At 43.3% G+C, this 144179-nt stretch overlaps 2 protein-coding genes across 8 annotated transcripts; one reads left to right on the top strand and one right to left on the bottom strand.

Annotated features, from left to right (window-relative positions):
• Positions 1–29707: 29707 nt before the first annotated feature.
• LOC125634471 (elongin-A) lies at positions 29708–77671 on the bottom strand. Of its 6 annotated transcripts, XR_012667578.1 has the most exons (14): positions 77480–77636; positions 63590–63646; positions 60566–60678; positions 53964–54681; positions 52371–52470; positions 51162–51326; positions 50444–50541; positions 48328–48508; positions 47659–47782; positions 43613–43746; positions 40177–40714; positions 37151–39453; positions 35984–36134; positions 32163–35359 (listed from the first exon to the last, which is right to left on the bottom strand). XR_012667578.1 is itself a non-coding variant. In XM_048845279.2 (11 exons), exons 1-11 carry the CDS (start codon positions 77555–77557, stop codon positions 30229–30231), a joined length of 1917 nt encoding a protein of 638 aa, XP_048701236.2. In that variant the 5' UTR covers positions 77558–77671; the 3' UTR covers positions 29708–30228. The 6 variants fall into 6 exon arrangements, 3 of the variants coding, with proteins under 3 accessions (XP_048701236.2, XP_074982563.1, XP_048701237.2); XR_012667577.1 differs by lacking the exons at positions 32163–35359; positions 35984–36134 and adding an exon at positions 36263–36406; XR_012667576.1 differs by lacking the exons at positions 32163–35359; positions 35984–36134 and having other exon boundaries at positions 36263–39453.
• KLHL31 (kelch like family member 31) lies at positions 66629–96029 on the top strand. 2 transcript variants are annotated; one of them, XM_048845281.2, is made up of 4 exons: positions 66629–66660; positions 83989–84048; positions 86515–87718; positions 90820–96029. In XM_048845281.2, exons 3-4 carry the CDS (start codon positions 86547–86549, stop codon positions 91550–91552), a joined length of 1905 nt encoding a protein of 634 aa, XP_048701238.2. In that variant the 5' UTR covers positions 66629–66660; positions 83989–84048; positions 86515–86546; the 3' UTR covers positions 91553–96029. The 2 variants fall into 2 exon arrangements, with proteins under 2 accessions (XP_048701238.2, XP_074982562.1); XM_075126461.1 differs by lacking the exon at positions 66629–66660 and adding an exon at positions 78261–78364.
• The last annotated feature ends 48150 nt before the right edge of the window (positions 96030–144179 follow it).

The raw sequence follows: 144179 nt of genomic DNA, 5'->3' as shown, positions 1-144179 counted from the left end.
AGCTAAGACACGAGATTGCTTGTGGCATTCACGGAAGCGCTGACCACAGTGGAACGCCACTTTTGGGCTCGGGAAACAAGCACACAGTGGTGGGATCACAGCGTCCTGCACATCTGGGATGACGAGCAGTGGCTGCAGAACTTTTGGATGAGGAAAGCCACTTTATGGAACTGTGTGATGAGCTTGCCCCGTCCTGCGGCACGAGGAAACGAGAATGAGAGCTGCGCTGTCATTGGAGAAGCATGTGGCGATTGTACTGTGGAAGCTGGCTAGTCCAGACTGCTACCGATCGGTCACTAACCAGTTCGGAGTGGGAAAGTCGACCGTTGGACTCATGTTGATGGAAGTGTGCAGGGCCATTAATTGCATCCTGCTCCAAAATACTGTGACACTGGGCAATGTGCATGACATTGTGGATGGCTTTGCACAAAAGGGCTTCCCTAACTGCAGAGGGGCGAGAGATGGCATGCATATTCCAGTTCTGGCACCAGACCACCTTGCCACTGAGTACATTAATCGGAAAGGGTATTTCTCTATGGTTCTCCAGGCGCTTGTGGATGTTTCACGGACATTAACGCAGGCTGGTCCAGAAAGGTGCATGACGCATGCATCTTTCAGAACACTGGCCTGTTCAGGAAGCTGCAAGCAAGGACTTTCTTCATGGACCACAAGATCACTGTAGGGGAAGTTGAAATGCCCATTGTGATCCTGGGAGATCCCGCCTACCCCTCATGCCATGTCTTATGAAGCCATACACAGGGAACCTTGACAGCAGCAAGGAGCAGTTCAACAACAGCTGAGCAAGTGCAGAATGACTGTTGAGTGTGCTTTTGGCTGTTTAAAGGCCTGCTGGCACTGCCTATATGGGAGACTGGACCTGACCAATGACAATATTCCTATGCTTATAGCTACGTGCCGTACGCTCCATAATATTTGTGAAGGGAAGGGTGAAAGCTTCACTCAGGGCTCAGCGCCTGGAGGCTGAATTTGAACAGCTAGAGACCAGGGCTATTAGAGGGGCTCAGCGTGGGGCCATAAGGATCAGGGATGCCTTGAGGTAGCAATTTGAAGCTGAAAGCCACTAATATTTGTTGCTGTGCTTGGGAGTGCAGTGCTTGTAATGCTAGGAGGTGTCTGTGATTGGTGCAGATGACGCGCCATGAAGGTTTAAGAAAATTGCCTGTTGATTTGAAGGGCTCTGTTTGCTTTCAATTAATGGAATAAAGATTGCTTTCAAACCAAAACAAGTCTTGTATTAAAAAACAACAACGGGAGGAGAGAGAAAAACAAAAAACCACATCAGCCCTGTGGGGGATGAGGGAAGGGAGGGTCCCAGGAGGAGGTGGGGTCCTGGGACGGTTAAAGATTTGTGTATGTCCAGGTACCATATTCAACCTTGTCCTTTGGAGTACAATGAGTGGGTACTGTCCTTCAGCAGGGCTAAACTGCAGAGGTACGGGTGTTGAGTGCAGGGCTGGACTGTGACTGGGCAGGAGTGGAATGCAGCGGGTACAGACTGGAGCCAGGAGGTGGATAAGAGTGTGTTGGCGGTGTCTGGGGGACTCAAGGGAAAGAGTTTTGCGACAGCGGCTGCAGGGGAGGGCGGGCACGAAGCTGATTGGTTTGCGGTGCTAGTTTGCGTGCCCGCTTGGCGCTCCATAACCTTTAAGAGATGCTCCATGGCTTCATTCTGGCGCGCCGTGTTCTCCTTTCGGTCCTTCTTCTCTCTGTCCTGCCACTCCTTCAGTTCTTGTTTTTCAGCCACGGAGTGCATCATGACATCACACAGAAAGTCCTCTTTCATTCTTCATGGCCACTTTCTCATTCTGTGCAGCCGTTCAGCCGTCCATAACAAAGGAGGAGGCTGGGCTCCCAAGGTCATATCTGTGAAGCCAAAATGCAACATTTGACAGAAGCAGTATTGTTTGCAACACACAGACCACTGATTCCGTTATTTAAAACACAGCCACTATTCACATACCTGTCACTAACTGGCTGACCCCAAGCGAGCACACATGAGCCACCAGACCCCCAAAATGGTCAATAACCGCCAGGGCAGGGGAAATCAGTATTCCAGGACCACACTAGACACTGGGCTTGTGGCTCTTAGGATCAGTCAGCACTGTAGGGGTGGCCTTATAATCATTACTGTCCCCACATTTTCCACAGGCTGTGTTCATTATGGAAGATATCGCGCTGCTGAGGGTGAACAGGGAATCAAGGGAGGGTCTTCTCCAAGACTACAGCTTCCGCCCCGGTCCTTATGCGGCTCGCCTGTGTGTAGCAATGGTGTCCCACCCCCGGCCCCTTGACAGCAGAGTGGCGCAGGAAAGTTACCCTTAATGGGGCAAGAAACAAAACAGCTCTGCCAAAGAACCTGCAGCAGCGGATTGCCCATTTATGTCCATGAGAGTTTTGTGGAGATCTCTGAGGCAGATTCCCGTGAAGCAAGGGAGTCAAACAACACCCTGTTCCACCCCTCAGGCTAGGCATGTGGTAGTACGTACATCACACAGACACAAGCCTGCTTTCTGCAACCTTCCTGCCCGCAACAACTCGCTTCAGCAATTCCCGAAATCAAAGCCACTTACCAAGGGCCTCCTCTCCTGTTTGCACTTCGCCAAGCTCCAACAGCTGTGACTGGCTAGCCTCCTCCGGGGTAGAGAAGAGCTCCTGGCTGCATGCATCTTTGACCTCCGAGTCATCCTCTGTCTCTGGGTCCCCCTCCCGGTCCCCCTCCGCCTCCACATCCTTGTCCTAGATTTTCTCCTGTAGGCTGATTCCACTCTCGACTGGCATGCGAGCCACTGAAGTATCCACAGTGGCCTTCACAGTGGAGGTGGGGTCGCCACCAAGAATCGCGTCCAGCTCTTTGTAGAACCGGCAGCTTGTGGGCGCAGCACCGGAGCGGCGGTTTGCCTCCCGCGTCTTGTGGTAGGCGTTCTGCAGCTCCTTCACTTTGACCCTGCACCCCAAGCCCCCTCCTGCACCCAAAACTCCTTCCCAAAGCCTTAGGCAGGTGTGTGTGTTGGCGGGGGGGGGGGGGGGGGGGGGGGGGGGAACGACAGGACTTGGACCTGTTCTGGACACGACCACCAATTATACAAACCTGCCGCCCCTGATTGTGGGACACCTCCCGGAGGCCAATTGCAGCACTGTAATTGACCAGGGTGACTGCGGTGCTGTAGCCCTGGTGCAGAAATCTGTACGCCTCTCAGCAGGGTGGATTTTTTACAGAGCTGCAACTCCACAGTGTCTGCGCGCTAAGCGGTTTGGCAGTGTGTTCACCTCAGGAGTTACACTGCAGAAAGCTGCTTTACTGCGCAGAAACTTGCCAAAGTAGACAAGGCCTTAGTCTAAAAGAATCTAGGAATTCTGGTGACATAAGAAACCTCTTGAGCAAAGCTTTAGTGGCGTGTGCCGATTACAATGCATTTAATGCAGTCAATGTATTTATAGGCTGGTATAAATAGTAATACTTTTGAGCCATTGTACAGCATCTCTTCTCCTCTCCTCCCCCTAAAAAGAAAGATTGCATACTGTAACCTCTGCCTTTGTTTAAAAATAATTAGTTGTAAATCACATCAGGCAGCAGTCCTCTGATTTAATCTGATTTACTTAAATTTGATTTGTAGGAAGGGCTAGCAATAAGCCTATTGCTTTACAAACTATGATTTGTTACAGTGCACCCATCTTCAAGGGCTGAACCCCTCTGACGACTACATTTGTGAAGCCAGAAAAGTAGAACAAATAGAGCTGGGATTCTGGCAAGTGAGGATTTGGGAGTTATTTCTGGAGAGGGATTCTTTGCTTTCCTAGTCGCTGTCATGACCATCATGAAGACAGCAAGCAGAGACAAGCATTCAGGCCTGTTTTTTTAAAAACAGCCTCTAATATTGCACCCACAATTAACTGCAGATGCAAAATCAGACACTGACTTGAGATACCTTTAAAAGACGGCTCCTACTGAGGGCCAGTGTGACAGGGTGGGCTCTCCATTACGAGCCTACAAAGCAAAGCAAAAGTCCTCCCCTTGCCAGGGTATAGGCAGGCACCAGAGTCTCTTATCAGGTTGAGTCCAGGCCAACATCCTTCTTTTCCTTTTATAGGCGTCAGCGTAGTGTAACAAATCACAACTGTGGTGGCTCTGCAGCCCCTTAATTGCTTGTGCTCTGCTCCTGTATGCCTGCAGACCCAACAGAGAAAACTGAGTTGTTGGATTTGGCTAGACCTGAACAGCCTCAGCCAAGCTACCCACACATATTCCGGATCTGGACAGGCAGTATAATCTATTAAACTCCACCTGCAGTCTTTGCTCCGGGGCTCTGTTAGACAATGACCAACACTTCAGCTCATGCTATTGAACATCATTATTCATTATTACTATCTGTACTGAGTTAGAACCCACAGGCCCCAATCAGGATCAGGGGCCCATTGTACTAGGTCCTGTACAAAAACAAAAGAAGACACAGTCCCTGCTCTGAAGACCTTACAATCTAATGCTCTGCTAACTTGGAGGGACATAATTTAGGGGAGCACTAACAAGTAGGTATACATCAGAGGCAGTCCTTTGCCACATTGTTTCCAACGCTGGTTGGTATATCTGGAGACAGGGCCGGTCTTAGGTGTGGGCCACCTGGATGACCGCCCAGGGCACTGGTGGTCAAGGATGTGCGGAGGTGTGCACTGCTGGTGTATTGTCAGAAACTGCTCCTGACTGGCAGGGGAGTGCCATGTGGAAGGGTGCCCTGATTTCTCCCTGCTTCCTCCTGGTGGAGGAACATGGGGACATGGCGAGCGGTGACACACAGATACTGCTTGTCCCCCTCCCCCAACATTCCTCCATGGCCCCATAGGTAGGGTGACCAGATAGCAAGGGTGAAAAATCAGGACAGGGGGTGGGGGGGTAATAGGCACCTATAAAATCGGGACATCTGGTCACCCTATCCCTAGGCAGCTGTGAGTGGGGGGTGGGGAGCGAGGAACAACACTAAGCGCTCTTATCCACTTTCCTCACCTGCACTCTGCTGTGAGGCGAGCATCAGGAGCTGCTGCTCTCCTGCCCTCCCCTTACACAGCCCAGGTAGGGTTTTCCCAGGTAGGAAAAGTGACCTTGATGCAGGGAGCCCTGATGTTGCTCCTGCCACCCCCCCCCCCCCCCGCCACAGCTCCCTGGGGTACATGGAGGAGCAGCATTCAACGTGGGGAGTGAGCAGCAATTGCCAGCTGCTCTGTACTTCCAAGTCAGGTTCCCTATATGGGCACAGGAGGGAGGTGCAGGAGTTAGGGATGAAGGGGTGCAGGATGAGGGCTTCAGGGATTGGGGCAAAAGGGGCACAGTGCAGAGGCTGGAGTGGAGGAGGGGGTGCAGGGATTAGCGGTGAAGGGGGCACAGTGCAGGAGTTGGGGTGCAGGAGGAGGGATTCAAGGGTCAGGGGCAAAGAAGAGAGTACAAGGATTCAGGATGCAGAAGGGGAGAACAGGGTTAGGGGTGAAGGGGGAACAGGGCAGGAATTAGTGAATTAGGTGAAGGGGGAACGGGGCAGGGAATAGAACCAAAGGGGGCACAGTGAAGGAGTTGGGGTGCAGGATGAGGGGTTCAGGGGCTGGGATGCAGGAGGGGAGGACAGGGGTTGGGGAAAAAGGGGCACAATGCAGAGGCTGGAGTGCAAGAGGGGGTGCAGGGATTAGCGGTGAAGGGGGCACAGTGCAGGAGTTGGGGTGCAGGAGGAGGGATTCAAGGGTCAGGGGCTGTCAAGGTTCCTCCCCCACTCTGAACTCTAGGGTACAGATGTGGGGACCTGCATGAAAAAAACCCCTAAGCTTATCTTTACCAGCTTAGGTCAAAACTTCCCCAAGGTACAAAATATTACACCCGTTATCCTTGGAATGGCCGCTACCACCACCAAACTAATACTGGTTACTGGGGAAGAGCTGTTTGGACGCGTCTTTCCCCCCAAAATACTTCCCAAAACCTTGCACCCCACTTCCTGGACAAGGTTTGGTAAAAAGCCTCACCAATTTGCCTAGGTGACTACAGACCCAGACCCTTGGATCTTAAGAACAATGAACAATCCTCCCAACACTTGCACCCCCCCTTTCCTGGGAAATGTTGGATAAAAAGCCTCACCAATTTGCATAGGTGACCACAGACCCAAACCCTTGGATCTGAGAACAATGAAAAAGCATTCAGTTTTTACAAGAAGACTTTTAATAAAAATTAGAAGTAAATAGAAATAAAGAAATCCCCCCTGTAAAATCAGGATGGTAGATATCTTACAGGGTAATTAGATTCAAAAACATAGAGAACCCCTCTAGGCAAAACCTTAAGTTACAAAAAAGATGCACAGACAGAAATAGTTATTCTATTCAGCACAATGCTTTTCTCAGCCATTTAAAGGAATCATAATCTAACACATACCTAGCTAGATTACTTACTAAAAGTTCTAAGACTCCATTCCTGTTCTGTCTCTGGCAAGAGCAGCATACAGACAGACACAGACCCTCTTTGTTTTTCTCCCTCCTCCCAGCTTTTGAAAGTATCTTGTCTCCTCATTGGTCATTTTGGTCAGGTGCCAGCGAGGTTACCTTTAGCTTCTTAACCCTTTACAGGTGAGAGGAGCTTTCCCCTGGCCAGGAGGGATTTCAAAGGGGTTTGCCCTTCCCTTTATATTTATGACAGGGGCAAAGGAGAGAGTACAAGGATTCAGGATGCAGAAGGGGAGAACAGGGTTAGGGGTGAAGGGGGAACAGGGCAGGAATTAGTGGCAAAGGGTGGGGTGGGGAGCCTGGGGAGCCCACAGGGGCCGGAGGCAGTGCACCCACAGGGGCCAAGGGCACCAAAATACAAGTTCATCCAGTGCACCATTCTTCCTAAGTCTTGCCCTGTCTGGAGAATATTTTGCCAGTCCATCTGAAGTCAAATAAAAGTAATTAGCACTGGGGCTCCAGCAGCCTAGGTGATGGTGAGAAATGTTTTCACTGACTCATTTTTTTTTCCAATCTGTAATTTTTATTGTGGTTCATAATTTCATAGTTTCCTCTTTCATCTTAACTGGAAGGGAAGTTTAGTGCCCTTAATATAATGAAATAGGATCTTACCTGCACACACATGCACGCACACACACTTTTACATTTTGTTATTGATAAATGCAAGTTTTAATATTGATTCTTTCACATCAGTTTCCCGTTATGGTACTTTTCTGATATAATGCATGCTACTTAGATTATTATATTTTAATGGCTTTTAGAGTAAGAAAAAGAATTTTATTTTGCTGTTTGTCTTTCAAACATCAAAATATCCTGGTAAAAGAGAAGCATTAAAAAAAAGGAGAGAGAGATTAAAGACATTTCCTCATTTGAAAAGAGGAACTGACATATTGTGAAATTTGTTGAGTTGATAAATCTGAGAGACAGGACAAAAAGAATATTATCTGGAATTTATTTGCAACACTCAATGGAAAATTAATCAAAGAAATTACTGGAAGCGGCTGCAGTAGGTAACAGATTTTTTATTTGCCTTGAAATTGCCTATTCATAGTGACTATTCAAGATGAAAGCAGAGACGTGAATTTGTTGAGTGGCTTACTGTACATGACAGTTTAGTAAGGGGAATTGTATGTGGAATTAGACATGATTCTTCAAGGGAGAGATTACTCAGAACACCAAAAGCAAAATTTACAGTTTGTTTTAAGGGCATATGGAGGACTGCTCAAACTTCGAGAAGTCACATAAAATATATGGCAAGAGAAAAGAAAATATTAACCATTATATGCAAATTAAAAAGAAGTCCTGACAAAAATAAAATTATTAAATTCACAATAAAATGGCAGAGCTAATCTATTTGGTCACAACATCAATCAAAAGGCTGTCCATTTCTATAAAACCTGTGTCACAACTGTCAAAATCAATTGTTTTTAAAGGTACGTAGGTCAAATAAAGTAAACATTTCCTAAACACGCTTACTGTGAGAGAACAAGAATTTTTCATAGGCACCATAAAGTGCTCCAGACCAGTGGAAAGAGTAAATGGGAAGCAGAACTGACAGATGGATATTTTCAAGCTTGGTACTGGCACACAGGCAAATATTATGATGTGTTTAATGAGCTCCAAAAGGGCAGCTACTTTTACCAACCAGACTTTAGCCCCTTCTGTTAGGAAACAGATTTTCGTGATATAAATGTGCTCTGGTAAAAATGCTTTCTTTTTCTCTGTAAATGTGCTGAAATTCATTTGCTTCTCTATAGATTTGGAATGATAGTAAATATTTGCAAAAAAATTCTGAAAAAGTAATTCATAGATTCATAGATATTAAGGTCAGAAGGGACCATTATGATCATCTAGTCTGACCTCCTGCACAATGCAGGCCACAGAATCTCACCCACCCACTCCTGCGATAAACCTCTCACATATGTCTAAGCTATTGAAGTCCTCAAATCATGGTTTAAAGACTTCAAGGAGCAGAGAATCCTCCAGCAAGTGACCCATGCCCCATGCTACAGAGAAAGGGGAAAACCCCCAGGGCCTCTTCCAATCTGCCCTGGAGAAAAATTCCTTCCTGACCCCAAATATGGTGATCAGCTGAACCCTGAGCATATGGGCAAGATTCACCAACCAGATACCCAGGAAAGAATTCTCTGAAATAACTCAGATCCCACCCCATCTAACATTCCATCACAGGCCATTGGGCCGATTTACCATGAATATTTAAAGATCAATTAATTGCCAAAATCATATTATCCCATCATACCATCTCCTCCATAAACTTATTGAGTTTAATCTTAAAGCCAGATAGGTCTTTTGCCCCCACTGCTTCCCTTGAAAGGCTATTCCAAAACTTCACTCCTCTGATGGTTACAAACCTTCGTCTAATTTCAAGTCTAAACTTCCCAATGACCAATTTATATCCATTTGTTCTTTTATCCACAATGGTACTGAGCTTAAATAATTCCTCTCCCTCTCCGGTATTTATCCCTCTGATATATTTATAGAGAGCAATCATATCTCCCCTCAACCTTCTTTTAGTTAGGCTAAATCAGCCAAACTCCTTGAGTCTCCTTTCATAAGACAGGTTTTCCATTCCTCGGATCATCCTAGTAGCCCTTCTCTGTACCTGTTCCAGTTTGAATTCATCCTTCTTAAAGACAGGAGACCAGAACTGCACACAGTATTCCAGGTGAGGTCTCACCAGTGACTTGCATAACGGTACTAAAACTTCCTTATCTCTACTGGAAATACCTTGCCTGATGCATCCCAAGACCGCATTAGCTTTTTTCATGGCCATATGACATTGGCGGCTCATAGTCATCCTGTGATCAACCAATACTCCAAGGTCCTTCTCCTCCTCCATTACGTCTAATTGATGCGTCCCCAGCTTATAACTAAAATTCTTGTTATTAACCCCTAAATGCATGACCTTACAGTTCTCACTATTAAATTTCATCCTATTACTGGTTTCAGAGGAACAGCCGTGTTAGTCTGTATTCGCAAAAAGAAAAGGAGTACTTGTGGCACCTTAGAGACTAACCAATTTATTTGAGCATGAGCTTTCGTGAGCTACAGCTCACTTCATCAGATGTATACCGTGGAAACTACAGCAGACTTTATATACACACAGAGAATATGAAACAATACCTCCTCCCACCCCACTGTCCTGCTGGTAATAGCTTTTACCAGAGCTTTAATAGCTTTTACCAGCAGGACAGTGGGGTGGGAGGAGGTATTGTTTCATATTCTCTGTGTGTATATAAAGTCTGCTGCAGTTTCCATGGTATACATCTGATGAAGTGAGCTGTAGCTCACGAAAGCTCATGCTCAAATAAATTGGTTAGTCTCTAAGGTGCCACAAGTACTCCTTTTCTTTTTGCATCCTATTACTATTACTCCAGTTTACAAGGTCATCCAGATCCTCCTGTATGATAGCCCGATCTTTCTCTAAATTGGCAATACCTCCCAGCTTTGTATCATCCGCAAACTTTATTAGCACACTACCACTTTTTGTGCCGAGGTCAGTAATAAAAAGATTAAATAAGATTGGTCCCAAAACTGATCCCTGAGGAACTCCACTGGTAACCTCCTTCCAGCCTGACAGTTCACCTTTCAGTATGACCCGCTGTAGTCTCCCTGTTAACCAATTCCTTATCCACCTTTCTATTTTCATATTGATCCCCATCTTTTCCAATTTAACTAATAATTCCCCATGTGGCGTGGTATCAAACGCCTTACTGAAATCTAGGTAAATTAGATCCACTGCGTTTCCTTTGTCTAAAAAATCTGTTACTTTCTCAAAGAAGAAGATCAGGTTGGTTTGGCACGATCTACCTTTCATAAAGCCATGTTGTATTTTGTCCCATTTACCATTGACCTCAATGTCCTTAACTACTTTCTCCTTCAAAATTTTTTCCAAGACCTTGCATACTACAGATGTGAAAATAACAGGCCTGTAGTTACCCGGATCACTTTTTTTTCCCTTTCTTAAAAACAGGAACTATTGTATGTTAAAATTATACATTTATATTCCAATAACACTTAGCTGTCCCAGCTAGGAACTGTACAGACACATAGAGTCTTATCTGAAGTCTTTCCTTTAACTTCAATGGGCTTTGGAAGAGGCCCTGTGAGAGATACAGTCCCTTCCCTAAAAATTTTACAGTCCAAATCGATACAAGAGACAAAGGGTGGGAGGGGAAAATTAGATGCAGAGACTTGCCTAAGGCCAAACAGCAGGTCCAGTGGTGAGCTGGAGCCGGTTCGCACCTGTTCGCTAGAAACAGTTGTTAAATTTAGAAGCCCTTTTAGAACCAGTTGTTCCATGAGGGACAACCAGTTCTAAAAGAGCTTCTAAATTTAACTGGCCAAAAGTAGCGCCTTAGGCGCCGACTCCCTGGGTGCTCCGGGGCTGGAGCACCCATGGGGAAAATTTGGTGGGTGCAGAGCACCCACCGGCAGCTCCCCGCCCCACCCCCGGCCCCAGCTCACCTCCGCTCCGCCTCCGCCTTGTCCCCTGAACGCGCCGCCCTGCTCTGCTTCTCTGCCCCCCCAGGCTTCCCGCGAATCAGCTGTTCGCGCGGGAACCTGGGGCAGGCTGAGAAGCAGGCTGCAGCTTCCCACTCAGCCCCAGGGAGGCGGAGGTGAGCTGGGGCAGAGGGGTGCGAGGAGGGCTGCCCACACTGCAGCAGGTAACCCAGGGGCGGGGCATGCAGGGGAATCGCTCCCTGCCGCAGCTCACCTCCGCCACCCTGGGCCTGAGCAGGAAGCCGCCGCCAGTTTCTCAGCCCACCCCTGCTTCCCACTGAACAGCTGATTCGCGGGAAGCCAGGGGGAGTGGGCGCGGAGAAGCAGAGCGGGGCAGTGCGTTCAGGGGAGGAGGCAGAGCGGAGGTGAGGTGAGCTGGGGCTGGGCGGGGAGCTGCCGGTGGGTGCTCTGCACCCACCAAATTTTCCCCATGGCTGCTCCAGCCCCGGAGCACCCAGGGAGTCGGAGCCTAAGGCGCCACTTTTAATGTGACCAGTGGGGGGAGGGCTGCAAATATGGGCCCTCCTTCTCCATTCTTTGTGTACTGCTTGAAGAGAGACCCTGCAGAATGAGACTCCACCTCCTGCAGCTATTGGGCATGCCCTATATGGTTTCCCCCATCTTCTTGACTTCTCCAACTTGGCACACCAGAACCACACCAATCCTGCCACAAAAGGCCCCTTCACAGCTGCAGATAAGGGGGCTGGATTTGTCCCAGTGAGATCTCAGTCATGATCTCAGGATGCAGCCCATAAGCATGAACAGTTATAACTTCATAGGAAAGCTAAGTGCATGTTTCACATGTTGCTGAGATTCAACCGTCCTCCTCACCCAGCCCCCACACTTTTTTCACTCTTCGCTTAGGTGCCTCTCTTTGCTCCCCTGCCCCATTTCTCCAAGAGCAAAATAATGTTTATTATAAATATAATTTCTGTGAAAGATGAGACACTCTCTCCTATCATCTCAATTAAGCCTCAAGACCAAAAGCAGAGAGAAAAGAAAGGGAGAGGATGAGACAACTACAGATCAAGCCAATGCTATGCACTTTATAACTGCAGGGAGACATTTTTAAAGATGCACTGGATAAATTCTATACTCAGGTACAATACCTTAAATCTTGTGATTTTTCTTTCTTTGTATTTTTCCTTCCGACCCTTCCACAGCTTCATATTCCCTCTTACTAAAAACAACCCCCCTTAACATTTTGAAGTGACAGTGGGAAAAAAAGAGGCAGCTTTCCTCCCTCCATTGCCAATAATTATAAGCAAAGCTGGTAACGATGCCTCTAGTTAATGTTGTTCAACACTTCCCATTAAAAGATCCTGTTCCCAATTGCTTATAATTTTGCCAAACTAACCATTTGGACTGAACTTTCCATGCCTCCAGCTGATTTTTTTAAAAAAAGTTTTGGCTAAAACAGTCCAGCTATTTCTGAGAACAAGGTCAGAGAAAATTATGTTGTGTTGCCCATGTTGAAAACATTCTTACAATTATTTTACTGAGACGATCTAGTGTCCCCTACTTTGGGGCAGGGACTTGAAATTTAGTGGGGCAGTCTCCCCACTGTCAGGGATGTGTCCTTTGTTGTTCTGGTAGAAAAAAAAAAAGAAAAACAATGCAAATTTGGCCAAGGTACAAGCCTCTGAAAAAGATCTCCATTTGTACATGCTCAGTAGAGGTTTGTTAGAGTCTTGAACCTAAACTTCCAAAGATTATATGTGCACTTAGCATGCTTCATCCCCACAACATAGGTCCTACATGGCAATCGAATGGTGCATGCACCATCCCCACAGAGCAACTGAACATACTCCATCCCAGGGCTACAGGAGCTGAGAAGGATTTTCTCAGTAATCACTCTTCCCAGCATCTGGGGGCAGCTGCAGCATCAGCACCAGAAGTGAGAGCGTGAAGACTGTCTATCTCGTCTCTAATTTCAGTGAGCCCCTCCTGGGCCAAGGCAATGAAGAAGAGAAGGAAGAAGTTCCCTGATTTGAATGCAGAGGGAGTGGGTGTGGGGGGACAGCAGAAGGGGTGGAAGGATTGTCCACGAGCACAAAGAGTGGGAGGCAGGAGAGCCAGAGCTGGAGGGTGGTAGGAATGGATAGGAGGAGAGCAGGAAGTAGGCAGGAACCAAGGGATATAAGAGTGGACAGACACCAAAGGGGCAGGAGCAAGGAGTGGGGGGGATTGATAGGAAGAGAGGAGGACAGAGACAGGCTAGGGACACAGGGACAGAAGAGACTATAACTACTAGAGAACACCCCCTACAGAACCTCAAGTTGAATCCAGGAGTCCACAGTCTCTACATTATTCTGCTGTTAGTAAATAGCTGTGAAACTCACTGGCAAAGGGTACATCTCCTATCTTTTAAGTTTCAGAGTAGCAGCCATGTTAGTTTGTATCCGCAAAAAGAAAAGGAGGACTTGTGGGACCTTAGAGACTAACAAATTTATTTGAGCATAAGCTTTCGTGAGCTACAGCTCACTTCATCGGATGCATTCAGTGGAAAATACAGTGGGGAGATTTATATACATGGAGAACATGAAACAATGGGTGTTACCATACACACTGTAACGGGACTGATCAGGTAAGGTGAGCTATTACCAGCAGGAGAGCGGGGGGGGGGGGGGGGAACCTTTTGTAGTGATAATCAAGGTGGGCCATTTCTAGCAGTTGACAAGAACATCTGAGGAACAGCGGGGGGCGGGGGGCGCCGAATAAACATGGGGAAATAGTTTTACTTTGTGTAATGACCCATCCACTCCCAGTCTTTATTCAAGCCTAAGTTAATTGTATCCAGTTTGCAAATTAATTCCAATTCACCAGTCTCTCGTTGGAGTCTGTTTTTGAAGTTTTTTTGTTGAAGAATTGCCACTTTTAGGTCTGTAATCGAGTGACCAAAGAGATTGAAGTGTTCTCCGACTGGTTTTTGAATATTATAATTCTTGAGGTCTGATTTGTGTCCATTTATTCTTTTATGTAGAGACTGTCCAATTTGGCCAATGTACATGGCAGAGGGCATTGCTGGCACATGATGGCATATATCACATTGGTAGATGTGCAGGTGAACAAGCCTCTGATAGTGTGGCTGATGTGATTAGGCCCCATGATGGTGTCCCCTGAATAGATGTGTGGACACAGTTGGCAACGGGCTTTGTTGCAAGGATAGGTTCCTGGGTTAGTGGTTCTGTTGTGTAGTGTGTAGTTGCTGGTGAGTATTTGCTTCAGGTTGGGGGGCTGTCTGTAAGCAAGGACTGGCCTGTCTCCCAAGATCTTGAGAGTGATGGGTTGTCCTTCAGGATAGGTTGTAGATCCTTGATGATGTGTTGGAGAGGTTTTAGTTGGGGGCTGAAGGTGATGGCTAGTGGCGTTCTGTTATTTTCTTTACAGGGCCTGTCCTGTAGTAGGTAACTTCTGGGTACTCTTCTGGCTCTGTCAATCTGTTTCTTCACTTCAGCAGGTGGGTACTGTAGTTGTAAGAATGCTTGATAGAGATCTTGTAGGAGTTTGTCTCTGTCTGAGGGGTTGGAGCAAATGTGGTTGTATCGTAGAGCTTGGCTGTAGACAACGGATCGTGTGGTGTGGTCTGGATGAAAGCTGGAGGCATGTAGGTAGGAATAGCGGTCAGTAGGTTTCTGGTATAGGGTGATGTTTATGTGACCATCGCTTATTAGCACTGTAGTGTCCAGGAAGTGGATCTCTTGTGTGGACTGGTCCAGGCTGAGGTTGATGGTGGGATGGAAATTCTAGAAATCATGGTGGAATTCCTCAAGAGCTTCTTTTCCATGGGTCCAGATGATGAAGATGTCATTAATGTAGCGCAAGTAGAGTAGGGGCATTAGGGGACGAGAGCTGAGGAAGCGTTGTTCTAAGTCCACCATAAAAATGTTGGCATACTGTGGGGCCATGCATACCCATAGCAGTGCCGCTGATTTGAAGTTGTACATTGTGCCCAACCATGAAATAGTTATGGGTGAGGACAAAGTCACAAAGTTCAACCACCAGGTTGGCCATGACATTATTGGGGATACTGTTCCTGTTTGCTTGTAGTCCATCTTTGTGTGGAATGTTGGTGTAGAGGGCTTCTACATCCATAGTGGCTATGATGGTGTGTTCAGGAAGATCACGGATGGACTGTAGTTTCCTCAGGAAGTCAATGGTGTCTCCAAGATAGCTGGGAGTGCTGGTAGCGTAGGGCCTGAGGAGGGAGTCTACATAGCCAGAAAATCCTGCTGTCAGGGTGCCAATGCGTGAGATGATGGGGCATCCAGGATTTCCAGGTTTATGGATCTTGGGTAGTAGATAGAATACCCCTGGTCAGGGTTCTAGGGGTGTGTCTGTGCAGATTTGTTCTTGTGCTTTTTCAGGGAGTTTCTTGAGCAGATGGTGTAGTTTCTTTTGGTAACCGTCAGTGGGATCAGAAGGCAATGGCTTGTAGAAAGTGGTGTTGGAGAGCTGCCTAGCAGCCTCTTGTTCATATTCCAACCTATTCATGTTGACGACAGCACCTCCTTTGTCAGCCTTTCTGATTATGATGTCAGAGTTGTTTCTGAGGCTGTGGATGGCATTGTGTTCTGCATGGCTGAGGTTATGGGGCAAGTGATGCTGCTTTTCCACAATTTCAGCCCGTGCACATCGGTGGAAGCACTCCATGTAGAAGTCCAGTCTGTTGTTTCGACCTTCAGGAGGAGTCCACCTAGAATCCTTCTTTTTGTAGTCTTGGTAGGAAGGTCTCTGTGGGTTAGTATGTTGTTCAGAGGTGTGTTAGAAATATTAATGGCCCACCTTGATTATCATTACAAAAGGTTTCTTCCCCCTCCCCCCCCCCGCTCTCCTGCTGGTAATAGCTCATCTTACCTGATCACTCTCGTTACAGTGTGTATGATAATACCCATTGTTTCATGTTCTCTGTGTATATAAATCTCCCCACTGTATTTTCCACTGAATGCATCCGATGAAGTGAGCTGTAGCTCACGAAAGCTTATGCTCAAATAAATTTGTTAGTCTCTAAGGTGCCACAAGTCCTCCTTTTCTTTATCCTTTAAGTGAATCCATCACTGGGCAACAGATAACTACCGCTACCAGTTACTCTGCTAGCTCCAGTAGTAGACATCTGTGCTGTAGATCTAAATGTCTGAACATGCGGGTGACTCAAGCTGGGGGTCAATATGATGGTATTTCTGGTTTTTCAGTTTATATTTTTTTTTAAATGGGAAATTACATTAAAAAGACTATGTTAAAAGCACAACAAGTTGCAAAGTCAAGCACTCAAAAGTTTGGAAATGCCAGAATTAAGGTTGACTGTGCAATCTTAATTCGTCCCCCTTGTGCCAAACTCTGGCATTTCCTAACCTTTTGAGTGTTTGGTTTTGCAACCTTCACATTCTTTTGAAATGTAATAATAATAATGATATTCCATATGTCTATACAACCTTTAATCTAGCAAGACTGCAGAGTACTTACAAATTGCGCTACTGACATGCAGCCATCTCTGGGGTGGAGAATTGCAGCCAGTCAGACAGCAATAAGCAGCACGCTGGAAAACACTAGCTGGTCTGGAAATACTGGCTAACTCATGAGTAACAAAAAGTGCCAATTAATGACTATACAACAACAACAACAAAAATAGGACCTCAGTTTTTAAAAGTCAATCTACTTAGAAAGGGATAAAGGGTTGAATTTACCCTACTAGGATTCAAATATGGTTTTATCAAGTCCATCTAGGTATTTCAAACCTGATGTTTAAAAATAAGCCATCCCCTCCAGTGCTATACTGAGTTCTGCAGAAGCCAATTCAAACTACTGAGCTGCAAGGTTGGAACAAAGACAATCAGTGTCTACAGTGTGCTGACTGCAAAACAGTAGATGCTTTGCTCATTGTTTGCACTAAAATAGATGATGGATATTATGTTCCGGCGCAGGCACACTGTTTGCAAAATAATTGCACGAGTGAGCACCTTGCAAATCATCTGCATTGCAGGGAGTTAGCTATTCATAGATTCATATTCTTTGCCAGTACTTCACTATTCTCAGAAATTAAAATTCTTATTTTGCATGTTATTTGTCACAAAAGGAGAATTTGCCTTTTAAAATTTTGGAGCAAATCTTTTTCAACTATAAAACAAATATAACATGAAATCTAATGCATTTATGATAAGGCTTGCTCTATCCCTGTTAATATAATGGGTGTAACTTGCAGCCTTCTGTGACAATGGGGCTGCTGCATCCCACAGAATGATCCTTGGGGTGAGATGCAGCAAGGGTTTAAAATTAAGCTGCCCGGAGCATGTGTTCGGTCAGCACATCTTGCATGTGTAAGCGGGGAAATAGTCCCGCTATTGTGGGGAACTTTCCTGGCTTCTGCACTACCCCGGTGAAGTGGGCTAGCGAAAGGATCTGAGTCCTCGCACCCACTTCCTTTACCCAGTGGCCTCCCTGCCCTTGAGGACTCCCCTTCCACTCTCCTGTCTGGCAGAGTCCTCATAACCCCAACAAGGCTGGGCCCAGGATTCTTGGGGGGCTTGATCCCCCAACCCTGCTGTGATCACCTAGGACAGGGGCTAGGGTGTCCCCACTCCGGCGTACTCTCTCTGCACTGGGCACTTCTCTGACCCATTGACCATTACATACAAGTTAAAGCAAATGCAAGTTATGTAATCAACAATTAATTTTAAAAGGAATAAGGAAAAATGGGAAAGGTTAAAGGAAACACATCAACCCGCTCTGTGGCAGGGAACATTGCAAGCAGTGTCTCTGGAATGTCAGGGCAGTTCACAGTCTGTTCCTTAAAAGTCCCAGGCCTCCTTCTCCGGCCCTGGCTGTGCTGCAGGGATGCTGTGGGTTGGACACTTGCTCTGGTGGTGGCCACACGCTTTCAGGCTCTAAGTGGTACGACCCTTCTTCCCAGTGTCGCCCCGCCCTGTTGGGGTTATGATCCAAGCCTGGCCTGCAGTGCCTCTTGGCTGAGGCGTCTCCCTGTGATGGGCCCACTGCCCAGGTCCCCCTCGCTCTCCCCAGCTGCTTACTGCACCCAGCTCCGGACTGCTCCAGCCCCAGCTGCACCACTCTGTCTCTGCACTGCTGCTGCTGCTCTGTCTCCAGCTCCCTGGGCTGCTTCTTTGTCCCCTCTGCCTCTGGTTGCTACAGCTCTGCTCCCAGGACAGGGTCTGCTCTCTCTGGGCTGCTTTTCTGGTCCCTCTGGATCTGGCACAGCTCTGCTCCCCAGCTCAGCTTGGGCCCCTGCTTTCTCCTTAGCTCGGCCCCACTCTGTCTGACCCAGGCAAATCCAGCTCACAGGGAGGATGGGACCTCCCTGGCCTCCTGACTCCCTGATTATCCTGCTCGCCTTGTCATTCAGGCTGACCTGGAGCATTGGCCTCGCCCCATTGTTCCTGGGGACTATCAGTCTCAGGGTCCTGGCTTCCCATAGACCCTTCCCCTTTTAGTACTGGGAGCTAGCCAACCAAAACACCCCCACTGAATGTTAGTAAGGGGGCAACAGTTCCCTTACACAGGCATCAACGCCCCCCAGGAGTCCCCATGTAAAGCAGGAGTTTCAATGGGTTTGTGCAGCTGTAACCTCCCCAACTCACTGAGGAGTTTCTGCTGCTGAAGCTCTTCCCTTTTGACCAGTGCAGATCCTAAAGTGAAGCATGCCCTTGGAATGCATTCAATGTGAGTACTACCCTCAATTATTTCCCTGTGACCAGGTCAAAGGAAAATTCTTATTCGTTGGTCAGCAGGACCAAATGAAATTCCTCTTAAATCTGTTGTAACAAATATTCAACTTATACTGAACTGTACGAACTGAACATACGAACTGTAGTCTGATGCAGCAGCACACTCAAAGATAGCACCATAACAAAGTGCACAGCATAGATAAGCCTCTCAGAAAAAGCTAATTCGATCGCATTACATGTTACAGCGGCCATGCCATGGGCAGCGTGTGGCTCCAGCATTTCATACAATCATAGAATATTAGGGTTGGAAGGGACCTCAGGAGGTCATCTAGTCCAACCCCCTGCTCAAAGCAGGACCAATCCCCAACTAAATCATCCCAGCCAGGGCTTTGTCAAGCCTGATCTTAAAAACTTCTAAGGAAGGAGATTCCACCACCTCCCTAGGTAATGCATTCCAGTGCTTCACCACCCTCCTAGGGAAAAAGGTTTTCCTAATATCCAACCTAAACCTCCCCCACTGCAACTTGAGACCATTGCTCCTCGTTCTGTCATCTGCTACCACTGAGAACAGTCTAGCTCCATCCTCTTTGGAACCCCCTTTCAGGTAGTTGAAAGCAGCTATCAAATCCCCCCTCATTCTTCTCTTCTGAAGACTAAACAATCCCAGTTCCCTCAGCCTCTCCTCATAACTCATGTGTTCCAGTCCCCTAATCATTTTTGTTGCCCTCCGCTGGACACTTTCCCAATTATTCCACCTCCTTCTTGTAGTGTGGGGCCCAAAACTGCACACAGTACTCCAGATGAGGCCTCACCAATGTAGAATAGAGGGGAACGATCATGTCCCTCGATCTGCTGGCAGTGCCCCTACTTATACAGCCCAAAATGCCATTGGCCTTCTTGGTAACAACGGCACACTGTTGACTCATATCCAGCTTCTCGTCTACTGTAACCCCTAGGTCCTTTTCTGCAGAACTGCTGCCTAGCCATTCGGTCCCTAGTCTGTAACGGTGCATGGGATTCTTCCGTTCTAAGTGCAGGACTCTGCACTTGTCCTTGTTGAACCTCATCAGATTTCTTTTGCCCCAATCCTCTAATTTGTCTAGGTCCCTCTGTATCCTATCCCTACCCTCCAGCGTATCTACCGCTCCTCCCAGTTTAGTGTCATCTGCAAACTTGCTGAGGGTGCAGTCCACGCCATCCTCCAGATCATTAATGAAGATATTGAACAAAACCGGCCCCGGGACCGACCCTTGGGGCACTCTGCTTGATACCAGTTTGGGAGGCTGGCCTGAGTGCTGAAAGCTCCCTTGGTGCCTGGACCATGGCCCCATCGCCACTTGGCCTCCTCTCCCCGCCCACACTCCACTCACACTCTGCCCCAGGCCTCACTCACGCTCGGCCCCCTTGCCCGCCTCTTGCTGAGTCATTCCAGCTCCCCTTCCCCGAGAACCCCACCACGTCTCTCCCCTCATCCCCCCCCCCATCCCTGACATACCCACCACCTGCCGCCTGCTGCATCCCTCCTCTCCTCCACCCCCTCCTCCCACAAAGGCCTCCCTGTCCGCCTGTTGGTTGCTGAGTCGCTCCACCTGTCTCCCCCGAGACTCCCACCGCCCACCAGTTGCCGTGTCCCTCCTCTCCTCCACCGTCCTCCCCCAAGACCCCTGCTACTCGCCATGTCCCTCCTCTGCTCAACCTCGTGGAGGAAGGGAGGGACACAGTGAGTGGCAGGCGGCTTGGGGGGGGATGGAAGAGAGGAGGGACTCGGCCAGCGGTGAGTGCCTCTGGGGAGGGTCTGAGCAGGGACAGGAAGAGGTCAGCAATTGTTTTCCCAGCTGCTGTGAAACCGTCCTCTTGCCCAGCATTCCTCTCTCTGGGTTATTAAATGGACATCACTAATCAAATCTTTTATGCCAATAGAACTTGAGAAAAGACTTACCCAGAGAAATGGGGGAAGGTGTATTTGATGTGGAAATCTTATGCCCCCCTAATTAGGCATGCAAGAAAATTTGAGTTTTGCAAACTGTCCAGACCTTTAAAAAAAAAAAGTTTTGGTTTCATGAAACATGTGTTTCTCTTAATTCTCGCTTTTTTTAAATTTAAACCACTATTTTCCAAGGGAAATTTAATTTAAAATCTTGTCTTTCCAGTTAGGGGGAAGCTTATGCTATGTAAATACTAAAGATTCTTGTTTGTCAGCAAGGGGCATTTTGCCTAAAGGAGGACTCAATGAAAACAGAAGATACAATTTTCTCTTTACACAAGAAAATCCCCACTGTGGGGACTGGGGTCCAGAAAAATATTACAGATTGAACTGTATTACCTTTCTGTAGAGCTCCACAGGACTGTGGGGGGTGGGGAGAGGGGATAAGGAACAGCTCCCCTCACTCTGCTATACACACACACCCGATGTAGGGGGAGCAGATGTGTATATGGAGTGTTCCCTCTGAACACAAATCTAGGGCGCACGCCTGGACCTTGGATATGGACCTCAGGAGTTAGACCAAGTTGAATAATGTTTCCAAGTTTGAAAACTCACAACCCAGGTACCAAATGTTTCATCGATCACCCCAGTCTTAGGTGTTTCACACGCAGCAAATAATATCAGATTTACTGTAAATCCGAAACCCTTTCTTCCTCAGCAAAGGACTTCCCTGCAGCTAAAGGGAAAAACCAATCGCTAACTTACAGCGTTTGTAAAGCTGAAATAAAAATCAACCCTGCTTTTTGTTATGGCCATAGGCGATTGTATAATAGGCCAGGGAAGCTAAGCCTCCCCTGTGGTGCAGCCGCCAACCCGTGGCCTTCGAGAGCACAGATGCCTGGGCCATGGTGGCACCTCCCACTTTCCCCCTGTGGCCCTGCCCATGCTCCACCTCTTCCTGTCCCTGCTCAGACCCTCCCCAGAGGCACTCACCGCTGGCCGAGTCCCTCCTCTCTTCCATCCCCCCCCAAGCCGCCTGCCACTCACTGTGTCCCTCCCTTCCTCCACGCGGTTGAGCAGAGGAGGGACATGGCGAGTAGCAGGGGTCTTGGGGGAGGACGGTGGAGGAGAGGAGGGACGCGGCAACTGGTGGGCGGTGGGAGTCTCGGGGGAGACAGGTGGAGCGACTCAGCAACCAACAGGCGGACAGGGAGGCCTTTGTGGGAGGAGGGGGTGGAGGAGAGGAGGGATGCAGCAGGCGGCAGGTGGTGGGTATGTCAGGGATGGGGGGTGGATGAGGGGAGAGACGTGGTGGGGTTCTCGGGGAAGGGGAGCTGGAATGACTCAGCAAGAGGCGGGCAAGGGGGCCGAGCGTGAGTGAGGCCTGGGGCAGAGTGTGAGTGGAGTGTGGGCGGGGAGAGGAGGCCAATTGCTGCATCTGATGAAGTGAGCTGTAGCTCATGAAAGCTCATGCTCAAATAAATTGGTTAGTCTCTAAGGTGCCACAAGTACTCCTTTTCTTTTTGCAAATACAGACTAACACGGCTGTTCCTCTGAAACCTGAGGAGAAACAGCAGGTTTGGTGAGCGTCTTGTGCCCCAGAGGCAGCCTTGGATAGGAAACACCCTATAGGATGTTGTGGGCATCTTATAAACTTTTGGCAAACCAAAGCAGGTGATGATGTCTCAGAAACGGCAAGAGAAACTAGGTCTTTAGAGCGGGAGCAAGACTGAGCTCTCTGGTAATGTATGACAGGAGCCCCAGGCCTTGACTGCACTATCAAGATTACCTGTCTCTGACTCCATGGATGCAGCTGAAGCAGTGCTGAGCCTTTGTCTACATTGCTGCTAACCTGTGTTCAGCGCTGGCTCAGCAGCACCTGTTGCTGACACCTATTGTCAGCAACAGGTAATTTCTGTGGTGTGTTTAAATGCTGAGACCAAAGGATTTGCCCTTGGGAAGGAACAGGAAGTTGAAAAGAAAAGGCAGTGAAAATTCATAGTACAGATGATAACCAATTCTACCAAAAGTGGCACTGAAGAAGGAAACAAACACTATGATCTTATATGTCTGAGAAAGAACGGACTTCCGGAAATAACATTTCAATCATCAGAGAGATTAGGGAGAGAAAGTGAAGAGGAGCAGAGTAAAAATGTGTTCCACATACAATAGGGACTTCTTTAATAACATTAAGAAGTGAAACTGCTTTCCATTGTTGTATGTATATTAACCTTGGGGCTTGGTGGTGTACAATCTGAGTGATATTTTATGCGTGCTCTGTGTAACTCTGGGCAAAGAAGCCATTGCTGTGTGGAGGCTCCTTTGGTAGCAGCATTAGTAGGTTTGGACCTTTGAGAAGGAGGACATCCAGTGGCTGAACGAGGTAGCAGCAGACTCTATGAAGGAGTTCACAGTGGATTAAGAGTAACAGCCGTATTAGTCTATATTCGCAAAAAGGAATACTTGTGGAAAGGAGTACTTGTGGCACCTTAGAGACTAACCAATTTATTTGAGCATATGCTTTCGTGAGCTACAGCTCACTTCATCGGATGCATACTGTGGAAACTGCAGAAGACATTATATACACAGAGACCATGAAACAATACCTCCTCCCACCCCACTCTCCTGCTGGTAATAGCTTATCCAAAGTGACCACTCTCCTTACAATGTGTATGAAAATCCAGGTGGGCCATTTCCAGCACAAATCCAGGTTTTCTCACCCTCCACCCCCCCCACAAACTCACTCTCCTGCTGGTAATAGCTTATCCAAAGTGACCACTCTCCTTACAATGTGTATGAAAATCCAGGTGGGCCATTTCCAGCACAAATCCAGGTTTTCTCACCCCCCCGCCCCCAACCCCCCCCCCCCACACACACAAATTCACTCTCCTGCTGGTAATAGCTTATTCTAATTATATATACAATTATAATTATTCTAATTATTATTATAATTCTTGACATCTGATTTGTGTCCATTTATTCTTTTACGTAGAGACTGTCCAGTTTGACCAATGTAAATGGCAGAGGGGCATTGCTGGCACATGATGGCATATATCACATTGGTGGATGTGCAGGTGAACAAGCCTCTGATAGTGTGGCTGATGTTATTAGGCCCTGTGATGGTGTCCCCTGAATAGATATGTGGGCACAGTTACCAGCAGGAGAGTGAGTTTGTGTGTGTGTGTGTTTTTTGGGGGGGGGTGTGAGAAAACCTGGATTTGTGCTGGAAATGGCCCACCTTGATTATCATACACATTGTGAAGAGAGTGGTCACTTTGGATGGGCTATTACCAGCAGGAGAGTGAGTTGGGGGGGGGTGGGGCGGAGGGTGAGAAAACCTGGATTTGTGCTGGAAATGGCCCAACTTGATTATCATACACATTGTAAGGAGAGTGATCACTTTAGATAAGCTATTACCAGCAGGAGAGTGGGGTGGGAGGAGGTATTGTTTCATGGTCTCTGTGTATATAATGTCTTCTGCAGTTTCCACAGTATGCATCCGATGAAGTGAGCTGTAGCTCACAAAAGCTTATGCTCAAATAAATTGGGTTAGTCTCTAAGGTGCCACAAGTACTCCTTTTCTTTTCACAGTGGATTAAATACACCCCAGTGCCGGGGACTCTCAAAAAGCCAATGTACCATTTACACCACACTTAAATACTTAACATCGGGCTTAAATGAGGCTTGAGTGACAACACAGGCTTTGTGCAGGCCCTGTGCACTTGGGTGAATTTCACCCCGAGTGAATTATCAGTGAAGACTTAGCTGCTTTACCAGATGTGACCTGGTGTCCTGATTAAGTATCACTGGTAAAATCTTCAAAAGTACTATGTTTCCTTTGAGCCCGTGTGCACTGCAGTTTCTTTACATATTGCTTTTGTGTTTTCTTCTCTTTCTGTATTTTTTAACTTTCAAATGCTGCAGGTGAACATATGTGAGTCAACATTTTCAAAGCCAGGGATCTATCATTTGGCTCTACATCCATTTTTAAGCACCCATAGTAAATACGAGTGTGATTTGCAGAAATGAGGAGCACTCAACAAATCCCACTGAAGTGAATGAGATCTGAAAGTGTTCCACACCTTTGAAACTCAGGCTGTTTGTATTTAGGTATTCCAATACAGACATAGGCATTTAATTTTAGGTACCCAGGTTTGAATATTTTCACTTATGGTTTATAAAGCCCTTATTATTGTAGCATTTAAGTGCTATTTGTAGCAATTCATAGAATTTGTAAATATGCGTCTTAGGAGAGAAACTTAAAAATGAATTACAGCAAAACATACTCGACCAAATTCATCCTTTGTTGTAATGCTACCGAATCAATGGACGACTCAAAAACCATAAAATTGTACGATAAGCATGTTGCCACTGTACAAAAAAAGTAGGACTCACAGAATGAAAAGGTACAATATCTTTGATAATATCCAGTAGAAATCAGCCTTTGCAGCTGCTTGCACACCTGCAGGTTGTTTTAGTACAGTACTCCATCCATTTACTTTCCCTTTGGTAATAGCTGTGTAATGCCACTGTATGCATTAAATGGCTACCCAAGATCTTCTTTGGCTTGACCAGTAATTATAATAAAATTTAAAAGAACTGAGCCGGAAAGAATGCAGGTTGAGGGAGGATGAGTGTGCTGGGCTGGCAAGTAGAAAACCATCTACCTCCTTGTAATGATTTGATCTAGAGTCATTGACAGACAATGACAAAGGACCTTGATTGTCATCTTGGTTGCTTTTCCAACAAGGGGTTTCTCCAGTGCTTAGGGTGACCATATGTCCCGTTTTGGCCGGCACAGTCCCTTTTTTAAGCCCTGTTCCGGCCATCCCAACTTTTTTGGCAAAACAAAGTTCACCACATGAACAACTGCTTAATTGTTGCACTAAAACCTAGCCTTCTTGTCCCTGAACCCCCCATCCCAGATGGTGACCGCCACCGGAACTCCAGGAATAGAATCCTTCAAAATTCCAGACTCTTTCCACTCATGGGCACACCAACACCCCCTAAAATACAAGCCAAAACCTATCCCACTTGTTGTGTCCAAATAGACCTGCAGGTTGGGCTAAAGCATGTAAGCATCCCTCCATACAGACACCCATTTATAATGAGTGAGGAAATGGTGCCAGATTGCCTGGTCTTCCTTCATCTCTGCAGTGACCCTTACAGTTGGTGTCCCCCACTAGTAGCAGTAGTGAACTGCACACAGAAGGTGTGCAAAATTCAAATGGCTCAACAGGGATTGGCAATCCCTCAAACCAACCTTTTTTTGGCCCTGGTGACACTAACAACCATGAGCTTGTCCAGAGGAAAGTGTTATGCCCCTGTACCATGTCAATCCAAATGCCCAGGAATGTCAATGTGGTAGCAGGGCCCCAGTTTTTTCATTAATTGGGGGAACACCCAATTCGCCCGTCAACTCTTGAAAAACTCAAAGCAGCCCCTCACACTCACCTGACCTGGCCTTCCCTGCAAACAGAAAATCATCCAGTTACAGTTACCTGTTGCCATCCTGCACACAGGTGCTTTTATTTTTCTCAGTCAGTGCTCCATCCCTGCTCCACCCCAAACTCCGCCCCCACTCTGCCACTTCCGAGGCCCAGCCCTTGCTCCACCTCTTCCTACCCCTGCTCTGCCCCCTCCCCAAGACTCCACCCTCGCTCTGCCTCTTTCCGTCCCCACTCCCCCGAGGCTCCCTGCCCACCCACCAATTGCTGCTCTCCTCCCTCCTGCGGCCAAACCGTGAATCAATGGCTCTGCCAAACACTTGTGGCTGGTGGGTACTGAGCATCCCATTTTTTTTCTATGGGTGCTTGAGCCCCAGAGCACCCACAGAGCTGGCACCTATGATCCTGCACACCTCTTAACCCCCCCCTTCCCCCGCCCAGCACTGTACTGAATTTTAAAAGGGACACACACAAAATAGCACAGCCCATGGGCATTGCTTTGTCCACCTAAAACTGACCATTGGAGGAAAAATCCAAGAAGGCCAAGTCCACTGGGTGGACCAAGAGGAGGTGGAAGGCCAAATTTATGTTGCTCTCTGAAAGCCAGGCAGCAGGACCGTATCAGCGTACCTTGCCACGTCAAATGACACATAGTGCACAGAGCACAGTTTGGGGTCGATCACATTGTTCACTGATTCTCCTTTTGGGTATGAGAGATGGTGAATAAGGCAATACTCACCAGGTGCTTTCTTAGCTAATAAAGCCCCAGTGGGAGATACAGAGATTAGGCAACAGCATTTGCCAGAAAGGACCCACAACCCCTCTCCCTTTTTATTCTCATGTACTTATCTTTGTTAGCAAGCACTGAAGCTGCAACTGTCATTTTCAGCCTAAGCAAGGCCAAAATTCTTGCGATCCACGATTCTATACCACAGGCAACTGGTTTAAATTAACAAAGTACCTATGGTTGGTTTGTTGAAAGTACTTATTCAAATTGCAGGCAGCACTTTGTTGAGCCTGTGACTGGATTGCCCCCAGAGTGCCACCTAGAACTGGGTTACCACTGAGCCCACTGACCCACCAACCTGGGCTCCCTCTCACACTGTATTGCTGTGACAAGCCGCAGAGCCCTCCAGCCTGCACTTTCACAAGCATTCATACAGGTAGGGACACACCCAGCTGCAGTTACATGCAGGCTTATTGACCAGCCCCTCCACAGGAAGGCTACAGTTAAGACAACTCTCAGCTCTCCAGACATGCATCCCCTCTGGAGTATAAACCCAAAATTATACTGTCTTGTGCTGCACAGGGAACTGTACAGCATAAACTCATAAAGTTCACCCCCTCCCTCAGTGTGGAAAGGAATATGCAACAACCTTTGCCCCTGAGCTATGATTCCCATACACGTCACCCCATACACGTCACTACAACTCACTGGTTTAGATAAAGCAAAAACAAGTTTATTAACTACAAATGATAGATTGTAAGTGATTACATGTGATAGCAAACAGACAAAAGCAGATTACCTAGCAAATAAACAAAAAATGCAAACTAAGCTTAATATACTAAATAGATTAGATATGAATTAGCAGGTTCTCACCCTAAGAGATACAAGCAGGCTGCAGATTCTTAAGGGGCAAGCTTCACTTGCTTTACAGCTTGAAATCCCTTTAGCCTGGGTCCAGCACTTCCCACAGTTCAGTCTTTGTTCCTCAGGTGTTTCTAGGAGTCTTCTTGTGTGGGGAGTGAACATCAGCTGATGTCAGTCCCTGACTTATATAACTTTTGCATATGGCGGGAACCCTTTATTCCCAAAGCTTTGTTCCCAGACCAGTCTGTGGAAAAATACTGACATTCCAAGATGGAGTCCAGAGGCATGTGGTCTCATCACATGTCCTTGTAGAGTCATCGCAGCCATTACTTGGGGCATTGCTACACTTGCAGATGTAGCGCACTAAGTTAAATCAGCCCTCAGAGACTGCAGCAGGGAAAGCGCTGCAGTGTGTTCACACTGTCAGCTGCAAGCACACTGGCATGGTCACATTTGCGGCACTTGCATTGGGAGCGGTGCATTATGGTCAGCTATCCCACAGAGCACCTCTTCCCAATCTGGGGCTGTGGCTTGTGGGAAGGAGGCAGGGGGGTGCAGGGCATTCTGGGTCCTGTCCCAACGCCCCGTGATGCATCGCTTTGCATCCCAGCAATCCCTGTGCTTCTGTCCACATTTGGTGCCATCTTTCAATGGTTTTTGTACTGTGCGCTCTGTCTTCCCTTTCGGTCTGTGGGAATGGATCCCGAACTGCTGAGGAATATGCTGATGGGTCTTGCCAGCACATCACAGATTGCAGTCAAGTTACTCCTTAAACTACAGACTGACAGAGAGGAGTCTGACGATGAGGTCAACTTGCATAACGCATACGACACGAGATTGCTTGTGGCATTCACGGACATGCTCACCACAGAGGAATGCCACTTTTGGGCTCAGGAAACAAGCACTTAGTGGTGGGATCACGTCGTCGTGAAAGTCTGGGATGACGAGCAGTGGCTGCAGAACTTTTGGATGAGAAAAGCCTCTTTCATGGGACTGTGTGATGAACTCAAGCCCCACTCTGCAGCACAAGGACATGAGATGGAGAGCTGTCCTACCAGTGGAGAAGCAGGTGGCTATTGCAATCTGGAAGGTGGCAACTCCAGACAGCTACCGATCGATTGCTAACCAGTTTGGAGTGGGAAAGTCAACCGTTGGAATTGTGTTGATGCAAGTTTGCAGGGCCATTAATCGCATCCTGCTTAGAAGAACCGTGACTCTGGGTAACATGCATGACATTGTGGCTGGCTTTGCACAAATGGGTTTCTCTAACTGTGGAGGGACGATAGATGGCACTCATACTCCAATTCTGGCACCACCCCACTTAGCTTCTGAGTGCATAAATTGGAAGGGATATTTCTCTATGGTTCTCCAGGCGCTTATGGATCATCATGGCTGTTTCACTGACATTCACGCAGGCTGGTCCGGAAAGGTGCATGATGAATGCATCTTTCGGAACACTGGCCTGTTCAGGAAACTGCAAGCCAGGACTTTCTTCCCAGACCAGATCACCGTAGGGGAAGTTGAAATGCCCATTGTGATCCTTGGAGACCCCGCTTACCCTTTAATGCCGTGGCTCATGAAACCCTACACAGGAAGCCTTGACAGCAGCAAGGAGCGGTTCAACAACAGGCTGCGTCAGTGCAGAATGACAGTGGAGTGTGCTTTTGGCTGCTGGCGCCGTCTGTATGGAAAGTTGGACCTGGCCAATCACAACATCCGCATGCTGTACCCTCCATAACATTTGTGAAGGGAAAGGTGAAAGATCACTCAGGCGTGGAACTCAGAGGTTCAACACCTGGAGGCTGAATTTGAACAGCCAGAGAGCAGGGGTATTAGAGGGTCCCAGCGCGGGGCTGCAAGGATTAGGGATGCCTTGAGGGAGCAATTTGAGGCTGAAAGCCATCAGTAATGTTTGGTGCCCTGCACGGGAGTGAAGTGCAGTGGTTCCAATGTTAGTAGGAATCTGTGTTTGCTACGTATGATGCACTGACCTTCAGTGCCCGTTGCTTTCCTGGGCTACGGTATCTTTTACTTAATTCAATATTAAAGAATATTTTCAAAGCCAAAAAATTCATTTATTGAAAAGAAATACAACTGCTTGGGAAACAGAAAGGTCATGACACATCTGTGCTGTTTGGGATGACGGAAGAGGGTGGGGTGGGGAATGGGACAATCACAGATTTGCGTGTGCCCTGTTATCATACTCAGCCTTCCTGCCTGGAGTGCCCTGCAATGAGTGCTACACTTCAGGCTGGCTAAAATGCATGGTAATGGGGGTTGAGTGCAGAGGGTAAGGGTCGTAGTTTGCAGGGCTAGGTGGTGAAGCTACAGGTGTTGGAGGCAGCTGGTGGCTATAAGAACCCAGATGTTGTAGAAAGTGGGTTGGCAGTGACATGGGGGCACAAGAGAAAGAGTTTTGGGACAAGGGCTGCAGGGGAGGGGGGCCGGGAACAGATGTGCTCCATCTGCATTGCTATGAGCGCCTGTATCAAGTACGCTTGGCACTCCATGATGCTTAGCAGCTGCTCCGTGCTTTGGTGCCGGCAATCCACATTCTGCTGGCGGATCCTTCTTTCACTCTCCTGCCACTTTTTGATTTTCATTAAGGGACTGCTGCATTACTTCATGCGGCATGTCCTCTTTGCTTCTACATGGCCGCTTCCTGGTTCTTTGGAGTCTTACAGACAGTGATAAAAAGGATGCCTGGGATCTCCAGGTTGCATCTGTAAAGCCAAAATGCAACACTTAACAGAGGCAGTATCGTTCACACCAGACAAAGCAATGATTTGGCCTTACTTAAAGACAAGCACAGCGTACGCAATAGCAGAAATTGCCTGTCCCAAAGTGAGCACATATAACCCACAGGAGCCCTAAAATGGTGAGTAAGCACAGGGGCAAGGGAGACTGATTGTTTCACAGCCATACTATCCTCTGGGGTTCTGTGCCTTGGGGAGAGCCAACAGCTGCAGGGGGCTCCATACTGAACACTGTCCCCACATTTTCCACAAGATGAGTTTGCAGTACGCATTCCACAGCTCCTTCACTTTAACCCTGCACTGCAGTGCCTCCCGGTCATGGCCCCTTTCTATCATGCCCCTTGATATCTGCCTGAAGGTATCGTAATTCCTACAGCTGGAGGGCAGCTGGGACTGAACAGCTTCCTCCCGCCAAACACTAATGAGGTCCAGCACCTCGCCCTTGCTCCATATTGGGGATTGCCTGGCGCGTAGAGCCATGGTCACCTGGAAAGATTCGCTGAGAGCCCTCCACGCCTTGCTGAGCAAACAGGAAGGGGATTTTCAAAATTCCCAGAGAATTTAAAGGGCAGGTCTGACAGTTGGTCACCTAAGGGCAGCGCAGTAGAGTTCAAAGTGATGACCAGAGTGGCTAGAACAGGCATTATGGGACATTTCTGGAGGCCGATCAGAGTGCACTAACAGACCAGGGTGTCCACACTGGCTCTGGGGTGCTCTAGTTAGGCGCAGCAAGTGTTATGCTTCTCATGGAGGTGGATTACGAGGAGCGCTCCAGCCATGGAGTCCAAGCACTCTATGTGCCTTGCCAATATGGACGCATCATGAGTTAGGGGGCCCGGGGCTGCTTTAATGCACTCTAACTCCCAAGTGTAGTCAAGCCCTTGGAGACTATCTGTAGCGTTTTCAGGAAGGCTTCCCAGATGGGCTTCTCCTAAGGCCTACTGTTTTTTCTTAATAGCCCATTACCCTGAATAGGCCCTTCCCCACCCACAATCTAGACTGAAAGCATCTTGTCTAGTAGGCATTACCCAGGTGTAACTACATTTGAAATACAGACACAGTCAATATTCGTAACTTCAGATACAAAAATGATACAAATAAGATAATCATATTCAGCAAATCATAACTTTTCCAATGACATCTCACATGACTTCTCTTACATGAAATACATTATAAATATGTCAGAATCATATAATAATATCACTATGAAGAATATGAGGTGCAGTGTCACATATCCCAAAACACATTTGTTTCTTAATGTGGTATGTACATCCTTCAAAATCTCTTTAAAACCAAAACAATTACCCAAGCAGCCCAGTTTAGGAAAAAAGGAGTCTGAAAAGCATAAAGATGATGGGGTTCAGAGTAGCAGCCGTGTTAGTCTGTATCTGCAAAAAAGAACAGGAGTACTTGTGGCACCTTAGAGACTAACAAATTTATTTGAGCATAAGCTTTCGTGAGCTTCAGCTCACTTCCTGAGGAAACTAGTGTCCATCAGTGATCTTCCTGAAAACACCATCCTAGCCCCTATGGATATAGAAGCCCTCTACACCAAACATTCCACACAAAGATGGACTACAAGCCGTCAGGAATAGTATCCCCGATAATGTCATGGCAAACCTAGTGGCTGAACTTTGTGAAAAGAGGTACTTGTGGCACCTTAGAGCCTAACATTTATTTGAGCATAAGCTTTCGTGAGCTACAGCTCACTTCAAATTCCACTGAAGTGAGCTGTAGCTCACGAAAGCTTATGCTCAAATAAATTTGTTAGTCGCTAAGGTGCCACAAGTACTCCTTTTCTTTTTTATAAAGATGATGATGATTTAAAGTGCTTTTAGTCCAATAACTACTGGAGCATTGGTATTAACACTTCAATAGGCCCGAAAAGATTTATAGGATTGTCAGCTAACTCACTGAGGAAAATTTGGTGAGATTTGTTTTTTATAAATATTTTTTTAGCAGGAGGCACATTTCTGCAAGACTAAACTCTTTGCTAGAGTGTTAGGGAAGCAGCACATCAGTTTACACTGGAAATGCTATCTTCTTTGGAATGGAAAGACTAGAGAGGTGGGTTTTTTGTTTTGTTTTGTTCTAAGTGAAAGCTTTGATTCTATGAGAAAAGAGCCAGTGCAAAACTGGCAAACAAAAGAATTACAGCGATGAGCTAGAAATTAAAAACTAGGTCCATTTATGGGCCACTACCTTTCCATATAGGTACTTAAACAATCGGTAACACAAATGTTTCAAATAAGGCACAAACATTTCATCACTAAAGGCCTAGCAAGGGAGCACCATACCCTAAAACAAAAGCTCTAAAATGAACAAAGCCAAACCAACCAAATAAGTATGTGCTTCTCTTTGTCTTTGATCACACCTGGCTTAATTTACATTAGAGACACAGTCCTTTGTCTGGAACAGGTGTGGCTTAGGTACTGCTTGCCCGATACAGTTAAAGAACATATTTCCAGAACATATGTATAAGTCCTTTGTGGGTTTATCATGCATGCATCACACAAGAATATTAATGTTCAGTACCTTATTAGTTTTTTGGTGATATATTACATGTCACCTGTTGGGTATATATCATGTCCACAGTATGCCAATTAGCACTGATGTGCTCTTAGAGGCACACTCTTATATAGCATTTTGCATCAGTATTTCAAAGTGTTTCATGGTCTTTAATGTGTTTCTCCTCACCTGTGAGGTAGGGAACTATTGTTATCCCCATTTTACAGAGGGGGAAATGGAGGCACAATTAAGGCTAAATGACTCGCTCAAGGTCACACAGGAAGTGTGTGGCACAGCATGGAATTGAACCCAGGTCTAAGCAGCCCTAGGTTCCCACTAAAAATGGAATCTCCAGTCTCCTATGGAAACTAGATGCAAGTAACAAGGATGAGAATTTTTTTTCAAACTGTTGCTGTTCTCTCGCTCATCTTTCTCCTCATCTGCAAGAGCCTTTATTGTTGGTTCTCATAAGTGCTGTTGCCATACTGCATTCTAGAACTGTGTATATATCAGGCATGTAAACAATATCCAACAACATGTTCATGTTAAAGAACACAATTTTACAGTGCCCTTACTTAGCTCCCCTTAGGGGGTTGGGTAAAATCACTCACAACAATGTGCAACTGATGAAAAATCAATTGGAGCACATTTGATTTGACAGTTTGGGATGTGGGTGCATGGGGCCAGAAGTCATGGGGAGCTTGAGGGTACCCAGCACTTTGCAATCCTTCCACAGTCTTTCCATAACACTGAACACTTTCTTACTGAATGTGTCTCAGTCTGAGTCTGTACCGTGTGTTTGTATCGTGCATTATGGACTGCATTGTTTGTATTGCTTGTGAAAGTAGTGGGCATCACATTCAGTCACAGTCAGAGCACCAGCAAAACTCCCATTGACTTCAGTGGGGCTAGGATTTCACTTCAAGCTCTGGTTTGCAGTTTACGAAGTTAGCCCCTCTAAGCAGAAAGATCTATTGTATTTTAAAAATTTAACAGTGATTTTAGAGCTACAGTCGTTTGTGGTCCAAACATTAAAATATCATACCCAACACAATGCATTTGGAGTTACAACATTACAACCCTTCCTTCTTACCACCTATTTACTTGGAATGTAAATATATTTTAATTACTTAACTTTCAAGGCCAGATCTTGAGGTGCTAAATTGCAGAGAGCAGGATAGGAGTACGTATGCTAAAGTTGTATAAAGCTCACCTTTGTACTGCCACGATCCTGCTGGCATTCCCTGTAGGCTGATTCTCCGGTACCATATTAGAGCAACCTAACCTTTGCTGTGCTGCAAAGGCCACAGGGCAATGATAAAGCCGTTGAGGACTGACAATGCAGAGGAATGTCATAGCCATGACCCCTCTCTTGTCCACCCTTTGCCCTTGCTACACTGGCAACAAGATGGGTGATTGGCATAAGAGTCCTGACATTGATCCTCTGGTGGCATAGAGTCATTCTGAGACTGAGCAGATCTTCACTCTTAAAATAGCATTATGAACAGATTATGCTGGCAGTGTGGCACTGGAGGATCTAAATTGGTTGAATTGACTATAAATACAGCCGCGAAATTTGTACCCATTCCTGAGGAGATTGCCTCAGATGATATGCCAGCCAGGTAATTCTCCCCACTACCATTTTCACATGTCCAACAGAACAGAAAGTTGCAGCATTTGCCTACCCCGCCATGGAAACAGCAAGACAACTGTCATTAGTTCCTGCTAGTAGGAGATTTAATTGCATATGCAATATTCATTGTTAAAATGGCCACCCTCAGCTCTGAGATACAAGGGGAGGGGGGCGGTGGAAGAGATCCTCCTACTGTTCACTAAGAAAAAAAATGTTATATCATTAAACAACATAAGCAAAAACTGAGAGCAAACAGTAGCAAATGCTTATTTCTGAATAGTCTGGAATTTACGTAGGCATCATTGCCACCACTGTATAGCAGGTGACCAAGCAATTCTCCTGTAGGTCATTTAAATGTGCTCTGGAAGGTTCACAATAAAAATCTGTACAGCATGCAGATCTGTATCTTCCTGAGATATGGAACAGCCCCATGTCTCCTTTTACATTAAATACTACAATCTCATTAATTTCTCAGTGCCTGACTAAGCTAGGTATCTGGCTCAAAGCCAGCTAGCTGCAATAAGATCAAAGTAATGTTCGCCAGTTGAGGGAAGTGTTAGAAAGTGTACACTGCCTCACTCCAGTCTATGTAGTGAGATTTGCCTAATTTTCACCTAGGTGGTTTGCAAGAGTCTTATTTAGATCCATTTTTTTTTTTAAAACTTACCCCCAATTTGCAGACAGATGTGGTGGCCTGTAATGCCTTTTTTCACCTTCATTGGCTGGCCATGGGTTTATGAGGAAAGGTCGTAAGAACCCAATTGCAGTTATTCATACTTTTATCCAGCCTAGACTCCTGCCAGGTGCTCTGTTTAAGAATACCAATGAGATCACTCAGAAGCTATCATCTAGATGACCTGCCTTCTGGATGTTTCTCTTATCACAAGAGTTCAGATTTGGTGGGAGCTGTCAGATCTTGAAATTGAACTTTCCAGGACGAGCAATATAGTGGGGTTTTTTGTTTGTTTGAAGAGAGCCCTCATTGGTGAAACTCTGTCCCTAGCGATAGCCTGCAGAAGGCATGGGTTGGCACCTTTCCGAGTCCAATCTAAGGTGTGTTTATTCAGTTCAGTGACTGGAGACTAGCTTACAGCAGGGATAGAGGATTTTGGGTAACCTATTCGAGATAGTATGATACAAATACCAAAAACAATGCTGAGTGAAATTCACACACATGCACACAGTCAGCATGAGTCCCACTGAAGATTAGAAACCAGAGTTTAAGTGAGATTCAAGTTGTGCAGGGGCCTTGCAGTGGTCCTCTGCACAGGGGTGAATTTCATCCTGTGAAATATTTTACATTTGATTGAGGTTTAGGAAGAATTTTAGTTTGCTACTTTACAATTTTTAGTATGATGGCAGTTTGTAAAAATTATTCTTTATCACTCAGCTCTATTAGATAATTACAGCTGTGCAAAGTTTTGGCACCTACCTTCTCTTTTCTCCAGATACTCATCTGTAGTGTTCCACGCAAAGTGAGTAAACTTTTTCCACAGATTAGAGTAGATCCTCTTCCCCCTTTTTCTTGAAATCCAAGCTTACTATCAGCATTTCCCTGATTTTCAGTGTGATCTACCTGTGGGCTATGTAATACATTTTCTTTGATAAATGTTGATAGTTTTGACACACTGCCCTTTTGCTTGGTTGCAGCTGGGTTGGTTTTGCCTACTGCATCATCAAGGCCATCTATTTATCAATATTTTAACAAAAATAGTATTAAAATAGCTTTATTTATTTTAGCTGGATGGATACTATGACAAGCTGTTGTTGACTTTCCATTACATGGAGACTTTTTTCATTTGTCAGGAATACCAGCACTGCTACTATCCATCCCAAAAATGGTATACGTGGCACACTGTTCAGAAAAAAAGATTTTGAAGAGATAATCCAACCATTTGTAAAGTATTTTTTCCAAGTGAGATCTTACATGCCCTCCTCAATCTAGCCCACTGCTATTTTCAAGAGGTAACATCTTTCCTCAGATTTATTCTCCAATCAAAGTACAAAGGACTTACATGGGTATCTCCTATTAACACTCAAAGCAAACATTACCATCTCAATGTTCTAGTGGCATCAGGCTTCCCTAACCTTCTGAAGCATTTATATTACCACATGTCTTAAAAAAAAAATCTCCTAGTTGTTCTGGCAGCTGTATAACACAGTATTTTATATTGAAAGCAGGTGGGAAGATGAAAATTAAGACGGGCTGGTGTTGCTCCCTCTGAATAGAAGCAGTGAGTTCTGCAGTTTGCAAACAAACAAATGCACTGACATTTTTGAAAGCTTCCTCATGCTCTTTCAATTTTTTGCGCTTACTTTTTCCATAAATGGAAAGTGGCAGTCCATTGTTAGAACTCACAAGTGACTGGTTAACACATCCTGAATGAAGGCTGGTGTACTTTGCCCATGGTCCAGCCCCATTGTAAATCACTGGATTGTACAGAAAAAATTGATGTGACTATTAGCAGGATGTGATTTTAGATTCCTTAGATATAAAATGATGATCCCTGAAAGCCTTTTAAAAATTCTCCCCTCTAGCAAATCTTCCTCTAATTTAACGGGTGCAAGCAAATGACATGGTAACAGCTCAACATGGTACCTGATTAAAGATACGAGTTCAGACATTAATCTCTGATCCCGTGTACTGCTACAGGCATGGAAAAGAACAAGAAAAGCCAAATGTGACTGGCCCATGAAGTGTCAGAGCGGAGAAGCAGCTGCTGTGCCGATTTGCTACTGAAGTGCACTTTTCCACAACAGAAATAGCACAGAAGACAAAATTAGTTGTTTTGGAAACCTGAAAAGAAACATCAGATTCCCTGTTAAATAAATATATTCCGGTAATTCCATTAGTTTCTAAACAGGGACTTTCCAACCAGGAAAGGGATTTGGATGTACATCTTAGGGCTGGTCTACACTGAAAAGTTATATCAGCATAGTGATGTTTCTCAGGGGTTAGAAAAATCAACCTCCCTGCAACACGTAGTTAAGGCAATCTAACCCCCATTGTACATGGAGCTAGGTCAACAGAAGAATGCTTTCATCAACCTAGCTACGGCCTCTCAGGGAGGTAGATTACTTACAGCAATGGGAGAGCCTCTCCTATTCGCATAAGTAGTCTTTACATTGAAGTGCTATAGTGGCACAGCTGTAGCCCCTTTAGCATTCACGGAGCAGCTGCATAAGGTGGACTGTTGCTTTTGGGCTTGCAAAAACAAACACTGAGTGGTGGGATCTCATCGTTATGCAGGTCTGGGATGATGAGCAGTGGCTACAGAACTTTCAGATATGGAAAGCCACCTTCCTGGAACTGCATGTGGAGCCTGCCTCAGCCCTGTGGCTCAAGGACACCCAAATGAAAGCAACCCTCTCAGTGTAGAAGCACATGGTGATTTCAGTGTGGAAGCTGGCAACTCCAGACTGCTACTGCTCAGTCACGAATCAGGTTGGAGTGGGGAAGTCTACCACTGAATCAGCATTAACACAAAAGTGTGCAGGGCCATTAATTGCATATTGCTACAAAGGACCATTACTCTTGGCAACGTGCATAAAACAGTGGATGGCTTTGCAATGGGATTCCCAAACTGTAGCGAGGCACTAGATGACACACAATTCTGGACCCAGACCATCTTGCAACAGAATATGTCAATAGAAAGGGGTACTTCTCTATGGTATTGTAGGTGCTTGTTCATCAAGGAGGGCATTTCACTGACATCAGTGCAGGGTGGTCTGAGAAGGTGCATGACGCCTGCATCTTCAGGAACACTAGTCTGTACGGAAAGCTGCAAGCAGGGACTCTCTTTCCAGATCAAAAGATTCCAGTGGGAGATGTTGAAATACCCATAGTGATCCTGAGAAACTCAGTGTACCTCTTACTTCCCATGAAGCCTTACATGGGAAAACCTGGAGAAGAGCAAGGAGCATTTCAATAATAAGCTGAGTAGGTGCAGAATGACCATAGAATGTGCCTTTGCCAGATTACAAGCATGCTGGTTCTGCCTTTATGGTAGGTTATATCTAAGTGCGGGAAACATTCCAATGGTCAGCTATCTGCTGCATGCTCCATAATCTTTGTGAGGCTAAGGGTGAAAAGTTAGCCCAGGAAGTGGAGTGCTGAGGCAGATTACCTGGCTGCTGATTTTGAGCAACCTGATGCCAGGCCCATTAGAGGGGCACAATTCGAACCAGGGAGGCTTTGAGGGAACATTTTGAGAGAGAACGAGAACGAGAACGAGCACACACCAGTAATGTGTGCTTGTATACAGAAATCTGCCACGCTTCATTAATTGGAGTTTTGTTTGTTTGACTAACAGTTGTGATGATTCCAGAGCAGGAATTGCAGTAAGCAAATGATTAAACTGCATGTATGTGTTTTACTATGTGTAGGACATAAATAGAGTGTTTATCTTTCAGAGAGTTTGCTTTTATTAAACAGCAATGAACACACACTAAAGACTTGGTGGGAAGGGAGGCAGCAGTGCAGAGCATTGAAGGCTCTCATAGCTGTGCATAAATCCAACTATCATTTTGGAAGGGGTCTGAAGGGGTGGAGTGAGCGGGATAGCAAGATGTTCCAGAAAGTTGACAGGAATATGTGGGAGGAGTTTGGGGAGGACATTGGAAAACAGTTCTGTATCTGTGTGGGTGGGGATGAGCATGCATCTGTTCTGACTGTAGCTTGATTAAGGACTTAAGCATCCATGACTTATCTGCTCATGGGCCTTTTGAATGAGCTCCTGACTCGGTCCCGCCTTCCATTTCTCTCCACTCCCTGCATTCTTTGTTCTTCCTCAGAGGATTGCAGCACCTCTTGGAACATGTCCTCCTTGCTACACTTTGGTCACTTCCTTATCGGGCAGAAGCACTCTTCCCATGTGTAGGGGGTTCCCCTGAAGGCCACATCTGCAGAATACACAGAAGCATAATTGTTAGTTCACGCACAGCATTGAATCATTACAGTAAAATACTCCTCTTACAACACACCAGTCACTTTCTAACTGACTCTTGCCAATCACACATCTCAGTGAACACCCTAAGCATGGTGAGTTTTGCCCAGGTGGGTGGAGGGTGTTCAAGCTGGGGAAAAAAAAAGTGTGTTGCTGATGTTTCAAGGCGATCGGTGCAGGCTACTAGGGACAATATAGTAAATTCTGCCACCAGTTTCCACAGGTGGAGGAGTGGGGGCGTCCCTGAAGCAGATCTCATTCCTGAGAGTTCATAACAATGCAAGAGTGCATCTACTGCACACATGTGGCTTCAGACCTGGTCCTATGCTGTTTGTCAGGGACCAAAGCAGTGCACAGAACAAGTGATTGCCCAGTAGCAAGGGAAAGTTTCCTGAAATGGGGGAAGGAACAAAGCAACTGTGTCAAGGAACCTTCGGCTCAGGATTGGCAAGTACCTCCAGGAAAGTTTCCAGAAAGCTCAAAGAGAATTCCCATTAAATCTTGGCGTGCAACACAATGTTCTGCCGGACTGCTTAGCTGCAATGGGGAATTTGGAGCACGCTCAAACACAGCTAGTATTGCACATTTCTATCCCTTCACCCACTTGTTCAGTATACAAAGCAAACTTAAAGTTGAATGTCATTTAACAGAGCAGCAGTAACTCAAAAAGATCACTTACCAGGAATCTCCTCTCCTTGCTCGCCAGACAGGGACTGCTGGGACTGGCTAGACACCTCTGGAGTGAGGGAAAGTTCCTGACTTGTCACACCACCAGATAACCCTGCCATGGGCTCCACATAGTCGAACTCTACCTCCTCATCCACGACTTTGTCCTGGGTGTTAGGTCCACAGTCTGTTGCCTCCAGCCCCACCAAAACATCCATGGGGCTCTTGGCAGTGGAGATGGGGTTGCTGCCAAAGATGGCATCCAGCTCCTTATAGAAGCGACAGCTCTTGGGAGCAACACTGGAGTGACAGTTTGCCCCCCTTGCCTTCTGGTATGCCTGCCTCAGCCCCTTTATCTTTGCTTGGCACTGCACAGTGTCCCATTCGTAGCCCTTATCACATGAGCCACGAGAAGTCTGCATACAGGTATCAAAGTTCCTACAGGTGGAGTGAAGCTGGGCCAGGACAGCCTCCTCCCCCCATATACTCAGCAGATCCAACAGCTTTGCAGAAGTGGAAAAGCATTTGCCGCATGGAGCCACCACAGTCACCTGGGAAGATGATATATGAGCTCTCCATACCGAGCAAACAAGAAGTGGAATTTCAAAAATTCCAGGGCCTTTAAAGGGGGGAGAGGCGAATGCTTGTTTACCTGGCAGCAGAGTTCAACTGCTGACCAGAGAGCTCAGCATGGGGATTGTGGGACACCTCCTGGAAGCCATTTATAGTGACAAAACCAATGTGGTGTCTACACTGACACTTCATCGATATAACTTTGCCTCAAAAAAGCTCTATGCCTCTTTCCAAGGGCGGGGGGGGGGGGGGGGGAGAGAGAATTATTTTGTTATCCAAAACAGGAGAGTTTTACCACTAAAAGCAGCATTGTAGTGTGTACACCTCCAATGTTTTGTCAGGAAAAGCAGCCTTTTGTTAACAAAACTCTGTAGTGTAGACAAGGCTTAAGTCTATTGCTGCCACAGGCTGAGAGATAAGGCACATAGAGGTCACATTTTCCGAAGCACCTACGTGAGTTAGGAGCACGAGTCTCATGGACTTCAAACTGCAAAACCGTAAGGGAGGTTTGGTCAAATCTCAGTTTACCTGGTCAAAGAATTTCCACTTTTCTTTACTTGGTCGTTCAACATATTGGAAGGTGGTGTTGGTTGCAACTATATTATAGGCCTATTTGCTTATCAATTTTGTGCTTGAATTTATGTTGTCTCACAGTAAGGATGTTAATGAGGTCATGGACTTATCATACATGAGCATTAAGTGTGAAGCTTCTTAAGGTTAAAAAAAATCTTAAATTTACCAACGATTAGGACAGTAAAGAAACAAGTCCAAAACATTCACTTTAGCAGAGTGCAAAATCGGATAAGTGAAGAACTAGCAACATATAAATAAAAATCTAATTGAAAAAAATTTACATAAAGAAATTAAAAAAATCAATTTAAATCATGATTGACCCTGATTTAAATGTTATTTACTATTGGAATTCTGTTGTCATGATTATCTGGATGTTTTAGAATTTTACCAGCATAGTTTCTGCTACAAAAAAAAAAAAAACAAAGCAAAAAAACACGCCTCATTAATTAATTATGTCCGACCATGTCAAAGTGTCAATAAAGGAGAATTGGTTCATATAATTCACTCAGTTTCAGAAAGCTTTTGAGTGATTAGCCTCCAGGGAGGAAATATGGAAATTGAGTGGCTATAAATTGACATGTAGAGTTCTGTAATGGATTAGAAACTGGTTTAGAAATAGATTATATCTGCACTATGAGCTAGGGGTATGATTTCCTCTGCTCACATGCACATACCCACACTAAGGCCTGGTCTACACTAGGGGGGGGTGTAGTGAATTACGTAGCTGAAGTCGACATACTTAGACCTACTCACCGCAGTGTCTTCACTGCGGTGAGTTGACTGCTGCCGCTCCACCATCAACGGGAGAGCGCTCAGGAGTCGATTTATCGACCCCCGCTGGATCGATCGCTGCCCACTGAGTAGTATAGACGTACCCTAGCTCTCACGGAGAGCACTGGCTGAGCCATGCTGAATATAAACCCACCTGAAACTGGTGGGTACGTACTTGGCACAAATAAGCTCTGCCTCTGGCACCCATTGCTGCACTTCTATTGATACTTGCACTAGCTTCGCTCCTCCAACTTCAAACCATAGACCCCAGCAGAAACCAACACATCTTTCAACTAGATGTTTTTCTTGGGTTTAAGGTAGCAAGTCTCATGACAGCTCCAACTCCAGACACTTCACTCCCCATGCTGAGGCTGTTGGGGTTGCCAGAATTCCTGCAAGCTCCCCAAGCACCATCCCTAACAAATGGTACAAGCTCAGGGAATATAGTGGTCTTCTAGTTCTCTGCTCTTGCTGTAGGTCCTTTGTGTGTTTAAAGGGCAGTATTACAATGGAACTAATTCCTATTATTTTTCATGACACACAGGTCCAGATGAAAACTAAAGCGGTTATCCCAAAACTGGAAAGTTGCAATTTTACACAGAAAAAGCAGACATTTCACACAGAAAAAATTAGAAAATCCCTTTTTTCCAAGAATACTTTTGATAGAAAGTGTTCTACCAGCCATAGCTGGGACACTCATCTGTCCATGCAACATCAAAATGCAAGTTATTTTTAATAGTACTTTTTGGGGCAAGGAGCAGCACTAATCATTTCCTCTGAGTTACCCATTTACTAGCTCTATATTTCATGCAAGTCTAACCTTGCACATTTTCCAGAGATGTTTAGAAGCTACCAAAAGATTTTACTGTGCAGCATTCAAGACTATAATGGAATTTGGTCTACTTAAGTTTTTTTTTTAAACAAATAGAAAAAGGGGATAAATATTTTAAGTTCTGCATCAGTCACTGATGAAAAATAATGAAGTTCATATACAAGTCTTCATAATCTACAAAGGTCATTTATGAAATCGGCACGAACTTCCTTGGCTACAGATTGTTGATACTATTAGACTCCTGTGAAGTTGCCTTATTTCAATTCACTTTTGCTAATTGGTTCATGGATACAAAGGAGTGAGCAGGGGGTTGGGGATAGGGGAATAAAATCTAAATCCTTTATTCTAAATCACAAACCACTGTGTGCATTCTGCCACTTTATTTCATTGAAGAGACTATTTTAACTGAATGCAGGTTATATTCACAATTCACTAATTTATATTACATAGACATAGCGTAGAATATGCAAATGTTAACATAAGTTTAAATCAGATATGCAAGATCCTGTTTTATCGTGGTCCAACTCTATTCTTGAATGCTTTCAAAGATTTTCTCATCATTGGTGCAATTTCTTCAAAGAAAAACATTTTAGTTAGGATTATAGTTGTATAATACTCAAACTCAAAGTGACTTTAAAAGTAATACAATTAACGATATTATCAGCCAAATAAGTAAAGGAATTATTCTGCAACTACTTACTTTTGACAGTTTTTTTTATATCCTGACTTACTCCACTTGAGTAAGTGCTGGAGCTTCCATTTGTTACATTGCTAGTGGTTGCGTTTTGGCTTGGTGAGGTGTTACTTCGGTCTCTGCTTTCTGGATTCTTTGTTCTATTAAAAATAACCAAAATGGGGAGGGGGAGAGAAGAGAAGAAGAGTTCAGCTTAAAAACCTCACAGGATTTAAGTCATTAATACTAACCTGTTTAAACAACACAAACAACACAAACACAAACACCTTAAGATTATGAAACAGAATTTTCAGAAAAAAAAAGTCAGATCATATTGTTTGCAATAATCTGACCTACCTTGTCTTCAAGGGATTATAAGAACCATATTTTAACAGGAATGTGTTTCATCAGTACTTCATTCTTTCACCCACATTTATTTTCCACTCAAAGTTAATGGTAAATACAGGTAAAACCAATCACACTTCAATAACCACAGTTTATGTCAGACTGTGCAAAGATATTTAGCAACAGAATCACTTATGGCTTGTCATTAAGTCCTTTAGAACTAGTGCTTCAATTTATCATTCTTACAGTTTTTTGAATTTGGTTTTTTGCAGGTACTTAGTTAAAAGCAACTGTACACAAGTAACCCTACGCACTAGAAAGGTCAGTCCACAATGCTAAATGAAAGCTTTCCCTTTAGTGCCACTTTCTTACCAGCACCAACTTTAATCAGTTTCAAATGTTAGACAACCTACAGAACAGATGCTTATTTTTTACGCTGAAACCAATATGTTGCTAGAAAGGATATAAAAATAGAAAACTCAATAATAATGAGGGATTTCAACTATCCCCATATTCACTGGGTACACGTCACAAGCAAATAAAAGTTTGACACCATAAATGACTGCTTCTTGGAGCAATTAGTTAGTCCTGGAACCCACAAGGGGAGAGGCAATTCTTGATTTAGTCCTAAGTGCAGCACAGGATCTAGTCCAAAAAGTGAATATAGCCAAACCGCTTCATAATAGCAACCACAATATAATTAAATTTAACATCAGGGCGGGGCGGAGTGGGGGGGAAGAGGGAACACCAAATGAGCTCACTGCAATAGCATTCAACTTCAGAAAGGGGAACTACACAAAAATGAGGAAACTAGTTAAGTGGACATTCACAATGGTGCCTGTACCTTTTAAATGCCTGCAAGCCGCAGAGAAACTTAAAAAAAAAGCCATAATAGAGGCTCAAAATTAAATGTACATCCCAAATTATAAAACAGAGGACCAAAAATGTACTTCCATCATTAAAGTCAAAGAAGTGGTTATAGGCAAAAAGGCATCCTTTAAAAATTGGAATTTAAATCCTACTGAGGAAAAGAGCAAGGAGTATAAACTCTGGAAAATCAAAGTATAATTACAAAGGACCAAAAAAAGCATTTGCAGAACAACTAGCCAAAGACCCAAAAATTAATTGAAATTTGTTTAAGTACATCAGAAGCAGGAAGCCTGCCAAACAATCAATGGGGCAACTGGATAATCAAGATTTTGAAGGAACACTCAAGGAAGATAAGGCAACTGCAGGTAAGCTAAATGAATTATTTGGATTAGTCTTCACTACAGAGGATGTGAGGGGGATTACCACACCTGACCATTCTTTTTAGGTGACAAATCTGAGGAACTGTCCCAGATTGAGGTATCAATAGAGGTGGTTTTGGAACAAACTGATACATGTAACTGTAATAAGTCACTAGGACCAGATGGTATTCACCCAAGAGTTCTGAAGGAATTAAATTGTGAAATTGCAGAACTAACTGGTATCTAACCTATCACTTTAATCAGCTTCTGTATCAGATGACTGGAGGACAGCTAACATGACGCCAATTTTTAAAAACAGTTCCAGAGGTAGTCCTTGCAATTACAGGCCAGTAAGCCTGACTTCAGTACTCGGCAAATTGATTGAAACTATAGGAAAGAACAGAATTATCACACAGATTAATATAGGATATGTTGGGGAAGAGTCAATTATGGCTTTTGTAAAGGGAAAACATGCCTCACTAATCCATTAGAATTCTCTGAGTGGGGAGTCAAACATGGGGATTAGGTTGGCCTAGTGGATCTAGTGTACTTGTTCTTTCAGACAAGGTCCCTCCCCAAAAGCTTTTAAGCAAACTAAGCAGTCATGGGATAAGAGGGAAGGGCCTCTAATGAATCAGTAACTGGTTAAAAGAGGAAACAAAGGGTAGGAATAAATGGTCAGTTTTCAGAATGGAGAGAGGTAAATAGTGATGTCCCCCAGGAGTCTCTATTGGGACCAGTACTGTTGAACATGTTGATAGGTGATCTGGAGAAAGGGGTAAACAGTGAGGTGGCAAAATTTGCCGATACAAGAACTATTCAAGATAGTTCAGTCCAAAGCAGAGTGTGAAGAGCTACAAAGGGATCTCACAAAACTGGGTGACTGGGCAACAAAATTGAATTTCATCTGCCATGTTGATAAATGCAAAGTAATTCACATTGGAAAATATAATCCCCACTATACATACAAAATGATGGGGTCTAAATTAGCTGTTAACACTTAAGATCTTGGAGTCATTGCAGATAGTTCTCTGAAAATATCTGCTCAATGTGCAGCAGGAGTCAATAAAAGTTAACAATATTTGAAACCATTAGAAAAATGATAGACAGAAAAATATATTGCCTCTATATAAATCAATGGTACGTCACTTTGAATACTGCCTGCAGTTTTGGTCACCCCATCAAAAAAAGATATTAAAAATGGAAAAATTACAGAGAAGGGCAACAAAAATCAGGGGTATGAAACAGCTTCTATCAGAGGAGAGATTAAAAGGACTGGGATTTTTCAGTTTTGAAAAGAGATGATTAAGAGGGAATATGTTAGAGGTCTATTAAATCGTGACTGGTGTAGAGAAAGTAAGTGTTATTTACTCCTTCACATAACACAGCCACCATGGGTCACCCAATGAAATTAACAGGCAGCAAGTTTAAAAACCAAACAAAGAAGTACTTCCTCACACTAGGCAGTCAACCTGTGGAACTTGTTGCTAAGGGATGTTGTGAAAGCCAACACTATAACAAGGTTCAGAAAAGAATTAGACAAATTCCTGGAGAATAGGTCCGTCTATGTCTATTAGCTAAGATGGTCAGAGATGCAAACTCATGCTCTGAGTGGCCCTGATTGCTAGAAGCTAGGAATAGGATCATTTGATTGCCCGTTCTGTTCATTCCCTCTGAAGTACCTGGCATTGGCCACTGTTGGAGGACAGGATACTGGGCAAGATGGATGATTGGTCTGATCCAGTATGGCCGTTCTTATGTTTCTATTGACAAAAACCCTGGTTTCTTATAAATATAATGCAATAATACATAAAGAACATTTAATTGGGGAAAATTGAGCTATTGTCATATTGACATCCATCTGACAACAGTATTAGTCATTCATCCAGGTCAGAAACCAAAATATAAGGCCCATGGAGCAAAACGTAGAGTTGCAGAAAATCATCTTTGAAGGATCCTATGTTTCCACTCCTTCAGTGATGAAAACAGTCCACCCCTACTGATTGGTAGTTCCAGACATTCCCTTAGCTACCAAAACAGCAACCTGTAGTCAAGGGCATCAACATCTGCTGTGGTCCAGCATAAATCAGAGCTGCCAGCTGAGTTAGATTTATAACAGGAGATCACTTATGATTATTATGTAGGGTCATAACATAAAAGGAAGTTTGGACTCTATACAGAATATCAGGTAACACCAATGTGATCTGCAAAGAACAGACCCACTCTCCAGCTAGAGGAAGGGTGACCTCAGCACTGGAGTTTGAGGGAAAGAGATGAAGTTGGGGCACACTGCAGACACAATTCCTAAAATATAAGTTTATATTTCCTGTAGTTGAAATACTAAAAAAAAAAAACCAAAAAACCACACATCCCCCAAGCAATAGTTACAGTTTAGTTGCATTCTTTCATACAAAGGTTTTGCTGGTAACATTCATTTACTGACATGACCAGCATGAAGTCATCCAATATCAAATCACGGTGCAGCAACAGCGTACTTACTTGCCCTTTTCAACAGGGTGCAGCTGAATAATAGGTCCAGCTGTCCCATAGATCTCTTGCTGCCGCCGAACATTTCTGGGTGGTTTTGCCACACTGTGTATGTAAGCCAGTTTAACCTGTCGCCCTAACATAGAAACAAGGGGAAGGGCGTTTTTAAAGTTAAATATCAAACTTGACTCTTTCCAAGACAAGAAAAAAAACATTAAGATAACGATTGTGTGGCAATGTGATTTCCAACATTTAATGAAAAATGTTAAATAAGAAAACAGTGAAAGGTTTACAAAACTTTACATCAAGGTACCCACTGAACAAGGACAAAGTAATATTACAGAACGTGCACACCTTTCTTCACAGAGACAGTGTCTGGGATGGCTCTAGTGATGGTCCATACAATACAGGAAACAGACAGCCTTGGCTCCCGAGCTCTAAACCATCGAGATCAAACATGGTCTAAAGCATGAATCAGTTACATGAATGAATCTTGTGTGCAATCTTTAAAAGCATTTGAACGCAAAGGAATAGCAATCACCTCTCCCTGAGATGAGCTTTTATTAACATTCAGTGCAATTAAAATAAGTCACTAAATCCCACACATTGCATTTCTGAAAATTAGAAGATTGGGAAGGGGAGGGGGTATTCAAGGAAAAGTTACCTGTAGACTTTACTTACCTTTAGGTTTCTCAGACTGAGCTGAAATAATGTTTTTCGTGAGGGTCTTTAGTTTTTCTTCTCTCTGACTGAAGAGCCGCACGTACATTTCACGCCATGACTCATATTCCAGGAGATGCTCGTTTTTAAAATCCTTTTGGCAGTGTTTCTTCCACAAATGATCAGACTCTTCTATAAATGTCTTGGTTTGAAGCAAAAAGGTATTTAACAACACTTAAAGACTTATGGTAAAATTTTCAAGAGCACCTATGGGACTTAGGCACCTAACTCCTATAGATGTTTAATGATAGATTGGGATCCTAAGTCACCTAGGCACTTTTGAAAATGTTATCCTCCGTTTCAAGACTGAGGAGCAAGCCAAAGGAACTCTAGTAAACATCTCTTCCCACCATGTGCCATAACATTCAGAAGCCTGACAAGCCACATTCAGCAACATCTAATGTATCCATTGGTCAAAGATTAGATTAGGTTTCATTATACTGTAGACAAAGACTGTTATTAGTCAAAATTTTCAAACTTGAGTGCCTAAATCTAGGCACCTAAAGAAGCGTGGTCTGATTTTCCAAGAGTACTAAGTATCCACAAATCCAGTTCAGAAATAGTATCATGTAATTGAAGCCCTTTCACCATACACATATGTAGAAGAGGGCAGAGTTGAGGTTATTGCAGCAAATTTAGCTTTGACATTTCCTGATCTGCGTGCTTCATTCTGCAGCCTTAACTATTTTTCTCTTGGGAATACATAGATGATTGAAATAGCTAGAACACATGAGAGTATTTGAAATTGGTTCTGTCTCCTTCCTTTTTTTATTTTAGGGGCAGAAGTAAATGTGTGTCCTATGCTGGCTTCCCTGATTCACCACTAGTAACTCCCCTGGTACTTCAGATCCTGACATACAGTGAAGAAGCCAGGAGGCATGATAATGACAGTAGGACTAAGAAATCACAGTGATGGGTGATTAGAGTAGACTGTACAGATTCTCTTAACAGCTATAAGGAAGCCAGGGAAAGAACCTTTATTCCCTGCATGGTTCCAAGCTAAGAGTAATAAAAGCAGGCTGCTTGCATCCTCATTCCCTTTTACTACCAATGGCTTCTCCAGCTAATAACCTCCCCAACTCACTTCAAACAGGTCAGTGTAGGAGTCTAGTTCCCCCTCCTCTCAGCTCCCAGAGCTGTCTCTGTAGCGATGTGGAGCTGTGTGGGAAGAGGCAGCTATCTAGTGCAGTGTCCTAATCTGTCAGATCCCCTTCTGCTTGGTCTGTCACAGTAGTATAAACAGACCCCAGTCCCTGCCTTCAACCAGGAGTTAAAGCAGGAGCTGGGAAAATGAAAATATAATAAAAACTATATTAAAACTATCCCAGAAACAAACGGTGGTCGTTTTAATTTAATTTTAAACTTCAAGCTAAGAGCCCATTCTTGTCCCCTGGACCTCAACAGGTACCGAGTTTCATCTGAAGTTTTGTTTTGAGCCCTTTCATGTTAACACTGCCAATGCCCTTTTTAACTTTGCCTTGGTGTAGAGGGGACATTTGTCCAGTGGGAGTAAAACAGTTTGAGGCTATGGTCTGCTCAATGGAGTGATGAAGGAGTTTAATCAGTAAGGGGCTAACTTCACTAGGAAAAAAGTAGAATATTGTAGGCAAGGACAAAGATAATTAGTGATGGGGGATAAAATTGAAGTTAATAGAACTCTACACATATTAGAATTAAAAAGTAAAGGTCAAGGCAGAAGACAGGGAGGGTGACTGTAGTAAGTTATGTTTTGCCTTTTAAAAATATTCACCCCTTCTTCCAGCCCTTTGTGTGTTGTCAATTTGGACTACAAATGTTTTGATGCAGGAACCCTGTCCAAGCACACATTATGTAAAGCATGTACCACACTTCTAGATGCTAATAAATATTCTTTACAGAGTTTAACTCCTAACAACTGTAGACAAAAAGTCCTACTATATAGAGGGTCTGATCAGTTTGTGAACTAGCCACTGGGTTGGGGGAGGGGGGGTGATAATTCACAATTTCTACTTTGTAGTTTGATTTAATGAAAGTTAATTCGATTTTGAGCAGAAGCAGTCATGAAATAGGTTAAGGCATTGAACAAGACAGACTTTACCGGATTGCACTCCTCTATTCGAAACAACTGCTCTGGTGTACAACGTGTTAGCACGGGCTCAAGAATTTCAAAGGGCACTCCTCCTACTTCATGTAGTGCTACAAAGCAAAACAATATTTTAAGTATCCCACCTATATGTGCCCAAATAAGATTCACCACTTACCCAACAAAAGATATAGGATTATTTTAATATATACCAGCAGAATATATGTTCTGAAGTCTGGACAACCTAAACTCGTAGATGAGCTGTTCTGTACTGACTATTAAAATGGCAGTCTGAGGAAACATAGTAGACATCCTTGTCTACCCATTCCACCATCTCTACCCATTTTCTCTCTCTCTCACCCCCCGCTCGTCTGGATGCATTTTCTCACCCAGACACACACCAAAGCTCAGAATACTCACATGCCAATTAGATGCAAGGAGTGAATGTACATACCAAGTATTTTCTTGACAGTTCATCCCCAATTTATACCAATTACAGGTTTACCTCAGATTAAACATGAGACTAATAGCATCTAGACAGAAAAAAGCAAGAGGGCTTTTTTGGCTTTTGTTTCATGAGGTTTCTATTGCCATGGCATCATACATCATAATGTAAAGTTGGAACTTCATAAGAAACTTAATTCTTCAATCACAAAAAATATGGTCTTACACTATTGAAAGCCTAGCACTATAATGCCACTCAGCCTGCTGAAACCCATATTAAAGTACTTACAATCAATGTTATTTTGAAGTATGCGGATGCACTGTTCATACAGGGTTAGCATCTTTGAAAGGTAGACTGTTTTAGAGCCAGAGTAAACCTGCATTTTAGAGTTCAATCTCCGTCCTGTGAATTGATTTGTATCACTGCTTTGCTGGGGTACTTCTGCAACTGGTGCTACAGAAATTACAAACAAAACAAATCTCAAAAAAGCATTTTATCTATATACTCAGATTCATATTGCAGTTCTTTAAGGATGTTCAAAGCAATCTAGTTTCCTAAAGGCATATAATTAGCTAATTGAAAAACATGGCTGGTAGAAAAAACATGCAGTTCGTTTTTATTGCAATATAAAGTTCTATTACATCTATTCAGGACTTATGGACATTGTACGTGGAGCAAAAGTGTAGATTTAGTTTCAGCTGAGGCAATGAGTTTAAATGCCTTTTACCCATAGAAGCCAGAGTTCAAATGCTGACTTATACCACAAGTCAAAACACTCTGGTGATTTAGTTCTCGTAAACATTCGTCTAATTTACAAAAAATTGTATGATGGTTTGGTAAAATTAGTAGTTAAACTAAAGAAGCCAAGAGTTGTAACAGCACGGATATTTCAAGGCCAGAATGCAGTTTATCAGTAGAACTGTGCAGGGAAGCCCACACAGCATCCACCTGCACGTTCTCAGATCATATCATGCTCCACATTCAAGGAGTAGCAGGTCTGTCAGTTATTATAAGGTTGTCACATCTGCAAGTTTCAGTATTTGTTTTATCCAAACAAGCCTGGTTAATAATACAGAGTGCTAGATTCTCCCCTACTAGGAGGTGCACAAGAGAACAACGAATAAATTGAGAAAAAAAAGCCAGTGTGCCTGAAAGTACATTGGATCAATGTGGCATGCTCCCTCCCCTCAACAGCTTCTTCCACCCCATGGAAGACCCCCCCCCCCCCCCGCCATCTCTGTACGGTTTGAATTCCACAAGCATTGAAGGCCTTGTCGAAGTGGGTGGAACTGGGGAATTGGCTCCTGTATGCTACATTCTCCCTTTAGAGTCTAGTGGATCCCCTATGTGGGAGCCAGTGCAGAAGATGAAGTACTGCACTAGAACAAACACTGGCATGTTCTTTGCGAGGGTGCAATACAGCCCACACTCACCAGGACTGCTTTGCTAACTGAACTCATTTTAGTCTCATCTGTAACAGTCTTGCATATTACTTACCTTTGAACTCTGTAGAATATGGGGGAGAAGATAAGGATATCTCTGGCAGAAATTTAGGCAGTGGCGTATTAAGTAGCTCTTGGAGTGATGCTGTCTTGGCCTACATGCATTCAAGGAAACACTGTTACAATATCCCTAATTCTTACTGAAGATAAAGAATTCTTCAAATACATCAAATATTAAAGCAAAACCAAAAGGGTAACTGGACTTGTTGCTTTCTCACACTAAACATTACTTCACCATAACTATGAATTACTTTTCACTTTATCCATTCACTCATCACCAACACTATATTACATACAAAAACCCAATAGGTCACAGGTCCCTTGCTACAATCTGTGCACAAGGTGGGCTTAGAAATGAATCACAAGGGTGTAGTAAATGAGGCTTTCATCAATAGGATGCTGGTCCAAATCATTGGAGAAGTTGCAAGGTGGGTAGTGAATGAGGGGACTGCAAAAAGAGAAGAGATGGTTGTATGGTTAGAGGACAGTTAAATACTATCCTGGGGAGGCAGGGAAAGGGACCTTACACCTGCCTCTGCCATGGACTTCCTGCATTTTACTGGGCAAGACAATTAGTCAAAAGTTTTCACAGATGGCCACTAATTGTGTGTTCCTGCCCAGCTTGAGGCACCAGGCTCCTGAGTTTTCTAAAGTGCCAAGTACGTACTACTGCACGTGAAGACAATGGGAGCTGCATATGTTATATGGCGATACTCTTTTTTAAAAAGTTAGGCCCTGGGTATCTTCAGTGATTGGGCATATAACTTATCACTCAAGACTTTCTGCAAATTTTGGGCTTAGTCTCCCTAAGATTCATACCCTCATCTCTAAAAGTCTTCTACTCCCACTCAAGTGGTGTGAAGATAAATTGTTTTAATGATGAGAATCAGATATTTAGGATGAGTGCCATAAGAAAGCCCATGAGGAGTTGTACACTTATTTGGTGTCGGTTCTTGATGTTGTGCATTAAGTAAGGTATGGAGCTACCACACATTGAGGAAAAATTACTGTACAGCTACCTCATTACTTAACCAACTATCCTGTCCATAAGGCCCTGATTCAAGGAAACACTAAGCGCATCCCTACTCAGAAAAGCACTTCAACCGTGTGTTTCAATCCTATGGAATCCAAAGGGACTTCAAGTTCTTAAAATTAAGCACATGTTTAAGGGATTTCATCAACAACACTTTCCTGAGTCAGGGCCTAAATAAGGCAGAGTCCTGTGGAAGAACAGTGTAATCTCATCATTAAAGACGATCATAATCCATATGCACAAGGAGGCACAATTAAGGTTTCAAGGGTAATCTCAAATCTGCAGTTTTATTTTTTTGGCACTTGACTTTGCAATCTTAAACATTTAAACTTTTACTCATTATTTGATCCAAGAAACAAACTACAGTCCTATTTCTCTGGGTCAAAAATGATTCCCAATTATTAGTAACCACTTCGGTGTGTGGCTGATATGTCAAAGCCACACAATCTAAGGTTTGAGTTAAAACACATGGAATTAAACTGCAAAATAAATTTGTTAATATATTAACTATTAAATTAGCACTTTATTTCATGTTAGCTTGACTAAATAGTTTACCTTTTTAGTGGCACTTTCTGACTGATCATCTTCTGATTTGGGTGGTTCTTCCTCGCTCTCTTTCATGAGAGGGGATATGGAATTTTTCTGCGATAACGAGCAGCTTTTCTGTTCGCAGCCCTTGACGTTTTTTGACTGTTCACTTGTAGCGCAAGTCTTCCTCTTTCTTTTACTTGAAAATTGATCATAATTAAGATAGGATTCAAAAGACATAACAGGGGGCTCAAAGTCCTCATCACTGGGCAACTTTGGTTTGCTTTCCATACTAAGTGTTTGTTTTAATTTTCCTGGGTCCTCAGAGTTTCTCCGTTTGGAGAGATCCTTACAAGACCCTTTTGTTGGAAATAGATCTTTTTTGTTGGCTCTAGGAGAATGGTGCTTTTCTGAAGGTTTTTTGCTGGCAGCAGAGGTTGTTTCTTTGCAGTCACTTTTTGTGTTTTCAGAATTGATGCTTTGGGATGTATTTTTAGAACTACTGGAGCTATGTATTTTGCTTTCATGCCCTTTATAAGACTCTGTATCTTTATTTCTTTGCTTATTCTCTGTAAAACTATACTCCTTCTTCCATTTATCAGACGTGGGAGATCTTTTACAATCTTCTAAGGCTGGTTCAGATGTTTTTGTCTTGCCAGAGTGCTTATTCTCCTTACAAATTGATGTTTTTGTCTTGTCTTGTTCGTTCCTCTTGTCTGTGTTCTGTTTTTTCCCCTTGCGGTCACTGAAATACAAGACAGAACCAAAACAGACTCCAATTTAATGCTCAGTTACCAAGAGTGACCTTCAGACCTTTTACCAATGTTATTAGTAAAAGGGAAAGTTTTAAAGTCACATGCAACATGCTTCAATGTTTGAGTTGTTTAAAAGTCTTCTAGAAAAGTAATGAAGACATTTGTATTGTTATGAGCTGGATGAAACTTTGTTATGAGTTGACTTCACATCTGTCAATCTCAGCAGGAGGTTAACTGTAAGTATAAGCCCCCCACCTAAAACAAAAAGGGGTGTGAACGTGCCCAGAGCTTTCGGCTGAGTATTGTTTTGGGTAGGGTACGTGTGAGAGTGAGAAGGGAGATCACACAAAGGGAGAAAAGACAAGTGAGGCAGTCAGGGAGGGGGAGAGAGAGGTTAGCCAAGAAAGCCAAGCAGGAGCCTCTAAGCAAACACTGGTTTCAGAGTAGCAGCCATGTTAGTCTGTATCCACAAAAAGAAAAGGAGGACTTGTGGCACCTTAGAGACTAACACATTTATTTGAGCATAAGCTTTCGTAAGCTGCTTCCAAAGAAGTGAGCTGTAGCTCACGAAAGCTTATGCTCAAATAAATGTGTTAGTCTCTAAGGTGCCACAAGTCCTCCTTTTCTTTAAGCAAACACTGACAACTCCGAACAAAGCTAGTGTGTGCACTTTTGGCTCTGGTGTTGGCTAAAGAGGCTTGGGAGCTGTAAATTAAGAAACTGCTCTTTTTGTTTTTGGTTCTTTCTGCATTCAGAGACACAGGACTTCATACGTGCCTTTTAAATAAAAAAGATTGCAAAGAAAATACCAGACTCCATCAATCTCTACTTCTAGCAGGAACATCCCCCAGGACCCCAAACTTTAACTAGTCGCTCGGTCAAAAAAGGGCAACAGAATTAATAACTTGGTTTTCTACCATGTAAAATTTTCACAAATCCAAGTGTTGGACTTGAAACACTTGACGTCCCTTGAAGCAAAAACACTAGTTCCAGTACTGACAAAGCAGCCAAGTTCAATTTCAAAATCCAGGTAGTGCTCCTAAAAAAGGGACTTCTGAGAAAATACAAGTGTGAAAAATGGTGTGTGTGTGTGTGTGTCTTTAGAGTTTAGTAAATGCAACTTTAGAAAACTGTGCACACCTGTTTTCCATTAGTGGGGCAACCGATATAGACAGGACTGCATGAAAGCAGTCTGAGCAGTGTCTACACTAGCGCTTACAACTGCACGGTTGTTGGAAAAGGAGTACAAACACATTTTAGTGTCAGGGCCTACAGGGTCAGGTGTTTGATATGAAATATTTCCTTCAATCTATTAAGTACCTTTGATACATCAGGCTTTTCTTCCTTTTATTTGCCACTTCAGCAGCTAGAGTAAATCCTATCTGAAGGCACCCCACAATCTCTCAGCCCCTACAGATTGGCATGCCAGGAGCAGCAGCTATCAGCAGATGGCCAGATGCAGCACCTCTGCTTGTTCCCACGGCAGCAGATATCCCTTAACAGCATGCTTTGTTAAACGTACCAGAAATCCTAGTGCTGTATAACTCTTCCACATTAGCACAGGGTCCCAGTGAAGCAGAATATGGGTCCAACCAACTAGCAACTGCTGCCACCAGAAAGTGAGAATAAGCAAGCCACACAATCGTTTCCCCAGCATGCTTCCTTCCAGAGAGGAACAGCAGCCAAGTATTTATTACCTATTTCAATATACACTGAATTCACCCCAGATTCTGGGCAGTTTAGTGATATTAAAAAAACATTCAATAGAAATTTAAGATGTAAAACTTACAGTTCAACTAATAATGTACCATGGATTTTTCCACAGCAAAAACAAACCACTAACAAACTACAGAATACCTCTCCCACCCTACCTGACCTACCTAACCTCAAATCCACTGGGACCTTCAGCTCTCAAGCTATCAGCTTCTCTCTGTCCCAAAAATATCAGGTAAGGAACTGTAAAGGGACGAAAAAACATCTGGCCTGATGAGGGCAGCAGTGGCTGTATCAAGGAGACGGAGATTATGTCTATTCAGTGGAGCTAGTGAGCAGGAGCAGCAAACACGAATTTTGCAAGGGAGCTCTCCAGGTGAAGGAGGAGTGACGTGACCCTTGGGGTGAGTTGTCTGTTGTGTGCTTGCGGCTTGACTGTAACATGTATTTTTTTAATATATATGGTTGGTTGGGGGGGGCGAACAGGGGGGCAGGCCCATGTGCTGAGCCTAGAGGCCTGTTAGGAAAGGCTGAGAGCTTCTTAATGAGGCTTTGATCCCCTATCCCTTTAGGCTCCACTAACCATTAACCAGGGGGCAGGGCTACTCAGGGAAACCAAGGGTTTAAAAAGGCAGCTCTTAAGAAACCATAGGAGCTAGTGAACAAGAGCAGCAAACAGTTTTGTGAGGGAGAGTGACACCCAGATACACCAAACATTATCCAAATCAGTGGTCACCAACCGGTCAATTTCGATCAACTGGTTGATCCTAGAGGATCTGCCAGTCGATTGTGATCTGTCTTAGCACAGCAGGGCTGCTGCTAAGACAGGCTCACTGTCTGCGCTGGCCCCATGCTGCTCCTGGAAGCACACTGCTCCTGTGTGCAAGTACCGACCCCGCAGCTCCCATTGGCCGGGAACGGGGAGCTGCGTCCAACGGGAGCTGTGGGGGCAGTGCTTACAGAGAGGGGCAGCACATGGAGCCCCCACCCCCCAGGAGCCGCAGGGGCACGTTGGCCCCTTCCGGGAGCAGCATGGGGCCGGGGTAGGCAGGGAGCCTACCTCAGCAGCCACACTGCACCACCAATTGGGAGCCGCCAGCGGTAAGTGCTTACTGCTGGAGGCCACACCCTGAACCCCCTCCTGCATCCCAAACCAGCCCTGAGCCCCCTCTCAGAGCCAGCACCCATACCCCTTCCTGCACCCCAAACCCCCTCCTGCACCCCACCTCCCAGAGCCAGCACCCTGTGCCTCCTCCTGCATCCCCAACCCCCTGCCCCAGGCTCAGCCCAGAGCCCCCTCCCACCCTGCGAACCCCTCAGCTCCAGCCCAGAGCCTGCACCCCCTCCTGAACCCCAACTCCCTGCACCAGCCTGGTAAAGTGAGGGTGTAGGAGAGAGTGATGGAAAGAGGAAGGGGAAATGGAGTGAGGAGGTGGGGCTTTGGGGAAGGGGCAAGGGCAGGGTAGATCCTTGGTTGCCCTTAAATTTAAAAAAAGTGATCTTGGACGTAAAAAGGTTGGAGACCACTGCTCTAAATTTAGGCCAATCGACATCCTACCCAGCCTCCTCCCAACCCCCCCAAAAAGCTGCAGGAGTAAAAAGAGTGCAGGTAGAAGCTCAGCAGCAGAATGGGGGCTATCTAGTTTATTGCACTGAACGCAGCATGAGCAGGTAGCACGTGTGTGCATTCAGTGTCTCTCAGAGAGACATAAGTTCTTTGGAGAGTAAGGGCTTGAGACCAGAGTGGCTGAACTGGAAGAGCTAAGGGAGACCAAGAGGTACATCGATGAGACTTGTGGTGACACTGTAGAGTGGGGACAAAGTGTGGTCCCACTCCCAATCTGATAGCCTCTGTGCTGTTGAGGCAGATGAAAGTCTCAGGAAAGGAAAACATCAAACTGGAATAGAGGGAAATGATCCCATAGTTGGGATGCTCGGATGTCAGGCCTTTCACTGAGGCTATTTCTCCAGAGGAGGGAATCCCAGATATTAGGAAGAGACAGGGAATAGTAATGGGGAGATTTGAGCGTAAGGAATACAGATAGCTGTGTTTGTGATGACTAGGAGAAGCACATGGTGAATTGCCTGCCAGGTGCAAAGGCTGCAGATCTCCCAAGATGTCTGAGTAGCATGGTGTGGTATTGCCACCCTTACTTCTGCGCCACTGCCAGAGGTGGGTCTGACTCAGCCCTGGGGCACCCTCAGTCCTGCCCCTCCTGAGCGCTTGGAGGTTAAAGGGGCCTTGGACTGGCTGGGGGGGCGGGGAGGCACAGCGCCCCATGCAGCCCAGCTGTAAGGCTGGCCCCTTCCCTTCCCCCAAAAAAGTGACCACTCTCCCACACCATGACACCCTCACTTCTGCATTGCTACTGGCAGTGGTGCTGCCTTCAGAGCTGGGTGCCTGGCCAGCAGCCACCACTCTCTGGCTGTCCAGCTCTGAAGGCAACAGCAGCGCAGAAGTGAGAGTGCTATGGCGACAGAGCTTGTCACTTTTTGAGGGAGGGGCAGGGTGAGCCTTACAGGTGGGTGATGTGGGCAATACTGTGACCTACCCCCCAATAGCCAGGTTTCACAAGGGAGACCAGATTTCACAGTCTGACATATTTTTCATGGCTGTGAATTTGGTAGGGCCCTACATATGAGTAGTGCTGGGGAGTGGCCGGTGGTCGTGGTACATGTAGGTACAGTGACATAGGAAAAGGTAGGAGAGGTCCTGGAGGCCAAATTTAGGCTGCTAGGTAAGAGATTAAAGTCAAGGACCTCCATAGTAGCATTCTCTGAAATGTTTCCAATTCCATGTGCAATCAGAGCTACAGGGTCTCAATGTGTGAATGAGACAATGGTGTAGAGAGCAGGGTTTGGGGTTTATTAGGAACTGGGGAGCCTTTGGAAAAAGGAGGTATAGAACAGCTTCCATATGAGGAGAAATTAAAAAAAGACTATTTCAGCTTGGGAGACCACTAAGGGGGGGGATAAAATAGAGATCTATAAAATCATGACTGGTGTGGAGTAAGTGAATAAGGAAGTGTTAGGTGAAGCTGTAAACACAAGAACCGGGGGCACCCAATGAAATTAATAGGCAGCAGGTTTAAAACAAAAAAAGTACTAATTAACACAACACAGTCAACTTGTGGAACTTGTTGCCAGGAGATGCTGAATCCAGTTTTGGCCTTCACAACAAAGAACTAGGTAAGTTCAAGGAGGATAGGTCCATCAGTGTCTATTAGCCAAGATGGTCAGGGATGCAACCCCATATACTGGGTGTCCCTGCTAGATGCTGGGATAGGACCACAGGGGATGGATCACTCAATAATAGCCCTGTTCTGTTCATTCCCTTTGCATCATCGACACTGGCCATTGTTGCAAGACAGGATACTGGGCGAGATGGACCATAAGTCTAACCCAGTATGGCCGTTCTGATGCATTTGCTCTGTATGCAAGTGGGAATCAAAAGTCAGACAAAGAGGGAGAATTATATAGGAACCTCATATAACTAAGCCATGGTACATTACAATGCCACAGTACTCAGAACACAGTTTATAGTAAATGCCACTGAAGTCAGAACCAGCAAGTATCAGGAATGGCCCTCAAATACATTAACTTGGAGTTAACTTGAGATGCTTCACACATGCTCTACTTTTTTGTTCTTCTTGAGGAATATTTCATGTACGTTAATAAGCTTGAAGTTGTGAGGTTCCTCCTCTTCCTCTCTTGGAAGTAGCATGGTCAGGGAAAGGAAATCAAATGACTGGAGGTGTGATGAGGAAGGAACAACATTTAACCAAGTACCACCACATTAGCTCCCTTCCCGATCTGTACTTGCCACTTCCCTAAAGAATTAGACAATGATACCCATTCGCTGGATTAGTCCAGCCTTCATCAAATCCATGGGCTGAGGACGGGCTAAGGACTGGCTGTTTGTCTACAATTGGTCAAATAATTATTTGCAAACAATACTGTTGAAAGTTTTGGCAATATTTTACCAAATAGCATTCACAAACTAATCTTCCATTCCATCTAGTCTATTTCCAAATATGAACTTCTCCTATCTGTCTTATCTTATCATGCTAATTTCATTATATTAAAAAAACAGTCTGAACAGATAAAAATATTATATTGGACAACAATTTATCTCAAAATTAAAATTAGACTCACACCTACCTTTCATTTTCTGGCGGAATAAGTTTTTTCCAGTGGTTTACCAGAGATTTAGCTATATTTCCAGCAGTGGCATGTTTCCTAAAACTGTTAACTGTTTTTCCTACTCCAGTTTCCTATTGGAGACAGTGCAAGGAGGACAGAAACACATGACCAACATCCCAAATATACTTTTTCTACTAACTAATTAAATTCACACAACAATAAGTTAGTAATTGGAAAAATCCTTTGACAGATCACTCAGATCATAAAGATCATTTTTGTACCAGAAACAAATATTCCAAGGGAGCCAAAGCAAAACCACACGTTTATAACCCAAAATACTGAGTATTTGTAATATGAGTATCTTTCTATATTTAAGTTTTATGAAACTTCAGCAGAGAAATTAAGTTACTTCTTATCCTTTAGTGGTCTAATTCTAGCAGTTCACTCACCTTGAACATTTTTGTCAGCCCTGTCTACACAGGCACAAAAAGCATCTCTCTCAATAGGATTGGGTTAGATTGATTGACACCCCGCTATTAATACTGACGTAGACAGAATTTAACACCTTTAAGATCATTTGAACTGGTTGTGTTGTAGCCAGACTTTATCCACACAGGCATTAAGGTATGTGTGAAGTTTTACTAGAATTAAACTATTTGAACTATTTCAATTGAAAAAACCTACACTTTTTTGCCCAGGTAGACTGGCCCTTGAAACTAGACTGTTCAGGTTCATTTTCTGGGACTCAGTACAATTATTATTCATATTGCAGTCGTGCTTTGGGGCCCCAGCCATAGATCAGGACACCACTGTGTTAGGCACCACACAAACTGTCCTTGTCCTGAAGAGCCTGTGGTTGTGGCCACACAACATTGCAGGCGAATTTTCATCATGAGAGCATATCTATTTACATTTGGTTACATAGCCCCCTCTTTTTTAAAATGTACACAAACACTAAAATGGTCCTTGTGACACTGAGCCAGAAAGGGTTAAACAACCACCAGGCTAAGTGACCTAAAGATCACCCTTTATGCACATATTAGGGAAGTACTGACATGGCAAACAGGGCCATTTCTTGTAGATTGTTATCAAAGCCATGTAAGTAGACTAAATCCTTTGAAACATAAGTCTTTTTTGTAAGATAATTAGAAGTAATTACTTATTGTATTTGTCTGTGTTTACCTATATCTGTTAGAAGCATCACAATGTGATTTCATTAGCTGGTAGATGATACACTTCTACTCCTGTATGTTACTATATTCTATTGATTCAGAGACCAAAAGGAATATTAGCAATTAGATGAAATGTGTGGTGTAATAATATCTTTATTTCTCTCTGAAGTTTGTAGTAAACTACCTGTGGATCTTTGAATGATTAATTGCCTTATGCTCATCAAGGCAACTAATTACCATATTCAACTTGGCTGTCTGGGTGGGAGCCTATGGTTGGATTGCTTTAGAGGAGCTGTATTTTGGCTTCTGGGTAACCCATAAGGTATTGCAGAAGCTGTTTTGTTGCTGGCTTGGTGAATCTAATTGTTAGAATAAATCACCAATTTGGGGGATTGGCTGCCCCATTCTTTGGGGTTTGCCCTGATCAATCTCATTGAGGCCCCTCCAGCAACCATAGTAAGTCCTACACTAAGTTGACAGTTACCTCTTAAAGTTCTCTCCAGCTAAAGTGACAAGATATTCCTGTGACATCTGCAAATAAGAGTTATATGTGCTTTTCCTGCACAACCAGCTGTCCATCTGGCTGTTCAAAAAAATTATTTCACTTAACACAGAAGGGGCTTCAGTGACATCATCCAATACTTTTCAGCAATGTTTCCTACATGTATGATAGTTCCCAGTTTGCTTGAAATTCATACAAGAGAAGCTCTAGCTTTTCCTAGGATTAATGTTTGAAACATCTCAGGATATAACAGTACAATAAAATTATATAGAATCCTTAATTGTAACTATCACCCTCTTTTTCCACTTCACTTAAAGGATCCCAAATGGCCTGTCACATTATTATGAACAATGTCAGAGAACTTCAGTTAAATAAGTATCCCACAGTGCTTTCTGATTTTAAATTATCTAATCACTACGTGAAGGGGATTACTTTATCCAGTACTGAAGTGCAGCAACACTGCACACAGGTATGAGACAAAGTGAAGAATACTATATCCACATAGAACTGAATTTAGGCATGCAAGATGCCATGAGGAGATTTGGAAATTGGACAGGATACCTAAGAGAATACATTTCCTTTCGTGAAAAATATCAGGGAATCTTCACAGTCCACAGGTGGTTAGGACCTTGATATGCAGAACTCCGACACCAAGACGGAGAACTGGTTTACTAGTGACTGCAAGGAAGAAAAATGCCACCACCTAAATACCTAAACTATGCCCTATAACGCAAAGGCATACCTTGGAAGTCTCCCATATATGTACTGACACTCCTTATCACAGAAAATCTGATAGGATGTGAGATGGTGTGAAAAATAAAATACTAGCAGAACCAAGAGCATCATTAACCTGTGACTACTAGGATGCTTGTTCTAACTGCAGAATCACAATTAAAAAGGGATTTTGTGTTCCTTGGAGGAATGGAAGAATAATCACGGATCTAAAAATATGAAGTGGTCATGTTTGTTTCATCTTAGGTACAGAATCAAAGCACCAGCACATGTAAATATAAAATATAATTGTGTGAGCACACAAACCTACTCCATCATATTGGCACAGAGGCCACTGCACTTGGAGGAAAACCCAACCAGCCCGGGATTCTGTTCTCTGGATACTCAGTAGAAGAGCCTAATATTGTCACTATATGCCATGCTGCCATATTTGCTAGACAAGGCAAAGTGCCTCTGGGTGGTTTTTGGGAAAAGACTCCATGGTCCCATATAACTTTTTATATTAAAAATGATTTGGGATTAGGATTCAGGATTGCAAGGTGCAGTAACTTTCCTGGCTTCTATGGTCACAAATCACTGAAGATGCCACAGATAACTTCATAGATGAAGGCTTTCAGCACACAATTTCTCACTTACCACTAGAATGTCCAGTGAAATATCCAAATCCTGAAGTCCCTTAAGTGCTTTTATAATCTGGAAGAAAACATTATGTCAGTCTACAAGTAACATTTCATGAATTTTCTCCTATTATTCTTACCCTCTCCTTGTAACAGAGATGCTATTGAAGAATTCCTATCCTAACCTCTAAATTGATACTTGGCAATCTCAGTGTGTTTATTAGGTTAGAAGTGCACATACTAACTCAGAAAAAATAAAAGCAGACCTGTGCTCCCAGGTATATATGAGAACATGGAAGAGAATTTCAGATTAAATATCTCTTCCACTTACTTCCTTAGTTTTGTGTTTCTGACATTCCAATCTTCTTCGACTGGTGTATTTGATCTTGGTTGAGTAACTTCTATTTTACTGAGAGTTAGCAGTTTTGGCCTATTGATTATGAACTCTATTCTGTTGCCCCTTGAATAATCTTTCCAGCCAAGGACAAGTTTGGCAAGTTTAGCTGTACAGCTCCATAGAAGTATTTCAGCTGCACCCTCCAATTTAGAAGGTATACACAAAAGTCCAGTAAATATCAGTGGCATCACTGTAGAAATGAGGCCAAACGAGATCCTACAATAGAGACTATTTGCATATTCCATCACCACACCTGGCTTGGAGATCTCCAGTCACTGATACAGAGTGTGTCATATGCCAGAGTAGTAAGTTTCCCACTAGATCTCCCCATATGCAAATTACTGACTCTTCCTCAATCAGACAGGGGCACAAAATTACAAAACTCCCTTTTAATTCAAAGGAAATGCAGCCTGAGTTAAAGGTAGGATAAGGCTCCAAGTTTTTATTCCAAGTTATTGTTTCTTTTTAGGAAGAGGGAGAGCCATTGTTATTCTGTTTCACATGCACATAACATATCAGCCCTGTTCTGAATCCAAATATTTTTCATTGGCAAGCAAAGCAGAAAAAACCCCACAGCTTGATTTTCAGATAATAAACTGATCTTCTCGTCAATTCTGGCCCAAAAAACCCCAAAACTTTGTTTAGACTTGCAAAAAAGAACAAAAAAATTATTATTTTAAGCAATTTGATAATACAACTCACAAAAGTATCACTCTCAGAGTCACTTTGCTAGCCATAACCACACTTTAAAAACAGCCTCCCTGCCCTTCCCTTTCCAAAGGCCTTTTTTCTTGTACTATATTATACCTGTGAGGAAAGAATTAATGATGGACTCCAAGCACAAGCTTCAAATCTATGCTTTTAACTCATCCAAAGTTTGGGAGTATTTGAGCTATCCTTTTAGTCATGCCCATCTCTACAGGCAGCAGATTACAAGAGGATTTTGCCAGGAACATGTACAGGTGCATAGATCATGAGGTAAGGTTCAGAACCTGTTGGCAGTAGCAGACCCTTGTATGTGAACTATAGATTAGCTGACATTTATAGTTTTAGATTAAATGTGGCTACTCAAACCCTGTCTCACATTTTATGGGCTTTTTAGCTACTCTTGTACCAGCAAAGTTACTATACACAAAAGATTAGCAAAAAATATTGTGTCTGGTTTTTTCCTCCTTTGATTTTACTTTGTGCATAGTCAGTTTCACTCTGTCTCCTGTATACTGTCAGTCTCCCTGTCTGCATGGATCTTTTATACAGTAAAAAGGGGGAAACATTTTAAAAGAAAATAAGTACACTTGTAAAACCACGAGTTGGTAGAGGGACTCAGACTGGCATAGTACCTGAAGCTGTTACTTTACATTTTTAAAAAAAAAAAAAAAGTGATTTCAAGATTAGTGTCCCTTTAAAGGACTATAAATTTCCTGTATGTAATTCTAAAATTGCAAAAGCAAACTGAAGTTTTATTAAATAATTAACAATAGGGCTTCCGGGAGCCAACAGAAGCAGCATCATATATAAAAGACTCTAATTTTGTAAGTGTGTATGTAGTTTGTATCTCAAAAGGTAACAATAATATTTTTCCTTACAATACCCCATCCCCAGTGCTTGGCCTGATTACCATTCATTTAGTAGATCAAACAGTTACAGAGCTGAACTTAGATTAGTTCTCTTCCCTAAGTAACCCATCAGAAAAATCTGATGCACCAGTGGTTACAAAGTAAGGCATTTGTTCTTAGGCCTTCAGTCAAAATTATTAGAAATGAAGTTAGCAATATTTAAAAATATAAATATATATTATATATAGTTTCTCTAATCAGTATATAAAAGTAAATTACATAGCACCACTATTTCTTTTAAATTTATTTTAAGAGTCAAAAGAAGGACATAGCTCAGACATTTAGCCATATAAGATGACTGGACACTCAAACTAGAACTTATTCCTCAAACTTTGTAAAGGAAAGGTCTTCAGAGTCAAACCTAGAGTCATGGTAAAATTAAGTGTTTTGATCACTAAGAACAGAACAGGAAGAGTTTAAAGACAGTTCAATTTTTTATAGACTTCTGAAAAGTAATTTGGTTTTGTGAATTAACTTATTACAAAGGATCTACAGTAAGATTTCAGGGAATACTTATTGTATTATCGGCAACGTCAACATCAAATCTATTGGACACACCACTTCAAAACCAGCAGACCAATGTACCACAAGTGCATGTAGATGGCAAGCAATTCTGATAACATACCAACATATTTTAATAGGAGATTTAAAAGTTCTCATCCCCAGTAGAGTTACTATACCAGGGCTGCAATATCAATTTTGTTTCCTTGAAATACAGGATACAATTAGGAAGTTAACACAAGAACCAACTGATTGCATTAAAAAAATCTAAACTAAAAGAATAAATCAGATTCCCTGACAATCCTTTTTATGGAAAGCACCTCCTGTTCACTAGAAAGCATGGGACGGCTGAGTCTGCAGTGAGATCAGTCACTATGTATGGGAATACCAGAGGACAGACAGCTCCATTTACTTTGTACTATAAATGGGCAACGTAAATGCCAGCAGCGAGTCTAGCAATAAAAAAAATGGCTGACCTCACAATCCAATACAGGAGAGTGCAAAGCATGAACAGTGACAGCAACACACACGGATGCAACCGTTCCTGTCTCATTTAGGAGCCAAACATTCATACAGGTATGACCAAAGAAGAAAATGTAGCTTATTGAACAAGCCTGTAGTTTCTGAGCTGTCATCTGAAGAAATTTGCTATCTAGTTTGCCAAACAGCTTTTATTTCAGCTTTTTCTTAAAATCTGATTTTTACCTAAGTAACCATGATTCAATGCCTATCAACATATGGCCTTTGCCAAAATTAGAGCATACAACAAGGCATAATAAAAATACACTTAAACTTTTCATTTGACAGCCTCAGAGCTCTCCACGATCATGAATTTAGTTCCAGAATACTCCTTTGGTATTTCTTTATGTAAAGCAAACTAAGGCAGAGAAATTAAGTGATTTGCCCAATATCTCAGAGTTATTAGCAGGTCTTCAAATAAAATCTGAAGGTCCTAGTTTCTCTGCTTTGCTCTAACAGCTATGAGAATGCAAATTATGGCCTAACTATACTTCACTCATGGGACTGTACTCAAAAATTGATGTAGTTTTTCCCATAAATATTTTATTTTACAGAATGTTATTCCCTCCACTGTTTGTAAAGATAAAACCTTTAAGCTATTTTATAACAAAGTGACATTAGCTACATTCTTATGGAAAGTCCCATACAATTTGATAGCGATCTACAGAAATTCTTTTTAAAAAAAAAGACCTATAGAAGGTAAAGAAAGCCTATCAATAAAAAAAATAAAGTTATTTCCTAATTATCTGTATTATGGCAGCACAAGAGGCACCAAACCAAGATGACTGTACAGTGCCTAGAACAATCACACAGTAAGGGATAGGGGAAGGGACTAAGATCTTACAATTTAACTAGTGAAGACAAAGGGAAGGACAAATGGTTGAGACATATGGCCAGAATGACGGTTGGCAAAAGTTATGCTAGTTCCATGATTTTCTTTCTGGCTTTTGTGGCATGTTTTTTAAATGAATTTTCGAATCGGAGATAGAATAACTGGGGAAAGTGGGAGGAGGATGTGTTAGCAAGAGCAACAGTGGAAAAGAAAGGAAGAGAAAAGGAACATTGGATGTGTAGAGAAGAGAGACAAGAAAAGCTGGTGAAGAGCTTGAAAGACAAAGACAGCAGAGGAGCAGTAGGGAAGAAGAGGTGGGAGCAAACAGCCAGCCAGCAAATAGAAAATATTGTTCAGAGTCTAAACTGAAGGCACAGTGATGACAACACCAGCATCCAAAGTGCTATAATGGTCCAGGAGTGAGGTGGGCATCTCTTATTGGAAGAGTATGGCTACTGAATTCTGCCTAGCTCCTGGGCTGGTCTACTTCCCAGCTGGTGGCGCTTTTTCTGTTTCCCCTCATGTAAGGCTGGATGGGGACTAGTGCCTCAGGGTCCCCCAAATCTTGTCTGTTCAAGGGAAGCCCTGACTCTACCTCTCATCTATCCCTAGTGCTGATGGTACCCATGGCCCTGCACAGGAAAAGAAGTGTCTAGCGCCTAGAGGTCGCTCCACCATCAGATACTACTAATTTTACTCTCCCTCAGCCCACATGGGGAGGGAGCTCCTTGGCGACTGGTATCCCTGGACAGGTTGTGCCTCACTCTGATCTGGGGGTGGTATGAGCAATGGTGGATCCTTCATAGTTTATGGGATTTTTCAGAAGGGACATGATGCTAATTTTTAAATAAATTCAGATTGTTGTGCATTAAGCATTAATTCTTCATTTGGGTTCAAGATTAACTTCAATTGTCCTGCACCTCAGATTAAGACACCTGACGACCACCAAATATTAACAAAACAGCTCTGTAAGGACAAGGTGCTGGTTGCCGTTACAGTAAGGGTGAAGTTGAAAACTGCAGTTTAAGATTCTTCTCAAAGTGTTTTAGGGTCTTTATAGGCTATAGCCATTATACCCTTCCCTTCAAGAGGTCTGCTTGCATTATGTTTAACTTTAACCAACAATTACCACAGAGTTTAAAGACAGAAGAGACCATGAGATTAAATTATTATAATCTCCTGCGTAACACAGGCTCTAGAATTCCTGTATTAAGCCCATAACTTCTGGCTGAACTAGAGCATCGCTTTTGGAAAGACATTGATTTAAAGACTTCAGGTGATGGACAATCCACCACATTCCTAGGTAAATTGTTCCAACTGCTTAGCGTCCCTTACTGTGTGATTTACTAAAAATAACTGTGCCTTACTTTTTGCTTGAACTTGTCTAGCTTCAGCTTTCAACCACTGGATTTCACTGGCCATTTTCTAAAAGATCAAAGAACCCGCTACTATCAGAAATCTTTTCCCCATGCAGGTACCTCCAGACTGATCAAGTCACCTCTTAATCTTCTTTGAGGTTCTTTAGTCGCACATTAAAATAGGTTTCCAGACCTCAAATCATTCTTGTAGCTCTTTTGTGAATCCTTTCCAATCTGTGAGCATCATTTTGTAACTGTAGCCCCACCCAGAACTAGACACTTTTATAGTAATTATCTCACCAATGCCATATACAGTGGTGACAACATAGCTCTATATCTACTGCTTACATAGCCAAGGACAGCATTTGCTCTGTAAACCACCACATTGTATTTTCATCTCACGATCAACTGGTTATGCACCATAAGCCCCATGTCTTTTTCTGAGTAATTGCTTTCCAAAATAGAGTCCCCCCCTGCCCCATTCTTTAAGTGCGACCTGCACTCATGGTTCCTAGATGTAATCTTGCATTTAGCTGCATTAACATGTGGTGTTCAAGTGAGCCCAGCTTACCATGGGTTATGGATCGCTCTCTAGAAAGGCCCTGTCATTATTTACCACTTCCAATTATTGGATTATCTGCAATTTTTACCAGCAATGTTTTTATGTTATCTTCCAGATCAACAAATTCTGAATAGCATCAGGCCAAGAACAGATCCTTGGCACCCCCAGTAAAAACACTCCCATTGAATGAGGATTCCTTATTTATATTTACTTCTAAAGATTTAACAGGCAGTTTTTAAGCCACTGAATATGTGCTGCATTGATTTTGTACAGTGCTAATTTAATTATCAGAGTGCTGTGTGGTAATAAGTCAAATGCCTTAAAGAAGTCTAAATATACTAGATCACTGTTGCATTTGCCACCAAATTTATAACCTCATGAAAAACATTGAGTTTGACAAGATCCATTTTCCATAGAAACATTTTGATTGCTAGAACTATGCTTCCATCCTTTAATTCTTTACTGATTACATCCCACATAAGCCATTCCACTATTTTGATGAGGAAAAAATGTCCAGCTGATTGGCCTATATTTTCTTGGGTCATCATCATTTTACCCTTTTTAAAAACTGGCACAACATTAGCTTTTTTTCCAATCCTCTGAGATTTTCCCCAATACTCTAAGCCTGGTTAAACAGCTAAATCAATAGCTCAAAGCACCTAGGCCAATTCTTTTATTACTCCTGGAAGCATATTATGCAGATGTGAAAGTGTTCACTTTTAGCAACTTCTGTCAGAATAGACCACATTTAATTATCACTGTGAGCTGTGATAGTCTTCCAGCTTCTTCCCAAATACAGAATAGAAATATTTGTTGAACTCATCTGCTTTCCTTCTGCATCATCACTGACAATTTTACCATCCCTATCTAATAACAGATCTAAAACGTTGTGATAATTTCTTGTGCCTCATATTTTAAAAATTCCTTCTTATTGTCTTTAATCCTACAGGCCATATTCTTATGGATATCTTTAGCTTCCCTCAGCAACTGACTGCATTTAATGACCGCTAGCATATAGCCATTGCTGTCAGCTTCCCCTTTTTCAATGTGTTATATACTTTCATTTTGCATTGCTGTTTTTCTTTCTTAACCAGGAAGTTTGTTTTGAAAACCAACAAAGATTGTTGTGATTGCTGTACTGTTGTTCTGTGGTCAATTAGTAAACTCCCAAACATCGGTCACATTGATTGGGAGGAAAGATGTACACAACAACTTCAACATCAGGAAATTAGCCCTTTTAAAGCACCATGTAAAGATTACTGGTTAGGACTATCTCTCTCTCACATGCGCAGGCACACACCTCTCTCAGAACACTGTACATTTACTAATTAAAAATAATTTTAAATTTGACAACAAATCCTTTAAACAGTAAGGCCCAGATCCACACAGGTACTTGGACAACTAACCCCCTAGAATTAGACACCTAAGTCTGGTTTTCAGTCACCACTGCACTCCCCAAAACCCTTGTTCAGCTGCCACCTAATTCTGTAGGTGCCTAAACTCACTCGGTGCTTAAGTTTTTCCAGTAGAAGTTTTCTAGGTGCTTAAGTTTCTGTCTCTGGATGTGCACACTGATTCCTCACTGTAAGCATATCTCCTTTCTAACCCCCAGCACAATCTATGAACTAGGAGAAGATGGGCCTTTGACTTCCTAGCTCACCCATAGGGCCCAATCCTGTAGGTGTGCTTAGAAACTCCCTACCAGATTGGGTCCCATTCAAAATCTGTCCAGAACAGGAGGATGAGGTGAGGGGTGGGGGGGTCATGTAATGTAAGGCACTGGGTCGCAGCGGTGCTAGTCAGCACCAACCAGGCCATTAAAAATCCCGTCAGCGGTGCTGCCTTGCTAAGTCAGGCTAGACCCTACCAGTTCTGACACTGTGCTGCACCCTGGGAACAGCCAGCACCAGGTCCAGCTCCTAGGTGGGGGCGCCACAGGGCTCCATTCACTGCCCTCGCCCTGAGCACTAGCTCCGCACTCCCATTGGCCGGTTCCTGGCAAATGGGAGCTGGGGTAGGGGGGTGCTGCCTACAGGCAAAAGCCATACACAGCTGCTTGTGTGCTTCTGCCTAGGAGTCAGACCTGCTGCTGGCTGCTTCCAGGGCACAGCGCCGTCCACCATGCCAGAACAAGCAGGAAGCCTGCCTTAGCACCCCTGCTGCGCTGCTGACCAGGAGCCACCCAAAGTAAGCCCACGCCCCAACCCCGCACCCCAACCCCCTTCCCCAAATCCAGAGCCCTCCCCAAATCCATAGCCCCCTCTGGCACCCCAACCCCCTCATCCCCAGCCCAGAGCTCTGACCCCCTCCAACACTCGAACCCCCTGCTCCAAAACCAGAGCGCCCCCCCCCCACCCACACACCCCAAACTCTGACCCCCTCCAACACTCGAACCCCCTCATCCCCAGCTCCATTGGGTCACGGACATCAACAATTTTCTTCAGCTGGGTCGCCAGAGAAATGTTTGAAAGCCACTGGGTTCAAGCACTCTCCTGAGAGGTGAGGGAGACTGTCATTCAAACCTTCTTCCTCCAGCTCAAGCTGAGGGGGGAATTGAACCTGTGGTCTCCTACATCCCAGGAGCAGTGCTCTAGCCACTGGGCTAAAAGTTGTAATGTGGGCAGCACTTCCTCCTCTCCCCACCCCCATTTTGGGTGGCTTGCGGCAGGTGCCTTACTCATTTTCACAGGAAATTACTTAGACACCTAAGCTGCCTGATTTCAGGAGAGGGGTTTCCCAGTTGTGGGTTACAAACAGACAGGCACCACCTGGAAGCCTGGATTTAGATGTCTAACTCCACGAGAGGGGCAGGGCTTAGGAAACACCCCTCTTGTCAGCATCTCCCACCATGGACTAGCTTAGGCAGCTCTCTGCCTAGCATGATGGCTTTTGTGGATCGCATTCTAAGGCACCCATCTCTCCTCATGTATTGTATAGCGGGCCCAGGTGCTTAACTGGGCTTTACAGATCACATTGTTGTTCCAATGTTTTTCTAGATGCCCAAGACTTGTGACGCTAAGTGATGCAATACTTAAGTCCCTTTGTGGATCCTGGCCAAAGTTGTGAAGTTCCCCCCTTTTCCCCCCAGTTATATAGACACAAGTTTTAAAATTGCCAGCCATACAAACTCAGCCAGGGCTCTGAAAGTCAAACATGATCCCCCCTTCTGATCTTCCATCACCAATAATAAACATTCCACAGGGCAACTAAGGCTTGCAGTCACACCTGTGTAATGCCAGTAATGATTAGTGAGTTTGAAGAGCTGAAAGTGGGAGCATAATTTGCAAGCAACAGTTGCACAGGTGTCACTGAGGATATGGCCTGCAGAAACAAAAACCATTCAGCACAGGAAAACAACCTGCTACTTTGACTCTCATAGCCAGCACATATAGCAAATAGCTTCACTTATATTTCAAGGGTAAGACACAGGCGTCTAAATAAAATTATGAATTTTTATATTATGTATAAAATCACACACAAGAGAGGGAAGACAGAAAAATGTAACCATAAATGAGTTCCAAGTTTTAAGTTCAGTAACCACTGATTGTTATTTAAAAATTATTATAGCTGTTCTCTGCATACAACAGCTATGACAGAAATTGAGAACTTTAACCTCTTACTACATTCAGTCCAGGCTTGTAACTTTCAACTATGGTGCCTGATTAAATGTTATACTTCGGACAGGTCTACACTGGGAACTTGCATCCAAAATCCACACTCCTGAGCAATGGTCCCTCTAATTTTTGACAGGTTGTGTTTGCAAAAAATTTCTTCTGTGCAAATTTTTGTGCGTGTGGTGTTTCGCCGTGTGCGCCGGGTTTAGGATCTGTGTGCACACACACAGCTTAGAGGGAACAGTGCCCCTGAGACAGGTAAGTAGGCTGACCTAACCCTTGGTATAGGCAGTGCTAGGTGAACAGGAAAATTCCTCTATTGATTCTTGACCTATCTGCTGCCTCTTGGGGAGGTGAATTACCTTCAGCAATGGGAGAACCTCTCCTGTTGGCGTAGGTAATGTCTTCACAAAGCTCTACTGCTGTAGCGTTTTAAGCATAGACATACCCTCAGTTTCCTTTAAACATGAGATTGGATGCCGATTAGTTGTCAAGATATTGTGACTGGTAAAGGGATAAACAGCAGCCAGTGGAATCCTGCTAATCTTCCCTCTCAGGTCTGGTTTCATCTTAGTTTGCTTTAGTGGTCAAATGCTGATCCTTCAGATTAGACAGATCTGCGTTTGAGGTTTGGTTCTGGGTACTTTCCATCTAGTTCTAACTTTGTAGGACTCCTGGGCAATCCTGCTATCCTACTGGTTACTGGATTCCTTTTTAAGTTTAGGAGCAGCTTTGTCCTTCCTGCATGACTGGAATATGTGATAACTTTCTTACACTGACAGTTTCATTCTCTTTGTTGTATAGCATTAGCAAAGTCATAAAGGCTCATCTGTCACACTTAGAACCACTATCAAATACAAAGTAGTTTGCACCCCAGAAGCTCAACATGTTTTAGCTTTCTAGTCTGAGTGCCAAGAAGCCTTCTGACATAAACACTGTCAGTTACCTTGGGCTTGTCTACATTACCTGCTGGATTGACTGGCAGCGATCGATTTATCGCATCTAATCTAGATACGATAAGTCTACCGCCGAGCACTGTCCAGTCAACTCCGGTACTCCACCAAGGCAAGAGGCGCAGGTGGAGTCAACGGGGGAGCATCAGCCATCGACTTATCGCAGTGAAGACACCGCGGTAAGTAGATCTAAGTAGCTGAAGTTGCGTAACGGAGATCGACCCCACTCCCCATCCCCCAGTGTAGACCAGGCCTTAGATGAGTTTGCTTTAGATGCTCGGTTATATCGAGGTCACAAGTTCTAATGATCTTCTCACCTTTCTGTTCCTTATTATCATAAGCCACCACCGCTATTCTAGAGTCTCCTGATCTTAAAAAAAAGCATCCCCCTGTAAACTGGATAAAATTACCATGACTTGCCCCATTCCAGGTCAAAATAACCAAAGAGAAATTACAACAAAGGCCAACTGACCTTGGGCAGCTTTTCAAGTTTAATTAATTCATTAATGATTTGGAGGATGGTGTGGATTGCACCCTCAGCAAGTTTGCAGATGACACTAAACTGGGAGGAGCGGTAGATATGCTGGAGGGTAGCAATAGGATACAGAGGGACCTAGACAAATTGGACGACTGGGCCAAAAGAAATCTGATGAGGTTCAAAAAGGACAAGTGCAGAGTCCTGCACTTAGGATGGAAGAATCCTATGAACCGCTACAGACTAGGGACTGAATGGCGAGGCAGCAGTTCTGCAGAAAAGGACCTATGGGTTACAGTGGACGAGAAGCTGGATATGAGTCAGTGTGCCCTTGTTGCCAGAAAGGCCAATGGCATTTTGGGCTGTATAGGTAGGGGCACTGCCAGCAGATCGAGGGACGTGATCATTCCCCTCTATTCGACATTGGTGAGGCCTCATCTGGAGTAGTGTGTCCACTTTTGGGCCCACACTACAAGAAGGATGTGGAAAAATGGGAAAGTGTCCAGCAGAGGGCAACAAAAATGATTAGGGGACTGGAACACATGTCTTATGAGGAGGGGCTGTGAGAACTGGGATTGTTTAGTCTGCAGAAGAGAATGAGGGGGGATTTGATAGCTGCTTTCAACTATCTGAAAGCAGGTTCCAAAGAGGATGGATCTAAACTATTCTCAGTGGTAGCAGATAATAGAACGAGGAGTAATGGTCTCAAGTTGCAGTGGGGGAGGTTTAGGTAGGATATTAAGAAAAACTTTTTCACTAGGAGGGTGGTGAAGCACTGGCATGCATTACCTAGGGAGGTGGTGGAATTTCCTTTGACGTTTTTAAGGTCAGGCTTGACAAAGCCCTGGTTGGGATGATTTAATTGGGGATTGGTCCTGCTTTGAGCAGGAGGTTGGACTAGATGACCTCCTGAGGTCCCTTCCAACCCTAATATTCTATGATTAGTTTATGAAGTAACTCATTACAGATATGTTCTTACAGAAGACCTCCCCCCCTCAGTCATCAGAAGGCACCCAAATTTCAGAAAGTATCTTGTACTGACACGTCAATCCTTTTATTTCTGAAATTGGAGAATTTGCTCCTACAAATTAGCTTAAAAACCACTGAGACTCAGCACCACTGGAATATCAAAACAAATGAGACAGGATTTAGCTAAAGAAATGATTCTTCAAAAACTTCTAACCAAGAGTAGTATTATGCAATAGAACCTCAGAGTTACGAACTGACCGATCAACTACACACCTCATTTGAAACCAGAAGTAAGCAATCAGGCAGTAGCAGGGGTGGGGTGGGGAGACAAATACACTGCAGTACCGTGTTAAATGTAAGCCACTAAAAAAATAAAAGGGAAAGTTTTAAAAAGTATTTGACAAGGTAAGGAAACAGTTTCTGTGCTTGTTTCATTTAAATTAAGATGGTTAAAAGCAGCATTTTTCTCCTGCATAGTAAAGTTTCAAAGTTGTATGAAGTCAGTGTTGAGTTATAAACTTTTGAAAGAACAACCATAACATTTTATGACTATTTCAGAGTTATGAACAACCTCTGTTCCAGAGGTGTTTGTAACTCTGAGGGTCTACTGTACATGTGAGCACTCCCATTAAATTCAACAGGGCTACTCATGTAAGGCAGCACTGATGGAACGGTCATTTCAATATCATTGTTATACCATCATCATGGCTTCCCTTAGAGATATTAAGCACATAAATTAAATATAAGAGGCATGGGAATAAACACTGAAGTTTGCATCAACATGAGCTTTAATACATAACTGAAAGGTAAAAGTTAGATCAGATAAATTTAATTAGTTAAAAGTAAATTTCACTATATACAGTGACTTTATATTTTGCTTTCAAAAGTACATTATAAAACAAATGCTTAAGATTTTATTCCTATTGCTTTTTAAGCTTGTTTGTAGCACCTCCCTCTAGGCGTCTTTCTATTAGACTTGCTGTGCACATCAAACAGACATTGGAGTCTCTCCAGTAGGCATCCACTCATTGCAGAGGTGGGCAAACCACGGCCTGTGGGCCACATCAGCCCACAGGACCATCCTGCCTGGCCCTTGAGCTCCCAGCCATGGAGGCTAGTCCCCGGCCCCTCCCCGCTATCCCCCCTGCCTCACCTCTGTGCTCCACCGCTCCTTCTGGGCAGCCTGGCGGTGTGGTGGCTCTGGCTGGGTGGCAGGGCTGCGAGCTCCTAGTGCTCTGAGCACAATGGTAAGGGGGCAGAGGGGTTGGATATGGGGCACAGGTCCCGGGGGGCAGTCAGGGGCAGTTGGAGGAGGTCCTGGGGGGTCAGTTAGGGGAGCAGGAGGGTTTGGATAGGAATGGAGTCTTGGGCGGCCTGTCAGTCAAGTGGCAGAGGTGTGGATAGCGGTCGGGGGGAGGGGAAGTTGGATGGGGCGGGATTCCAGGGGGCAGTTAGGGGCAGGGGGTCCTGGGAGGGGGCAGGCAGGGGACAAGAGGCAGGGGTGGGTGGGCGAGGGATTCTGAGGTGGGCAGTCAGGGGGCAGGAAGTAGGAGAAGGCAGATGCAGGGCAGGGGCCAGGCTGCTTGGAGAGGCACAGCCTTCCCTACACGGCCCTCCATACAGTTTTGCAAACCTAATGTGGCCCTCGGACCAAAAAGTTTGCCCGCCCCGACTCATTGCCACAGGACTGCAGCAGGATGGCTCTCCTTTTTTTGTCAAAATGGCTTTTTAATTTCTTGTTCAGGCACTTTAAAGAATAGCTCTGCTTGGACCACGCAGGCCATTCAGCACTAGGCTGCACAATGCTAAAGCAGGGGAAGTTTCAGGCCTAACAAGTGCCATGGGGGATAAATGGATCTAGGTGCTCCTAGGATGAAGCAGAAGCTTAAGTGAAAAGCAGCCAGGGGTTATCAGCTGAAGGCAATGAAGTCAGTGAAACCACAAACTCGCCTTGCAGGGGGACCTGCCAGAGGGATCCCGCAGCTTGTGTGCGGGAGTCACGGGGGGGAGGGGGAGGGGGGGGGCAGTCAGCCAGAAACAGCCCCCAGCCCAGCACCCCCCGCAGGGCGCTGACTCCAGCCTCCTCTCCCGGGGCGAGGGAGCGAGGCGGTACCTTTTGGGGATCCTGAGTCTGGCCGAGCCGCTCTTTCAGATACAAGACCCTCGGCACCACGCTCGCAGCCTCTGCCATAGCAAAGCCCTGCCGCGCCCAGCAGCCCCGCGCCCGCGCAGCTCCGAGCTCTCGGCGGGCCGCGCCTGCCCCCCGGCGGCGCCTCTTATAGCAGCGGCCGGGCCTGTCCCTCCGCGCCCGCTGGCGGGGCGGGGCTCTGAGAGGCGCCTCTCCCCGGGCTCAGCCCTGGCAGCCTGGGCCGCCCGGAGCCCCGCTTGCTAGCCCCGGCCCTCACGGCTTGCTGAGCCCGCCCGTCAGTGCCGCCGCTTTCCACCCGCTCTGCCTGGGGGCGCCCCTTCCTCCCCGTCCAGCCTTTCCCCCTCTCTCGGCACGCCTCTCCTCCCTTCCCCACACCCGCTTCCTCCACCTAGAGCCCCAATGAATTGTATTGTCAAGTCCCTCTGGTTGTGGGCGGTGCTGTCGTAGCCCGGTGGGTCCCAGGATCAGAGAAGGGCAGGTGCGGGAGGGCTGGGCATAGCATTGCAATTGGACCAACTTCTGTGGGAGGAGAAAGCCGGAGATGAAAGTGGGCCAGTCCCGGGTACCGGTAAGCAAGTGGCCGCCAGTACAGGCCGGCACACAGCCGACGTTAAAGCGCTCTGGCAGGGCCGCTGACGCGGGGGCAAAAGGGGCAGCTGCCCCAGGTCCAGGCGATTTAAAAGGGCCCGGGGCTCCCAGCAGCGCAGCACAGGCCAGGCAGCGCTGAAGGGCTGTCTGGGGAATTCTGGCCCCAGCTCCGCCAGTTCCACCCAAGGCCCCGCCCCTTCAGGGGGCCCAGAGCCACCCCTGCAACCTTGCCCAGGACCCTGGTCGCCCTGCATTGGACCAGTAAGTTCTTTAAGTTACTTTCACCTTTGGAGAGAGCAAAGCTTTGGAGCCTGTACAGAGCTCAGCTGCACAGCCTGCCTCTCTCCCCCAACTTGGGCCAATCAAAGCTATGTCTCTCCCACAACCTAATGGAACATTTTCAGGAAAACTCGGCTCTGTTGTTGATGATTTTATTTTGTCCTCACATTTTCACCCAGCTCCAGTTTGTCTTTTCTCCAGCTTGGAGGAGCAGAGCCCACATGGACACCCCCGACCCCTTGTTAATTTTGGGCTCTCTCGTTACGCTCTCTGGGTTAAGTCTGCGACTCTAAACAGCCCATATTCCTCCCGTCTCTTCTCTTATGCTCCCCAGTGACTGGATGAGGGGTTCTTCCAGTATTGTTTCTATTTAAGGAGCAGACATGAAGAAGGCAAAGCCTTTGCTTGCCTTTTTCTTCTCATCCACCACCACTACCACCATCGTCACTATGGCGGGGCTTAATTTGTGTGAGGGCGTGCCAGAACTGAATGCTGGCACCACAAGGCTTGGCTTGGCAGTTCATAGCCAAGTTCAGTTCTGGGCTTGCTTGGCAGTTCAGTTCTGAGCTTGCTGCATCAGTTAAGAATGTAAAAAAATTGCTTGAGCCCTATCATGTAATTGCTTGAGCTCCAGCACCCCTTGTATTACAAATTAAGCACTCTTCAGGCCCCTCTCCCTGGCAGGGTTTATACCCAGGCAGTGGTGGAGGATGTTCTGGCTGCTCTTGCTACCAGCACCACCAAAGCAGACCCTGCCCCTTCCACCAGCCATTAAAACCCCTAGGAAGCTTTGAAGATGCCATGATTTCAGAGACATTGATTTGTAGGTGCCATCAGTGCTTAATTTGTAATGAAAGAGGTGCTGGAGCTCAAGCAATTAAATGCTAGGGCTCACACAATTTTTTTATGTTCATCAGTAATGCAGCAAGCCCAGAGGTGCTGGGGCTATGAACTGCCAAACCTTGCTGTGACAGGGCTCAGCCCTGGAAAGCCTTAGCACAAATTAAGCTCTGGATGCAGTTAATTTATGTAGTCCTACCATCTTCAGCATGGTGGAAAGGTGACCTAGTGGATTGGGCACTGGACTCAAGAGAGCAGGGTTCAGTTTTGGACTCAGCCACATACTTTCTGTGTGACCTTGCTTAACCTGCACATCAATTCCCCTTTAGCGAAATGGAGATAAGGTTTCCCTACTTCACAGGAGTAGTGAGGACAAAAATCCATTAGGATCTATGGTGATGATAATTATATAAAGTACCTAGAGAGAGCGAATTTGGTGGTCAATTATTTTTATAATATTCTCATCATCATGAAGTTTGTTGTCGTGTCTCCCTATGATAGCATTCCAGGTTTTCACCAAACAGCAAAACTCCTCCAGTAGAGGGTGCTAGAAAGGACAAGTCCAGATATGTCCAAAAATAATATTATTATTCTGTAGCAAACACAGGTGCTTCCTAAATAATATGAAAGGACATGATCCCTTCTTGGAAGACCTTACGCTCTTCAAACATGACGTGAGAGGTGAAGGAGAATGAAGGTGACACACAGTAGGGTAGGGGATGGGCAGTAAGATGAGAGTTGCAGCAATACAGTAGTACAGCAACTCATTTTAGGCATATGTCCTCATTGGTGGCTCTGTTAAGCATTTTTTATTATCTTATTTCTTTTTTTAATTTTTATATAATTAAAATTATATAAAATCAATTTTATATTGATCCAGATCCAGTCCAACATTAAGATTGCTTAGCTGGCCACTGGAGAATCCTCCCTGCCTATTAGAATCCTCAGGCGGCGTGGCATAAAGTTGTTGTAGTGAGTTCTACTGTCTGGCATGGCATGGATGATGGGGGCCTGAGGAAGCGATGTGGCTGGAAGTCCCTTATGCCCCTGTGACACTGCACCCCATATTCTTCATAGAAATATTGTTATGATGTGAATAACTAACTAACTAACATAACTAAGATATGTTTTATGCAAGATGGGTCATGTGAGGTATCATTGGAAAGGTTATGATCTACTGAATGTGATTATCCAATTTGTGTGTATATATCATTTCTGTATCTGAGGTTGGGAATATTGACAATGTAACAATTACAACTGTGTGTGTATTTGGGGAAACACCCACCAGACAGTAGGTAATCATCCTCAATGGGCCATTAGGAAGAACAGTAAGACTTGGAAGATACTAATCTCCCACCTTCCTGAGAAGCTCACTGGCTTTCTGCTTTGACACTACAGGGTCAGGTGATCGGGTCACCTGGTATTAGACGCCCATCTGGGGCTTTCAGTGTTTTTCCGTTAAGAGGAGGTAAGGGGTCAGACTGGGAAACAAAAGATTCCCACTTTATATAAATTCTATTTAAGGCTGGGAAGTAAGGCAATCAGGACTCTTCTCCATTGCCTCCCAGTCCAAGAAGGAAGATAGCTAAAAACACCTAAAGGGAAAGGGAAAGGCAAGGGCTGAGTCCAGGATGAGATGGGGTCCAGTCTGTAAAGAGAAATAACTGGAACTCTAAACTACAGAAGCTCTGCAACTTGCCTAAAACAACATTTAGGGTGAGAAATCATACTTTGTAACCTCTTTCTTAAGTGTATTAAGCTTAGTTTGTGTGTTTTGTTTTATTTTCTGAGTAATCTGCTTTGTTCTGTTTGCTATCCCTTATAATCACTTAAAATTTACCTTTTGTAGTTAATAAACTTATTTCTTGTTTATTTCAAAACCCAGGTTTTGCAATTCATATCTGCAGGGAGTAAAAAGCTGTGCATAGCTCTCCACATTGAGGGAGAGGGTGAATTTTTATGAGCTTGCGCTGTGCAGATCTTTCTATACAGCACAAAACAATATTATTTTTGGTTTATACCCCAAAGGGTGTGTGCACATGAGTGCTGGTCCTTCTCCTAGCTAAGTGCTCCCACGCAGAGCTGATTCCAGTCTGTGTCTGCATCTGGGTATGGCCTTACCTGTGTGAGTGCTGGAGAAGGCTTGAGAGCCTAGCACATCAAGAATAGGGTGAGGAAACCCAGGCTAGTGGAAAGGGCAGGCTCAGAGAGATCCCAGCACATCAGGTGGCACCCTGGATGGGGGGGTCCAACCCATCACAGGACCCCCTCCCCCCCATCTGCAGAAGGCCACAGCCACTGTTTACCAGGCTGCAGCCTGGTGGATGGATAATTCAGGAGCAGTTGGTCACAAAAGGCACCTTTGCACCCTTCCACCCATCCCACTTCTTCAAGTACTACTCAGCCACAGCTGAGGATCTGGTCCACTCAACAGATTTTACTCACTTATTGTGGGTATCACGGAATAAGAGAATTTTCAGAAAACAGTAGTGACTTGACATATTGGTGGAAATGCATGCCCCTATATGAATCTATGTGTGATGAAGAGTAAATGCTTTACTTTATTTTACCTATTTTTCTTAAATAAGCAGTGCATTGTTTAACAAGCAGATGTAATTAGGGTTTGTCTTTTGAATTGTGTCGGAGGGGGAAAGCTGCACCTTGAGCCAAAATGTCCTGGAAAGGCTCTGTCCTTAGGGTGGGAAGAGTAAAACCGTGAAGTCCACCAATACATCAGTGCCAAGGTCACATAAATGGATGAGGAGTTTCTCTCATAAGAGGTGCTACAGATGATGGACTGGAACCAATGCTGGCATTGGAAGCCCAGCGCACTTACTGATACTAGGGTACAACAACCTGCTGTTATAAGTTGTTTGGCATTTTTGTTACCTGATAACACAGCAACAGGACAGAAGGTTAAATCCTGACTCCATTCTGCCTGTGGTACTTATATGCCCCCCATCTCTGTAGTATCTGAACATCTCCCAGTCTCTAATGTATTTAGCTTCACAACACCCCTGTGAGGTGGAAATGGGGAACTGAGGCACAGAGAGATTCAATGACTTGTCCATGGTCACATAGGAAGCCTTTGGTAGAGCAATGAATTGAACCCAGGCTTCCTGAGTCCTAGGCTAGCACCCTAACCATTAGACAGCTTTCCTCCTGATGGGAGTTTTGCTTCTGAATTGAATGGGGCCAAGCTTTCCCCTAAATCTATGAAGCTGAATGACTCACTCGCAAAAAATGCTTGAGTTCATTGTATGCAGTGAATTTTAAAAAGTTAATTTAATTATAATGAAAATTGCTATACTTATATAACATCTTTCATGTTTTAAAGAAATATTAATAAGGGGGTTAAAAATTAATGTATCAATTCTATTTAACAAAGGGATTTTTAGGTAGGTAGAATGGAATTACCATTATATTTGAATTGTCTTTCCTATTGGGGTTAATGCTCCTGTTCTTGAAAATGTACCATGGAATATTTTTCTGATGACGACTTGTCAGAGCCTTGGTTTTGCATACTGCACATCTTATCCAAAAGATGGCAGCTCTAGCAACACAGCACACCCTAGCACTATGATGGGGATTTGGTTCAGTATGAACTCAGGGGAAAGAGCACCATGTACTGAATGGCCAAAACCACATCCTGATGTACTCGTATTTTGCTTGGACGGCTCTCATTGTGGAGGGGTTGTGACTGTAGTAGGGCTATCACTGATGAAAGTTGATGGACCTCAGGAGGCTGAAGTTATCTTTTTTTATCTACGGTATAGAAATAAGACCGATAGAGGCATTGCAAGCTTCCCTGAATCACTACCTTGTCAACTGTATCAACCCTACTCTGGAGATACTTCTTGCAGAAGTGAAAGGATTCTGTGTCCATTCAGTATCTGAAAAATGTCAGCTGGTGCCAATCATGATGGAGATTTGTTTGTTTCTGAGATGTGGTCAGCTGTCCAGTAGGAACTGAACTCAGTTTACACAAGTCACTTATGGTAATTGTTCTTGGTCACTACTGGCTTGAAGGACATATTTCACCATCAGGCTTGCAAAGAAATCCTCTTGTTCTGAGTAAAACTCAGTGGCAGAATCATGATCTATGTTTGAACCATTAACCTATGAAGGGTTCAGTATCCCATTACTAGTCCCCCTGGGATACTCAGTACCCCTTGTCGTGTAGGGAGAAGGTTATCTGCATTTCTTTGGAATAGGAATGCAGTTATGTTATTGTGGGAGTCCACAGCACTATTGTGATGATGATCCTCTATCTGAATAAGATATGTGGCCTGTATTTACTTAAACTCATAGTGACAGAAAGAAACCTACACTGTAGATGGTGGAGAGAAGAGGTCTGAATCAGGTTGTATTTTGTCCATCTGGGACAAATAATACAGTTATCATAAACAATTTCTCCCCGAGAGGTTGGCATGAGGGTGGACGGGAGAAGAATGTCCTTTCCAGGAACTTGCCCTATATTTCCCTTGCATATCTGTGTTTATATCTGAGAGACAAGTTTGTTCCCTTCATTTTTAAAAGTTAGGCAAGCAAAGGAAACCTAACCTCCCTGGGTGGCAGAGAGAGAGAGAGAGAGAGAGACGAGGAGGAGGGATCACTTTAAAGGGCCCCAGAGCGCAGACACCAGCCTCTTTTATTCACTGTGACAGCAAAGGGTCACGCTAGAAACTGCAATTGCTGGGACTTGTCAGGTGGCCTCTGATCTCTCTCTCTCTCTTTATCATTCTCTCTCTTCTCATTCTTCCTAGGAACGGACATTCCTACTGACACCTAGTTGGACAGCTGTAGACAGTGCATTGCTGAGGAAGGTAAGGTTGCTCCTGCTGTTGCCGTTGTTGGTCATATTCATCATGTTTCTAGGATAGTTTCCCCCCCGCCCCGTATCTAGTACATTTTTGGACCTGGAATGTCCTTTGTCATGAATTATTCCTCAGCCGAAATCAACATAGCCTCTTCTATCTATGGAAAGGAAAAAGTCTGTAGAAAACCAAATCACCCGAGGCTTGCAAAACTTAAAAATAAAATTAGGATATTTTCATGGTGTGGTGGTTGATATGTTTCTTTGCTTTTGCATTTCCTTTAGCTTTTCCTTCAGATGCTTTTGCATTTAACTCATTGGCTGCTTATCAAATAAACTAGATCATTAAATTTCTGTTGATAGAAAAGTACATGGTAATGAAAACTTTGGAGAAATATTTTTTATAACAAACAACATTTAAAATTATTGGATCTAAAAATAATTCTTGTTTTCATGAACAAATGGTGCATGTGTTAAAGTTTATAAAGTTTAAGTATCTCTGAAAATATTTAAAGCCACAGTTATGCTTGCCAAGGTAATATTATCTAGCCATCTATAAAGTTTGTGAATAGAATATGTAAACACATCCAAAGTTTGGTCTCTTTTTCAGTCTGTAACAATGAAATATACATTGCACTTTCTGTTTAAATAGGTTGCAAACTGTCATTTGAAACAATCAAGTGTGTCCAAAGTGGCAAATACACCTTAAATTGAACCTGTCTTAAAATGGCAAGCTGCTGTGTGAGTGTTACTATTCCTAGAACTGACTCTGATAGGTTTCAACAGATGCAGCTCTTGGAATGCAGCCGGGGTGGGCAGGGAGAAGGGGAGCAGCTGACCCACCTCTTTGGCAAGGAGACATTTTGGAATCTCAGCTCATTCTGGCATGCAGTGACACTGAGACACTGACGTTTTCGGCACACATGGGCCTCTCTCGCACTGCACATAGTCATCACCAAGCAGGAAAAAAAAAAGTCTGGTTCTTACAGCGGAACTAACCATTCCTTTCTATAATTAAAATGCTGACTTATTATAAGCTGCATGCTTTGGGGAAGTTGAATATGATGAGATTTTACAAGGAAATATTGCTGGAGAGGCTTAATTATTAAAAAAATCTAGTAAATGATGCCACTGTTTATTTTATCGTTACATAGCATTCCTCCATGTTCTATCCTTGTCTAGGAGGTTAGGACTAGAATATGACGAAATTGTGTCAGAATGCAAGAAAATAGTGTATCTTAGGTATAATGCTGTATTTGATTAGTATCAGTGACTCATTTCATTGATGTATTATTCAAGACAAGGACCTTTCTTTAATGTGTATTTGCTTATATTTTGTAAATGAAATAACTCCTCTGAAGAACACACAGGGCCTTCCCACTGAATTCAGCAGAAGTTTGGCCACTGATTTCAGTGGGAGCAGGAATTTGCCCATAGTTTATATGCATAATTTAAACAATTAATCTAAGGTTATTATATAAAAGTGAGGATTCTCTTCACACAGAGAAATGGCTTCTTAAAGCTAATACCTGTTGCTAAGTCTGTATCAATTTGTACACATTCTTTTACAAAACAAAGTTAGCCTTTTTTTCTTTTTTTAGAAATACCCTCAATAATTGACGCTGAAACTTTAGAAACCATAATTTCAACTTATGGACAGTATGATATTAATATGGGAAAGCTTGTGAAGTAAATTATATGTAGAAGGGCATTTGTGAATGGCATGGAAATAGTATTCCATAAGCCTAATAAATTTAAAGTCGCAATCCTGAAAGCACTCAGGCTCAGATCCTCAGTCTAAAAATACAGAAAACCATGACAAAAATACACTTTCCCCCAATATGTTTCATACTCTTTAGTTGTGGAAAACTTTCCACATTTTTAATTTCCGTGTGTCAGATTCTGAACTCATTTACACCACTGTAAATTGGGAATAGCACTTCTGAAAGCAAGAACAGAATCCGATCCCATACCTTTATTGTTTGTTTGTTTGTTTGTTTGTTTTTTTGTCTAAAAAAATTATAGGTCTGGGTCCTGATTTTAAAATATTATTCTATTTTTAAAAGTTTATACTTAGCCAAACTCATTTTACTTCTGAGAAATAGAAACTATTCTAAATTTGGATTTAGGGAACTCCTGCAATTCCACTGAATTTGCATCCTAAACTCATTCTTGGAGAAACTTGATTTTTGTGATCTTGTTATAAACAAGAGTTAATTTTAAATGCATTCTTTCTATATAACTATCATTCCAGAAGAATCATATTCAGTATTTATTATTAGCAACCACACTCCAATGCAGGCCAATAAAACACACAATTTTAAGTCTTCAGGCAGTAGTAAGATATGTTACTTTGTGTTCTGTTCTTTCCGTGGTTCCATTTATTGATAAAGTTTAAACTCTGTTGGGTCATCAGTCAGATGTTAAATACTTATAACTGAAATGTAACTCTAAACTTTATCATTGTATTTTTCAGCAAGCTCTTGGCTGTGATATTCCATTGCAGTCATGGCACCTAAAAAGAAGAATGTAAAAAAAAACAAAGGCGATATCAATGAGATGACTATAATTGTGGAGGATGGCCCCCTAAGTAAACTAAATGGTTTGAACGGGTTCTTAGATGGAGGAAATGGTTTCAGCTGCATCTCAGCTGAGGTTTCTGATTCTTCTTATAGCCCAAATCTCTTGGAAGGGCTAAGCAGAATGAGGCAGGAAAATTTTCTTTGTGACTTGATTATTGGTACCAAAACCAAATCCTTCAGTGTTCACAAGGTGGTGATGGCTTCATGCAGTGACTACTTTCATAACATTTTAAAGAAAGATCCATCTACTCAAAGAGTAGATCTCAATGACGTATCCCCATTGGGCCTAGCCACTGTTATCACTTATGCTTACAATGGAAAGCTAACTCTTTCACTCTACACAATAGGTAGTATAATTTCCACAGCAGTCTATCTTCAGATTCACACCCTTGTAAAGATATGCTCTGATTTTTTGATGCAAGAAATCAATGTTGAGAACTGTATGTATATTGCCAATATTGCAGAGACATATGGACTAAAAAACACCAAGGAAGCAGCCCAGAAATTTATTAGAGACAACTTCATTGAGTTTTCAGAAACAGATCAGTTCTTAAAACTTACTTTTGATCAGATCAATGAACTCCTTGCAGATGACGACTTGCAGTTGCCTTCTGAAATTGCTGCATTCCAGATAGCAATAAAATGGCTGGAATTTGACCAAAAAAGAGCAAAGTATGCTGCAGATCTCTTGGGCAACATTCGTTTTGGTACCATCTCTGCTCAAGACTTGGTCAATTATGTTCAAACTGTACCAAGAATGATGCAAGACACAGACTGCCACCGACTTCTAGTGGATGCCATGAACTATCACTTGCTTCCATATAATCAGAATACACTGCAGTCTAGAAGAACAAGGATTCGTGGAGGTTTCAGAGTCCTAGTTACTGTTGGGGGACGCCCAGCATTAACAGAAAAATCCCTTAGCAGAGACATCTTATACAGAGATCCTGATAATGGATGGAAGAAGCTAACTGAAATGCCTGCTAAAAGTTTTAATCAGTGTGTGACTGTGATGGATGGATTTCTCTATGTGGCTGGTGGTGAAGACCAGAATGATGCCAGGAACCAGGCCAAGCATGCTGTCAGCAATTTCTGCAGGTAAATGGTTATTTACAAGGGAAGGAGAGGCAGATTCCACATTGTGCAGGAGCAAATCCAAGTTTGAGTGCAAAACTTAGCAAAACCAGATAACATCTTTTTTCTTCCCTGCTAATAATTTTATTAGATATTTAAAATTTTAGCTATTACAAACGTACGACTAAAGTCATGCAAAATATCCATCCATAATCACAAATGTATAAAGAACAACACCTCCAAATCAGAAAATCTACGTCAAGCCAAAATTAAATGAATAATGGCTATTTAAATATTAAAACGCAGGAAAATTGTAAGTAGCATTAATATTGTGACAGACCAAACAAGGCAAGAATTCTTCAAGTTCAAGAGCTGTTGATGCCTTGTGGAAAATTTTGAAGAACATTTTTTAGAAATGATTGTGATTCTTTTTTTATTTTCAACATTTTTTCTATATTTCATTTATTTTGGTCTTTATTTCTCACGCCATAGGTTTAGAAGCAATATCTTTGCTTCTTAAATGCTATGTTGTTCCCATCTGGGTCAAATACACAAAATGCTGCATAGTTTCCAAAGACTGCGGTTCCAGTGCGCTGTCCCCCTAGAACTACATGAGTGGCGGTAATGTAGAACACAAAGAGATCTCAACCTAGAGGCCTCAGGTCAAATTATTTTAAAGGGGAACGTTCTGCTGATTTTTAAAAGTGTTCTGCCTAAAAATTAATGGCACATTATGGCCCCAGAAATGGTCCAGAAATGGGAAAACTCATAGATCTCAGTATATATCTAATAATAATAATAATATATGAGCATAAATTGTATGCCTCTCTTTGAGCAGCTTCCCAGCACACACAGCTGTTACTCTGCTGCTGTTGAGGACAGCCCCCACCAGGAATGCCCAAATAACCCCTCCTAGAAGGGTGGTCAGAGAGTGTACAGGGAGAACTAATGCAGCACTAACTTCCTCTGTTGTTTGGTTGGTCGATTTAGTCATTTATGCCAATTTCCTAGAGAAAAAACATTGCACAGAGGAGATAGTCCCCCAGCTACCCCCCCACACACACACCCTTATTTCAGGCCCTGCCTGACCTTTACACAGCAGAACTCAGCCCACAGATTATTTTATATGTACTGCATGGTGGAAATTAAACAGCAAGCTGGAATAATACCACAGTCACAGGAGTCAGTGTGACCCAACATGAATTCTATTCCTAGCTCTGCCATTGACCTTGAGCAAGTCACTTCACTTCTCTGCATTTGTATAATTGCTTTCAGAGATATGGATGTAAAATGTCAGACAAGACCTAACTCTTATTATTTATATATCCCTTCCAAGAGGTTGTCCCCAGCTCCTTTTTTATGTGAGCTCTACCCATCTGCTGGTCTCTGTACTCTCTGAAGACAGGAACATGTGGGCCTAGCAATTTATCTGCTTCACCTCTTATCCTTCCAAAGAAGTCATAGTCTTCTATTTGTGACCTCAGAATTGATTGCTGTGGAGATGCTTAATGTTTTGAACAGAGAATGTCACTTCCAGCAGGCAACTGACCTGTGGAATCAGTTGAGGTGTTAAGAAACAAAGATCCTAGTTTCATGTATATCTTATTTAAAACGAATAGAATGAAAGGAAATACATAAAATACCATAGATATTAATATGCAGAATCAATAATAATTGGAATGTTAGAGACTTTTTCATAATGTGAAAGCAACCCTCAGAAGCTGAAGCTCTTCCTTGTTTTCTCCTGTATTGGAAAATTAAGTACAACATCATGAGTATAAAACAGATTATCAGCTTTAGCTTTGAAATACCTTGCTTTGGCTCATCTGCATCATGAGCCTAGGGTTATATGTACCCCTCATCTCTCTGTGCCTGAGCATGTGGCATGACCACTGATATCCACAGGATTTGCATTGCAAATCAAAGGTAGTTTATGACCTTCAGTGTTATGTGTGTTTTAGTGTATTCATCAGATGTTTGATCATTTTTAAACACTTGTTTGCATCTTTGATATAATGCACTGTAAAAACTCTTTTGTATAATGACCTGATCCTACAAATTCTTACTGATACTAACAGTCCCAATGAAATTAATGAAACTTTCTCTGAGTAAGGATTTTTTGCATTAATAAGTAGTTGCCAAGTTGGCCCTAAATATTTAAAATGCATCTTTTTACTGCCACAACAAATATACAGTTTAAAATGCTTGTATAGTGCTTTGAAGATAGAGAGACTTACAAAGTGCCATGTAAATTCTCAATTATTACTGCCAAAAGGCCCAATATGTCACACATTGGAGTGTTTGGCAAGATTCCTATTAACTTCAGTGGCAGCAATACATGGCTTTAAAATAACATATGACCAGCTACAGTACAGATTGTATGAGAACAAATTTAATAAATACATCATTGTATTTATTACAAAGGAGCCACTATGTCACTTTTAAAGACTGGGCATGTAAAATCTTGAGATGCATATTACAAGACACATTTGAAGTTAAATTATAAAAAATAGAAAATTGTATTTGAAATTAAATACAGTACAGGCACAATAGTCACTTTCCAAGGTTCTTAGGAGGTTGATTTTTAAAAAAATCAAATTACTGAAGGTAATTAGATCAAATTATATGCTAAATACATGCCAGATTTAATTGACAAAACTATTTTTGAATTACAAAGATACATTTTTCACCTGTTAAAGAATGAAACCTATTTTTACTGAAATTTAGCAAAACTCCAACTTTCAGTTCAAGTGAATTGTAATAGCCCAGGGGTTCTCAAACTGGGGGCCTCATGGGGTCATGAGGTTATTACATGGGGGGTCACGAGCTGTCAGCCTCCACCCCAAACCCCGCTTTTCCAGCATTTATAATGGTGTTAAATATATTAAAAATTGTTTTTAATTTATAAGGTGGGGGGTCACACTTCGAGGCTTGCTATGTGAAAGGGGTCACCAGTACAAAAGTTTGAGAACCACTGTAATAGCCAGACAAGACAAATTAAACAGTGATTTAGAAGCCCCCACAATTTTAACTATAGAGTGGCAGATGTGACGTTGTAGGCCTTCCCATAGAAATATTTGAGTATTTTGATTGCATCAATTATTCTCTTTTCTTAATGCTTGCAGATATGATCCTCGTTTCAACACATGGATTCACCTGGCCAACATGAATCAGAAGCGCACCCATTTTAGCCTGAATGTATTCAATGGCCTCCTTTTTGCAGTGGGTGGTCGCAACTCTGAAGGGTGTCTATCCTCAGTTGAATGCTATGTGCCGGCAGTTAACCAGTGGCAAATGAAGGCTCCACTGGAGGTAGCAAGGTGCTGCCATGCCAGTGCAGTCATAGATGGTAGAATCCTGGTCACAGGAGGTTACATAAACAATGCTTACTCCCGCTCTGTGTGCATGTATGACCCCAGCAATGATAGCTGGCAGGATAAGTCCACCCTTAGCACTCCAAGAGGATGGCACTGTGCTGTTTCCCTTGGGGAGAGGGTCTATATCATGGGTGGGTCCCAACTGGGAGGTCGAGGTGAAAGGATTGATGTCCTCCCTGTTGAGTGCTACAATCCTTATGCTGGCCAGTGGAACTATGCTGCTCCCCTGCCAACTGGAGTGAGCACTGCAGGGGCTTCCACTCTGAATGGGAAAATTTACTTGGTGGGTGGCTGGAATGAAATAGAAAAGAAATATAAGAAGTGCATTCAGTGCTATAATCCAGATCTTAATGAATGGACTGAGGAAGATGAGTTGCCTGAAGCCACAGTAGGAGTATCTTGTTGTACCATTGCCATGCCCAATAACAAAACAGGGGAATCCAGGGCTAGCTCAGTATCTTCTGTGCCAGTTAGTATTTAAACATTATAATTAGGTGTCAGCAAGAATAAATAAAAAACCTCTATTTACACAGCTGTGTAGTTAACCCTTTAAGTAGCCTTCTCTGCTTATGTGGGGCGGGAAATTGCCATTGTAAAAATTTTAATTTTACAAAACTGGCCAATTTTCATGATCTTTAAAATACATGGTGTGAAACAACATCTTTAAGATACAGTGAATTTACTTAGTGGGGATATAATGTTGTGCCACAGTTAGAACAGGGACTCAGTCCCATCCCTAACTTTGCCACTGACTTGCTGTGTTACTTTTGGCAAATCACTTAACTTCTCTCTTCTTCAGTTTCCTCATCTGTAAAATGGGGATAATAATCAATTAATGTTTTTAAAGTGCTTTGAGACTTTGGGATAAGAGGCACTAGGGAACAGCCAAGGATTATTATTAATAAATCTCCACATATTAGTAATATGCCATGGCATCATAAAGTTGGTCAGTTTTGTTCTCTTTAGAGATTTTATATATGGGGAAAGATATTTAATGACAATTTATTGCACATATAAAGTATGAAATATATATTTTTCCCCTCTGGGTAGTGATGTCCACAAACAAGTCCTCAAAATTCTCTCCCTCTATTAGAAAAGAGGTTCCCATGATTTATGATGTAGACATTTAATTTTTATAGGTAGATCTGTGACAGGGATTTCAAGAGCCAAACTGCAGAAATACAGAAGCTTATCTGTCCATTATAGGCCAGTCCTGAGGGCCTTGCTCAGGGCATCCTCCACACACACACAAAGGGGAGATTTCACCTCTGTTACATACTCACTGGGAATCACTCCATGGGGACTTTGCAGTGTACAAGGTCAGCAGAGGTGGAAGGGGCAGGCCCATCAATAGTCTTGCTTCTACCTGCAGAGGAAGAGGAACACACTACAAGTTAATATACCCCAAAACAGTCTTCTGTGCTGTAAAAGAAACCCACCCTAGAGGTGTCCGGGGCAACCACCATATTGAGAATCCCAGGAAGCAGAACTCCTGCTTGGAGCTAGCCGGAACTGCTGGTGCCAAAAGCAGAGTGGATACAAAAATTACCTTTTCTGTTCAGTCCAACAAATTCCCATTGGATTAAGGAATAAGGACTGAGTAAAGGCTGCAGAATTTGGTCCACCGCACAGATCTGGGTAGGGAAGAATCAGTCGTAAGGTAAAACTCTGGACTTAAATGGAATAGGTTTTCCAGACTATTAATGATGGGATGTTTTGATGCCTCCATTACCAGTCACAAACACAGTATTCCCAAAACTAAGCTTTTCCTGGCCTTACCTTTTGTATATCATAGAAGTGTAGGATTGGAAAGGACCTCAACAGGTCATCTAGTCCAGTCCCCTGCACTCAAGGCAGATCATTAACTAGATCATTCCTGACACAGCTCCTTGTGCTGCCTTGAACACAGCTCTTTGTATAATGTGACTTTTTATTGCATTTTTGCCAAAGACTTAGGATGAAATCTTGGCCCTGTGGAAGTCAATGGAAGTATTGCCATAGCCTTCAGTGGGGCCTGGATTTCATCCTTACTCTCTACAAATTACTCTCTAAGAATTGCTACCTTCGTTGCAGCACTGTGCATGGACAATTAAGCATGCGACTGCTGCTAATTTTCATTGAAAATGGGACATGCACACCCAATTTCCTCTACAATGTGCCTAGAATTGACATCTAAAGATCCTGTTGTTAATAAAGATTTATACACCCTTCAGCTGGGTGGAACTAAGCCATTAAACGAACTAAAATGATTAGGTAAGAAGTCACTCAAAACAGCAAGAACACACTCTTATACAGATTCATACAGCCTTCACATACAATTTTCTCTGAATACAATAAACACCTCAAGGGGGCAGTGTCCATTAGAAGGCAAAGTCAAGCAGAAAGCAATGTTTACTGGTCACGCAAGTGCTTTACCCCAGTCACAAAGGGAATCCTTTCAAACTATCTGCAAATGCAGGCATTCTTCAGCCAAACATTTGTAGCACTCTCATAACCTGAGTGTTCTTTGGCAAGTACAGTTATATATTAAGCACTGGCAATTAACATGATATTGTGTTAGAAATCTGAGTTGCATAAAAGTGAGTCACCCAGTCAACTGGGATTAAACTGAGTTTTGCACAGTCCGGTTTTCCATTTGGTGTAATATAGTTAAGGATCATGACTACATCTTAAGTAATTCCTGATCTCCACATTCTATTTTTGAGTATTGTGCATTATTAGGATATACTGCATTGTACTGACTTACAGTCAGAAGTCTTATTACAGTAGTGTTATCACTGTCAGTATTGTATATCATTTAGTTTGGCTAATTTAATTTAAATACAATTACATTTACACTTTATATTGTATAGTTTAAATAAATAACTCAGATCTACAGTGATTTAATCTAACAATGTAAAATTGAGTATAATTTCATTTTAATATAACAATGATGTTCTTGCCCCCTTCAATCAGCAGTAACATTATTTGATTATTTTGCTCTTCTCATATAAGATCCTGGACACACAGTTTATGTGAAACCATTTAAGTGGCCCTTTGTAAAATCTTTTTGTCTGCTATAATAATTCTCTGTAAAGACTACAGTTATCCTTTTGTTAAAAGTGGGTGTTCAGCATCCGTGCCAATGCATATAACACATAGACATCTATGCATTCATGGTAGAGGTCTGCTAGGTATTTCTAAAACTCATCATCGTAGTAGTATCTAGGTAGTAAATAACTAAAAATACAGATAATCATTTTGGTGTTGAATTGTGTTTGGGAGAAAATTGTACCATGGAAAAACATAATTTCACTCTTTTTTTCCTTTTGGAATATCAATTCCAAAACTAGATGTACAATAAAATGTAGTCTGTTTTTGCAAAGTTCTCTCTCATGAGCAGAGACTCCCCTATAAACAAACACTGATCTGCTTTCATTTTGCAAATGAAGTTATTTAGGAACTATGGGCTAAGTGTACTGGAACTACTCTTATGCTACTTGAAGGGTTAACCATTTGGGGCCAAATCCTGTTCATCTTGCTTATACAATTTTGAATAAGGTAAATAGGATTTGGCGAGCTGAGGCAAATTCTGTCAGAATATTGTACATAGGTACCTAACAAAATAATCCATTCCCAGAAGATGGAACACTATCTCAGTCCTTAGTCTGCCTCCACCCCATCCCCATGCCCCCCACAAATCCACAAGAAGTGTTGTGGGTGCTAGGTCAAAGGACATTTGACACATGTTGCCAATCCAGCTATGGACCCTACATTTAGATTTGCTCAAATTATATGTGCTTCAGGCCAGAATAACCAGTACATGGGTGAGTGTGCAGGGGTAGTTGTTACCAGCATCCGGGTATACCGTACTGCTGCTCTTGCAGTGTGTATATCTATACCTGCTTAGGCTACAACAGCACACTGAACCTGGATTTGACTCTTAACATGTGAAAGCGTAAGGCTGAACTTAATTTCATCTTGATTACACCAAGTATCTATTATTGCTTAAATTGTGACTTTTTATATAATATTAATTAGAACTGTGAAAAATGGTTTGTACATTACACGTGGAACAATTTTCTATCATTGTCCTGTATGGTATTTTTGATCCCAAAATATTTAATAGTGACAGCTAGGTTGAAACTGGAAACATTGTATATTCCTAAAAGGGACTTTAAAGAATGTAGTTTAGGAAACAGAGTATAGGATAAAATTATTAAGAATACAAACGATCTTCCATCTGAATAAAATACAGATTGTTAAATTAACACAACATCAGAATTTGACTTTGCTTTAATACTATAGATGTAAAAAAAAAAAGTAATTAAACTAACCAGATGAATTTGAAACTTCTAACTGCCTATGTACTTAAGAGTTCACATGACTAGTATCTGTGTGCCTCCCAAGAACTTAAAAATAGAAATAATTTTTCTACAGTCTGTAAATGAAATAGTTGTATAGGTTTATAGTTTGCCGGCTTATTTCTCTTTGGGTGGGTGAGAGGCTGTGTTATGGGCCTGTGTGTCAGAAGAATGTACTGTGGGAAAACTAAGTTAGAAAGGTAAGTTTTGCTTTTAATTCTTGTCATGATGAGGCCAATTGTCATATTCATTGTCAAGTTCTGAAATTAGTTTTGGGAGAGGGATTAAGGTAAAAGACTAGATAAACCAGTGGTGCTCACTTGAAAGTGTGGCATTGTCCACAGTACTGTCTTCAGAAGATCTCAAGGGAATAAAAATAAATGTATGCAGTATCAGATATCTGAAGCTTTCATCCAAGTTCATATGATAAGGTTGCAATGTAAAAGACTAGTATGAAGATATTGTCACTGAGAATTAGAGTTACATTAAAACTGTGATTCGTTCACCAGTGACCAAAAGATGTTGAGTTGTGGGGAATAAATGGCAGTATCTTTCAATTGATCAGAATGGGGATACATAATATAATGCAAATTAAACTATGCATTGCCTTGGCTATCTAATTGTTGTAAATACTTAAGAAGTTTTACTTATTTGTGCTTATCAGTTGCCTATTTCATAATTGTTATACCTACTTCTTAAACAAATACATTAATTAAATACAAATACTTTCAGGGTGGAATGCGATAATTACAAGGGAACACATTTCAATAGGAAAAGATTGTACAATTTAATATGATAATTTTATTACTAAAAATATAGAAATGTGTAACATGGTGGATGTTAGTAGGAAGTCTATAGTAGCATATTAATAATTTTTTCATTGTTTGCTTATAAATTAAACAGCTAACATACAGAGAAAACATAATTTATTCTTATTTTGAGTTTCATGTGAAACTGACTTCACATGTTCCTATATGGTTAATTTATGATTATGATACAAAGGTTTTGTTTTTTAAACCCCTTGTTAGTTCTATATTTCATACCAGATAATTGGAACATTCATTCAATTTTAACTGTAAATTCAGCATTGGATTAAATTGTATTGTAAAACAATAGGGGCCAATCATGTCCTACCTTTTTCATTTCTTTTGTAACAGAATTTTTTGCCAGTTTTGTTTTGGAAATTGCACTCAGTGATTTATAATATCCAGCATGCCTGACAGAGGATGGCAAAGCTATCTGGATTATAAATTTCACATGAGAAATATTAGCAATGCATTAGAAATAAAAAATCTAAATTGCAGAAGAACTGCAGGGCAAATCCTGGAGTCAGTGGAAACTTTGCCATTTATTATTATACACAGTGTCAAAAAAGTGTGCTTGGTGCTTTACAACTAAAATACTTCTGGAGGGTTTGGTGCCTCTGTACCAAAGTTTTCTATTTTCTATTTTACTGCCAGTGGAAATTTATCCCTTACTGGATCGAGATACCACAGTTGGATTTTTAAGCAATGACAAATGTTGATAAAAGCATTGAGACCCTAATTCAGCAAAGTACTTCAGCATGTACATAACCTTAAGGCTGAGTAAAATGTTATGCTGTAAAGACTAGTCTGTGAGATCTGGGTGATAAAGTTCAAACTTATTTGTTCTCAATTTGTAAGAAAGTCAAACTGTTAAAATGAAAATTTTAAATAGATGCAGGTCCAGGGCTAAATTATTTTTCTACGAAAGTCAACAGAAGTTTTTCCATCACTGGGTTCATGATTTGACTGTTGCATACTCTAGTCTGGTCTAGTCAGTGTAATTTCTACTATACTATCATTGATAGGTTACCATCCACCTACTGGACTGCGATGCAACGGGACCATCTTTCACTGTCAAAAATTGACAAAAGGTATAGGTGAGGATCTTTTATGCTATAAAAACAGGACTGATGTTAGGAATTCATTTAAATCTAATTTATTAAAAGAGAAGGAGAATATTATGAGCTTATTTGTAACTGAGGCTTTAAGAGTTAGAGGAGGAAAATTGAGGTTTAGTGATATTTTTAATAGAGGTATTTTTGTAATTATGAGTATAAATAAGTATCTGTTTTCCTAGAAAGATATGTAAAAAAAAGTCAATCCTTTTTCTCTATGCACCGGCTAAAACTACTTTTAGATTTCTTTAAACACAAAAATGATTAGATGGAAAGTTAAAAACCTGTTAAGATGTGTATTAGGTGAGTATATACCAAGTGAATATTTGTGTATTATGTATGCACATCCGCACACACTGAATAATACACACGTGTGAGGTGTGCCAGGCAGATCACAGAAAATAGGTATCTGTATATTTCTGCAAGGAGAGTAAAACTGCAAAAATAAAATAAAAATCTTTTCTTTCAAAGTAACAGAGGTTTTACTGAGGCAGAATTCCTATTAAAGTCAGGGAGAGTGGTGATGCAAAATACATAAATAAAGTTTGCCCTAAACTACATTCTTAGGGTTGACCATGACTATGACTGCAAAAGTAAATACAAAAGGATTATAGTGTACATAGTACTGCCTTTCAAAAGTGTCCCATCCATTTTCACTAAATACATAGAATCTAACTGTATACAAAAAGAACAGGAGTACTTGAGGCACCTTAGAGACTAACCAATTTATTTGAGCATAAGCTTTTGTGAGCTACAGCTCACTTCATCGGATGCATTTTTTTTGCAAATACAGACTAACACGGCTGCTACTCTGAAACCTAACTGTATACAGTATAAAGAAAAGGAGTACTTGTGGCACCTTAGAGACTAACCAATTTATTTGAGCATGAGCTTTCATGAGCTACAACTCACTTTATCGGATGCATACTGTGGAAACTGCAGAAGACATTATATACACAGAGACCATGAAACAATACCTCCTCCCATCCCACTGTCCTGTTGGTAATAGCTTATCTAAAGTGATCATCAAGTTGGGCGATCTCCAGCACTAATCCAGGTTTTCTCACCCTCCGCCCCCCCACACACAAACTCACTCTCCTGCTGGTAATAGCTCATCCAAAGTGACCACTCTCTTCACAATGTGTATGATAATCAAGGTGGGCCATTTCCTGCACAAATCCAGGTTCTCTCACCCCCTCACCCCCCTCCATGCCATTATGTGCCAGCAATGCCCCTCTGCCATTTACATTGGTCAAACTGGACAGTCTCTACGTAAAAGAATAAATGGACACAAATCAGATGTCAAGAATTATAACATTCATAAACCAGTCGGAGAACACTTCAATCTCTCTGGTCACGCAATCACAGACATGAAGGTCGCTATCTTAAAACAAAAAAACTTCAAATCCAGACTCCAGCGAGAAACTGCTGAATTGGAATTCATTTGCAAATTGGATACTATTAATTTAGGCTTAAATAGAGACTGGGAGTGGCTAAGTCATTATGCAAGGTAGCCTATTTCCCCTTGTTTTTTCCTACCGCCCCCCCCCCCAGATGTTCTGGTTAAACTTGGATTTAAACTTGGAGAGTGGTCAGTTTGGATGAGCTATTGCCAGCAGGAGAGTGAGTTTGTGTGTGTGTGTGTGTGTGTTCCCCTGGGGGGGGGGGGGTTGAGAAAGCCTGGATTTGTGCTGGAAATGGCCCACCTTGATTACCATGCACATTGTAGGGAGAGTGGTCACTTTGGATAAGCTATTACCAGCAGGAGAGTGAGTTTGTGTGTGTGGGTTTTTTGGAGGGGGGGTGAGGGGGTGAGAGAACCTGGATTTGTGCAGGAAATGGCCCACCTTGATTATCATACACATTGTGAAGAGAGTGGTCACTTTGGATGGGCTATTACCAGCAGGAGAGTGAGTTTGTGTGGGGGGGGGCGCAGGGTGAGAAAACCTGGATTTGTGCTGGAAATGGCCCAACTTGATGATCACTTTAGATAAGCTATTACCAGCAGGACAGTGGGGTGCGAGGAGGTATTGTTTCATGGTCTCTGTGTGTATATAATGTCTTCTGCAGTTTCCACAGTATGCATCCGATGAAGTGAGCTGTAGCTCACGAAAGCTCATGCTCAAATAAATTGGTTAGTCTCTAAGGTGCCACAAGTACTCCTTTTCTTTTTGCGAAGACAGACTAACACGGCTGTTACTCTGAAACCTCTATACAGTATACTTATTTTCTACTGGGTAGTGTCAAACTCCCATTGACTACAAAGGGGTCTGAATTTCACCCAACATAATTTGAAACAGTTACATAAAGTAGATTGGTTTTCATTTTTTTGCATAATTGGCATTGAATTGTATTTAGATTAAACAAGAAGTATTTACTTATCTCTATCACTGAGGAAAATCCATATATAATACGGATCATATTGGTGCCAATAGCTGCATAATTTCACTTTTTGCAAGGTTTCCACCCACATCCACAAAATGCTGATCTTTAATTGCTCTACTCCCGATTTTGCCTTCCTGTCTCTGTTCTGTCTCTTCCCCACAAGGGAGGGGTGGGGTTTTAGTGCATTTCCTGCACCTGCTCCACTGTTACTGACCTTTAAAGGATGGAATGGGGTCAGCATTGAGGGGATCCTTTCAGGAGTGAAGAACAGCAATCACGTCCCCTCCCAACCCATTTTCCAGACCTTGTCAGTCAGTGGTATGATGCCGATTAGCTTACTTATTGTTCCACCACCAATTGAGTTTTCCCATACCACTCTCTGAACTGGTGTCAGGTTTGCCCTTGTGTCCACCTTAGGGCTGTGTTACACCAGTTCAGGTGGGATGGCTGTCATATTTGATAGCAGTTGTCATTTGGGAAAGGGTAGAGGGGGGGAAACGGAAGATTGAGGCGTGTTAAAATGAGGAGGGGAATGTGAAAGAGAATTTGTAGATTTGATGGAAAAGGGAAGCCGATTGTAAAAAGGAAAATACCTTGAAAAGAAAGGTGAGATGAAATTGAATGGAGAGGGAGAAATAGACACAAAGTATTTAAAATGACATAAAAAAAGAAAATATGAATGAAGATATGCACAATAGTACAGTATAAAGAAGGAAAGAGTGGGGAGAAGAAAGAGAAAAAATAGACATTAAAAACAGGAGGTCAAGTTAATTTTATATTTTGCTATTTTTAAATAAATAAAATATCCAGTGATTTGATTGCATATTTTTCGTAAAGGGTGGTTACCATAAAAATGAGTCCTCTTATAGGTGTAAGCCTATTGCAGTATAACAAGGTAGAAATGGGGAGAAAGTTTAGCCTAGTGCAATGATAGCCATATCAGAGTAATGTAAATGTTTCCATTTTTATGACAACTTGTGTGCGGGCACTTACAGGTATATCTGCCTGAGGAAACAGGTGAGTTTTGCAGCATGTGACACACGTTCTTTCCTTGTGTTCTAAATGTAGATTCCAAATAAGTCAAGAAGCTCTTTGTGGGGAGGGCAAAAGGACTTGTGGGGAAAGTAGTGAGAGAAACTATGAATGCATGTTGGGACAGCTCATGCTTTTACCTCCAGATTTTGGCCCCACATTATTCCTCTGTTTACCAGGATAAAACATTGAATGCTAATGATCTGTGTGTTAAAATGTGCTGAGAGATCCAGTGTAATCTTCAGCTTACACAATAGAGCATGCAAAATTTTAATTGAATGTGATCACACCTACAAACATGCATGGGAGGGGGGAGAGCAGATTAAAATGGGAAGATGATTAGCTGGTGTGTGGCGAAAGTTGACAGCAAGCAACAGATGAACATGTCAAACAAAGCCATCCTGAGAGGTAGCACTCTTTCTGAGGCATGACGTTCCCGCTGTATGGGTCCGTGGGCCTTCTTAAGCAAATTAGGATAAAAATCACATACTGTCCATATGCAAGAGGCATATTTCAAATACCAGTAGCTTGGTTATTTCTAAACCAAATTTCATCACGTCAAAACTACGGCAAGAAAATGCATCTTTCTTAAAGTGGACAGACTCATGCTCAGATAATTTAAAAATGACATAACAGAATTTTACCAACTTCCTAAATCAAAATCAAACCAACCGCTACCACCTTTTGGCTGCATATGAAAGTGTCACAAATTCTTTTTCCAAGAAGCAAAATGCCTGTGAACAGGGGCACATAATGAAAATACCTTGTGAGCCATAACTACAGTACTTCTACTCAACTATAAATAGAATGCAGCTTTTATTAACTTGATACTGAATTGAACAGATGATTTTTCTCAATTTAGGTTAATGGCAATTGGAAGCATAAATCCTCTGCTATTGAGGAGAGCATACACCGCTTTCTCTAGTAAAAACAACGTTTCCCCCAGTCCCAGTGTGGATTTATGTTAATGTCAGCATTGTTCTCAGTTCAGTGGTTAAATTATACTTTTTGTTTTGTAGTAGTGCAGAGTTTGACTCTCATTATTTCCAGTAGAATATTACTTATGCTATGTGTATATGATCTTTTCTTCCCTTTGTTCTGCTAAATCATTACCAATATTAAACACTAGAGGGCAGAGTGGAATTGATAGCCTAGTTTGGTGCAGGATCTCTCAAGGGCATGTCTGCTGAGGGGGGAAAAACGTGATGTGTTCCTAGCTTGGATTAGCTAACATGGGTTAAAAAAATCAGTGAAGACAAGGCAACTCATCTTTTAACTTGGGCTAGCAGCTCAAGTTCAACCCTGGGCTGCTCTAGAGGCTTAAATTTGAGTGCTAACCTGATTAAAAGCCAAGTTGCTGTGTCTTCACTGCTATTTTATCCCAAGTTAGCCCATTCATGTTATCTAAATAAAGTTACAAACACTTTTGGGATTGGGGGCGCAGTGTAGCTGTACCCTAAGGAAAGGGCAGTGTCAAAGACAGGTTTGGGCCATATTGCAGTTGTGATCCGACTGTATTGGACATGTGAGTCAAGAAATAAGTCTCACGATACTGCATGCGAACCAAGAGTCTATCTTTTGATCATGTACTGCTGAAACAGAGCAGAGTACAAGTTCCCATACAGTGCAGTGTATGGCTGGTGAATTGAAAGAACTGGGTTTGTATTCACTAGGATGACCAGACAGCAAGTGTGAAAAATTGGTATGGGAGTGGGGAGTAATAGACTCTTATATAAGACAAAGCCCCAAATATCAGGACTGTTCCTATAAAATCGGGACATCTGGTCACCCTAGTCAACAGACCTTTGATGACAGCACAATGAAGAGGGATACCCCAAAGCAAAGTGATAAAACATTCTGCAGTCATTTAGGTTTCTTTTGAGTAGTTTAGTGAATTTTTCTTTCTTCACGTGTAAGTCAGACACCCAGAACAACTCGGAATGCAGGAGATCATGTAACTGCCATATGTCAGTAAGCTTACAGCATATTTGCATTTTGCCTGGCTGAGGCTGTGCTAGCCAATAAAATTACAGTTAACAAGTAAGTAGGTTTTGTCAATGCATCCATCATCATGCGATGGTATCTTTGCACCTAGTACAACATATTATTAATTTATCAATCTGCCTCTTCAACCACACCTGTCCAGCTTTTCCAAAGATCCGTTGGGATAAGAATGTTTAGAATGTTACAGCTTTTTGAATGTAGCAGTAATATCCATTCTGCAAATCTCTTACTGTTATCACGACACAGCTCTAGGTATTCTTCCAGTTTAAGGGAGAATCATAGAAATGTCGGGCTCGATAAGTCATCAAATCCAGCCACCTGCGCTAAGGCAGGACAAAGTAAACTTTGTTCATGTAGAGGTTGCTTTAGAATTCAACATCTTTCTTTAACATGGTGTCAAGAATGACTAAACAACCATGCAGTGTTGTATATGAAAGGCTAAAGACGTGTACTGAAGCATGTTGCTGAAGGTGGCACAGCTAACAGAGTATCTGGGCCAGCTGCTATCCTGAAGCATTTGCATTGGTCCATGCATGCTGTGCATATGAGAGTTCAGTCAGCGAGCTATAGTTTGCTATAATAAGAATGTTCAGTTTTCCATTCGGTCAGTATTACTATAACAGCAGCTGATGTGCTGAACCCGCCAATGAAGCAATAGCTGACGTTTCAGTTTTCTCTCTTTTGCTTTTTCGTTAGGGTCAAGCAGGTTCTAGCGAAAGGACATTGCTCATGTTGTCTGAACTTAACAGACCACTGAAGGAGTAGGACATTTAAAGCCAGATTGGTAGCAACCGCTTTAAGGTGTGTCTATGAGAGGAGTTAATCCAGAATAGATATTCCTGGTTGACTCCATGTGTGCATGCACTTATTCTAGAATAATAGCATCCACGCATGACGTTAATCAGAGATAGTTCATACTTTTAATTCTTACCTTATTCCAGATTAATTTTCATGTGTAGGTAAACCTAATGGCTCCCAAAGGATCTCAATAAACGTCTAATAAATAAAGGTGGAGATTATAAACCATGTGTAATATCCATTGTAGAGCACTATCACGGTACTGTGTAAATAATAAATAACACCACCTCTAGCCGTTAGCTACACCTTGTACAGTTCCTTATCAAACCATCCAGTGCAGAAAAGATTTGCATATCTCATATACTGAAAAGAAGGCAGTGCTGGGGACAGGGGGAGATTAGTTCACAAAGCAGAATTAGGATGGAAAGATATTTATCCAGCTTCTTATGGCATGTCCCAAGGTTGGATAATATGATTCTCATGGGAGAAAAGGTTGTCCAGAGAGTTCATTTGATCATCTTGTCTTGGCAACACAATTTAAAGGGCCAAACTATTCATGCGAGTTGGAACACTGAATTTGAGTAATCACAACTGCTACCTTTTCAGGGGGCCTGGATGCCTTTATACCTATTAGCTCTTGTTTGATAAGATCAGGAACACCTAATTCCCTTGATTACAGCTGTCATCACTTTTTTTTTTTTTTTTTTACATTATATGTTACACAGTTGTCTCTGTGCTCAGTGTTTGTTGGAAGTTCACTGGCATTCATGCCACCTAGCAACTTTTGCCTGTAGAATCCAACCGGTCTTGTTTCTTTCCCATGGTAAAGCAGCTTGACATATATATATGTATTCAGTACTAGTTTAAATCATTAACCCTAGAAAGACCAGTACAGAATAAAGGTCTAGGTGAAAGTCTTTGTTGTGTCTCCAAAAGGACCACCTTTCCACTCCCACCCCCATCCCTTCCCAGGCTCTTCTGCACTCCTGGCATCATTGAGACAGCCTTTGGGACCGGTACATTACGGCAGCCTCTACCTGGCTGCCTATGGGATGCAGTGCTACATGATGCCATCCTGTCTCTGACTTGCAAGGGGGTCTTTATGGCTGCCTTCTCCTGTGTCTACTCTGGGGAAATCCCCTCTGGACAGATCCAAAGCGTTTCCAGCCCTGTCATAGGCTGACTGGTCCCTTTAAGAAGGAACGTGTCTTGTTCATATGTGATTGGCTAGTTACCTCCCAACAGGCCTGAGAGAGGGTCCTGGCAACTATAAAGATCCAGGCAGCTTTGAGAAGGGGAGCGGGAGGGAGCAGCAGGTCAGAGTTACCTGAGACCCAAGAGATCAGCACCCAAGATCTCTTGGTGGTGATGAGAGCTGGCACAGAGAGAACTGATGAGAGCTCCTGGAGAGAACTGGCCAGAGCCGGGGAACCCTGCCAAGGAGGAGGTTCATACACAGGGCCGTAGGTACAGGAGGAAAAGCAGATCATCATCATCAGGACTCGCAAGAGAAGCAGCCTTTGGGAGCGGAACACTGTGGGGAGCCCTCTCACAGAAGCTCTGAGTTGAGGGCTGTGGCAGACGAGCTGCAAGGAATATTGAGAAATCTCTAGAGGTGTGGAGGCTGTATAAGAGGGGCCCAGGAACTGAAGAAGAGCGACTGTTAACTCTCAGGTAGATCACCTGGGGAATGGGGCCCTGGAAGAGGGGCCCAGGAACTGGGGAACGGAGGGGTTGTTGACTGTGTCGGTCAGTGGCCTGGAGATGGTGACCCTGGAGTGGGAATGAAGAACTGCTGCGTTTTAACCGGTCATACTTTGCGGGGGTTGAGAATGCTCTGACTCTGAGAGATCTGATGAAGGTTGCACCTATACTAATGAATTATGCCTGGAAGCAGGGCTTGACTTGGCCCCAGAGGAACAACGTTCCTTTCCCAGGTGGGGTAGGGGAAGCGATCATCTCTCTGATCTGTGGTAGAGGAGATGGGCAACTCAGCTGGTCCTGGGGAATGTATTGTAAACTGAGGCAGGATTTGCCTGTCTTGCTGCAGTCAGCTACAGGAGAGTGCCTGGACAAGGCCAAGCCCTGTTACAAGCCCTTTATGCCACTCTGGCCCTATTAGCAGGCAAAGTGGGACTGAGGATCTAAAATTATTATAACTCTTGTTCTTGTTTTTCTTATCAGACACGGAAACATTGTTTGAGGTAACCCTGCCAGAACTATCCAACTAATACAATGACAAAGTCTCTACATGTGCTAGAAAAGAAGGAAAGGATTACTATAATTCTGACTCTCTTCCTTTTCTCTCATTGTATTGTTCACCTGCCCATTATTCTATTCATTCTATATCACCCAGTTACCAGATTGTCATAACAAAGCACAGCTGCTATTGAACCTGGGCCCTGAGATGACATCCTGAGCCTCTGTGCCATGGTGGCACACTGAACGATTATCCCTGACCAACAGCCTTAGTGCTAAAGGCTTCCACAGCCACAGCAGCCACACCCCAGCTACCTGATTGCTGTCTGTCCAGCAACTTTCATTGGGTACCTGGACTATATAAACACTTCAATGAGGAAACTGTCTGAGCAATAGACCATTGCCCTCCGATTACTCCCTAGACCTGCCCAACCTTGCCTCTCTAACCCATTGACCCGACCCCTTGGATTGGATCTTCCAGCTACTGACCCCTTTGAGAACTCAGACCATTGCCCTGGACTGCCTCTGATACCAATTGTCCTCTTGGCTACCCAACAACCCGTGCACGCTTGACTACGGCTCTGGACTACCTCCTAGCTCACCTCAGCCACTGGGCATTACACACCAGCACAAAGCAGCTCAGGTGCCACTGGATTACATTTCGATTCACTAAATTATTTAAGACTTATTATGTGGGAGTTGCGCTTCCTTATCCTGTATTACTTACTCTTTGTCCAGTTCAAATGCCAGAGGGCTTGTTGCCCAACTTCTGCATTTAGACATTTCTCTTCACTTTTCAACACAATGGGTATGAATCATGCTTTTGCACATATAAAGCTGCACTCTGCCTTACTGTCTTTCAGCATAAGACTTTGGGTCAGATTCTGAACAATGACCTTTGAGTAAAGATTCAAGTCCATTGGCCCTACTAATAAATTCTGTGTGGCGCTCTAAGAACTGTTTGCATTTTTTGGCTTTTATGTAAAGAAATCAAAACTTAAGCAGACATTCGAACAAATTGGTGCATTCTTTACTAGTTCTAATCTCTGCTGAGTTACTGACTTCCTCTTCTGCCATGAGCAAGTAATTTGATCCCTTTGTCCTTCTACAATCTACTTTAGAAATTGGGTAATAAGTTACACTTTACTGAGAATGAAAGGGTGAATTTGAATGGAATTATCTTCAGAAAATAACAAAACAAGTTGATTAGTGAGGTTAACATCTTAAGATGTTAACACTTGTAGGAGCAGTTGTGTTTTAAGTAAGCTAATGCATACAGACGCTGCATGACTCACCTGATCAAATACTTAGTCATTGTAACAAGGCACAAAAAGCTGGATGACCTATGGTATGAAGAATCTGCTGCGTCAGTGACAGTTCAGGGTCTAAGGCTCCAGAGGGTTGATTTCTGCAGGCCCCATCCTCTGATGTGCTAAAATCTTCAAGGGTCTTTGCACCTTTTTCAGACATGCCTCATGTTCTCTCTCTGCAAAACATTCAAGTGACTGAGCTTTACTGACAAAGCTTGGTGGAAAGCACATTTCAAAGTCACTTGCACAAAAATTCCCAGACATCTCATTTTAAATCCACACGAGTCAGGCCGGTAGCACTAGTGCACCCATTCAGTAAGGGACTAGAACCAGTACTGTGGTTCTTGTCTCAACAATGACAGTACGGCTTGAATTTCAAATAGCTATCAAACAATAGAGTAAAAAAAGCATTATATATTGAAAAAAAAAGTAAGGAAATCACAATGTGCTTGCAGATATTTTCATAGAAGCTAAATTCTTTTAATAACCTATTTGTTGTGAATTCACTTCTCTAGTTGCTATCTGCACTGTTCAATGGATTTGTCTGTTTCAAGTCCATCAGGGACCACTGTGATCATCTAGTCTGACCTCCTGTTTGACACAGGTGAACTGGGTGAAATTCCTGCATCAAATCCAATAACTTATTGATGAACTAGAGAGATGTCAAACCTTGATTTAAAGACTTCTTGTGATGATTTTCAGTGAAATAATCAAAAGTCAAGACTTCAACCATCTTTACCGTATATCGCTTGAACTAAAGTTTCTCACTAGAGCAGGTTTTCCAGACATCAAATCATTGTTGTGGCTCTTTCTGAACACTCCAATGTCTCCACATCCTTTTAAATGTGTGGCCACTAGAGCAGGACACAGCATTTCAGTAGTAGCGTCACCAGTACCTTACATAGAGGCGATATCACCTTCCCACTTTACTCAATACTCCTCATGTGGGAGGATCACGTTGGCCCTCTTAGACACAGCATCACACAAAAAGCTCATGTTCAGTTGATTATCTACTGTGACCCTAAGGTCTTTTCCAGGATACCATCCCCAAGTCTGACATGTATTTCTTACTAGAAGTATGACCTTACATTTGGCTGTTTGATGTTGGTTAGTTGCACCCAGTTTACCAAGTGGTCCAAATCACTCTGGAAAGTGACCTGTCCTCGTTGCTACTTAACAATTCATTGATATTTGTATCATCTGCCAGCGATACTAGTAATGACTCTATATGTCCTTACAGTTCATTGATAATGAAAGGAGATGCAGAGAGGGAGCCAAGTTAGGCACTTACCCTAAACTACCTACTAGTTTAGGGTAAGTGCCTAACTTGGCTCCCTCTCTGCATCTCCTAGATTTTCCCATAGGAGTGCTCTCCTGCTTCTTGTCCTAAGATGGTGGAAGGCCCCTGATTGCTCCCAGGAGTGTCCTGTGCAACCATATGGCTTGCAAGTGCTCATCCGCTCATGTGATCTGGGTACAACAATGATTACTTTGTTAACTGAATGTCTGTTAGAGGCCCTGGAGTTGCAGAGCACTCCAGATTCCCCCACACCCAAGGCACAGGGAAAAGCAATGATCAGATTACTCAGAGACTGGCCACCACATCTGTGTATTTCATAAAACAAAATGTCCTTCCTCACCTCTTGTAGGAGCAGTACAGCTTCACACTACTCTCTCTCTTCACACTACTCCCAAGTCCCTGCAGGTTTTAAACCGGGGTGGCCAACCTGAGCCTCAGAAGGAGCCAGAATGTACCAATGTACATTGCCAAAGAGCCACAGTAATACATCAGCAGCCCCCCCCCCATCAGCTTCCCCCCACCCCGCTCCCAGTGCCTCCCACCCACCGATCAGCACCTCCTCCTCCCTCCCCGCACTTCCCGATCAGCTGTTTCGTGGCATGCAGGAGGCTCTGGGAGGGAGGAGGGAGCAGCGAGGGCACTGCAGGCTCAGAGGAGGGGGCCGGAAGGGGTGGAGTGGGGTCAGGGCCTGTGGCAGAGCCAGGGTTTGAGCAGTGAGCACATCCTGGCACATTGGGAAGTTGGCGTCTGTAGCTCCAGCCCCGGAGTTGGTGCCTATACAAGAAGCTGCATATTAACTTCTGAAGAGCCGCATGTGGCTCCGGAGCCACAGATTGGCCACCCCTGTTCTAAACCTCTCTTCACACTCCTCACTTCCCCAGTTCCTGGTGGCTCTCCCCCTCTTTTCATCCTTCCCACCCCTTCACCCTGATGTTTCTTCTCATGTATGCAGGTAGTTGGCAAAAGACATGCTACCACCGTCTACTACGCCCCTGGGGAGTTAGTGGTTTTCTTCCTGAGGCTGAATTTCTTTGATGCTCCTGCTTCAGAGGCTGCCACAGGAGCTGGGGGTGAAGGATAGCAGGAAGTCAATTGGCCAGTTAAGCAACTTCCAAGAAGACATCAGCCACCTTCCTGGCCCCCCAGCAGTAGTGGGAGATTCCTGCAGTTCAAGTGGGTGACTAGTGGCTCTCTCTTCCTTTTCTGGTCGTTTTCCCCTTTTGTACACCCTGCAGCTTCTCTACAGGCCAGTCAGAGGCACAGGAGTGGAGCAGCCTTCAGAATCGGATTCTTCCTCATGGGGCAGCAGCAGCAGCTCCTGCAGCATCCTGGATTAGCTCCAGTCCCTGCTGGGTTAGGATTTTCATTCATGACTGTAGTGAATCATACCAGCAAATTTACTCACCAGCACTCTTGGGGAGGGTGGCCAGGTGCCCAGTTTTTGACCAGAAAGTCTGGTCAAAAAGGGGACCTGACAAGGTCTGGTCCGATCTATGGACTGGACACCCAAAGCCTGGTTACTGCGGGTGGGGAAGGCACTGGGTCATCACCAGAGCATGGGTTTGTGTCCCTGACCATCTTGGTTAATAGCTATTGATGGCCCTGTTTTTTTTTCAACCCAGTTAGATTTCTGACCTGCACAACAGCCCCTGGCAAAGTCCACAGGTTGACTGCGTGTTGTGTGAAGTACTTCCTTATGTTTGCTTTAAACCTGCTGCCTATTAAGATTTATTTGGGTGAGCTCTGGTTCTTGTGTTATATGAAGGGGTAAATAACACTTCCTTACGTTCTCCATAACATTCACGATTTTATAGACCTCGGTCATCTCTTTTCTAAGATGAACAATCCCAGTCTTTTTAAGCTCTCCTCCTTTGGAAGCTGTTCTATATTCATAATAATTTTGTTGCCCTTCTCTGTACTTTTTCTAATTCTAATATATCTTTTTTGAGATGGGACAACCCAAAACTGCATGCAGTGTTCAAGATGTGAGTGTACCATAGATTTATATAGTGGTATTATGATATTGTCGGCCTGATTATCTATCCTTTTCCTAATGGCTTCTAATATTGTTAGATTTTTTTGGACTGTTGCTGCACATTGAACAGATGTTTTCAGAGAACTATCCATGATCTTTATGAATGGTTGTGATGCTCTGTACCTCGGGGAACACCCTACACCCCATGTTCGTCTTTATAAAATGATCGTGTGGTATCCAATGCAAAGTTTGTCATGTTGGGTGTCTTCCAAAGGCTCATGATGCACTGAGCATGGTTGTTACAGTAATGTTATAGTAAGGTTATAATTTCATGTATTAGTTTGAGGCTGAAAATGTATCCTCATGGCTTAAAGCAAGCCTATGTAAAAACTCTCCAAGAACAGAGGCAATTCACAACTCGTCAGGGCATGGAGGGGGACAAACCCAGCCCAGTCTCACAGGAACAATGGACACTGGCTTAGGCAGCAACAAAAGAATCTGTTAGACCCTCCAGGGAGTCATCCCCTTCCTTTGGGCAGTTTGGGACTGCGATGAGGTAATGTTCACCTGACTCTGAAAGGTGGGGGGGGGGGCAGGGCCGCAAAGCCAAGAGGAAAGAAAGGACATGATAAAAGAGAGAGAGAGAGAGAGAGAATGGCAAAATGTCTCTCCGTCTTCCACCTACATCTACAGACACCACCACCACCACTCTACTGAAGCGCTGATCAAAGGGGAGAGCCTGATGGAAAAGTAACCAGCCAGCCTGTAGTGAGAAGTATCTAGGTTTTAAGGACATTGAAAGTGTTAAGAGCATCTTAGAATGTGTTTTTCTTTTATTTCATTTGACCAAATCTGACTTGTTATGCTTTGATTTATAATCACTTAGATTTTGTTTGTTTATTCTACCTAAAGCAGTGCATTTGGTTTGAAGTGGGTCAGAGGCTCCCCTTGGGATAACAAGCCTGGTATATATCTATTTGTTAAATTGACAAATTTATATAAGCTTGCAGCATCCAGTGGACATTACTGAACAATGCAAGATGGAAGTTCCTAGGGTTGTGTCTGGGACCGGAGATATTGGCCAGTGTCATTCGCTTGCAGGTAACTGGGAGCAGCTTACATGCCGAGGCTGTGTGTGAACAACACAGGAGTGGAGGGTTCTCACAGCAGAGCAGGGTAAGGCTGGCTCCCAGAGTCAAGGATTGAAGAGGCCTAGCAGATTACCAGTCCAGCTAACACCAGAAGGGACCATCCTAGCGGTATCTGCTAATTTAGACCAAGTATCAGAAGGATAGCCCTGTTAATCTGTATCCACAAAAACAATGGAGGAGTCTGGTGTCAACTTAAAGACTAAACACTTATTTGAGCATAAGCTTTTGTGGGTAAAAAACCCACTTCTTCAGATGCACGGAAAGAAAATTACAGATACAAGCATAAATATATTTTGGCACATTCTATTAGACTTTAACGTGGCACTAGACTCATCGTTGCTAATTTAGACTTATCATTGTATGTATAACAAGTTTGCTATTGTGAGACATGGCCAGTCAAGTTTGATTGAGCATAAACTGCAAGGACCTTCTACATTACAGAAGCACACATGGCATGAAGGAACAGCTTCTAGCACTTCACATAGAGCCCAGCCTTTTTTTCTCTCCTTAATCCAGGACTGAAATTGGGAGGGGCATATGTGACGAGTCCTCCCTCCTCCCCCCACTTACCCCCAGGATGCCACGTGGAACTGGGGTACCGCTGAGCCCTCTGACCCACCAGTCTGGGCTCCCTCTCACACTGTGCTGCTGTGACAAGCTGCAGACCACTCCTGGTCCTACACTCCCACCAGCATTCACACAGGCAGGGACACACCCAGCTGCAGTTACATGCAGGCTCTGGTCAGCCACTGCATGAACCCACAATAGAGAGGCCACAGCCAAGATACCCCCAGCTTCCCATCCTAGGGCCCCAGAACTGTAATGTCCCACCCTGGTCAAAACACCGACCAGTGTGAATTTATTACCCAGTCCGCCCCTCCCTCAGTGTGGAGAGGACGATGCACCCCAGTCCTTGTTAACTGAGCTGAGATTTTCCAAAACACTTCACTCAAGAACACACTGGTTAAGATAAAACAAGTTTATTCACTACAGAAAGATAGATTAAGTGATAGCAAACAGATCAAAGCAGATTACCTAGCAAATAAACAAAAATGCAAACTAAGCCTAACATATTAGACGGCTAATACAAATCCTCTCTTTCTCTCTCACCCTGACTGATGATACAAGCAGGCTTGCAGATTCTTGAGGCATAAGCTGCAATTGCTGTGCAGCCTAGGTTCCCGTCCCCAGTTCCAAGTCCCTTGTCCTCCAGAGGTTCTTTCAGGTGTTGAGTTGTGGGGGAGTGAAGATAAATCATGATGTCACTGCCCACCTTATATAGTTTAACCATATGGCAGGAACCCATTGTTCCAAGCTAAGTTCCCAGCCCAGTTTGTGGAAAAATACAAGTACCAAAATGGAGTTCAGTGTCATGTGGTCTGGCACATGCCCTTGCATGCCTTGCTGAGTCATACCAGCCATTATTCATAGGCTGGCTGAAGCGTTCCCGGGTGAGGCAAACCTTTTCTATTGTCTTTACTGATGGGCCATTAGCACCTTCTAGCTTCTTCATTGTTGTACCTTGAAAGGCTAAAAGTTGAAATATGTTGTGAAGTTGGAAACACCCCCAACAACACACACACCACAAAATTTCGCATACAATGACAGCATATACAATCCAATGAGATATTAACATTTAGCAGATCAAGACTTTTAGAATGATCTGTCAAAAGTCATACTTTGTACAAAGCATAGAACTATATGACAAAGGTGAATATGGGGTGCCAGGGTGTTGCTTTGGGGCACAGTGTCACAGCATAAAAATCGTGTTTTCACTATTAAGTACTGTACAATTCTCACATTCCTATTTGTACATGGTCTCAGGGTGGTCAAACAAGAATATTGCAGCTAGTCCTAGGATTCTCTTTTAACAAATGCTGTGTCATAACAAGAATAAGTTCGACTTCTGATTTCAAGGAACCTAAATAGAATTTAAATGTTAAACAGAGAATACAGTGAGTCAGGAAAGGAAAATATGGTGGCTGCATGCCCTGTACATTGGTAATGGGCTAGAGCCATGGGTGGTGGTTATCATAAGTGGGGTAGGCTGTACCCTCCCAAACAGCCTAACATGGGCCCGCCCACAGTCTGCTCCCAGGCCAGGCAGCCTCCTGCGGTTCCCAACGCTCTGCCTTGGCTGGCCCAAGCTGGCTGGCCTGCCTCCTGCAGGGAGTCAGTCAGGGCGGCTGGTGCTGGGGCTGCACTGCCTGGAGTACTGGGGCCAGGAACAATGCCGCATGGAGCACCAGGGCTGGCCGAGCCACCTGGAGCACTGGGGCTGACTGCACAGCCTAGAGCACCGGGGTTGGGAGTGCTGCTGCCCAGCTCACCGGGGCTGGCCTCGCCGCCTGGCCATCTGGACCGCCAAGGCCAGGAGCGCTGCCTAGAGCGCCAGGGCTGGGGCCTTGCCCCCTGGCCACCCAGCGCTGAGGGTGCTCTGGGCTCCTGCAGATGGAGAGAGGCAGGGCCTTGGGCACAAGGGGAGGGACCGGGGGCTAGCCTCCCCCAACGGCAGGGTCACCGGCCACCCATGGATAGAGCCTTTTACTTTTTATGCCACACCATTAATTTTAGTCTGTTACGAGCTGGTAGTGACCAAGAGTCTTTATTCTGATAGCTGTGGAATGAGTTAGTGGGCTCATCCATTAACACGAAGCAGCACTGCTAAAGAACACTTCCACAACTCCTGCATGTTGATGTTTGCAGGTGCGGTGCCAAGCTCTGAATGGTTATGGAGGCTGAACTAAAGTTCTCACCCAGCTCCCCCACAGCCAGGAGCAGTGAGGGGTGCAGACACGGGTAAGAGGGGGCACAGCTCAGCACCCCCACCTTAAAAATTGTTTCAGCGCCACTGTACTGCAATATTTTTAAGTCCTGATTTGCTGCTTACATCACTTTCACATCACGTGGAACAGTGCGCTGCGGTTGATATTGAGATTAGAATGTACATGCAAGAACTGGAATCAGAATTTTCTGACAGATTTCAAGCGATTTGGCCCAATGCTTTCTTTTCTAGTTAAACCTGAAAAGTTCAACAAAAGTGACGTGCATTTGACTGTATTTCAGTGGATGGGTGTTGAAGATTTCAAAATGCAGCTCATTCAATTAAAAAGCTCAGAATTGTGGGCAAAGTTTGGAGATCTGTGGAATGCACTTGAAGCTACCGAGAGAGATCATGGGGTCTCTATTCTGACCTGCTGGACGTCCCTGCCAGTGAAATTTAACTGTTTGAAGAAAATTGCATTTGCAATGCTTTCAGCATTTGGATTCACATATTTCAGGTATTTTCACACGAAATCTGTCTTCTGTCCCTCTTGGAGCCGGTTAACAACTGATCACTCAGAAGCCTGTGTGCAGCTTAAAGTATCCAAATACGTGCCAGACATTGGAAAACTCAGCAAGGAAAAGCAAGGGCAAAGATCACACTAAACTGATAAGATCTGCATTTTAATTTAATTTTAAATGAAGCTTCTTAAACATTTTAAAAACAATATTTACTTTACATACAACAATATCTTAGTTATATATTATAGACTTATAGAAAGAGACCTTCTAAAAAGATTAAAATGTATTACTGGCATGCGAAACCTTAAATTAGAGTGAATAAGCGAAGACTCGGCATACCACTTCTGAAAGGTTGCTGACCTCTGTTCTAAACAGTCATATGGCTGTTTGTTGAGAAGTGCTAGCATCTCCATGCTTTGGAGCAAGGTTTTAAGTTTGGCAGAGGGTTGCTTTTGTGTCCAGGCTATGCTTTTTGCTGTGCCCATAAAAAGCTGTACAAGTTTGACCCATTTATAGACCTTTGAAAAGAAATCTCAGTTCACACATGCTCAGTAGAAACTTGTTAGAGTTTAGTACCTAAATTCTACAAGATTCTCTCTCTACTGAGCATGCTCCAGCCCTTCACAACTCTTAGTGCTGACCCAACTGTGCATGCACCATCCCCAGAGAGACTGGGCGTGCCTCAGCCCAGGCTGCCAGGGCTTTACCTGGAATTGTTTTTCCTAACTGCTGTGGTGCCAAGCATCAGGACTGAGAGCAGAAAGACGGTTTCTTCTGGGCTCTCAATGCTCCTGCTGCTGGTGCTTAGGTAACATGAAGGAGGATGTAGCCTAATTCAAATGTAGAGGGATGTTGTGCTGAGCCTGGGGAATGGAGATAATAGATTGGGGCAAGCTAATCTGACCTCCTGAACAACACAGGCCTTAGGATATCCCTGAATTACTGTATTGCCAACTGCAAAGTTTCCAAAATCATGAGTTGGACCCCAAAAGTCTCCATTGGGATGCCTCCTTATAGCCACATCTGGGGATTAGCTCCTTTCATTCACTGCTCACACCACACACACCCTCACTTTCCAGTACTCATGGTGCTCCCTGTCTGTGACTCAGCCTTCCGCCAAATTGCTGTATAGTCCTCACCTTCCAGGGTATCAAAGCCCTCTGGATCAGCTGTCCTCACACCATTCCAGACAGTCTTCTGGTCCATGACCAGGTCTTGTGCCACTTTGCTAACAGCTGGTAGGGGAACCCAGGCCTGCCAACTACTTTGGGTTCCAGCCCAGGGACCCCATATCCAGCAACTACAGTCTGTTTGCTCCCAGACCCAGTTGCTATTTCCCCTGGACTTTTTTCTCCATCTCTGTCTACTGGCCTTCCATGGTAGATTTACTGCCCAAACTCCCAGTGAGTAACTGTAAACTATTTCCCCTTCAGCCCCCTTCTGGTTTCAGCTTCCTCCCTTTATACAGGCCCAATCTGCTCCTTCCCAGCTGAACTTCATCTTCCATTAGGGTTTATTGATCCCTGGCTCTCCTCTATGTGACTATAAGGTCAAATGACCTGATTTAAACTACTCTGCCTTGTGTGGGGGGTACATCCCATCACAGAGCCAAAAATCGTCAGTGTTTTTAGAGAGAGATTATATCATGTTTTTTGTCGGTTTTGATTTTTGCAAACTGCTCCTGGTTGGTGTGTGTGACAATTAGTGTTGCCAATGTTCCCAAATTAAGGTAATTTTGGCCCCCACTACAGGAGCTCTCATGTCTACATCTGCCTGTCCCCCTGCCTAGCAACTAATTCTGCCCCTCAACCTCCCCATCAACTCTGCCCCCACATTTGCCCAGCCTCCCCTCTGCAGAAGAGAATGTTGTGGTGCATCTGGCAAATTCATGGTCATAACTGGGGCTTCCCACATACCCGTCAACAGCACCTTCTCAGCTGGAGCACTTGTCTTTCTGTTCATTCATGACAGCTCCAGAGAAAATGGTCTACATAGAAACAAACGTGATGGTAGCAACATGATCTATTTTAAAGTTAGCTTAGGCCAAGTAATTGAGATACTTTAAGGACAGGATTCTAAAGGGTTGATAATAAAGGCACAAGTGAGTCATTGAGTTGTTTACCATAAGATTGCTGTGTTAGACACAAGTGGTGACTAAAAGGCTATTCTGTCATTGTTTTAAATAGAAGGAAGTTTAGCTTTCCAAAAAAGCTTACAAGATCATAAGTAATGAATAAACCTAACATAACTCAGGTGAAAAGTTGGCAGAGTGGTGGTTCCTCTTCACGTTGTCATTAGCACAAAGAATTCCCACTGACTGAGGTGAGGAGCACAGAGAAAAATACAATTCAAAAGAATGTCCACACGTTGAAGAGTTGGCCCAGTTTATAAATATTAGCATAATAATTAAAGAAGAGGAAGCAACTTTAAGGGCCCCAGATTGCTCCAACTGCATTCAGTGGAATGCACTGAATGTACCAACACTACAAAAAGAAGGTTTGTAGGTGGACTCCTCCTGAAGGTCGAGACAGCAGACTGGACTTCTACATAGAGTGCTTCCGCCGACATGCACGGGCTGAAATTGTGGAAAAGCAGCATCACTTGCCCCACAACTTCAGCCGTGCAGAACACAATGCCATCCACAGCCTCAGAAACAACTCTGACATCATAATCAAAAAGGCTGACAAAGGAGGTGCTGTTGTCATCATGAATAGGTCGGAATATGAATAAGAGGCTGCTAGGCAGCTCTCCAACACCACTTTCTACAAGCCATTACCCTCTGATCCCACTGAGAGTTACCAAAAGAAACTACAGCATTTGCTCAAGAAACTCCCTGAAAAAGCACAAGATCAAATCCGCACAGACACACCCCTGGAACCCCGACCTGGGATATTCTATCTACTACCCAAGATCCATAAATGTGGAAATCCTGGGTGCCCCATCATCTCAGGCATTGGCACCCTGACAGCAGGATTGTCTGGCTATGTAGACTCCCTCCTCAGGCCCTATGCTACCAACACTCCCAGCTACCTTCAAGACACCACTGACTTCCTGAGGAAACTACAATCCATTGGTGATCTTCCTGATAACACTATCCTGGCCACAATGGATGTAGAAGCCCTCTACACCAACATTCCACACAAAGATGGACTACAAGCTGTCAAGAACACTATCCCTGATAATGTCATGACTAACCTGGTGGCTGAACTTTGTGACTTTGCCCTTACCCATAACTATTTCATGGTTGGGCACAATGTATACCTTAAGATCAGTGGCACTGCTATGGGTAGCTGCATGGCCCCACAGTATGCCAACATTTTTATGGCTGACTTAGAACAACGCTTCCTCAGCTCTCGTCCCCTAACTCCCCTACTCTACTTGCGCTATATTGATGACATCTTCATCATCTGGACCCATGGAAAAGAAGCCCTTGAGGAATTCCACCATGATTTCAATAATTTCCGTCCCACCATCAACCTCAGCCTGGTCCAGTCCACACAAGAGATCTACTTCCTGGACACTACAGTGCTAATAAACGATGGTCACATAAACACCACCCTATACCGGAAACCTACTGACCGCTATTCCTACCTACATGCCTCCAGCTTTCACCCAGACCACACCACACGATCCATTGTCTACAGCCAAGCTCTGCGATACAACCGCATTTGCTCCAACCCCTGAGACAGAGACAAACACCTAAAAGAGCTCTATCAAGCATTCTTACAACTACAATACCCACCTGCGGAAGTGAAGAAACAGATTGATAGAGCCAGAAGAGTTCCCAGAAGTCACCTACTACAGGACAGGCCTAACAAAGAAAATAACAGAACGCCACTAGCCGTCACCTTCAGCCCCCAACTAAACCCCTCCAACACATTATCAAGGATCTACAACCTATCCTGAAGGATGACCCAACACTCTCACAAATCTTGGGAGACAGGCCAGTCCTTGCCTACAGACAGCCCCCCAACCTGAAGCAAATACTCACCAGCAACCACATACCACACAACAGAACCACTAACCCAGGAACCTATCCTTGCAACAAAGCCCGTTGCCAACTGTGCCCACATATCTATTCAGGGGACACTATCCCAGGGCCTAATAACATCAGCCACACTATCAGAGGCTCGTTCACCTGCACATCCACCAATGTGATATATGCCATCATGTGCCAGCAATGCCCCTCTGCCATGTACATTGGTCAAACTGGACAGTCTCTACGTAAAAGAATAAATGGACAGAAATCAGATGTCAAGAATTATAACATTCATAAACCAGTCGGAGAACACTTCAATCTCTCTGGTCACGCGATTACAGACATGAAAGTTGCGATATTACAACAGAAAAACTTCAAAACCCGACTCCAGCGAGAGACTGCTGAATTGGAATTCATTTGCAAATTGGATACAATTAACTTAGGCTTGAATAGAGACTGGGAGTGGCTAAGTCATTATGCAAGGTAACCTATTTCCCCTTGTTTTTTCCTACACCCCACCCTCCTCAGACGTTCTTGTTAAACCCTGGATTTGTGCTGGAAATGGCCCACCTTGATTATCACACACATTGTAAGGAGAGTGATCACTTTAGATAAGCTATTACCAGCAGGAGAGTGGGGTGGGGGGAGAGAAAACCTTTTGTAGTGATAAACACCCATTTTTTCATGGTTTGTGTGTATAAAAACATCTTCTGTATTTTCCACAGTATGCATCCGATGAAGTGAGCTGTAGCTCACGAAAGCTTATGCTCAAATAAATTGGTTAGTCTCTAAGGTGCCACAAGTACTCCTTTTCTTTAAACAAAGGAGTGATTTACTATCTGCTGATAACCTTCAGCTTCTTATATTTCTCATGCTGAGGCATGATTTTGGCTCGCTTCTTTCAGAGAAAGAAGACTGCAGCACCATATGTTTATTTGCTATTTAATGGGACCATTATCCCAGAAATTATTAGGATAGCTTCTCCAAAGCTTTTGAGGCTGTAAGAGAGGAGAAAAAAGAAACTTTTTTCTAAAGAAACTATGGCACAAAGGTTTTGGATTTAAAAGCCTCAGTGGGAGGAAGGTAAGATGGAGTTAGATCGATTCTGACAACAAATTTTTGGTCTTATGCCATGGCTGTGCAGGAGTCAAAGCAGGTTCCTATTCCTCCTTCATAGCTTGTGTGAAGTCTCCTGGTGGTGTATGTGCTGGTTAATCCAAGCTGTCTGCACTCAGAGAGTAGAGCCTCTCTTGCTGTGAGAAACGTTCATGCTACTCACATTTTCCATAATCAGGGGGTCTTATTGGAGCCTTGGCTGCACCTGGATGCTAAAGTAACAGCTGTGGCCAATTGTGTTCTTCTATCTGCATGTAGTGGGAAGAGAGTGTGCACTTTTTAAAAATGTGGACCTTGCTATAATTATCTCTGCCTTTGGCAGCTTGACCATAGACATCTGTAACATACTGTACATGGAACTACACCTACGCAGAAGCTGAAGGTAGAGTAGAATACTGCAGCCTACTCCTAAAGGCCTGGTCCACACTACAAAGTTAGATCAATGCAAGGCAGTTTACCTTGAGTTAGTTGTGCATGTGACTTAAACACTTAAACTAGTCTCCCACGGCTGTACTGCAACATTATGCCAACACAGTAACACCACCTCCCTGAGCAGTGTAGAACCACAGTCAGACTTAGGTTGATGCAGTGCGTATGTAGATTCTGCATTACTTATGTTGACCCTAACTGTCCTCCAGTAGCTGTCTCACAATGCTCGACACTGACCGCTTCAGTCACCATTGTGAATTCCCCTGCCCAGGGATCCCGGAGACTGGAAGCCTCCCCCTTAAAGTCCTGTGAATTTTTGAAATTTCTTTTCCTGATTGCCCAGTTTGGTGAGCATACCTAGCAGCTCTTCTGTGACCGGGCTCCTAGTGGGGAGCCAGTTGTGATCACTCATTTAGGGTGAACTGTGAAGAATGGGGCAGACAATCCCCATAAAGCTGGTGGATATTCCAATACTTAGATTCACCAAATCAACATAAAACAGCTTCTTTATTACCTTACTAGTCACTCAGAAGTCCAAACAACACAGTTCGCTTAAAGTGATCCAGTTTCAGGCCTCCATCCAGGTACCCACATCAGATATGATGGAAATTTCTGAAACTCTTATTTCATTATATAAAAGAAAAGGTTCTACCAATCTCAAAGGATCAGACACATTACCTCCCAGGTTATTGAATATTCCAGATCTTACCCAAGTACACGCTATAGCCAATTCTTATTAACTAAACTAAAATTTATTAAAAAACAAAAGAGAGAGAGAGATCAACATACATACAAACATGAATTCAATTCATTGAGGTTTGGTTTCACAGTAGAGATGGTGAGCTTTGGAGTTGCAAAGAGTTCCTTTAGAATTCAGTTCATAGTCCAATGTCCAAATCTCATATTCAGGGCATACCAGCATAACTGGGACCTCAGTCTTGCAACTCAAACTTCCCCTGATGACGTCTAAGCAGACCTGAGAATACTGAATCAGGACCCAAGGATCTTTTATACAGTTTCATGTCTTTTGACAAACTGGAATTCCTCAGAGAACAAAAGGTAATTAGGATGACTTTGAAGGAGGTCCATCACGTGTACTTAGCTATACAAATTAACATGAGGCCATTTGCTTGTTCCTCCATCATTCACAGTACATTTCAAAGAGAGATGAATACTGAGATATCCCGTGTTTATAATTCATTTACATGGTAGGTTGTTCTTTTGACCTCTGAATTATCAGAATACAGCATGGACAGGGACTGTTGATTACATTGTCCACCCTACTCATACATATGTAAATACACAAAAACACAAACACTATCTCCCCACATGTCTTCTGTGGGTTATTTATTTTGCAGGATGTTTAAACCTTTCTAGCCATGCATCACATAATCATTGTTGAGTGCAACTGGCCAGCTGACCAGGCCAACTACATGCTCCAGACATTCTCCTGCCTGGAGTAGACAGGAGATATTGGATCTCTTGGGCCCGTGGGGAGAAGAGGTTGTGCAGGCACAACTCCAAACCTCCCATAGAAATGTCACCATCTCTGAGCAAATTGCTCAAGGGATGCAGGATAAGTCAGTGACCAGCAGCATGCTGCATGAAAGTCGAGGAGCTACAGAAGGCCAGGAAGGCCAACAATAAACCCAGTGGAGAGCTGCAGACCTGCTGCTTTTACAAAGAATTGCATGCCGTGTGCTGTGGAGATATTCCTGCCTGGCCCTCTCCCTCCCCACAGCACCAGGGATACCTACAAGGAGGCAAAGTCACAGGCACCTGCCATGAACAGTAAGAATGAGGAGGTACTGGAGGAGGAGGAGGGGGAGTATGGGAGACAGGTGATTGGGGAATCCAACTGCACAGTGAGCCAGGACCTGTTTTTGACTCCACTGCAGTCCACCCAGTCCCATAAGTCGAGCCCGAGTGAGTCCAGTCCAGGAGAAGGAACCTCGAGTAAGTGTGCAGATAAATGTTCGGTTTCAGGGATGGCACCCCCAAAATATCAGGACACATCTTTTGACTCTTCATTCATTTACTCATGCTACTAGAGAGTGATACAACCAAGAGAGGTAGAGTTGCTACCTGTTTTCAATCCCCTCTAGAGTTAGGCAGTGCTGGGGTGGGGGCAGGGGCGCATGAGGAGCAGTTTGTTTATGTACACAGGGGAATCCCTTGAATCCTCCTAGGTGACGAAGATGAAACTTTCATGGAACTAGTCTAATCCTCTGCTGAAGGTTTTTAGAGAGGGCTGCCTTATTTCTTCCTCCGCAGTAGGACAGTTTCCCACGCCACTCAGCAATAACTTCAGCAGGCACCATTGCAGCGCACAGGCTAGCAGCGTATGGGCCCAGGCAGCTTCAGGATGCCAGCAGTGACTGTGCTTTCTCTGCCTTTGTTACCCTCAGGAGTGAGATAGCAGCTAAAATCACCACTGCCTGTGGAAAACAGTGCTAGTATTCAGTGCCATTCCCGCCTCATTTCTCCAACCCCCTGCAGGTGATATTCATCATGACTGGTGCTGTGCACAAGCAATCCTAAGCAGAAGTGAGAATTTAGTGCTTAAAACTTTTGGGAAGCAAGGGGAGTGAGTTCAGTATCTTAAGTCTCACTTTCTGCAGTGAATACCTGATAACGGTACTTCTATGTGTTTTATCTTCAGCTACTGCCAATGTGGCCTTCAGGGCCTCCCCGTCACACCCGCAGACTGCCTGAGCCACATGAGGAGGACAAAGAAGAAAACTCAGGATGACTAAGACTAAAGCCAAGGATTTCTCACAAAAGACATTGTGCTGGCAACATCTTCCCTTTTAGATCAGGGCCATGATAGCTTGAGTGCCTCCACCGATTGCAACTGCAGGTGAGCAAGGTTGTCACTAAGGAAACCAAAGCATTTGGGTCTTTATTTATTAAAACGAACACCTGATAACTTATTGGTCGCTAGTGCAAACTGTAGAGCATCAGTGTAATATGCTCTCTGCATATGGCACTGCTTGCTAAATAGATAGCTGCATTTTGCACTAGCTTCAGTTTTAAAATGAGCTCAAGAAGAATTAACCCCATATAGTGCACAGTACACTAATCAAGCGGCAAAGGTATGGATAACAGCAACAATAGCCATAGCCATGTCTGCTTCATAATCATCCAGTGTAAAATACACATCCAGCCTTTGTTACAAATGGCAGAGGCACTCCCCTCAATGAGGGTGCCAATAAAATGGTCTCTGTTCTGGTTGCCAGAGAGCGCTGTGAGGAACTTCAGAGGTACCGAACATAGCTAAGTAAATGGGAACGCGATGGCAAATGTTCAGTGTTGACAAATGCACAAGTAATGCTCACGGGAAGGAAAAATGTAATTACTTAATACACCTTACAGGGTTCTAAATCAACTGAGAAAAGGGTCCTGTGAATCACTGTGGACAGCTCAGTGAAGATGTCTGTTCAATATGCAGTTCTGACTAATAAAAAGGCGAGCAAGATGCTAGGATGAATAAAGAATGGGATGGTGAATATTATAATGTCATTATATCAATCAATGGGGTGGCCTACGCTGGAGTACAGGTGACCCCTCCATAAAAAGGATATTGCAGAGGCAGACACAGTGGGGAGCATGTTACATTAAGCTACACTTCTCAGTAACTGTGTAACAGCTCCTACTCTGTATGCTCCATTCATCTCCTTCCCTGTCCTTGCCCTTCCCCTGTGAGGCATAAAGAATGCCTCAGGGCAACCCTGCAGCTTTGCACCTCCCCACGTGCCCCCACTGGAGCAAGGGCACAATTAGACCTTACAATTCTATGAAAATCTGCGCTGAACCAGTTTTTTTAAGGTGATGGCACAGCTAGTTAATAACTGCCAAGCCAGTAAACACTAGTGTCAGGACCTCTACACATGAAAGCAGTGGGATTTGGCAGGGGAAATTGTCTCTCTTTTACACAACAGTGCAAAGTAGAGTTCAATGTGACAGAAGCTGCTGGCACTTCATAACAGGTTGTTAGGGGCCAGGGTTAGAGTTCCTTTGATCTTATCTTCATGCCTGGCATACAGTGGGAATACATCGGCAATAGTGGGAATTTGGACAAAAATTAAATGGGATGCAAATGTGAATAAGTGCGAAGACCATGTGGATTGAACATTGTTATTCTCAGGGCAAAACAGGGAAGTATTAGTAGGAGTTAGACGCTGAAGCGTATCGTCATTTGGCGGCAATGAGGAGAAACGAGACTTTTTTTTAAAACCCTAAACACTAGAACAATTACGCCATTAGGGATTTAGTAATGCAGAGCAGGGTTTGGTTTCAACCTTTACCCGACATGCTAAACTAAGCCTGTTTCATTACACTGAAGGGGAAAAAAGCATTCATTAGCCATGGCTTCTACTTGAAGGGCATATTTAAAATTTATGAGAGTCAGAGCTTAACTAGTGAATGTGAACCTTTGTAACATGCACAATAAGCACATTACCCTGAAGCTAACTGTGAAAAAGTGGACTCGCCCTGGAGTGTCTCCTCATGGCTGGGCGTGCTGTAGCAGCTCTCCCCCCATCTGGCTCATCTCATCCTTCTCCTGTGACTCTGCCCTCTGGCCCAGTCACAATTTTGATCCCCCCTTCTGGGGTATTAATGTCCTATATTAATGGCCTATATGCCCCATCACACACTCTCCTGCTCAGGACCGGGCTTGGGGCACTGGCCTACCCACCAGCTCCCCTCCATCTTATAGTTGGGGGAATTGCTGTTGCGATGAGCAGTCCTTGCCCTATGCTGAACTTGGAATGAGAGGGGTTGCAGGTTCCTTTGCATGAGTCAGTGGTTGGTGCCCTTCATGGCATTAAGCCACCCTGGAGGGGCATGGTCAGTAACCAGAGTAAATGCTGTCCCAAGATGATAGTACCAGAATGTCTCCATAGTTCATTTTACTGCCAAATGTTCCTTCTCAGTAACCAAGTAAGCCCCCCTCTCAGGGAAGTTTCCTGCTCAGTCCCGTCAGCCTCCTGGGTCAAAACTGCCCACAACCCAACTTCCAAGGCATCCATTTGGAGGATAGCTAAGAACATAAGAACAGCCATACTCGGTCAGATCAAAGGTCCATCCAGCCCAGTATCCTATCTACCGACAGTGGCCAATGCCAGGTGCCCCAAAGGGAGTGAACCTAACAGGTAATGATCTAGTGATCTCTCTCCTGCCATCCATCTCCACCCTCTGACAAACAGAGCCTAGGGACACCATTCCTTACCCATCCTGGCTAATAGCCATTAATGGACTTAATCTCCATGAATTTATCCAGTTCTCTTTTAAACCCTGTTATAGTCCTAGCCTTCACAACCTCCTCAGGCAAGGAGTTCCACAGGTTGACTGTGCGCTGAGTGAAGAAGAACTTCCTTTTATTTGTTTTAAACCTGCTACCCATTAATTTCATTTGGTGGCCCCTAGTTTTTAATATTATGGGAACAAGTAAATAACTTTTCCTTATTCACTTTCTCCACACCACTCATGATTTTCTATACCTCTATCATATCCCCCCTTAGTCTCCTCTTTTCCAAGCTGAAAAGACCTAGCCTCTTTAATCTCTCCTCATATGGAACCTGTTCCAAACCCCTAATCATTTTAGTTGCCCTTTTCTGAACCTTTTCCAATGCCAGTATATCTTATTTGAGATGAGGGGACCATGTTTGTACGCAGTATTCAAGATGCGGGCGTACCATAGATTTATATCAGGGCAATAAGATAGTCTCCATCTTAGTCTCTATCCCTTTTTTAATGATTCCTAACACCCCGTTTGCTTTTTTGACTGCCGCAGCACACTGCGTGAACGTCTTCAGAGAACTATCCATGATGACTTCAAGATCTTTCTCCTAATTAGTTGTAGCTAAATTCGCCCCCATCATATTGTCTTTATAGTTGAGGTTATTTTTTTCCAATGTGTACTACTTTACATTTATCCACATGAAATTTCATTTGCCATTTTGTTGCCCAATCACTTAGTTTTGTGAGATCTTTGTGAAGTTCTTCACAGTCTGCTTTGGTCTTAACTATCTCGAGCAGTTTAGTATCATCTGCAAACTTTGCCTCCTCACTGTTTACCCCTTTCTCCAGACCATGTATGAATAAGTTGAATAGGATTGGTCCTAGGATTGACCCTTGGGGAACACCACTAGTTACCCCTCTCCATTCTGAAAATTTACCATTAATTCCTACCCTTTGTTCCCTGTCTTTTAACCAGTTCTCAATCCATGAAAGGATCTTCTCTCTTATCCCATGACAACTTAATTTACATAAGAGCCTTTGGTGAGGGACCTTGTCAAAGGCTTTCTGCAAATCTAAATATACTATGTCCACTGGATCCCCTTTGTCCACATGTTTGCTGATCCCCTCAAAGAACTCTAATAAATTTGTAACCCTTCTGCCCGTCAGAGTTGGCAGCAACAAGGGCTGGGTTCAATATCTAGGGGATCCATTCCAATAACACAATGCAAACCGGCTCGAGCCCCCACCCAGTGACCTGGGACAAATATATACCACTCCCGCTGGGCGCCTCCAAGAGGCAATACTTCCCCTCTCGCAAGCACATAGTCTGAGTGTAGCAAAAAGCCTTTTAATAACAGAGAGAAACAATGTGGCATTATGTTGGGGAAACACCATCAACAGGATTCATAACACAACCCATGAACAAAAACCCACCCCAAGCAAATTGGGGCATGCCCTTTCCCTTGGGTTCTTGAGTCCAGCAACCCCAAATTACCCAAAGTCCCAAAAGTCCAATGACCCAAAAGTCTCTGAGCCTGGTCAGGGCAGCCCCAGAGTTTGAAAGTTTATCTGCAGAGCTTTACCTCCCAACCTGGGTGGAGATGGGGAGGGGGGGAGAGAGAGAGGTAAGGGGCACCTTACATGATCTGAAGCTGACCGCCCCACAGCTCCATAGACCTTTGCTCCGCTCCACCAGCCACTCCATGAACTGCTTTGCTCGGCTCCGCGTCCCACAAGCAGCTCCCGCCGCCCTATGAACTGCTCCACCTGCCTGTCCACAAGGCACTCCAGCCATCCCGCAAACTGCTCCACAATATATCTTCAGGCTCCCCCACTACTGAACACAACGCTCAGTGATTTCAGCTCTTAGTCAGTTCAGCTCTTTGGTGAATTCAGCTTGTAGTAGGGGAGCCTCAGTGCTGATACACCATTAGCCCAAAGTGAGCTCAGCAGCCTGTAACTAGACTCCCAATAGAATCAAAATTAGCTCTGATATTCCATAGTGGAGAGAGGAGGAAGTGCAATTAGCATATAAGACCCTCACCAAGGAGCCCATGCCACCAAGTATTAATACTTGTCCCCAGCCTCTCTCCATTCACAGTTTTGGAACCCATGACCCTTACTTAGCGAGTGCTACTTAGTTGATGGTGAGTCCCTCCATCATAACAAAAGGCCAAGTACAGTTCCAAGCACAGTTCCCATAATCAGGGTAATAACAATTTATTCTTCCTGCCCCAATAACAGAGACACTGGGGATCCCACAGCAGCCAAAGTGACCATTTGGGCAGCTATGGCCTCATTCTAGGCGGGGTGGGTGAGCCTATGCAAATGAGATCAGCCCCTGAAGTTCTTTTCCACAACTTGCCACACCTCACCACCAGATGTCAGGGTGGACCTCATCCTGACACTGCTTACAGATTAGTAAGACATGATCTCCCTTTACAGAAACGATGTTGACTTTTGCCCAACAATTTATGTTCTTCTATGTGTCTGACAATTTTATTCTTTACTATTGTTTCAATGAATTTGCCCGGTATTGACGTTAGACTTACAGGTCTGTAATTGCCAGGATCACCTCTAGAGCTCTTCTTAAATATTGGCGTTATATTAGCTATCTTCCAGTCACTGGGTACAGTTGCTGATTTAAAGGACAGGTTACAAACCATAGTTAATAGTTCTGCAATTTCACATTTGAGTTCTTTCAGAACTCTTGGGTAAATGCCATCTGGTCCCAGTGACTTGTTACTGTTAAGTTTCTCAATCAATTCCAAAACCTCCTCTAGTGGCAATTCCTCAGATTTGTCACCTACAAAAGACGGCTCAGGTTTGGGAATCTCCCTAAGATCCTCAGCCGTGAAAACTGAAGCAAAGAATTCATTTATTTTCTCTGAAATGACTTAAGTGCTCCTTTTGTATCTTGATCGTCCAGGGGCCCCACTGGTTGTTTATCAGGTTTCCTGCTTCTGGTGTACTTAAAAAACATTTTGTTATTACCGTTTGAGTTTTTGGCTAGCTGTTCTTCAAACTCCTTTTTGGCTTTTCTTATTACATTTTTACATTTAATCTGGCAGTGTTTATGCTCCTTTCTATTTACCTCACCAGGATTTGACTTCCACTTTTTAAAAGATGCCTTTTTATCTCTCACTGCTTCTTTTACATGGTTGTTAAGCCACGGTGGCTCTTTTTTAGTTCTTTTACTGTGTTTTTTAATTTGGGGTATACATTTAAGTTGAGCCTCTATTATGGTGTCTTTGAAAAGTGTCCATGCAGCTTGCAGGGATTTCGCTCTAGTCACTGTACCTTTTAATTTCTGTTTAACTAACCTCCTCATTTTTGCATAGTTCCCCTTTCTGAAATTAAATGCCACAGTGTTGGGCTGTTGAGGTGTTCTTCCCACCATAGGAATGTTAAATGTTATTATATTATGGTCACTATTTCCAAGCGGTCCTGTTATAGTTACCTCTTGGACCAGATCCTGCGCTCCACTCAGGACTAGATCGAGAGTTGCCTCTCCCGTTGTGGGTTCCTGTACCAGCTGCTCCAAGAAGCAGCCATTTAAAGTATCGAGAAATTTTGTCTCTGCATTTCATCCTGAGGTGACATGTACCCAGTCAATATGGGGATAATTGAAATCCCCCACTATTGTTGAGTTCTTTATTTTGATAGCCTCTCTAATCTCCCTTAGCATTTCATCGTCACTATCACTGTCCTGGTCAGGTGGTTGATAATAGAGCCCTACTGTTATATTCTTATTAAAGCATGGACTTACTGTCCATAGAGATTCTATGGAACATTTTGTTTCACATATAGTGGCACTCCCGACGCTCCCCCCCACCCCCCCACAACCTGTTCTGTCCTTCCGATATATTTTGTACCCCAGAATGATTGTGTCCCATTGATTGTTCTCACTCCACCAGATTTCTGTGATGCCTATTATATCAATATCCTCCTTTAACATGAGGCGCTCTAGTTCACCCATGTTATTATTTAGACTTCTAGCATTTGTGTACAAGCACTTTAAAAACTTGTCACTGTTTATTTGTGTGCCCTTTTCTGATGTGTCAGATTCTTTATGTGAATGTTTCTCATCTGATCTGGCCCATACTTTATCCTCTTCCATCCTCTCCTCCTGACTAAAACCTAGAGAATCTCTATCAATAGGCTCTCCTCTAAGAGAAGTCTATTGATAGAGAAGCTCCTTGATAAAGTCTGGACTGTATAAAACAGGTTCCCTACAGAGGTGAGCCTTAAGGGTGTGGAAGGTCTTTTCACAGGACTCCATCCAGCAGATCTTTCTACTGATGCTGTCTTTAAGAAGATCTGGAAGAAGGTTACAATGAATGAGAACTTAGGTACAAATCAATGGTAATTTCCTGCCAGCCCCGGGAATTGTTGTACTGGTTTCCTTGAGTATGGAGTAAGACAGGCCGCAGGGGGTTGCAATGGGCCCTTCACTAACATATACTCCAAACATGTTGTTTCATCCTTGCCTATGTGGCATTGTGCAAGATTTGCCATTAATCCAGCCTTCTCTAGGGACTGGAGGACAGCCACTACTTGCTTTAGGTGGTCCTCCCAATATAAATATAATGACATCGTCAAGGTAGGCTATAAATAATGACATCGTCAAGGTAGGCTGAAGTATAACCACCTTGGGATTGAAGAACCCTGTCCATCAGCTGTAGAAAAGTTGCCAGGGCCCTCTGAAGGCCAGATGGAACTGATGCAGCCCATGAGGGGATGCAAAAGCTGTTATTCCCCTGAGATTCTGGAGTGAGAGGGATTTGCCATTATCCCTTTGTAAGGTCAAAGGTAGTAATATACCGCCCCTCCTACCAATCCAGTAATTGGTCTGCTCAGGGTCTCAGGATATTTTGAGATAGTGTTGATTTTCCTGAAGTTTATACAGAACCAGGTGTGTCATCCTGTTTGGACACTAAAACAATTAAGCTTTTCCAGTGACTTTATGTGACTCTTCAGTTACTGTAAGCTCTAGTATAGTATGGAGCTCTTGCTTTACAGTCTCCCTCATCTTCCTTGAAAGAGATCGAAATGTTCCTCTGATCCATTGTCCCATCTGTACATGGCGGGATGGGAAGCCAAGCCTGGCAGGGCTGAAAAGACTGGAGAATGTAGCTACCAATTGTTGCATTTGGATCTTCTTATCTGGCATATGATTCTCCCAAAGACATACTATCCCAGTGGTCAAAGTGTTGGGTATCTGTGGACTTAGTTCCAGCTCTGGTAGATAAGGAGCTATGGACAATTCCTCTAGCGCCTTCCAGGCTCTTTTTTTGTGCGTACTCTCTTGGGTGTGCTGGACATTCCAAAAAGTTCTCCCTTGTAGAGGTACCTATGTCTTCTTGCAAAGGTTAAGCACATGCTGGACAACATTTTCAGTTCAAGGACCCTGTTTCTCCCATATCTCCCTCCCTGAGTTCAATATCACCCCAAGGTTGCCTCCCATATAAGAATTCAAAAAGGGAGAAGCTCATAGATGACTAGGGCATCTCTTGTAGTGCAAACAGCAAAGGGGAAAAGCAACTGGTCCCAGTGGTGAACACTGTGGTGACAAATTTCTTTAGCATGTTCTTCAATATCTAATTAAAACATTCCACTAACTCATCTGGCTGGGGATGGTAGACAACTATTCTGAGACTCTTAATTTTTAGCAGTTTACATAATTCTCTCATAATCTGAGACATAAAGCTGGTTCCTTGCTTGGTCAAAATCTCCTGGGGCAGTCCTAACCTGGTAAAGACTTTCATTGGTTCAGACGCAATGGTTTTAGCATTCATAGAATGCAAAGCCACTACCTTGGGGTATTTTGTGTGGCAGAAGCCACGATTACTAGAATGGTCAGGTAGCCAGCTGTACTCTCTACAAGTGGTCTATGCCCATTCTGACTCTATCCAACAGGATGCTGACTATGGGGGGAGAAACAAATGAGGACTTTAGCACTCCCCTGCACGCAACGGCTGACATTCTGAGCAGGAGGCTCAGAAGTCTTACCTATATTAGACCAACACAAACAAGCCATGGTTTGAGCCAAGGGTTATTCTTTGCCCAGATATCTGGCAAAGGACATGGCACAGGCCAAGGGCATGATTTCCTAGCAGTATGGCTGGGACAGCAGGAGCTGGGACCACACTTCCTCCGTAATATGGTCTCTCTCCAGACCAGCCGTAGGCAACCTATGGCATGTGTGCCAAAGGCGGTACACGGGCTGATTTTCAGTGGCACTCACACTGCCCGGGTCCTGACCACTGGTCCGGGGGGCTCTGCATTTTAATTTAATTTTAAATGAAGCTTTTTAAACATTTTAAAAAACTTATTTACTTTACATACAACAATTAGTTATATATTATAGACTTATAGAGACCTTCTAAAAACATTAAAATGTATTACTGGCACGCGAAACCTTAAATTAGAGTGAATAAATGAAGACTCAGCATACCACTTCTGAAAGGTTGCCGACCTCTGCTCCAGATGATACAATCATTCATTCTGGATTTTAAACTGTGGAAAGACCTTGGCTTGCTGGGGGTCTACTACCTCCCCAGTCATGATTGTTGCCTGTGTTTCATCCATCGGTTGCTCCTCTGTGAAGTTGGAGAACCTTGTAAGGACACTAGTTTCTGATATTAGGTCAACCACTGGCTCTGGGTAGGGGAAGGGGTATAGGAAAGGGTCTGGTTGGCTGGAAGTCCCTTCACTTGGCCTGTCTCTCCTATCCTGACAAGGCCTATTGGGCCATGATCCCCTAGTGTTGGGGAAACAGAGGTCAAGTCCGCAGCATCATCTGGGGTCTCAAAACTCTCTTCAGGAAGTCCCCAAAATGTTCCCAGTCTTGGCCCACCATGCCTGGGTAGGCAAGTGATGTGGCCAAGTCAACCACTAGGGACTGGGTGTGTTCTCCTGTGGTGAGCTGTATCTGTGTGTTGGGGTACAGCTTCACATTCCCATGCACACACTGCAAATAAATGATTTTCCTAAGAGGCCCTGGGCATGTTAACAAATAGTCCCTCACCAGGGTTTGTCCACATCCTGAGTCTATAGCCCCACCACCTTGGTTTCATTTACCCTAACAGGGACAGTCAACTTGGCTGGTCCTGGTCAGCATGCCCTGTCTTCTGCAGTCCACACCTGAGGATAAGTGCAGTCCATGAGGTGACAATCCCTATACCCATGCCCTGGGTGCCTGCACAAAAAGCAAAGGTATTGCCCCTTGAGACCTGTTCCTAACCCTTGGGCTGATCTTTCCACTTGGGATAACTGTGTGACTGTCTTGAAAGGTTTCCACTTGAGGACCTCGGGGTTGCTCGGGGACTCTTGGGCACTCTCCATTCTGGGACCCTTTCCGGCAACTTACACTACTGTTTTGGCTTCTGGTTTGAGCCACTGTCAGCCAGGGTCCTGCCGTTTCTGTGCCATACTCTAGGGCTGGGATCCCAGGGAATTCTTCCATTCCCAGAAGTGTTGAGGGAAGGTTTCTTTGGGGTGGGGGTGGGGGTCTCCAAATGGTACAAAATGGGAGCCTTGCTTTGTGAGTAATCCCTTGGCAACAGGATCCAGACTACAATAGGGCCACCCTTATCAAAAATGGGGATAGCAGGACTGCCCATTGTTCTGGTGGCCACTGAACTGCCACCCCCCATTCAAATATCTCAAGAAAGGCTTCTGTGTCATCTTTGAACCCCATCTTTGTGAGTCAGATCAGTCCAGCTGAAGCTGTATTTAGGGGACCCACAAAGAAGACCTAATTGCTGTGGGAGGTCTCAAGAGGGCTACCACTTGATAGACAAGCTGCTGTTGCACCATCTGTTGCTGCACAGACAATTTGTAGTTTGTCTGTCACACTGACATTACTATTATTAGTATTAATTAATTAATTTGTTTTCAGTAAACAGCGGTCGCAGCACTATATTTAGCAGAAACATTCTGTCCCTAAGCAGGCTTCTTTTTGTGTATGTGCATTTACTTACAGGAATTTCTTGGGTGCTCATTGCTGTAATTTCTGAGAATGTTTTAAAGTCTTCTCCTTCTGTCCTTGATTTCTTCTTGAGGAGAGCTAGCTCACTGTGGTAACAAAGGTGGTGGCATCTGTAATGTGACCATAGCCACCCCAACATTCATACCCTACACACTGCTGCAATATTTGTACAAAATATGCCTTGTGAGGTATCATTTGAAAACCAGTAACACGCTGGTCAATAATTACATGGTGAAATGTACATGACAAGGCTGTGTGTGGAATTATGGATACTCACTGATATTATACTTTAAAGTCTGTGAGCAAAAGGTGTTTCCAGGCAGTTGATATACAGTTTTTCTCCACCAACTCCTCAAACCAGATGTGGCCAGATTCAGTGGGCTATTCACTTCCAGTGGAGGCCACAGGAAGAGAACATTTACATTGTAAAACTGCAGCAGGAAGCATCACACTGGAACCCACCAGGAGACATCTAATCAAGGTGGAGTCGACCCGCTGGAAGACAAGATGCTGAACCCCATGGGATCAAAGGCAGACTTTTGAGATATAAGGACACACTCAAAGACCTTTACCTGCAGAGGCAAGGAAAACCACTGCTTTGGACTGTATGGGAATCCTGGCTAAGAATTAGCCAGCTGTTGCTGGGAAAGGTGAGGAAAATACCTTGAACAAAGACGGTATCTTGTTAAGGTAGGTCTTAGCCATTGGAAAGCATATCTCTATCTCTTTTTGTAACCATTTTTATCTTTTTTCCTTCTGCTTGGTATCACTTAACCTATGTCCTTTTGTTAATAAACAGCTGTTAATAAACACAGCAGTGCCATGTTTGAAGGAAGAGGTGTGTTTACCCCAGTTAAGTTCATTAGCTGTAATGTAGTGACTCTTTAAAAGAGCAGCAAACTTAATACGTTCTGTGAATGTACCATGATGGGGGCTGTGCACTGCAGAGACACAACTCTGTGGAGCTTGGTAGCTGGAGTTCACTGACTGTTACCTGCTAGGCAAGGTTTGAGCTGGGAGAGGCTTTAGGAGTTTTCTGGTAAGGAAAACAGACTGGTGTGGCATAGTGTTGCCAGTTTGGTTCTCCGTATTCCTGGAGGCTTCAACACATGACAATCAATAATTAAAGATTACTCTTTAATTTCTGGAGGCTCCAGGACAATCTTGGGGGGTTGGCAACCCTACGAGGCAGGGAGTTGCTGGCAGTCTAATCTTCAGCAAAGCTCACTCTTGCTGAGGCAGAGGGGTAACACAGTGGCTCACAGCTCTGGGTGTTCCCAGCATATACACACTGTCATTTCAGCCTTTTTCTTCTTTGGTTGGTTGTTATGCAATTGACAATCTAAACACAAGGGAGCTTATAAGCATTAACCGTCCCCACTGCAAACTATTTTAAAATCTAAACCACAGTAAGACTGTAAAATGGCTAAAGGAGGCAGAACTGCAAAACACAAAAGGCTGTTACATAACAAATTAAACAAACACACAAAGGAAAACAACAGAACAAATCCCAGCTCTCAGAAAATCTCTATTCCAGACTGCACAGGAAATTCCCTAACATTTTAGTTACAACAGCATCTCGCTTTGGAGCTGACCCATATCCAAACACATCAGAACTTTGGGGGCAAGGAGAGGTTCAAAACTGAGTTCCAAATTATACCTCTCTAACAACCACCAAACTATACAAAACTTGATCCCTCTTCTTACCTCATGCTGTTGCTTTCTGATATTATTCTCAAAGGCAGGGAAATTAGTAGTTGCCCCAATTGCTAAATGATCAATTAATCCCCTAAAGCAGGCACCTGGAATTTGATAGCACACTCTGTATTTCTCATCCTAGTAGCAATGGAGATTAGGAGAAAAGAAATGCAGTTTCTTCAGTGCAATATCCAAGACTCATGTGTTCTCTCCTAGTCTGGAAAATTACTAAACTGAGACTGAGAGTTGGTGTTGAGAGCAAGAGTACTAATTAGCACAGGAAATCTATCACAGTTAGTTATGCCCCTTTCTTCTGCATTTAACATCAGCACTCTTTTCATACTGTTTTGTTTAAACTCCTTTCTGAAATCTTGCACAAAATAAATGTGCAATATATGTCACAATACAACTAACCTGTGTATGTGTGTGTATGATAGAACATATGTAACATTTACTACACAGAAAGATATGCATTCTGTACAAGGACGCAGTAGTATTGTCACGAAACACCTAGACGGTTTTCAAGAGCCCTGTCTGGGATTCTAAAGAAGCCATCTCATGCAGGAATTTTCTTCACTACAAGTTTTTATTAACACACAAATAAGGACAAACAAAGGGCCAGATCATGAAGTTTATGCCAGCTGAACGCATGCATTCCATTGAAAGAGGTGGGTGAATCCATGCATGATTGGGCCTGAAGAGTCCAGTAAACAACAAAGGGCCCATTGACATTAATTGGAGTTTTGCATGAATAGGGATGGCAGAATCATGCCACAAGTCAATAAAGCCAAAACCCCACGATATTTCAGTGGGGCTGCTTCTTAGTATTCCTGAAAAGTTGTGAACCTTGTGTCAATATGAATTCTCTCTATAACAGAGCACCAGAAACTTTACAAGTGTGAAGCAAAATGTCAGCATAACAATCCAATTTCTGTTAGAGTTTAATTTAATTCCTGTTATACTCAAACCCCTCCCTTTGCATGTTATAGGGACTCTTTTGAAAGTTAACACATTTATCCCAAACTCAGCTCAAATAAAAAAATCAAACCTAAAATAACATATTTACTGACACCAGATATTGAAATAACTAAAATGAATGATAGAACAATACAGCCAAAACTAAGCCAGTTTAATAGTTTCCTTGTAGTTCTTCCACTGAGGATTTGGAGTGTGCATGGACTTCAGGGATCTATCAGAGTCAAGGGGCCTCTGCCCTGCCACTCAGCATCCCGGAAAGCACAGTTCCTGCAGAAGCCACACTTCCAGGGCTTTCCCTGACTACAGACACCCCCCTTGATGGGGATTACTGCCAACTCTAACTCTGACTTGGGATGGCTTACCCTATTGGCCTGGAGAAGAGAATCTGCCAGACTACCTGCGCCTCTCAACTTGCAGAACTGGAACTGCACAGCATCCCTGCAAAATACCTTCTGTGGGATGGCCCAGGGGGAGATTATATCACCTCAGCACTCCCAGCCTGTAACCCCTCTGGCTCCCAGGATCAGAGGGGAGCATGAGGATTGGTCATAAACATTTATTTCTCACCAATGTACCCTCATTATGAATCATGTTTGATTCTACTCTTTTCACATGGCATTGACACCAGTGACTCCTATGTTCATTACCTTATGAAACAAGTAGTAAAAGCACAAATCTGAGGCAGAAAAACCAGAAGAGGACAGAATTCTGAGTTGGGTTCCTCAGACGTTCTTGTCAACTGCTGGAAATGGCCCACCTTGATTATCACTACAAAAGGTTGTTTTGTTTTGGTTTTCTCTCCTGCTGGTAATAGCTCACCTTACCTGATCACTGGCATTACAGTGTGTATGGTAACACCCATTGTTTCATGTTCTCTGTGTATATAAAATCTCCCTCCTGTATTTTCCACTGCATGCAGCCGATGAAGTGAGCTGTAGCTCACGAAAGCTTATGCTCAAATAAATTTGTTAGTCTCTAAGGTGCCACAAGTCCTCCTTTTCTTTTGCGGATGCAGACTAACACGGCTGCTACTCTAAAAGGCTTACAGTGTTGAATCCAAAGATGACATTTACATCCTAAGTCATTGCATCTAGATTGCCTTGATGCCCCACCACTGTCATCTTGTTACAATGCCAGCAAAATAAAGGGCTAGGCCTAGGGACGCAGTGAGGCCACAAAGGTAGAAACCACAATAACAATGGGTGATTTCAACTATCCTCAAATTGACTGGGTATATGTTGCCTCAGGAAGGGATGCAGAGGTAAAATTTCTAGACACCATAAATTACTGCTTTTTGGAGAGCTAGTCCTGGAACCCACAAGAGGAGAGGCAATTCTGGATTTAGTCCTATGTGGAGTACAGGATCTGATCCAAGAGATGAAAATAACAACTGCTCAGAAATAGTGACCACATTGTAATTAAATTTAACATTCTTGTAGGGACAAAAATTCTAAAGAAACCCCTCACAGTAGCTTTAATTTTAAGAATGGGAACTACACAAAAATGAGGAAGCTAGTTAAATGGAAATAAAATGGAAATAAAAAGGAACCATTGCAATGTTGAAATGCCTGCAAACTGCATGAAAACTATTTAAAAACAATAATAGAGGCTCAAACTAAATCTATTACCCCCTCCCCCGAAATAGAGTTCCAAAAATACCACCACAACAACAGAAGGGTGGTTAGAGGCAAAAAGGCATCCTTGAAATATTTGAAATCAAATCCTAGGAGTAAGATAGAAAGGGGCATAAGCTCTGGCAAGTCAATTGTAAAAGTATAATTAGACAGGCCAAAAAAGACTTTGAAGAGCAACTAGCAAAAGACACAAAAACGAACTGCAATTTTTTCTAAGTGCATCAGAAGCAGGAAGCCTGCCAAACAGTCAGTGGGGACACAGGATGATCAAGGTGCTAAAGGAGCAGTCAAGAAATACAAGTCCATTGTGGAGAAGCTAAATGAATTCTTTGCATCCGTCTTCACTGCAGAGGATATGCGGGAGATCTACACTCTCGAGCCATCTGTTTTAGGTGATAAATCTCAGGAACTGTCCCAGACTGAGGTGTCAGTAGAGGAGGTTTTGGAACAAGTTGATATATTAAACAGTAATAAGTCACCAGAACCAGATGGTATTCACCAAAGAGTTCTGAAGGAATTCAAATGTGAAATTGCAGAACTACTAACTGTGGTATATAACCTATCACTTAAATCAGCCTCTGTACCAGATGACTGGAGGGTAGCTAATGTAATGCCTATTTTTTTAAAAAAGGCTTTAGAGGTAATCCTGGCAATCAGAGACCAGTAAACCTAACTTTAGCACCAGGAAAATTGGCAAATTGAAACTATAGTAAAGAACAGAATTACCTGACACAGAGCTAAACACGGTGTGTTGGGGAACAGTCAAACATGGCTTTTATAAAGGAAAATCATGTCTTGCCAATCTATTAGGATTCTCTGAAGGTGTTAAGCTTGTGGTCAAGGGTGATCCAGTCAATATAAAGTACTTGGACTTCAGAAAGCTTTTGACTAGCTCCCTCAACAAAGGCTCTTAGGCAAATTAAGCAGTCACAGGATAAGAGGGAAGGTCCTCTCACAGATTAGTAACTGCTTAAAAGATAGGAAACAAAGAGTAGAAAATAAACGGTCAGTTTTCACAACGGAGAAAGGTAAGAAAGGTCCCGCAAGGATCTGTACTGGCACCTCTGCTTTTCAACATATTCATAAATGATCTGTAAAAGGGGGTGAACAGTGAGGTGGCAAAATTTGCAGACAATACAAACTTACTCAAGATAGTTAAGTCCAAAGCTAACTGCAAAGAGTTACAAAGGGATCTCACTAAACTTGGGTGACCAGGCAACAAAATGGCAGATGAAATTCAATGTTAATAAGTGCAAAGTAATGCACATAAGAAAAAGTAATCCCAACTATAGGTACAAAATGATTGGGTCTGAATTAGTTGTTACCATTCAAGAAAGAGATCTTGGAGTCGTTGTGGATAGTTCTCTGAAAACATCTGCTTAATGTGCATCAGCAGTCAAAAAAGCTAACAGAATGTTAGGAACCATTAGGAAAAGAATAGATAATAAAATAGAAAATAACATAATATCACTATATAAATCCATGGTACTTCCACACTTTGAGTACCAGTGCAGTTCTGGTTGCCCCATCTCAAAAAAGATATATTTGAATGGGGAAAGGTGCAGAGAAAGGTAACAAAAATTATTAAGGGTTTGGAACAGCTTCCATACAAGAAGAGATTTAAAAGACTGGGACTGTTCAATTTAGAAAAGAGACAACTAAGTGGGGATATAAAACAGGTCTATAAATTCATGAATGGTATAGAGAAAGTGAACAGTAAAGTGTTACTTACCCCCTCACATAACACAAGAACTAGGTGTCATCTGATGAAATTAATGGCAACAGGTTTAAAAAAACCAAAAGGAAGTACTGTTTCTCACAACACATTGTCAAACCTGGGAATTCATTACCAGGGGATATTGTTAAGGCCAAAAGTCTAACTGGGTTCAAAAAGGAATTAGATAAGTTCATGGAGGATAGGTCCTGTGACACTGCACCCCATATTCCTCACAGTGATATTATTATGATATGATTATGACATATGCAAGATAAGTCATGTGAGATGTCATTGGAAAGGTTATGATTTGCTGAATATAATTATCCTATTTGTATGCACGTATCATTTTTGTATCTGAAGTTATGAATATTGACTATGTATCTGTATTTCAAATGTAGTTACACCTGGGTAACGCCCACTAGATAAGATGCTTTCAGTTTAGATAGCTGGATGGGGAAGGACCTATTCAGGGCAATGAGCCATTAGGAAAAAACAATAGGCCTTAGGAGAAGCTTATCTCCCAACTGGGGAGCCTTCCTGAGAATGCTACAGACAGCCTCCCAGTAATGGCTGTTGTGACACTACAGGGACATGTGACCAGGTCACCTGGTACTGCACTCCATCCTGGGATGTCAGTGTTTTTCCACAGACCGGTCTGGGAACCAAGCTGTGGAACAAAGGGTTCCCGCCATATGCAAAAGCTATATAAGGCAGGGAGTGACATCATCTGGTTTTCTTCATTCCTCACCCAAGAATACTCTTGGAAACACCTGAGGAACAAAGACTGAACTGGGAGAAGTGCTGGACTCAGGCTAAAGGGATTTTTGGCCTGTGAATGAAACACCTGGGGATTCCAAGCTGTAAAGCAAGTGCAGCTTGCCCCTTAAGAATCTGCAGCCTGCTTGTATCATCTCTTAAGATGAGAATCTGCTATTCATATCTAATCTATTGAGTATATTAAGTTTAGTTTGCATTTTTGTTTATTTGCTAGGTAAGCTGTTTGATCTGTTTGCTTTCACTTATAATCACTTAAAATTTATCTTTTGTAGTTAATAAACTTGTTTTTGCTTTATCTAACTAAACTATCTTTACCAAATCATCTTTACCAAACTTTTCACTAAATTCACAGTGTGTGGGAATCATAAGTCAGGGGCAAAAGGCTGTTGCATATTCCTCTCCATATTGAGGAGGGGGAGAATTTTATGAGCTTATGCTGTACAGTTGCCTGTGCAGCGCAAGATGGTATAATTTTAGGTTTATACTCCAGAGGGGGTGCGTGCCTGTGGAGCTGGGAGTAGCTTTCCCATGCAGGGACTGGTCAGAGAGCCTTCTTGTAACTGCAGCTGGGTGTGTCCCTACCTGTATGTATGCTGGTGAAAGTGCATGCGGGAGGGCTCTGTAGCTTGTCACAGCAGTACAGTGTGAGAAGGAGCCCTGGCTGGTGGGTCAGGGGGCTCAGTGGTACCCCACTTCCAGGTGGCACCTGAGGGGGAACTCATTACAGGTCCATCAATGGCTATTAGCCCAGATGGTCAGAGATGCAGCCCCATGCTCCATGTATCCCTAAACCTCCAATCGCCAGAATCTGGGATTGGACGACAGGCGATGGATCATGTGAAATTGCCCTCTTCAGTTTATTCCCTCTCAAGCATTTGGCACTGGCCAGTATAAGAAAGTACACTGGACTAGATGGACTATTATTCTGACCTTATCTGGCAATTCTTATGTAACAAGGTGTTTGATAGATTTTAAGGACAGAAGGGACAATTGTGATAATTTAGTCTGACCATCTGTATAACCCAGGTCACAGGAACTTCCTGAATTAATTCGTGTTTCAAGTCCAATAGGTGTGCATGAACTACAACTATATTTTAGGAAAAACATCCAAACTTGATTTAAAAATTTCTAGTGATGGAAAATCTACCATAAACCTTGGTAAAGTATTCCAATGGAAAATTACCCTCAGTTGTTAAAAATGTGAGCCCTATTTCTAGTCGGAATATGACTACCTTCAGCTTCCAGCCAGTGGATCATCATGTATTTTTGTCTGCTAGCTTGAAGAGCCTTCTGTTATCAAATTTCTGTTCCAACATAGGTACTTATAGACTGTGTTCAATTCACCCCTTACATCCTCGTTACAAGCTAAGTAGACTGAGCTCTTTGAATCTTCCACTTTCCAATTCTTTAATCTTTCTGATAGCTCTTCTCTGAACTTCTCTGGAGTTTTTCAACAGGCTTTTTGAAGTGCGAACATCAGAACTGCACACAGTATTCCAGCTGCAGCCGCATCAGTGACAAATACAGCAGTAATATAACCTCTCTTCCCTACTCTGTATTCCCTTCCTTATATATCCAACAATTGCATTAACTCTTTTGGCCACAGAATTACACTGAGAGGTCACGATCAGCTGATTATTCACAATGACTCTCTCCCTCCCGCCCAAGTCTTTTTCAAAGTCAGTGCTTCCTAGGATAGAGTTCCTCATCTGGGAAGTGTGGCTTACATATTTTGTTCTTAGATTCATAGAGTTTATAGCCAGAAGGGACCATTAGATCATCTAGCCTGACTTCCTATATACAACAGGTCATTAAATTTGACTCAGTTAACCCAGTGCATTGAGCAAAAAAACTTGTTTGACAAAAGCATATCTTCCAGAAAAGCATGCAGTCTTAATATAAAGAAATAGAGGATTTACCACTTCCCTGGGTAGTTTGTTCCATGGGTTCATCATCCTCACTGTTAAAAGTCTTATCTCTAATTTGAATTTCCCTGACTTTGGCTTCCAGCCATTGGTTCTCATTATGCTTTTCTCCACTAAAAAGCCCTTGAAGGTACTTATACATTGTATTCAAATCATCTTTCAGTTTTCTTTTTGATAAGCTAAACAGATTGAGAAACTTTAAGAGCACAATGTAAGGCATTTTCTCCAGCTTTCATATAATTTTTGTAGCTCTTTTATGCACCCTGTCCAAATTTTCAACACGTTTTTTAAAATGTTTACACCAAAACTGTATTATTCTAGTATCAGTCTCACCAATATCGCATACAGAAGTAAAATCACCTCCCTAGTCATCCTATTCTCTTATTCCCCTGTTGAAATACCAAGGATCACATTGGCCCTGTATAAGAAAAAATTAAGATAGTCCCTACCCCAAGAGTTTTCAGTATAAAAGACAGACACAGAGAAGACAAGATAAACTGGGAAACTCTCAGAGGGAATAACCTGGAGGATTCATTTATTTATTTTATTAGTGGTTCACATTTTATTGCAGAAGAGGAGAATATTCAGGAGAGACCAGAATGAAGAGAGAGTATTGCCTGGCAAACTGGGATGGGAAGAGCATTCCATGCATAGATGGGGACATGTAAAAAGCCATTGATAGAAATAGGAAAAGGTGAATAGGGCACTGAGATGGGCATTATTGACAGTGCAGAGCAACAGAAAAATTCTGAGATGTAATAGTTTCGCAAATTAAATCCTATCCCTTCTTGTAGGAAATGCCAATGAAGATTACACTGTAAAAAACATAAAATAAGCTGGTTAGTAGCATTAGTGGCTGCTGTGTTTAAAAAAAGCAGGTGCAGACCAGTGTATCTGCTGTCCACATTGAGTGGGCCTGATGACATGTCTGTGCATACCAGATCTTGCAAGGTATTCACGAAATTCTGTATTGTACTCAGTGACAAGGCAATGGGTGGGTCCCATAAGAAACTAGAAATACAAGTTCTTTGCTGAATGGACATGTTACTTTGAGACAATTATATCAAAAAATCTTCTTGCCACTCATCTTGCCCATACATGTATATGAATTTTATAAACTGAAATGCCTGACTCAACTTTTATTTGTACCTAGAATAAAAAACAAACAAAAAAACCCACAAATCAACAATAGCAACAAAAAAAATGGACAGTATTTTCTTCTAATTCTTCATACCCTTTGAAAAAAACTGAGCCAGATGCTGATCTTGCACTGATGAGAATCAGAAATAACTCTACTGAATTTATTAGAGTTACAGCAGGATAGAACTGGCATGAGATCAGAACCAGACCCTCTCTCCAAGGACCTAATCCGAAAAACTTCTGAAGTCAACGGCTTCAGTTCAGGCCCTAAGAGACTAAAGGACAAATCCTGCTCTCTGATAAGCACATGCAACTCCTATGAATTTCAGTGAGACTCGCACACATCTGACCATTGACAGAATGTAATAGTGCTTGTACTGACTGAAGAACTTACGCACGAGGGTGTGATGATTCACAGTTGCAATAACTGTGACCAGAAAAGGTGATTCCAGGTCATCCCTTCTGTTGCTTTTTAAAGTCAGCTGAATTCTTAAGATACAAGGATAAAAATTGTCCCTGCTAATTTAAAAATAAAGTTCTTCACCACAACCTTCTCATTTTCCTTCCTCCAAAATAGAAGATTTGGTACAGGCCAATAATTTACAAGATTTTCAACATCAAGAAGTGGTATTTTCAGTACAGACCTCAGCGGTGCCTCCTTACGGATGCCTCTCAAGCGGAGGCATCAACAGTCTTCATCCCTGGCCATAATCAGCTATGTTGGACACAGGTTGTGTTGAGTTGTAGCCGGATGACAGACAAATTCAAGCAGAAG

The sequence above is a fragment of the Caretta caretta genome, chromosome 3, assembly GCF_965140235.1.
Source record: "Caretta caretta isolate rCarCar2 chromosome 3, rCarCar1.hap1, whole genome shotgun sequence".
NCBI lineage: Eukaryota > Metazoa > Chordata > Testudines > Cheloniidae > Caretta > Caretta caretta.
The sequence above is the reverse complement of the archived record's forward strand: the minus strand, read 5'-3'. Positions and strand labels throughout refer to the sequence as shown.

Coding starts and splice junctions, on each gene's coding strand:
- LOC125634471 (XM_048845279.2), bottom strand. CDS start 77,557: ATGGCAGAGGCTGCGAGCGTGGTGCCGAGGGTCTTGTATCTGAAAGAG. Junction 60,679..63,589: donor TTTCACTGGACATTCTAGTG/GTAAGTGAGAAA, acceptor TGTCTCCAATAG/GAAACTGGAGTAGGAAAAAC. Junction 47,783..48,327: donor TCAGTCTGAGAAACCTAAAG/GTAAGTAAAGTC, acceptor TTTCTATGTTAG/GGCGACAGGTTAAACTGGCT.
- KLHL31 (XM_048845281.2), top strand. CDS start 86,547: ATGGCACCTAAAAAGAAGAATGTAAAAAAAAACAAAGGCGATATCAAT. Junction 87,719..90,819: donor GCTGTCAGCAATTTCTGCAG/GTAAATGGTTAT, acceptor TAATGCTTGCAG/ATATGATCCTCGTTTCAACA.